The sequence below is a fragment of the Phyllobates terribilis genome, unplaced genomic scaffold (assembly GCF_046119375.1).
Source record: "Phyllobates terribilis strain yellow unplaced genomic scaffold, ASM4611937v1 Scaffold_11__3_contigs__length_659146591, whole genome shotgun sequence".
Classification (NCBI taxonomy): domain Eukaryota; kingdom Metazoa; phylum Chordata; class Amphibia; order Anura; family Dendrobatidae; genus Phyllobates; species Phyllobates terribilis.
The window spans coordinates 310,096,119-310,240,297 of record NW_027362771.1 but is presented as its reverse complement, the minus strand read 5'-3'; the positions used below and the strand labels follow the sequence as shown (position 1 = coordinate 310,240,297).

The following is a 144,179-nucleotide window of genomic DNA, read 5'->3' as shown; positions in this document are numbered from 1 at the left end:
CTATGTGGGGCCCATTGCACTGCATGAGCACTATGTGGGGCCCATTACACTGTATGCAGTGCTATGTGAGGCCCATTACACTGTATGGAGCATTGTGTGTGGCCCTTTCCACTGTATGGGGCACTATGTGGGGCCCATTACACTGTATGGAGCACTGTTTGGGGCCTATTACACTGCATGGAGCACTGTGTGGGGCCCATTACACTGTATGGAGCATTATGTGTGGCCCATTACACTGTATGAGCACTATGTGGGGCCCATTACACTGTATGAGCACTATGTGGGGCCCATTACACTGTATGGAGGACTATGTGGGGCCCATTACACTGTATGGAGCACTGTGTGGTGCCTATTCCACTACATGGATCACTATGTTGGGCCCATTATACAGTATGCAGCATTATGTGTGGCCCATTACACTGTATGAGCACTATGTGGGGCCCATTACACTGTATGAGCACTATGTGGGGCCCATTACACTGTATGAGCACTATGTGGGGCCCATTACACTGTATGGAGGACTATGTGGGGCCCATTACACTGTATGGAGGACTATGTGGGGTCCACTACACTGCATGGAGCACTATGTGGGGCCCATTTCACTTTATGAAGCATATATCTGGCCCTTTATGCATTATGTGGTGCCATTACACTGTATGTAGCACTATGTCAAGGCCATTATACTGTATGGAGGACTATGTTGGGTCCATTAAACTGCATGGAGGACTATGTGGGGCACATTACACTGTATGAGCCACTGAGTTGTACACTGTATGAAGCACTATGTGGGGCCCATTACACTGGAGAACTATGTGTGGCCCATTAAACTGCATGGCGCACTATGTGGGGCACATTACACTGTATGAATCAATATGTGGGGCCCATTACACTATATAGATCTCTGTGTGGGGCATATTACACTGTTTGAAGCATTATGTGGGGCCATTATACAGTATGGAGCACTATGTGGGGCTATTATAAAGTATGGAGTATTATGTGGGGTCATTATACAGTATGGAGCATTATGTGGGGCCTATTACACTATATGGAGGACTACTTGGGGCCATTATACTGTATGGAGCACTATGTGGGGCCCATTGCACTGTATGGAGCACTATGTGGGGCCCATTACACTGTATGAGCACTATGTGGGGCCCATTACACTGTATGAGCACTATGTGGGGCCCATTACACTGTATAGAGCACCATGTGAGGCCCATTACACTGTATGGAGCATTGTGTGTGGCCCTTTCCACTGTATGGGGCCTTTTACACTGTATGGAGCACTATGTGGGGCCCATTACACTGTATTGAGCACTGTTTGAGGCCTGTAACACTGTATGGCGCACAATTTGGAGTCCATTACACTGTATGGAACACTATGTGGGGCCCATTACACTCTATGGAGGTCTATGGTGGGCCCATTACACTGTATGGAGGACTATGTGGGGTCCACTACACTATATGTAGCACTATTTGGGGCCCATTTCATTGTATGGAGCATTATGTCTTGCCCATTACACTGTATTTACCTTTATGTGGGGCCCATTACACTCTATGGAGGTCTATGTTGGGCCCATTACACTGTATGGAGAACTATGTAGGGCCCATTACTCTGTATGGAGCACTATGTGGGGCTCATTACACTTTATAGAGCCCTGAGTGGGGCCCATTACACTGTATGGAGCACTATGTGGGGCCCATTTCACTTTATGAAGCATTATATCTGGACCTTTATGCATTATGTGGCGCCATTACACTGTATGTAGCACTATGTCAAGGCCATTATACTGTATGGAGGACTATGTTGGGTGAATTAAACTGCATGGAGGACTATGTGGGGCACATTACACTGTATGAGCCACTGAGTGGGGCCCATTACACTGTATGAAGCACTATGTGGGGCCCATTACACTGAATGGAGAACTATATGTGGCCCATTAAACTGTATGGCGCACTATGTGGGGCACATTACACTATATAGATCTCTGTGTGGGGCATGTTACGCTGTTTGAAGCACTATGTGGGGCCATTATACAGTATGGAGCACTATGTGGGGCTATTATAAAGTATGGAGCATTATGTGGGGTCATTATACAGTGTGGAGCATTATGTGGGGCCTATTACACTATTTGGAGGACTACTTGGGGCCATTATACTGTATGGAGCACTATGTGGGACCCATTGCACTGTATGGAGCACTATGTGGGGCCCATTACACTGTATGAGCACTATGCGGGGCCCATTACACTCTATGAGCACTATGTGGGGCCCATTACACTGTATGAGCACTATGTGGGGCCCATTACATTGTATGGAGCACCATGTGAGGCCCATTACACTGCATGGAGCATTGTGTGTGGCCCTTTCCACTGTATGGGGCCTTTTACACTGTATGGAGCACTATGTGGGGCCCATTACACTGTATGGAGCACTGTTTGGGGCCTGTTACACTGTATGGCGCACTACTTGGGGTCCATTACACTGTATGGAGGACTATGTGGGGCCCATTACACTGTATGGAGGACTATGTGGAGTCCACTACAATGTATGTAGCACTATTTCTGGCCCCTTTCACTGTAGGGAGCATGATGTCTTGCCCATTACACTGTATGAAGCATTATGTGGGGCCCATTACCCTCTATGGAGAAGTATGTGGGGCCTATTACACTGTATGGAGCACTGTGTGGTGCCCATTCCACTGTATGGAGCACTATGTTGGGCCCATTATACGGTATGCAGCATTATGTGGAGCCCATTACACTGTATGAGCACTATGTGGGTCCCATTACACTGTATGAGCACTATGTGGGGCCCATTACATTGTATGGAGCACCATGTGAGGCCCATTACACTGTTTGGAGCATTGTGTGTGGCCCTTTCCACTGTATGGGGCCTTTTACACTGTATGGAGCACTATGTGGGGCCCATTACACTGTATGGAGCACTGTTTGGGGCCTGTTACACTGTATGGCGCACTACTTGGGGTCCATTACACTGTATGGAGGACTATGTGGGGCCCATTACACTGTATGGAGGATTATGTGGAGTCCACTACAATGTATGTAGCACTATTTCTGGCCCATTTCACTGTAGGGAGCATGATGTCTTGCCCATTACACTGTATGAAGCATTATGTGGGGCCCATTACCCTCTATGGAGAATTATGTGGGGCCCATTACACTGTATGGAGCACTGTGTGGTGCCCATTCCACTGTATGGAGCACTATGTTGGGCCCATTATACGGTATGCAGCATTATGTGGAGCCCATTACACTGTATGAGCACTATGTGGGCCCATTACACTGTATTGAGCACTATGTGGGGCTCATTACACTTTATAGAGCCCTGAGTGGGGCCCATTACACTGTATTGGAGCACTATGTGGAGCCCATTACAATGTATGAAGGACTATGTGGGACCCATTACACTGTATGGAGGACTATGTGGGGTCCACTACACTGTATGTAGCACTACGTGGGTCCCATTTCACGGTATGAAGCATTATGTCTGGCCCTTTATGCATTATGTGGCGCCATTACACTGTATGTAGCACTATGTCAAGGCCATTATACTGTATGGAGGGCTATGTTGGGCCCATTAAACTGTATCGAGAACTATGTGGGGCCCATCACTGTATGAGCTCCATGTGGGACACATTCCTCTGTTGGGGCCCATTATATGGTATGGAGGATGATGTGGGGCCCATTACACTGTATGAGCACTATGTGGGGCCCATTACACTGTATTGAGCACTATGTGGGGCCCATTACAGTTTATGGAGCACTATGTTGGGCCCATTACAGTTTATGGAGCACTATGTGGGACCCATTACACTGAATGGAGGACTATCTGTGGCCCATTACACTGTATGGAGGACTATGTGGGGTCCACTTCACTGTATGTAGCAATATTTGGGTCCCATTTCACTGTATGGAGCATTATGTGGGGTCCATTACACTCTATGGAGCACTATGTGGGTCCTATTACACTGTATGAGCACTATGTGGGTCCTATTACACTGTATAAGCACTATGTGGGTCCTATTACACTGTTGGAGCACTATGTGGGTCCTATTACACTGTATGGAGAACTATGTGGGGCCCATTACACTGTATCAAGCACTATGTGGGGCCCATTCCACTGTATGAAGCACTATGTTGGGCCCATTATACGGTGTGGAGCATTATGTTGGGCCCATTACACTATATTGTGCACTATGTGGGGCCCATTACTCTTTATGAAGCACTATGTTGGGACCATTACATAGTATGGAGCACTATGTGCTGCCCATTACACTGTATGGACCACTGAGTAGGGCACATTACACTGTATGGCGCACTATGTGGGGCATATTACACTGTTTGAAGCACTATGTGGGGCCACTATACAGTATGGAGCACTATGTGGGGCCCATCATACTGTATGGAGGACTATGTGGGGCCCATTACACTGTATGAAGCACTATGTGGGGCCTATTACACTGTATGGAGCACTATGTAAGGCCAATTACACTGTATGGAGCACTATGAAGGGCCCATTACACTGTATGAAGCACTATGTGGGGCCCATTACACTGTATGGAGCTCTATGTGAGGCCCATTGCACTGTATGAAGCATTGTGTGTGGCCCTTTCCACTGTATGGTTCCTTTTACACTATATGGAGCACTATGTCGGGCCCATTACACTTTATGGAGCACTATGTGGGGCCTCTTACACTGTATGGAAGACTATGTGGGGCCCATGGCACTGTATGGAGGACTATGTGGGGTCTACTACACAGTATGTAGCACTATTTGGGGCCCATTTCACTGTATGGAGCATTATATCTTGCACATTACACTGTATGGAGCACTATGTGGGGCCCATTACACTCTATGGAGGACTATGTTGGGCCCATTACACTGTATGGAGAACTATTTGGGGCCAATTACACTGTATGGGGCACTGTGTGGTGCCCATTCCACTGTATGGAACACTATGTTTGGCCCTTTATGCATTATGTGGCGCCATTACACTGTATGTAGCACTATGTCAAGGCCATTATACTGTATGGAGGACTATGTTGGACCGATTAAACTGTATGGAGGACTATGTGGGGCCCATTACACTGTATGAGCTCTATGTGGACCCACTCCGCTGTATGAAGCACTATGTGGGCCCATTGCATAGTATGGAGCACTATGTGCTGCCCATTACACTGTATGGAGCATTGAGTGGGGCACATTACACTGTATGGCGCACTATGTGGGGCACATTACACTGTTTGAAGCACTATGTGGGGCCATTATACAGTATGGAGCACTATGTGGTGCTATTATACAGTATGGAGCATTGTGTGGGGCCATTATACAGTACGGAGCATTATGTGGGGCCTATTATACTGTATGGAGCACTATGTGGGGCCCATTATACTGTATGGAGGACTATATGGTGCTATTATACAGTATGGAGCATTATGTGTGGCCTATTATACAGTATGGAGCACTATGTGGGGCCCATTATACTGTATGGAGGACTATGTTGGGTCCATTACACTATATGGAGGACTATGTGGGGCCCATTACACTGTATTGAGCACTATGTGGGCCCATTACACTGTATGGAGCACTATGTGGGGCCCATTACACTGTATGGAGCACTATGTAAGGCCAATTACACTGTATGGAGCACTATGTGGGGCCCATTACACTGTATGGAGGACTATGTGGGGCCCATGGCACTGTATGGAGGACTATGTGGGGCCCATGGCACTGTATGGAGGACTATGTGGGGTCCACTACACTGTATGTAGCACTGTTTGGGGCCTATTACACTGTATGTAGCATTATGTGGGGCCCATTACACTCTATGGAGGACTATGTTGGGCCCATTACACTGTATGTAGAACTATGTGGGGCCCATTACACTGTATGGAGCACTGTGTGGTGCCCATTCCACTGTATGGAACACTATGTTGGGCCCATCGTACGGTATGGAGCATTATGTGGGGCCCATTACACTGTATCAGCACTATGTGGGGCTAATTACACTTTTTACAGCCCTGAGTGGGGCCCATTACACTGTATGGAGGACTATGTGGGGCCCATTACACTGTATGAAGGACTATGTTGGGCCCATTACACTGTATGGAGAACTATGTAGGGCCCATTACTCTGTATGGAGCACTATGTGGGGCTCATTACACTTTATAGAGCTCTGAGTGGGGCCCATTACACTGTATGGAGCACTATGTGGGGCCCATTTCACTTTATGAAGCATTATATCTGGCCCTTTATGCATTATGTGGCGCCATTACACTGTATGTAGCACTATGTCAAGGCCATTATACTGTATGGAGGACTATGTTGGGTGAATTAAACTGCATGGAGGACTATGTGGGGCACATTACACTGTATAAGCCACTGAGTGGGGCCCATTACACTGTATGAAGCACTATGTGGAGCCCATTACACTGAATGGAGAACTATGTGTGGCCCATTAAACTGTATGGCGCACTATGTGGGGCACATTACACTATATAGATCTCTGTGTGGGGCATGTTACGCTGTTTGAAGCACTATGTGGGGCCATTATACAGTATGGAGCACTATGTGGGGCTATTATAAAGTATGGAGCATTTTGTGGGGTCATTATACAGTGTGGAGCATTATGTGGGGCCTATTACACTATTTGGAGGACTACTTGGGGCCATTACACTGTATGGAGCACTATGTGGGGTCCATTACACTGTATGAGCACTATGCGGGGCCCATTACACTCTATGAGCACTATGTGGGGCCCATTACACTGTATGAGCTCTATGTGGACCTATTCCGCTGTATGAAGTGCTATGTGGGGCTCATTATATGGTATGTAGGATTATGTGGGACCCATTACACTGTATTGAGCACTATGTGGGACCTATTACACTTTATGGAGCACTATGTTGGGCTCATTACATAGTATGTAGCACTATGTGCTGCCCATTACACTGTATGGAGCACTATGTGGGGCCCATTACACTGAATGGAGGACTATGTGAGGTCCACTACACTATATGTAGCACTATTTGGGGCCCATTTCACTGTATGGAGCACTCTGTGGGTCCTATTACACTGTTACGAGCACTATGTGGTCCCATTACACTGTATGGAGAACTATATGGGGCCAATTCCACTGTATCGAGCACTATTTGAGGCCCATTCCACTGTATGGAGCACTATGTTGGACCCATTATACGGAATGGAGGACTATGTGTGGCCCACTACACTGTATGGAGGACTATGTGGGGTCCACTACACTATATGTAGTACTATATGGGGCCCATTTCACTGTATGGAGCACTATGTTGGTCCTATTACACTGTATGAGCACTATGTGTTCCCATTACACTGTATGGAGAACTATATAGGGCCCATTACACTGTATTGAGCATTATGTGGGGCCCATTCCACTGTATGGAGCACAATGTTGGGCCCATTATACGGAATGGAGCATTATGTGGGGCCCATTACACATTATGCAGCACTATATGGGGTCTACTACACTGTATAAAGCACTGTCCTCTGCACGCACACCATCCCATCAGTCCATGCGCCCTCTCATCAGTCTGCGCGCGTGCCGGGGAGTACTGTGATATATGAAGAGAATAGATCAGCGTTGGAACTGGCAGAGGTGGGTAGTTATTTTTATTTTTTAATGTGGGGCCATTATACAGTATGGAGCATCATGTGAGGCTATTATACTGTATGGAGCTTCATGTGGGGCCATTATACTGTATGGAACATCATTTGAGACCATTATACTGCATGGAACATTATGTGGGGCCATTATACAGTATGGAATATCATGTTGGGCCATTATACTGTATGGAGCACTATGTGGGGCCATTATACTGTATGGAGCACTATGTGGGGCCCTTTATACTGTATGGAGCACTATGGGGTCCCATTATACTGTATGGAACACTATGGGGGGCCCATTGTACTGTATGGAACACTGTGTGGGGCCTTTTTACTGTATGGATTACTTTTTCTGCCCATTGTACTGTATGGAAGGGCTGTGTGGGGATTACAGTTGGAGAATCATACTGTGCATGTGGAGGAATTCACTGTAGGGGTAGCATACTGTGTTTGGGGCACTTTTGTTTGCATCTTACTTTATCTGTTTTATTCAAGTTTTTTTTATCCTTTGTTAATACATATTTAAATTGGGCCATATACTTTTTACTGCTCTTATATAACATATTATATTATTCCACTAGAATTCCAAAAGTTAATCGTTTTATTTGAGAAGGAAAAAGTTCCTCAACCGTAGACTTTTTTTTTAACAAATATCAAGGTTGCCCGCGACTTTGTCAAAGCTTTTAACTTTGACCCTATGTGTATTTGAGTTTGACATCCCTGGCTTAAAAGGTTATTCTCATCATGATAAAGGGTTACAATTGCAAAGAGGTTGTAAAAACAAACAACTTTTCCATTTTCCTCTTGATTAAAAATCCTCTCCATTTTCAAGACAGACCTCCACTGCAATCGGTGGCTAGTATCTTAGGCTTGTAGTGGAGTGCTTACAAGCTCTTTGCAATAGACTCTATAGAGCGCTAATGTATGAGTTGTTTTTCTAAACTAAAACCTCAGTATTAAGGATAAATTACCGTGTTGTCACGTTGCGATAAATGAGTTTTGGATTGCAGTTTGGGCACTTGGTCTCTAAAAGGTTCGCCGTCACTGATATAGACAATTGTTCCACAGTCTAGTATAAATACTGTGCTCGGGCAGTCCACACCTAGTGTAAATGCAGGGGTCAAGCAGTCTATAGTGTCCTGTGAATGTTGTGGTCAGTCATTCCACAGACAAGTGCAAATGATGTAGACATTCAGTTTACAGTCTGATGCTCGCTCGGTCCATAGTCTAGTGTAAATACTGTAGTCACTTGGTCTACGGTGTATTGTTAATGCTGCGGCCAGTCTCATGTAATTGCGGCATTAATTGTTATATCACTAATAGCAAGTGTATTCTATTACTTTGGAAGACAGAGAATAAGGAGAAGAAATGTTCTCTATCTCTGTACCTGAGATATGGTGGTGTTATACTAGGAGTTGTGTATAGAAGATATACAGGTGAAAAACACAAACAGTATATTGTCATGGATCAGAAAGGTGTTATTACACCTCTGCTGGTCTGGAAATCATGCCTAGACCAACAGCTATTATCAGTAATTTATATTAATTACCTGTCTTTTGATTCTTGTGATTCTTTTTGCAGTCGACAAGAAATATTGTCACGCTTCACGTTCCACCATCACACTGGGCTTGAGAGGTATAATAATACGTTTCTGCAATTCAATAAAAATGATTGACTAAAAAATAATAGATGATTAATTTTATTGTGCTTGTTAAACTACAGTATTTCTTATTCATGTGAAGTCACATTTAATCAATCGAAAATATTTTTGTTTAATTTTTGTACTATTATGTGACATTAACACATTTATTGCAGTTAAATCCCTACCTTCCTCTCACCTTCCAATCCCCTTCCAAAAATCAGGAGGAAGAGAGAAGAAAAAAAGAAAAGCCAAAAAAGAAAACAATATGTGCCATAGCGGCAGACCAGGATATGGGGCCCGTGAGTCGGGCTCCCCCTTGCCTGGTATCGCACTTTCTATTTTATTGTACAGTTGAAAGCAATGATGGAAGAGAGCGCTGTCAGGTCCCTCCACTATCCTTCTCCCTCTGCGTCTGAGCTATGACATCTCAGCGCAGCGGGGTCGATGATATCATTACATTATGCCAGCTCTGCCAAGCAGTGCAGAGCTGCAGACCCCAAACTGAGGAAACCGGAGCAGCGGGGGAATGAGGAGAGGTCAGTATTCTTTTTTTAATTAGTGGAGGCTATATTACTGTTTGGAGAGCTTTGAGGGGCCCTAAAAGAGTTTGCAAGCCTATGTAGGGACCATTATACAGTTTTCAAGGCTATGTAGGCGTCGTGATACAGTTTGAAGAGCTATATGGGGGACATTATACAGTTTACAGGGCCATATAGGGGGGCTATTACACAGCTTGCTGGGTTATACTGGTACCATTGTACAGTTTGCAGGGCTGTGTACCGGCCCAAAAACAGTTTGCAAGGCTATGTGGGGGCCATTATACAGTTTGAAGGGCTATATGGGGGACATTTATACAGTTTGCTATGTGGGAACCCTAAAACAATTTTTGCAGGGCTATTTAGGGGCCACTATACAGTTTGCAGGGCTATATGGGGGTCATTATACAGTTTGCAGGGCTGTGTGGGGGTCATTATATAGTTTGAAGGGCTATGTGGGGGTCACTATACAGTTTGCAGCGCTGTGTGGGGGCCATGAAACTATTTGCAGTGCTATATGGGGGTCATTATACGGTTTGCAGGGGTGTGTGGGGGCCCTAAACCTAAACCTTTGAAGGGCTATGTAGGACCTTTATATAATTTACAGGGCTATATAGGGGACATTATACAGTTTGCAGGGCTGTGTAGGGGCCCTAAAACAGTTTGCAGTCTGTGTAGACCATTATACTATTTGGAGGGCTATGGGGGGGGATTATTCTGTTTGCAGGGCTATATGGGGGCCATTATAATGTTTGGAAGGCTAGTAAGGTCCATTATACTGTGTACCAGCCATTATAGAATTTGGAGGGTTGTGTTGCGGCCATCATATTGTGTATAGCGTTGTGTAGGGGCCATAATACTGTGTGGAGTGGTGTGAGAGCCATTATACTATATAGTGGGCCGTTATACTGTATGGTGTGCTGTGTTGGGGCCAGCATACTGTGTTGGGGTCACTGTGGGGCTATCATACTTTGCAGGAATGGAGGGTAATATAGAGTCATCAAACTATGATTTTCGGGTGATATGCAGGAATTCACTGTGGGAGTATCATACTGTGTTTAGGGGGCACTATGGTTGGCATCATACTTTATGGGGACCGTGAAAGGGGTATTTTAATGCATGGGAACACTAAGGGTCTTCAATAGTGAGAAAATTACTTTTTAAGTTCTGAGTTATGCTCTTCTATGACCTTGTCAAAAAAATATTTCATACTTTGGTGGAGTAATTTGGGACTTATGCTATGGGGCCCCATGATTTCTATGTACGCCCCTGTGTGCCATATTAACTTTCCTTTTCCTATTTCTTCCTTCTGTTATCCTAATGACCCACTGCATAGTTAAGTTTCTTTCAGCTCTGATTATTTTTATATGCAATTGAGATTGAGACCTGGATCTGAAATCTATTCTGATCGATAATTAGGAATTACTTACCTCTTCTATGTCATCTTAACCTGTTTCACCCCTCCTGTTTGTGTGTGCTCCCTGTGATGACAATGGCCTGAGCTGTAACTCTCCAGCCGCAAGTTCTAACATAATATGATGTCACGCCTCTATGACATCGTAAAAAAGATGGGGGACAATTTGGTATGGGGGTTGCGTACAGTCTGCTGCTACCTTACCTGCAATTTACTAATGTTCTGTAACGCTTTAAATCAAATACTCTAATGCAAATTAAAGTTTTAACGTAAATTTGTATCAAATTAAAAATATTTATTAATTTTTAAAATGTTTAAAAAAAAAGCTAAATTTGCTCCCTCCGCCCCAAGGTTTGGCAGTATTATTACAGAAATGTTGGTCATCAAAGCAAACAGATTTTAGCTTAAGGCCACGTTCAAACATTTAGTATTTTGTCACTAATTTACATCAGTATTTGTAAGCCAAAACCAGGAGTTGGTGAAAAATACAGAAGTGGTGACGTGTTTCTATTATACTTTTCCTTTGATTGTCTCACTCCTGGTTTTGGCTTACAAATACTGATGTTAAATACTGACCAAATAATGAACGTGTGAATGTGGCTTTAGAAGAGATATGAGAACACAGGCACAGTCATCAATTTATGAGCATCTTTAACATTGATATGATATCATTGTGTGGATTTCTAAAACACAGAGAAAAAAACCTGCTGGCCGCCATGTATCAAATGTGTCTGCGACAAAAAGTAGTGTTCTTTCCCAAAATCAGCAAATAAGTCCACTCAGCTCCATTCATTCTCTATGGGACTGCTGGATATAAATGAATACAATGGTGTCTCAGGCAGTCCCTTTGACAATGAATGAAGCAGTGATCTCAGCTCGGCATTGTCGAGATCGATGGTGATTCTTGTTGTTGGATCCCCAGTGATCAAAACGTTATCATCTATCATATGGTAAAAAATGAATGATGATATTTGGATGCAATTTGACCCAAGGACATTTTTCTTTAGATATACGAGTCCTTAATTACATTAGTTTTAACTTGCTGGCTTAGAATTAGCATGTATTCTGATCATTACAATTATTTTTAGTGATTACCTGTGCTGTGTCACCTCTTCCACATCTTCATGCTTCACCACAATGACATCAACTGCACAAGTGATTGGAATGTAGAGAGCTGAAAGTTCTAAGTGATTGTGACATCACTTCTCTATGACATCATCAGTGAGGACCAGCAGAGGATGCAGGAAAGGACGTTATCATCTATCCTATGGTAAAAAATGAATGATAATATTTGGATGCAATCTGACCCAAGGAAATTTTTCTTCAGATATACGAGTCCTTAAAGGGAATCGGTCTCTCCCTGGCACTTATCTGACCTACTAATATGGGCATACAGGTGATAGAAATGTAAATCTATACCTACCTGTATGCCTCATATTAGAGGTCTGGTTGCTGGGAAATTTCTTGTTATTCTTTCAGATTTCTGATGCTTGCAGGCTCGGGGCCCGTTATAAATCCCTGCCCCCTATATTAATTATAATGTTTCCCCCCTCCCCTGCACGCTCCAGTGACCTCCGGCGTGCGCAACACTAAGGTGCTCTCCCACTTCCTCCCTGCATCATCATCGTTAGGAACCATATGTATATGCACTATAACCTATTACACTGTATAAAGCACTGTCCTCTGCACGCACACCATCCTATCAGTCCATGCTCCCTCTCATCAGTCTGCGCGCGTGCAGGGGAGGACTGTGATATATGAAGAGACTAGATCAGCGTTGGAACTGGCAGAGGTGGGTAGTTATTTTTATTTTTTAATGTGGGGCCATTATACAATATGGAGCATCATGTGAGGCTATTATACTGTATGGAGCATCATGTGGGGCCATTATACTGTATGGAACATCATTTGAGACCATTATACTGTATGGGACGTTATGTGGGGCCATTATGCACTATAGGACATCATGTTGGGCCATTATAGTGTATGGGGCACTGTGGGGCCATTATACTGTATGGAGCACTATGTGGGGCCCTTTATACTGTATGGAGCACTATGGGGTCCCATTATACTGTATGGAGCACTATGGGGGGCCCATTATACTGTATGGAGCACTGTGTGGGGCCTTTTTACTGTATGGATTACTTTTTCTGCCCATTGTACTGTATGGAAGGGCTGTGTGGGAATTACAGTTGGAGAATCATACTGTGCATGTTGGAGGAATTGAGGAAGGGGGATACAGTAGGGTCTTCGTACTGTGCATGTGGAGGAATTCACTGTAGGGGTAGCATACTGTGTTTGGGGCACTTTTGTTTGCATCTTACTTTATCTGTTTTATTCAAGTTTTTTTTATCCTTTGTTAATACATATTTAAATTGGGCCAAATACGTTTTACTGCTCTTATATAACATATTATATTATTCAGGGGCGGAACTACCGACCGTGCAGCCGGTTCATTGAACGGGGGCCCCGAGGGAGAGGGGGCCCCTCCAGCCTCCAGCAGGGCCGCCATCAGGGCATGACTGCCCTGACTCCAGTATGGGGCCCGGCCGGTAGGGGCCCCCTCGGAGCCCCCCCTCTTGTGCGTCTCTCTCCTCATGGGGCCCCCGGCCCCATGCTAAGCGCCGGGTCCGGGACATCAGCGCTGCGCTGCTCTGCTGCGGCAGCGCCTTTATGATTCCCCTGACTTCCGGTCATGTGACCGCGCCGTCACATGACCGGAAGTCAGGAGAACCTGGTGTCAGCGATTTGGACGAGCGCCAGGATTCTGCAGGGATCGCATGGGGGTAAGTATAACAAGTTTTATTTTTTTTTTTTAAATACAATTAACTAGGAGTGGGGGGAAATGGGAGATGCACATGGGGGGGAAGGGGAATGGGAGATGCACATATGGGGGGGGGGGGAAATGGGAGATGCACATATGGGGGGGGAATGGGAGATGCACATATGGGGGGGGGGAATGGGAGATGCACATGGGGGGAAGGGGAATGGGAGATGCACATGGGGGGGAAGGAGAATGGGAGATGCACATGGGGGGGAAGGGGAATGGGAGATGCACATATGGGGGGGGAAATGGGAGATGCACATATGGGGGGGGGGAAATGGGAGATGCACATATGGAGGGGGGGGAAATGGGAGATGCACATATGGGGGGGGAATGGGAGATGCACATATGGGGGGGAAATGGGGGATGCACATGGGGGAATGGGAGATGAACATGGGGGGGAATGGGAGATGCACATGGGGGTAGGGGGATGAGAGAGGTGCACATGGGGGGGAATGGGAGATGCACATGGGGGGGAGGGGGATGAGAGGTGCACATGTGGGGGAGGGGGATGAGAGAGGTGCACATGTGGGGGAGGGGGATGAGAGAGGTGCACATGTGGGGGATGAGAGAGGTGCACATGGGGGGGTGGTGAGAGCTGCACATGTGGGGGGATGAGAGATGCACATGGGGAGGGGGATGAGAGATGTGCACATGGGGGGGATGAGAGCTGCACATGGGGGAATTGGGAGAAAATGAGCTGCACATGGGGGAATTGGGAGTAGGGGGATAATGAGCTGCACATAATGAATGTGGAGTGGGGGAGAGTAAATGATGATGGGGTGGGGAGAGCACGGACATGATATAATGAATTGGGGCAGGGGGTGCATGTAAATAATGAATGCGGGGAGCAGGAAGTATAGAGTAGGGGGCGTTGCGGATGCAGGAGTGTAACTGGTAACAAATTGGTGGAAAGAGTAGAGGTTCTAATTAAATTATATATTAAGTGCCTATTTACAGTTAATGGGGGCACCGTGGTGGATTACAATTTATATTTGGAATGGTGGGTGGCATAATAACTATATATTAATGGTGGGTGCACGTCTGTATTCAGCTGCGTAATGTAGAAGTTGGGGAATGTGCTCTAGATAACTGTGTTATTTTATGCAGAGACGAGTCCTGGCTGGAAGACGTGATGGCGGTCTGTGCTGGATGAAGGAGAAAAGCGTAGCTGAAGGACTTCACCTAGAGACGTCACCAGTGAGTCAGTGTATTACATGTACACTTACACTATATACTATGTACCGGGCTCCTGTGTATAATGTCACTGGTGATCACTGTATTACCTGTACACTGACACTATATACAGAGCTCCTGTGTATAATGTCACTGGTGATCACTGTATTACCTGTACACTGACACTATATACAGAGCTCCTGTGTATAATGTCACTGGTGATCACTAGATTACCTGGACACTTAAATTATACATACCATGTATAGAGCTCCCGTGTATAATGACACTTATGGTAATATTAGTAATGTGGTGGTAATATGTGGTCTGGTCATGGTGTGGCAGTTTTTCTTCCTTCTGTGTGGTATTATTCGGTCACTATGTTGTGGTAATATGTGGTCTGGTCATGGTGTGGCGGTATTCCCTGTATGTGGTATTATTGGTCATTTAAAAAAAAATGTATATGACACATTCCCTTAAAGAAAACGAAATAAAAATATATCTAAAAAGAGTATTGGATGTTTTAAGAAAATTTTAATAGGTTAGAGTAGGGCCCGGCCAGAAGAGTCTACCTTATCGTGGTGGCGGCTTTAAAAATCTTTTGGCCAAAACAAAAGCTGCTGGCTATGTATGTGGCGCCGTCACATGGCCGAACGTCAGGAGAACCTGGTGGCAGCGACGTGGACGAGCGCCAGGATTCTGCAGGGATCGCATGGGGGTAAGTATAACAAGTTTTATTTTTTTTAAATACAATTAATTAACTAGGAACGGGGGGGATGAGATGCACGGGGGGGATGAGAGATGCACATGGGGGGGGGGGTGAGAGATGCACATGGGGGGGGATGAGAGATGCACATGGGGGGGGGATGAGAGATGCACATGGGGGGGATGAGAGATGCACATGGGGGGGGATGAGAGATGCACATGGGGGGCGATGAAAGATGCACATGGGGGGCGATGAAAGATGCACATGGGGGGGGATGAGAGATGCACATGGGGGGGTTATGTTTACATAACTTTGTTGCCTTATGAAGGGCAGGGGGGGGCCCCAAAAATTTCTTGCACAGGGGCCCACTACAGTCTGTGTCCGCCCCTGATATTATTCCACTAGAATTCCAAAAGTTAATCGTTTTATTTGAGAAGGAAAAAGTTCCTCAACCATAGACTTTTTTTTAACAAATATCAAGGTTGCCCGCGACTTTGTCCAAGCTTTTAACTTTGACCCTATGTGTATTTGAGTTTGACATCCCTGGCTTAAAGGGTTATTCTCATCATGATAAAGGGTTACAATTGCAAAGAGGTTGTAAAAACAAACAACTTTTCCATTTTCCTCTTGATTAACCCCTTAACCACTGGTGCCGTATTAGTACGCATATTTGCGTACTGCCCGTTCAGTGAGGGCTGCTGCGCTGAGCCCTCACTGAACGGAGCACATGTCAGCTGATTCTTACAGCTAATATGTGCCCGCAACAGCCGCGGGTGGAATCGCGATCCACCCGCGGCTGTTAACATGTTAAATGCCGCTGTCAATCTCTGACAGCAGCATTTAACGCGCGCTTCCTGGTAGCGCGTCATAAGCCCCGCCCACCGGCGACCCCGTCACGTGATCGCGGGTCACCGATGGGTGGGCATGACAACCCAGGGTCTGCAGCAGACGCCTGTGGTTGTCATGATCTTGTCGCTATGAGCGCCACCTAGTGGTCGGCGCTCATAGCACAGGACCATTTCTGCTGCATGCAGGGGACCTGCTCGTCCCCTGTATGTAGCAGAGGCGATCGGATAGTTGCTGCTTCTAGTCTCCTATGGAGACTATAGAAGCATGCAAAAAGTAAAAAAAAAAAGTTTTTAAAAATATAAAAAAAAAATAAAAAAATATAAAAGTTTAAATCACCCCCCTTTTGCCCCATTCAAAATAAAATAATAAAAAATAAACCCCATATAGACATATTTGGTATCGCCGAGTTCAGAATCGCCCGATCTATCAATATAAAAAAAGAATTAATCCAATCGGTAAACGGCGTAACGAAAAAAAAATTCTAAACGCCAGAATTACGTTTTTTGGTCGCCGCAAAATTGCAATAAAATGCAATAACGGGCGATCAAAACATCGGATCTACCCCAAATGTTATCAATAAAAATGTCAGCCCGGTGCGCAAAATATAAGCCATCAACCAGCCCCAGATCACGAAAAATGGAGACGCTACGGGTCTTAGAAAATGGCGCTATTTTTTTATTTATTTTTTTACCAAATTTTGGAATTTTTTTTCACCACTTAAATATAAAAGAACCTATACATGTTTGGTGTCTATGAACTCGTAATGACCTGTAGAATAAGAAAGGCAGGTCAGTTTTAGCATTCAGTGAACGTGGTAAAAAAATAAAATAAAAAACAACTGTGGTATTGCACTTTTTTTGCAATTTTACCGCACTTGGAATTTTTTTCCCGTTTTCCCGTACAGGATATGGTAAAACTAGTAATGGCGTTGAAAAGTACAACTCGTCCCGCAAAAAATAAGCCCTCACATGGCCATATTGACCAAAAAATAAAAACGCTATGGCTCTGGGAACAAGGGGAGCAAAAACGAAAATGCAAAAACGGAAAATGCTCCGGGGCTTAAGGGGTTTTAAACATCTTCTCCATTTTGAAGACAGCGTTTTTTCACCACCCATTACTTCCTAAGGTTGAAAAAATACTAAAAAAACGCTGAAAGAAGCAACATGCTCTATTTTCCAAAAACCCAACCAAGGCACAAAATATGCAACAACAAAAGAAACTATGATGTGTGAACAGAGAATTCTGGTTTCTCATAGACTTTGCTGGTACTGCAAAACGCAGCTGAAAATGTACATAAAATTCTGCAGCAAAAACCGCTGAAAATCCCAACATGTGTGAACATAGCCTTAGCATGTATTCTGATAATTATAATTATTTATAGTGATTACCTGTGCTGTGTCACCTCTTCCACATCTTCATGCTTCACCACAATGACAACAACTGCACAAGTGATTGGAATGTAGAGAGCTGAAAGTTCTAAGTGATTGTGACATCACTTCTCTATGACATCATCAGTGAGGACCAGCAGAGGATGCAGGAAAGGAAATTAGATAATCACATAAAGTGTCACAATGGTGGAGACTGTGCAAGACATTATAAAGGCAGATATTTAAGGGGTAATAAAACCCACCTGACCACAAACCTTCCCTTATAATAACAACCATACACACAGTTTCTTTATTGGAGAGGCGTCTGATCATAGCATTATTGAATGTTGTTTTCAACATGTTATAGGAATTAATAAAAAGATAGGTGTAAGTTCCCCTGTAGGCAAAGTCCTTGGCAATGATGGCTCCTTCATGAAATGCCAAAATCAGAAAAATCAGGTTTAGATTTCTATATATTCGGACCACATGCGCAGATACATGCAATGTTAGCCTCCACTACTACCCGACAGAACCACAACCAGCTTCAGAGATGTACAATGGCTCCTGCTCCCATAGTACCAAAACTTCACCCATTACCTTGTTAACTCTAATGGAATTAACTGGTCAACTTAGTAAGTGAAATATTATGTAATGGAGTACCTTCCTGTACCCTGGTTACAATCCTCGAAATCTACAGCAAATATAACATGTATCCACACACCACTTGTCATTTATTTATTCATTTTTATATATTTTTAATTTGATTACTTTTTTCCAAAATATAACGAAATAACTAACCAAGGACTTCCCAATAGCTCACCACCCATGTAACCCCACAGATAACTTAACCTCCGAATTTAAAAAGGGAGGGAGGACAGGTGGGACACAATATTCTTTTCCACTGGAAACTCGAACATCTTCCCCCAAATACATATATAGTCTACTCTACTAACTGACCCACAGACTCTACCCTCCATCCATCCAGGCCTTGCTTTACTGGAGCAAAATATCATTAACCCCTTCCTGCCCAATACTGCCATACCAACTCTATGCCTTTTCCTGCATCTTCTCCGTACTACCATGCGCATCAATCTACCTGTGCATAAAACCTTAAGGCTATGTTCACACACGTTGCGTTTTTGCTGCATTCTTTTTATGCAAATTAAAAGCTGCTTTTTACATTACCAGCAAAAGCTATGAGAGTTCAGAAATCTCATGCTTGTTTTTTTTTCCTCACTGACTTGGAAAACTGCTTCTTTTTTGACAACTGCAGCATGTCAATTCTTTCAGCATTTTTTCACCCATAGAGAGCTATGGGTAAGAGCAAAAAAGCAGCAATAATGCAGCAAAAAACTCTGCCATCAGGTTTTGCAGCGTTTTTAGTGAAACAAAAGCAGGTATAGCAGTATGTGAAAGTTAAAATCCATTTATTTTTGTGATTTTCCCATGTCTGTCATGTCTGTCATGTGGGGTGCACGTATATAGCGGCTTTATCATGGAGGTCTGCCGCATCCTGCTTGTGCTTTGGTAATCTGATATTAGATTCCAGCCTGTGTTTAAGAATTATTTTTTTTCCCAATAAAAACAGGGTATGCAACAACATAGGAGAACCTTTCAATTTATCAGCTTGGTCATTAGCGTTGCTCCAATAATGTAGAATAGCTAAATGAGGAGATAAGTTACATTTAGACCCCAATAGAGTATTGATAATATATCCAGAAAGAGGCTGTTGTGGGGCATAACTAGAGGTCGTGTGTGAAATCAGAATCGGGTTGATGGCGCTTGGGACAGGCGGTTAACCTATGTCACGGGTGTGTCAGAGGGGACAGACAGTCTTCCTGCAGTGGTTTGCAGGAGATCTCCACCTTTGGCAATGCAGACAGCTGCCTAGATAGAAGGCTGTCTTTAGGACCCAGTGACTACCTCCCTCTGGCCTGGGTGTATATATATACCTGATCTCTCCAGGTGGGCATCGCCGATTATACTTATTTCTACTTGGTACTTGGCTGAAGCAGCATCACGTCCTCTCTGGAGTCTTGAGGCCGTGTGCCCTGTTGGAGTTTCTTCTAAAGCTAAGTTGTTATTCCCCTGTGTTGTCTTCCCCTTTTGTCTTTTGAGTGCTAGCAGAGGTTGACTAGTGCTCATCTCCTTCCACCCCCAGCTATAGCCTTATGCCAGGGATAGTAGGGCGAGGCACGTGATCGGCGACAGCTGCGGAGGCTGTATAGGGATGTTAGGGGGAGACAGGGTGATGCTAGTCCAGATTAGGAGGTCACCTCTTCCCCCTTTCCCTAGTGTCTGGGCTCCCTTTCCCCTCTGTGTTGCAGTCACACCTGGCGTGACTCTCTGTGTTGCACTCACACCTGGCGTGACAACCTATTATAGTGGGGGTCTTTCTTAGGTATGTTAAAAGCATAGATGACCCCATGCATGATTTTAAATTAGGTTTCTCTCCAAGATTCATTAATAATGTTCTTCCTGAATGCACCCCAACCCACTCCAATTTTGGTGGAACTTTCCACGTTGTCTAATTGCCTATTCCAGTATTTAAAAAAAAAGGTGCATGGGTGTATTCCCAATAAATTGGGTTTTATAACTAAATATAGAGCTGATATTAAGGGGTTACCCATTGAGGATAGGAGAATGATGTCTAACTCATTTTGGATTAGTTCCAAATTGACGTTACGTCCAATTTTCTCTTATTGAAGATAATGATGGGAGTGTAAGTTATATTTTTCAAGGTATTCTGTTTAAGTAATCATCTCCGCACAAGATAGTGAACAACCCATAGGGAGACAGCGATCAATGAAAAAAAAAACATCCCAAAAACAACCCAACAAGTTCATACTGTCCGGATTCACTGGCAGCAACCTGAAAATTGCCTTAGTATTGGTCTTTGCCAACGTGCTGCTTTTCCAAAAATTCGCACCCATTCAATAGCCGCATCAAGCGATGTGGAAATCACTGAACGTAACTCTGGATCAATACCTTCATTCACTGAAGTGCCCTTTGGAAAGGACAAATGGTGAATTAACCTAAATTTGTTTGGCTCCTTCTTAGGGACCACCCCTAGTGGTGAAACCCTCAGATTACTACCCCCATCCTGCCCAATTCCACCTTTTTAGACCATTTTTCTAAAACAACCTTGGGAAATTGAATTGCTGATTTAAATTTTTTTGTGGATAACCTAATCTTAGTATCAACAAACAGGATCTTAAAACCATTCTTAAACCCCTAATTTAGCAAGATGGCAGCCGCTTTATCCGGATAACTATTTAAAAAGTGCTATATCTCTACCAGCCGCAGCGGCATCAACCCTTTTTTCAACACTCTCGTCCCCTCTCTTACCACCCGTAAAACATTTTGCTGAGCTATGACTGCCCCCAAAGGCTGAGCAGTCATGCTTAAATTTGCCCTTACTCACAAATTTACAAGCTCCCTCCTTGAAGAGGAAACACAATCCTTTTTGCATGGCCACCGAGTGTCCTGACTGTCCGGGACCCCTGGTGCTCCCTGGAAACGACTGACTGCCCTGACCCAACCTGTTGGAAGCTGTCACCCTCAACCATAAGGCGATATATTTATGGTCCCAGCGGATACTAGACAGCATCACCTTCCGCTGAAGAAATTGTTCATCGTAGCAGAGCCATCTCTGACCTTCACATACGATATAGGCTTCCCCGATTGTATCCATATAACAAAAAAGGCCTAAGCAATTCTCAGGGGCATTTTCACCTATTACAGTGGCTAAAATAGCGAATGCCTGCAACCAATTGGTGAAGGTCTGCGGTACTAAGCAATACCTTCTCTTTTCCTCACCCTCCTTTTTAGAATCATCTTTTGTAGCCCTATCCAGATTATAATGTTCCAAAAGTAACAGCAAAAAAATTTCAACATACTCCACTTTTCAATTTTTTTCCCTCACTTCTTGTTTTAAATAAGCCCCCAGAGGCCCCTCGAAACACACATAAACTTTCCTTTTAGCTGCATCATCTAGCCTTACGGTATCCTTCTTATCTCTTTCCTCCCCCGCTAACTGACCTGATACAGGCACCACATCGCTTTCCCCAGTGGATACTATAGTCCCTGCCCCTACGCTCATCCCTGTGACCCACCAACAAACCTACTACTAACCCCACCAGTCCCCAAAGCAGAACAAGGATTTCCCAACCATGCCATGGATGGAGACGTTCCTCCCTGCAAACCTCCACCCCCCCAATCATAATTCTATATCCCTCAAGCCTCAAAAATATTAAATACATAACAAAAAACAAAGTGTAAAATGATTATTCATGGATGTAGAGAATTTTCCTCCACTGCAACAGGAGAGGTTTTCCGCATCCAACAATTGGTCAACTGCAATACTGATTTTGCAGTCTATTTATTAAAATGCGATTGCAATTAAAATTTTGTAGGTCGCACAACCCATTCGATCCATAATAGGATGAACAGCCGTAGATATAATATTAGGAAAGGTGTAATCTGTCCCAGTTTGTCAGGCACTTGAGATCCCACAGGTTTAAGATTTATTATATTAGAACAAATACCAGAAAATGTGTCCAGTAGGTTCCAAAGACTTGTGAATAGGGAATCCTATTCGATTTTTAAATTATCCACGCTCAAACCAGAGGGTCTAAATGAGTGCATTGAAAACACAACATAATAGGGTTATATTTAGAATAATCCTTATAGTTATTTTTGTTTTTTTGTTATGTATTTAATTATATTTTTTTTATATGAATTTTATTGTACACGGTGGCCATTTATATGGATACACCTAAATTAAATGGGAATGGTTGGTGATATCAACTTCCTGTTTGTGGCACATTAGTATATGGGAGGGGGAAAACTTTTCCAGATGGGTGGTGACCATGGCGGCCATTTTGGATCCAGCTTTATGTTTTTCAATGAGAATATCATAAGAAAAACAATGGTGTGCTTGGTTTTAACCTAGCTTTATTCTTTCATGAGTTTTAAAATTTGTTCAAAGTGCTGCCCATTTTGTTGGATTGTCAATGCAACCCTCTTCTCCCACTCTTGACACACTGATAGCAACACCGCAGAAGAAATGCTAGCACAGGCTTCCAGTATCCGTTGTTTCAGATGCTGCACATCTTGTATCTTCACAGCATAGACAATTGCCTTCAGATGACCCCAAAGATAAAAGTCTAAAGGGGTTAGATCGGGAGACCTTGGTGGCCATTCAACTGGCCCACGACGACCAAACCACTTTCCAGGAATCTGTTCATCCAGTGGCCTTGAGGTTTCCATTGATGAAGAATGGCCCCACTATCTTTGTACCCCATATACCAAACCATACCATCAAGATACAAGATGTGCAGCATCTCCGGACGCCAAGCCTATACAAAATAGAATTGATTAAAACACTTTTCTCTGAAATCAAACCTCTGCTATGGGCCATACAGGTATGTATAGATTTACTTTTCTATCACCTGTATGCCCATAGTAGAGGTCTGATATCGCCCAGGGGGGTGACAGATTCCCTTTAACTTTTTTAGGATACTAGAAGGGTTAAAAGTTTATCAGCCTTTTTACATTTTTTTCCAAGGAAATGTATAAATTCAATTTTGTTTTGGACCTAGTCAATATTGAAGTAACTTTAAGGGGTTTATATATATGAAAACTTGCGTGACAGGGCAGGAAACACAGGCTCTGATCGCGATAATTGCATTACCGCGATCAGAGCACTGTGACATCATGATATAGAGCAGGAGGCCCTGACCTCACTGATATAGAGCAGGAGGCCCTAACCTCACTGATATAGCGCAGGAGGCCCTGACCTCACTGATATAGTGCAGGAGGCCCTGACCTCACTGATATCGTGCAGGAGGCCCTGACCTCACTGATATCGTGCAGGAGGCCCTGACCTCACTGATATCGTGCAGGAGGCCCTGACCTCACTGATATCGTGCAGGAGGCCCTGACCTCACTGATATCGTGCAGGAGGCCCTGACCTCACTGATATCGTGCAGGAGGCCCTGACCTCACTGATATCGTGCAGGAGACCCTGACCTCACTGATATAGTGCAGGAGGACCTGACCTCACTGATATAGTGCAGGAGGCACTGACCTCACTGATATAGTGCAGGAGGCCCTGACCTCACTGATATCGTGCAGGAGGCCCTGACCTCACTGATATCGTGCAGGAGGCCCTGACCTCACTGATATCGTGCAGGAGGCCCTGACCTCACTGATATCGTGCAGGAGGCCCTGACCTCACTGATATCGTGCAGGAGGCCCTGACCTCACTGATATCGTGCAGGAGGCCCTGACCTCACTGATATCGTGCAGGAGGCCCTGACCTCACTGATATGGTGCAGGAGGCCCTGACCTCACTGATATGGTGCAGGAGGCCCTGACCTCACTGATATGGTGCAGGAGGCCCTGACCTCACTGATATCATGCAGGAGGTCCTGACCTCAATGATATAGTGCAGGAGGCCCTGACCTCACTGATATAGTGCAGGAGGCCCTGACCTCACTGATATAGTGCAGGAGGCCCTGACCTCACTGATATAGTTCAGGAGGCCCTGACCTCACTGATATAGTTCAGGAGGCCCTGACCTCACTGATATCGTGCAGGAGTCTCTGACCTCACTGATATAGTGAAGGCCCGGACCTCACTGATATAGCGCAGGAGGCCCTGACCTCACTGATATCGTGCAGGAAACCCTGACCTCACTGATATAGTGCAGGAGGCCCTGACCTCACTGATATAGTGCAGGAGGCCCTGACCTCATTGATATAGTGCAGGAGGCCCTGACCTCACTGATATAGCGCAGGAGGCCCTGACCTCTCTGATATAGTGTAGGAGGCCCTGACCTCTCTGATATAGTGTAGGAGGCCCTGAACTCACTGATATAGTGCAGGAGGCACTTACCTCACTGATATCGTGCAGGAGGCCTTGACCTCACTGATATCGTGCAGGAGGCCCTGACCTCACTGATATAGTGCAGGAAACCCTGACCTCACTGATATAGTGCAGGAGGCCCTGACCTCACTGATATAGTGCAGGAGGCCCTGACCTCATTGATATAGTGCAGGAGGCCCTGACCTCACTGATATAGCGCAGGAGGCCCTGACCTCTCTGATATAGTGTAGGAGGCCCTGAACTCACTGATATAGTGTAGGAGGCCCTGACCTCTCTGATATAGTGTAGGAGGCCCTGAACTCACTGATATAGTGCAGGAGGCACTTACCTCACTGATATCGTGCAGGAGGCCTTGACCTCACTGATATCGTGCAGGAGGCCCTGACCTCACTGATATAGTGCAGGAAACCCTGACCTCACTGATATAGTGCAGGAGGCCCTGACCTCACTGATATAGTGCAGGAGGCCCTGACCTCATTGATATAGTGCAGGAGGCCCTGACCTCACTGATATAGCGCAGGAGGCCCTGACCTCTCTGATATAGTGTAGGAGGCCCTGAACTCACTGATATAGTGCAGGAGGCACTTACCTCACTGATATCGTGCAGGAGGCCCTGACCTCACTGATATCGTGCAGGAGGCCTTGACCTCACTGATATCGTGCAGGAGGCCCTGACCTCACTGATATAGTGCAGGAGGCCCTGACCTCACTGATATAGTGCAGGAGGCCCTGACCTCACTGATATAGTGCAGGAGGCTCTGACCTCACTGATATAGTACCAAGCAATGTGAACTGAGGTCTAAGATGGCAGACATGCAAGAAATAGGAGCATGTTCACACTAGCAGAAAGAAGCAAAACCTACAAAAGACAAAAATATATCTCATACCCTACCATCATTATATATAAATGTAAAGCAAAGTTGCATAATAAATATAGGGTACTTAGTGAACTATTTTTGATCAAAAAAAGTATACAAGCCGTCCCACCAGCGGCAAGGTGACCCTAAATTGGGACGGTACCTATACTGCCTATATTAAAAACCTTACTGTATATCAAAGTTGAAGTAATGCATATAAAAGGGTAGACAAATAGGACCGGGTCCCAACTCCAGACCACCTAGGCCCGTGGTAAGCTACATATATACTAATCAGCTCAACAAAGGGTATGCCACACCCTTAAATTGCACAGAATGCAAACAAGACAAAAAACCAAGCAATGTGAACTGAGGTCTAAGATGGCAGACATGCAAGAAATAGGAGCATGTTCACACTAGCAAAAAGAAGCAAAACCTACAAAAGACAAAAATATATCTCATACCCTACCATCATTATATATAAATGTAAAGCAAAGTTGCATAATAAATATAGGGTACTTAGTGAACTATTTTTGATCAAAAAAAGTATACAAGCCGTCCCACCAGCGGCAAGGTGACCCTAAATTGGGACGGTACCTATACTGCCTATATTAAAAACCTTACTGTATATCAAAGTTGAAGTAATGCATATAAAAGGGTAGACAAATAGGACCGGGTCCCAACTCCAGACCACCTAGGCCCGTGGTAAGCTACATATATACTAATCAGCTCAACAAAGGGTATGCCACACCCTTAAATTGCACAGAATGCAAACAAGACAAAAAACCAAGCAATGTGAACTGAGGTCTAAGATGGCAGACATGCAAGAAATAGGAGCATGTTCACACTAGCAAAAAGAAGCAAAACCTACAAAAGACAAAAATATATCTCACTGATATAGCGCAGGAGGCCCTGACCTCTCTGATATAGTGTAGGAGGCCCTGAACTCACTGATATAGTGCAGGAGGCACTTACCTCACTGATATCGTGCAGGAGGCCCTGACCTCACTGATATAGTGCAGGAGGCCCTGACCTCACTGATATAGTGCAGGAGGCCCTGACCTCACTGATATAGTGCAGGAGGCCCGGACCTCACTGATATAGTGCAGGAGGCTCTGACCTCACTGATATAGTGCAGGAGGCCCTGACCTCACTGATATAGTGCAGGAGGCTCTGACCTCACTGATATAGTGCAAGGGGCCCTGACCTCACTGATATAGTGCAGGAGGCCCTGACCTCACTGATATAGTGCAGGAGTCCTACAGGTAGATATAAATATGTGATAATCAGTACTTAGCATGTGTACCTTACTGTTCATGTAATTTATTAATAAATGAGTACATTTCTTGAAAAAAAAAATGGCATGGGGCCCCCCGTAATTTTATTAACCATGTTTTTAGCCTGGGAAGGGGGTAATACCCATGGAGCTTCCCAGTCTACTAATATCAACCCCCAGCTGTATACATAGCCTTTACTGGCTATTAAAATGAGGGAACGCCCCCCCCAAAAAAATGACGTGGGGTCCCCCTATTTTAACAGCTAGCAAAGCCTATGCAGACAGCTGGGAGCTGATATTAATAGCCTAGGAAAGGCTCATGAATATTGTCCCCCTCCAAGGCTACAAACAGGAGAGCTCAGCTACCCCGGAAATGGCACATCCATAGGATGCGCCAATTCTGGCACTTAGCCTCGCTCTACCCACTGACCTGTAGCGGTGGCAGTGTGGTTATAGGGCTGGAGCTGATGTCAGCTTATAATGCCAGGTGACATCAAGCCCAGGTTAGTAATGGAGAGGCGTCTATAAGATGATGCGCTGTCACGAAACCAGGTAAATTCGGGTCCCCCATTCACATGAATGGGGTCCATGTTCGGGTTCGGGTACTGTTCTGGTACCTGAACCCGAACTTTAAAAAAACTGTTCGGTGTTCGGCTATATTAGCCGAACCCGAACAGTGACAGGTTTGCCCATCACTACTCAAACACAGTGATACCCATAAGTAATCAGTAACTACTGTTTTGCCACAAGGTAGGGCTTAGAGCTTGCCAGAGGGGGCATGCAGAACCCTCCCTAAGGGCACGTGCAACACTCGCGCTCCCAGACCTGGCCTGGCGGGTGAGGACTCTGAGCCCGCCGACGCCAGCTCCTACTTCAGCTAGATGTGTGTTCTCTGACACACATCTAGCTGAAGTGTATTGCAGCGCACGGACTTGCAGGCCCATGCGCTGCAATACACGCTGCTAGCAGCCGACGTCAGAGTACACGCGACTGTGCGCATGGATTGGGGGGGCGGAAGGCAGCATATATATATGGATTGGGAGTGGGGAAGGCAGCATATATATATGGATTGGGAGGGGGGAAGGCAGCATATATATATGGATTGGGAGGGGGGAAGGCAGCATATACACATGGATTGGGGGAGAAAGGCAGCATATATACATGGATTGAGGGGGAAAGGCATCATATATATATGGATTGCGGGGGCGGAAGGCAGCATATATACATGGATTGGGAGGGGGGAAGGCAGCATATACACATGGATTGGGAGAGAAAGGCATTATATATACATGGATTGAGGGGGAAAGGCATCATATATACATGGATTGGGGGGGGCATAAGGCAGCATATATATATGGATTGGGAGGGGGGAAGGCAGCATATATACATGGATTGGGGGGGAAAGGCAGCATATATACATGGATTGAGGGGGAAAGGCATCATATATACATGGATTGAGGGGGAAAGGCATCATATATACATTGATTGGGGGGGCGTAAGGCAGCATATATATATGGATTGGGAGGGGGGAAGGAAGCATATATACATGGATTGGGGGGAAAGGCAGCATATATACATGGATTGGGGGGAGGAAAGGCAGCATATATGCATGGATTGGGAGGGGGGAAGGCAGCATATATACATGGATTGGGGGGAGGAAAGGCAGCATATATACATGGATTGGGAGGGGGGAAGGCAGCATATATACATGGATTGGGAGGGGGGAAGGCAGCATATATACATGGATTGGGGGCAGGAAAGGCAGCATATATACATGGATTGGGAGGAAAGGCAGCATATATACATGGATTGGGGGGGAAAGGCAGCATATATACATGGATTGGGGGGAAAGGCAGCATATGTACATGGATTGGGGGGAGGCAGCATATATACATGGATTTTGGGGGGGAGGCAGCATATATATATGGATTGGGGGGGGAGGCAGCATATATACATGGATTGGTGGAAAGGCAGCATATATACATGGATTGGGAGGGGGAAGGCAGCATATACACATGGATTGGGGGGAAAGGCAGCATATATACATAGATTGGGGAGAAGGCAGCATACATACATGGATTGGGGGGAAAGGCAGCATATATACATGGATTGGGGGGAAAGGCAGCATATATACATGGATTGGTGGGGAAAGGCAGCATATATACATGGATTGGTGGGGGGAGGCTGCATATATACATGGATTGGTAGGGGGGAGGCAGCATATATACACAGATTGGTTGGAGGGGAGGCAGCATATATACATGGATTGTTGGGGGTGGAGGCAACATGGATTGGGGCATATACCAAGATAGGGGTGAGCACATTCTTTATTTCTGCAGTCTCATACCCCTGCTCCTTTCTGTGGCTGCTCTATGCTGCCCTCGCCTGCTCTCTGTATGAGTTGTTTTTTCTAAACTAAAACCTCAGTATTCGGGTTAATTTGCCATGTTGGCACTTGGCGATAAATAAGTGGGTTTTGGGTTGCAGTTTGGGCACTTGGTCTGTAAAAGGTTTGCCATCACTGGCTTAGAAGCAAGGGGCTCCATCTGACTTTTGGAATTCAGATTTTGCTGGAATAGATACGAAGTGCAATTTTCAAAGCCCCTAATGAGCGAGAAAAGCAAGATAAAACAAGTGATCCTATTTTACAAATTACAACATATGGTGGATACATCTAAAGGTACAGCGATTATTTTGGCACCACAGGTGTTTTTCAGAAAACATGCGCAGTGGATGTTGAGGAGTGAAATCTACAAATATGCCTCTACTTATTGCCCAATACACTGTGCCCAGCTTATGGGTGCTACACCATTGTCATACATGTGGCTGCTAACTGCAGTTTATTCGCACTGTGGGGTTCAGCAGTGAAAGGTCTTTTAAATTTGGGATTGCTCATTTCAAATCATTTTATTTTTGCGAGGGAACCAGGTTGCTTTTCTAGAGCCCTTGAGCATTGCATGGCCTAAAAGACTCCTCATACTGTCATGTCAGGCATGTCACTTTCCACAAGTAGAGACATTACCACTTAGATTTGAGCTACATGTGATGTATTTGAGCTAACTGTGAAATATACAGTGCCTTGAAGAAGTATTCATACCACGTGAACTTTTCCAAATTTTTTCTTGTTAGATCCACAAACTTAAATATATTTTATTGGGATTTTATGTGATATACCAACATAAAATAGCTACTATTTGTGAAGTGTAAAGGAAATGATACATTGTTTTCTGATTATTTTAAAATTCTAAATCTGAAAATTGTGACTTTCATTTGTATTCAGCCCCCAGTAGTCTGATACCCCTAAATAAAATCCTGAGTGACCAATTGCCTCTAGAAGTCACTTAATTAGTAAATTAAGTCCATCTGTGTGTAATTTATTCACAGTATAACTACAGCTGTTCTGTGAAGGCCTCAGAGGTTTGTTTGAGAACATTAGTGATCAAACAGCATCATGAAAACCAAGGAACACACCAGGCAAGTCAGGGATAAAGTTGTGGATAAACAGGGTTAGATTTAAAAAAATGTATAACGCCCAAAAAATCCTCAATCCATAATCAAAATAGCCAGAAAAGAAGCATACACATACAACAACTCAAAAAAAGGATTTCTTAATAAGGGCTAAAAATATCTTTATTTATAAAACATTAAAATTACTCAATCAGTATAACAAAGAATATCACAAGATGGGGGGTACAGATGAAGAAAAGGTGGGTATACCTGGTAAAATACATATTTGGAACACTGTAAATACTACAAAGAGAATACCCCTATATTCAAAATACGGACATCGTGTCAATATATCATAATTTAGCCTATACAGATCACATAAAATAGATAACAGTCACTTATATAATGAAAAGTGACACCAGACCTGCATATAAGATCCCAAAACCATAACGGGATTAAACATAGAATGATGATAAGGGGAATACAGGTAACGTTACCTCTAGTGCACCACATCAGGGACCCACCATACCCAACGCTAATTTCGCAAGGAAATGCTATGTCCATTAAAAAATAGCCGAAGCTCTCAATATCTTATAGAACACTGTTCAATTCATCATCCAAAAATGGAAGGAGATTGGCACAACTGCCAATTTAACAAGACATGGCTGTCCTCCTAAAATCACATCCTAAGCGAGGAGAGCACTATTTATAGAAGCAACCAAAAGGCCCATGGTCACTCTGGAGGAGCTGCAGAGATCCACAGCTCATGTGGGAGAATCTGTCCACAAGACAACTATTAGTCGTATACGCCACAAATATTGCCTTTATGCAAAAGTGGCGAAAAGTGTCAGGAATGGTGGCTCCGTACCTGAGCAAACCCCTCACGCTTCTGGGCGGGCTCCGGCTCTCCGGTGGGTCAACCATCTCTCTTTACTGGCCATAGAGGGGGAGTGTCATCGGGGCGCGGAGCTAGTGGGGGTGCTTGCTCAGTCCGGATATCACATTCTAGGAGATACACTCCTAGCATCGCTGGGAGGCGGGACGCCGCTGCTCCCAGCGATAGCCTGCACGGTGGCTCAGTGGTTAGCACTGCTGCCTTGCAGCGCTGGGGTCCTGGGTTCACATCCCACCAAGGACAACATCTGCAAGGAGTTTGTATGTTCTCCCCGTGTTTGCGTGGGTTTCCTCCGGGTTCTCCGGTTTCCTCCCACACTCCAAAGGCAATACTGATAGGGAATATAGATTGTGAGCCCCAATGGGGACAGTGCCAATTAATGTCTATAAATTGTCTGAATTGTAAAGCACTGTAAAGATTATTACTATTATTACTATGCTGGGTCCCCTGATGTTAGCTACTGCCAGCAGGATGCAACACCTGCTGGGGCAGTCAGATGGTGGAAGGTTCCCTCCAGTCTTCTCTCTCCTTCTCCAGTGTCTCTGTGGTCTGGGAGTGGAGATTGGGCGTTGCCCCAGCATGGTCAGGTGACTGCTAGGAGGCATATTTAAACCTGCTACTTCCTCCTTTTATTGCTGATTATTTTCTGTTCTGGTGGGTGGTAAAGGTCAGTGTTGCTGTCCTTCTGAGGTGGTTCATGCTCTGGTACCTGTGCTTAGTTTATCATTGTTCACCTTAGTTTATTCTATTGCACTGTGGCTTTTTGGTTCTGGTGTGTTTGCCCTAACTGCTGTTTTTGTGTCCCGTCACCAGCTGCCATACTGCTCTCTGCCTGGAAAGGGCTCTGCTAAACTTCCCCCTTGCCAGGACCGGGAGGCGGGTGAAGAGTATACCCGGCCCTCAAGGGCATTCGGCAGTGCGACGGCTAGCGCTAAGTGTGACCGACAGACTGCTCTTGCTGGCTAGAAGTGGGTCACTTCACCATCACCCAGCATTACAAGAAAAAAGCCTTTGTTGAAACCAAGCTATAATCAGTCCCTTTTGCAGTTTACAAGAAACCATTTAGGGGACACAGCTAGTAGTATGTCTCAGATGAGACCGAAATAGACCCTTTTGGGCAAAATGCAAAAAAACTGCAAAAAATGACAGAAAACTAACACAGCATGTCAAATTGTATCTAAAACTAAACAACCCACTTATGTTAAAATAACCAGATTTTATTCAATTTATTTAAAAATATACCCAATGCAGAAAATATCACAAATCTATATAATTATAGAAATAGGACTTTTGATATCTACCCAAGTAGGAAGTAACACTAATATGTGACCATAAATGTGCTGATAACATATGATAATATAAAATGAGCTTAAATAGGTGAAAAGAAAAAAACATACAGTCAAGGCAGTATAGGGACAAGGAATAAGGTCACAGTAGTGGCGCCACCACTCAGCGATGGCTGTCCCTAAAAATGCCCTATAAATTGCCCTAATAACTAATATACAATATCATAACACAACTAACAAAAAGAGAAAATATAAACTTATCTTTGCTGAGCATGAATTCCCAAAATCTCAGAATGTAAAAAATTTCTCCATAAAAAGTCTCAGTGTCGGCGCGTTTCCCCCCCAGAGATTATCAGGGTTCATCAGGACACCAGGTTCCAGCGCTAGGTCCAATCACCTATGGTGGAAAAAGTGACAGTGCACATGTATCTTGGAGTTCAAAATAGCACGCCGAGAGATTTAAAAGCTTCACAAACGAGGAACGTCACTTCCGGCGCATCATATCCGGTAATTGCAATAACGGAGTGACGCATGCGTTTCAAAACATCGCTTCTGGCACATCACACTGAGACGCTGTGTAGAAAATATGTGTGTGGAGGCTGGGTACAGCATGATTGTCATTGTGCTCGTCACATGCGTTCAAACCGCGTAACAGCTAATGAGAATAGAACCTATTATAGTAATTCTAATTACTATATCTAGTAGCTGCAGCAAACAGGCAAATTTAGATTGAAATAACAAAGATCCACATTTATGCCAATTAAGAAGGTCTTTTAAGTAGCAATTTGCAAACACTAATTGACAATTAGCATGATAAAGAACATTACTAAATAGTATAGTCAAAAAATGTTGAATTATCGGGTCCAATAATAATTATACAATATACTACAATAATATGAAGATACAGAGTAAATAGTAACTGCATTAAATGAGTTTGTTCAACTTCAAAATGTCTTCATGGTCACCACCTATCTGGAAAAGTTTTTCCTCTCCCATATACTAATGTGCCACAAACAGGAAGTTGATATCACCAACCATTCCCATTTAATTTAGGTGTATCCATATAAATGGCCCACCCTGTACATAATGCTCCCATTTGGCTCCCACTATCTAGATTCCATAAGATAAACACGCTTTTCAGAGATTTGATCAGGCGTAAAGGGCAATCCAGAATAAGACTAGAAACTTTGCAGAGACCAAAAGACGACAGTGGCCTGGCACTGCCCAATGCATGGTTATATTTCCTGGCGGCTCAATGCCAACATATGAAGGGATGGAAAGAAAATGACTCGGGCAGTTCGGTCTGCAAAATTATTCAAAACACTGTGGGATAGAGGCCCCTTGTGGAAAGCTTGGAGGCATGGAGGTTTGGGGTTCTCTCAGTATACCCTACATTGGACTTAATTTTGAAGGTTTGGTGTAAAGTCAAACAAATAAGAGAGGTCATTCACTTATCAATGTACACACCTATTTGGATTAATGACTTACTTTCAGAATTTGCCAAACTAACTTAGTTCGGGAACTGGAAGAATATGGGTATACAGTACGTTTACCAGGTGATCGGCAATGAGGGGCTTAAATCCTTTGACTATCTGCAAAAAGAGTTCCATCTACCTGATAGTTGCTTCTACCAATACTGTCAACGCAAACATGCATATAGAGCCCAATGTAAAGTGAAAGATGCTAAAACTCAGAGAGATGTGGTATTGGACACTATTTGCTCAGATGGAGCCACGAAGGGGGTAATATCCAGTGTCTACAATGACCTTCTCTTTGTCTTCCTTAAGAACTTCCCTCTGTTGGTTAAACGGAAATGGGAGATGGATTTTGGTGTTATCACAGATGATGAGTGGGCTTCGGTGCTGGAATACATACCCAATCTTTCACTTAGTGAGCCCAAACGACTCTCGCAGCTCTATGTCATTCACAGAGTGTACAGATCACCTAAAATGATGTTTAAAATAGGTCTTAGAACTGATTCTAAATGCCCGAGGTGCGCCCAACAGGAAGCAGGGATATTGCACATGTTATGGTCATGCCAGCGTTTACACACATATTGGGGAGCAGTTTTGGGCTTTATCGAGTCAGCCTATGGGTGTGTGGTGACTAGTAACCCTCTGACCTACATACTGGGATATGTAGACAAGCTGAGTACTGTTGAGACTGGAAAACTTGCCATAGTGCGATTACTATACATGGCTAGAAAACTGATTGCTAAAAAATGGATTTCTGCAACTCCCCCGACAGGCAGAGAGTTTATTAAACAACTTGAGTCCCTTATATCATTGGAAAAAGGGGTATACCTCAAAAGGGATAGAAGTAAATATTTTGATAAACTATGGGGTCCCTGGCTTGGAGACAACCAGTCACCATCATCGATAGGGTCTTGTTAGATGTGTACCAGTTGTTATGGAATCACTACACATTGTGTTAATAAATGCCAAATGGCTCTGTGCCTTTCGACTTGGCTGGTCTTGATCTGCCTGATTTATTCTGTTTTGTGTGGACATATACCTACGATATGGTATTCTGAATAACATTTGTTTGGGGGGGGGGAGATCAGGGTATGGGGGAGGGGGTTAAACAATTTGGTTGAGAATGTTATTTGTATATGTGCGAGTGTTATAAAATGAATAAAAATTTACTTGATTAAAAAAAAAAGAAAACACAGTGGTCCTGAGAAATTATCTATTTGGCCTATAAAAGGCAATGAGATGGCTGATGCCAATTATTTATTTGCAGCACTACTATAAAGCACACAGCGATCCCGGGGGCATCCGCTTTTCCCACACTATCAGGTTGTATTATTCTATTCAATATGTGGCTTATTCCCTATATGGCGATTTTGTTAGATACTTTTTGATGTATACTATGTGCTGGCATGTGCTATTGAGTGTTACGGGTCTGGGTGGTGGAACCTCTGTGCTTTGGTGCAAGGAGGGACCAGAGGGGCGTAACTAACTACCTACTCGGCCTGACCAAGGTCGCACGGCGGCTCAATCGACTTCGTGAACCAGGGAGGGACCGAACAGGGGCACCAGGTGCCACTCTGGGACCGACCTTGTTTGAGAGCAGGTGACTCCCACGGGTCAGATGGCAGGAACTGACCGGTGCAGCCGATGAGCACGGCAGGAAGGCAGACAGGTGGTCCGGTAGACAACCTAGCGGGCACGACAGGTAACAGGCAGGTGCTCCAGGTAGGCAGGCAGGCGGGCACAGCAAGTAACAAACGGGTGCTTTCAGGTAAGCAGGCTGGTGGGCACAACAGGTAACAGGCAGGTGCTCCAGGTAGGCAGGCGGGCACAACAGGTAATAGACAGGTGCTTCCAGGTAAGCAGGCTGGCGGGCACAACAGGTAACAGGCAGGTGCTTCCAGGTAAGCAGACTGGTGAGCACGGCAGGTAACTGGCAGGCAGACTGGCGAGCAGGACTGACAGGCAGACAAGCAGGCAAGACTGACAGGCAGACTGGCAGGCAGTGGGTCCTGAGGGCTGAAGCAAGTGTTAGCACACGGAACAACAACCATTGCACAGGCACCTCCATATTGGAGGAGATGCTTTAAATAGGGGAAGTTCTCCGGCCTTTGACCGGGGACTTCTTAGGGCGGCGCGCGTGGCCCCTTTAAGAGGGATGGCGCGCATGCCCTAAGCACAGAGCCAGGGAAGCTGCATGCAGCGCACGCCACAGTAGCTGCAAGACGGGAGCCGGAAGACATCGGACCAGGGCCGTGGCGGTGAGGGGAACGGCGTCTCTGCCCGGCAAGGAGGCAGTACCTTAAGCTTTTCCTATGACACTGTTCTGGAGGTTAGTGCACAGTAATTAATATACTTTACATTATTCGCCTGATCAACATAAGGTGTACTCTGACTTTATTATTTATTGTTCTTATGCATGACCTATATGAAGAATGCTTTTAGCCCATATTTTTTCTTATACATGTTTCACCAGCACTCCTTAAGGCACGTCTATTAGATTATTATCTGCATGCTTATGTTTAGTGCATTTTTGTACATATAAAGTTTTGGCCCATGTTTATTATAATAACTTAACCTGTGGTACCTGCTTTCGTGGGATCCTTCTACTACTTCTCCTGTTTACATTTTTTAACTGCAATTTTTTTAATCTAATTTGAAATAAAGTTGTTATATTTTAAAATAAGGCAGATATACTTCATTCTTGCTATCGGATGTGTAGAAAACCACAGCGGTCCTGAAAAATATTTTTTTTGCCTGCAAATGGCAACGAGATGGCTGATGCCAATTATTTATTTGCAACACTACTAGAAAGCACACAGCAATCCTGAAAAATTATTTCTTTGGCCTATAAATGGCAACGAGATGGCTAATGGCAATTATTTATTTTCAACACTACTAGAAAACACACAGCAGTCCTGAAAAATTATTTCTTTGGCCTGCTAATGGCAACATGATGGCTGATGCCAATTATGTATTTGCAAAACTACTAGAAAACACACAGCGGTCCTGAAAAATTATTTTGTTGGCCCAGAAATGGCAACAAGATGGCTGATGCAAATTATTAATTTGTAACACTACTAGAAAACACACACTTGTCCAAAACATATATTTTTTTGGCCTAGGATTGGCAACGAGACAGCTAATGCCAATTATTTATTTCCCAGACTACTATAAAACACACATCGATTTATGAAAATTATTTCTTTGGCCTAGAAATGGCAATGAGATGGCTGATGCCAAATCACTGGTCAACAAATTTTAACTTCTTTTCTGTTTCATATTTTAAAATATGTTATCTTTATGTATTTTGAGGTGCTGATTTTAGAATGTAATCAGAATTTCTGTAGCACGTACCATTTCCGAGATATTTTCATTTTACAATTCTAATGATAAGGACTGTACATAGAGCATAATAAATTGGCACTTATATTAAACTTTTTATTTCAGAAGTGTATTTTTGTTAGAAATAACCAATGAAATTCATAATATGGACTATCCATACTATATCCAATCATGCATTGCATTAGTTGTGCACTCTCAGGCATGCCCAGACACAACTGTCAGACTTTGGCCTATTTCCAAGTAGCATTATATAATAGCAGCAGTAACCACACTGTAGTTTTCATGTGTTTCTTCTGTTTTGCAGAAAATTTCATAAGGAGCAAAACTGTTTAATAAGTAACGAGTTGCAGAATGTCGCGTCAGTGTCGTAATAGCAGTGACCTCTTTTATTATATATGTGGAGATTATACCCTTAAAGCCCAGAAAAGGAGTATAACTGCAGTTGTTAAGAAGGCGTATGAGTTATATTTTGGATGCAAAATTGGTGACCAAGACAGAGCATGGGCTCCTCATATATGCTGCTCATCTTGTGCTACGAGTTTGGGGTCTTGGCTGAAGGATGCCATTTGCCATTCCAATGATCTGGAGGGAGCAGAAGGACCATATAATCGATTGTTACTTCTGCATGACGAATGTATCCGATTTTTCTTCTACAAACAGGAGGTCTATTGAATATCCCAACCTTTCTTCTGTAATTAGACCAGTGGCGCACAATGAAAGTCTGCCAGTTCCAAAACCACCGCCGGTGTGGAGATTAGAAGATGACGATGAAATGACGGTTGATTCATTAGAGATGGAAGCTGCTGCTGATTCAGATTTCGAACCATCAATATCAACTGCTCCACGTTTAATATCTCAAGCAAGACTCAACGATCTGGTCAGAGGTTTGGGTTTATAAAAGAGTCAGGAAGAACTTCTTGGATCAAGGTTGCAAGGGTGGAATCTGTTGCAGCCAGGTACAAAAATTTCAGTATTTCACAATCGTCATGAAGATTTTACCAAATATTTCAGTTAAGATGACAGTCTTACTTTTTGCAGTTATATTACTGGATTGTTTTCTGTCCTTGGAGTTGACCATGACACAAGGTTATGGCGACTGTTCATTGATTTATCGGTCTTAAGTTTGAAGGCTGTCTTGCTACACAATGGCAATGTCTACCCTTTGATACCTATCGAAGAACAGGTTGAAAGTCTTCTTCAGGCTTACAAGTCAATGAAGTGCAACATGTCACTTAAAATACATTTCCTTAATTCACACATTACCTTTTTCCCACCAAACCTCGGCGCTGTAAGTGATGAACATGGTGAAAGGTTTCATCAAGACATTTCCCAGATGGAGAAACGGTACCAGCGGAGGTGGAGACCCTCGATGCTGGGTGACTATTATTGGAATCTTGTCCGTGAATCATCGGACAGTGATTATAAGCCAAAATCAATGGCAAAACATTTCTAAACTTGATTGCTGTTGCTGACTTTTGCATTCGGAATATCACATGCCACTATGAATTTGACAGTATTCAATGCATACATATAATTGCATTTTTCTCAAAAATCTTACGTGATAGAGCAATTCTGAAGTTATTTCTGAACTCATCATGACAATTCCGATAAGATTCACCCAATTTCATGAAAGAAACAAAAACCTTGTTAAACAGTGTTATTTATTTGCAAAACTAGTAGAAAACACACAGCAGTCCTGAAAATGTATTTATATTTATTTGGCCAATAAATGGCAACGAAATGGCTCATGCAAATTATTTATTTGCAACTTTACTAGAAAACACACACCGGTTTAGGAAAATTATTTATTTGGCTTAGAAATTACAAGGAGACCTCTGATGCTAATTATTTATTCACCAGACTACTAAAAAATGAAATGGCTAATTCCAATTATTAATTTCCCTGACTACTAAAAAACAGCATGGCTGTGATGGCTCTGGATGTGCGCACATTCTAAAAGCTTGTTGATTTGCTGCATTGCTGCAGTTCATGTTCAAGGGTTTGGTACCGCCCGCCGAACTTTACCGTTCGGGTTCGCTCATTCCTAATCAGCACTTGTTTTTTGCAATACGAGCTGTAGTTTTTATACGGTAGTTACCAATATATGTCCATACAACTTTATGATCTCTTCTTATCCTTCTTTTTTGGGGGGAAAGTTGAAGTAAACATAAAACTGCAATTCTGCCATTTTGATTTTTCCTGTTTCAGCTCTCACAGTAAGAACTAAACATTATGACATTTTATTTGGACAATCACTCAAGCAGCAACGAGACCAAATATGTAGATTTTTTATTTTTAAAATTTTACTTATGTTCTAAGAAAAGGCAGTGATACAAATTTTTATATTTATTTTATTAAATATATATACATAAATATATATATTACATTTTTTATTGGTTCACCTTGGGGACAAAAAAAGGTATCATTTGATCACATCCTGTACTGTAATAATTGCAGCATATAGTAAATTTAACCTTCTATAAAGCCCCGTCACAAGCTAGGCTTCATGGGTGTGCAAGCATGTCAAATACAGAGGCCTTCAGTAGACCCTCCACATTGTCATGACCATGCCATCACGTAATTCACAACTGTGTTGCAGGGGGCCAATGGGAGTTGGAAGGGCCATCTTCTCCCATTTCCAACCTCTTAAATGCTGCTGAAATCTGATCTCAGCATTTAGATTCTTGTGCCAGCTGTATAAGAAAGCTTGCACCTGTGCTATATGGAGCAGGCTCAGCTGCTGAACATGCTTCATACATCCACCGTACATGAAACCTGGGCAGAATGGGCCCCCTCCCATGTGCAGTGGACCCCATCACTTGCCTGGGCTCACTGGATGCTGGTGCCTACCTGCAATTATCAATGGCGCACACTCATGCACCATAAATGACTTGTTAATTCCAAAATATCATTGATGGTGCAATAAAAAAAATCACAGCAGACAACAGGCACATTAGCAATGCATTTTTATTTTCTTTAGTATGCACCAGTAATATCTGTAACAAACGACAAGTTTTTCATGGTTTTTGATGCATAGAAAACATCTTTCTATAAAATGCAGTCACATAGTCAGCACCATGTGATATTGGCTCTGCCCTTATAACAGTGCTACGACAACCAATTATAATATTTAGAGACTGTGCTGATAGAGGTCATAGAGTAAAAAATGCAAATAAACTGCAAGTCAACGGAAACTTGCATCGGTTTACATAAAGAAGATTCAAGGGAACGCAACTAAACTTCATATTGAAGCTGCAACATTTTTCTCCAGACCATGTTGTAATAGTAAAGGTGTGAACAAAATCTCTGGGCTCACTTCTTACGGGTGACTTATGGCAGTTTAAATGCTAGTTATGTATTGTGCTTCGTTATCAGATTCTACGAGTACTGTACAGACAGTAATACTATTGTGACTACGCTTAAATTGTGTAAAAAGAACAAACTACATATTAGAACATAAAAAAAATATTAATCGTATTTAATATGGAAACATAAATGTAGTTTCCAGAAAAACAACAGTGACCATATTATGACTCCATGACCTCTATTCGCCTCCCGTAGCCCTCTTACCCCAAAAATACCCACCCCACAAATAAAAATAGAAAACAAAGCGCATGTAAAACAAATCAGAGAGCAACATTAGAAAATAAAACACCAACCGTAATATAAAGGAAGAATTTGAACAAAGCAGAAAGGACATGGACATTGTGGGTAATGTGCACACTTGTTTTCCTTTACCATGCCATTATTCTAGAGAAAAGTCCTTAGGTTGGATGAACAAAGGCACTTTGTGAATTCTTGCTATAACAGTTTTGTTTTTAATCAGTGCATTTGCATAAAAAAGGATAAAAGCCCGTCCCTCACTGGCAAGTTAGTAGGCCTCTTGCAAAGCCTATTTGGGTTATGAATCATTTTTCAAGGCACTGACACTTGGAAGGGACTTCCAGGAACATTCTGGTCACCCCACTTAACAATGAGGATATAGTCCCCTTTGTCTTTTACAGTGTAGGTCACATTGTACAATCGATTTCCCATGTGCTTCACATATACTTCTTCACATGGCGTCTTTGGCCCATGGACTCCTACCATCAGCATGTTGGTGCCTATGAAGTAAAAAAAAATGTCAGTTGTCAGAAGACTTGTTTTGGCCATTGACTATGGTTACATACAGACATTTTATTACTTTATTCTTTTTTCAAAGAGCGATAATATCCTGGCGAGCAACTCTTAAGACCACTTTCACACTTTTAGTATTTTGTTAATATTTTACATCAGTATTTGTAAGTCAAAACCAGGAGAGGGTGATAAATACAGAAGTGGTGTCGTGTTTCTTTTATACTTTTCCTCTGATTGTTCCACTACTGATTTTGGCTTAAAAATATTGATGTAAAATACTAATCAAATACTGAAAGTGTGAACGTGGCCAAAAGCTTTATTCACACATCAGTATTTTTGATCAGTTTTTCATCAATGTTTGTATGCCAAAACCAGGAGTGTCTCAAAAACACAAAACAGATGTCAGTCTTTCAATTACAGTTTTTATCTGTAAGTTCCACTCTGTAGCGTCGGCATCCCTGCCTCCTGCTAGGCAGGGACGCTGTTCCCCTCACCTCTCCGCTCCGTGCCCGGCGTCTTCCTCCCGCTCTGCTGGCAGCTCGCGCTGCCTCCCGGCCACGGTGCTTAGGGCGCGCGCGCTCCCCCTCTCTTAAAGGGGCCGCGCGCGCCGTCCTAAGGAGTCCCCGGCCAATGGCCGGAGGACCTCACCATATATAAGGCACCTCCTCCAAAATGGAGGTGCCTGAGCAATGTTGTTGCAAAGCCTTCACTCTGCTTCAGCCCTCAGGTCCCGTTACCAGTTATCTGCCAGTCACCTGTCAGATTCCTGCTTGATACCTGCCTGATATCCGTTTACCTGCTTGCAAGCCTGCGGTCCGACGGTCTGCCTTCCGACACCTGTCAGTCTGTCTATGAACCAGCCTGCCCGCTCACCTGGGAGCGCTCATCTGCTACCTGCCTGCTAGCCTACCTGGAGGCTCCGCCGTCACTTGCCGTGACTACCTGCCTGTCCAGAGACTCTTGCCTGCTCACCTGGGAGCGCTCATCTGCTACCTGCCTGCTAGCCTACCTGGAGGCTCCGCCGTCACTTGCCGTGACCACCTGCCTGTCCAGAGACTCTTGCCTGCTCTCCTGGGAGCGCTCATCTGCTACCTGCCTGCTGTCCTGCAGAGAAACTGTCTGCCATCCAGAAGTGGCCCCGACCAGAGGGGTTGAAGGCTATTCAGCGGTTCCTGGGCTTCGCCAACTATTACCGCCTCTTCATACCGCACTTCTCTTCCCGGACTGCCCCTATCTCTGCGCTCACCCGTAAGGGTACTAATCCCAGAAGATGGCCGCCCGAAGCTGAGGAGGCCTTTCTTTCCTTAAAACAGGCCTTCTCCTCCGCCCCGGTGCTGCATCGTCCGGACCGCAACAAACAATTCTTCCTAGAAGTTGACTCTTCCTCCTCCGGAGCCGGGGCGGTACTTACCCAAAAGTCATCTTCCGGAAGAATGGTAACCTGCGGTTTTTTCTCCAAACTCTTCTCCTCTTCTGAGCGCAACTATTCTATTGGAGACCGAGAATTGTTAGCCATTAAGCTGGCACTGGAGGAGTGGCGTTACCTGCTCGAGGGGGCTCTTCACCCGGTAATAATTTACACGGACCACAAGAACTTGGCTTACCTTCAGAGCGCCCAGAGACTTAACCCGCGGCAAGCCCGGTGGTCCTTGTTTTTTGCCCGCTTTGATTTTGTTCTTCATTTTCGCCCGGCAGACAAAAACATCAAAGCTGACGCCTTGTCCCGATCCTTCCTGGTATCTGATCTAGAGGAGGAACCTAAGCACATCATTGATCCCGCCAGAGTAATGCAAGTGGCTCCCGTGAATCTAAATCGTCTCCCTCCCGGTAAGACGTTCGTAACAGTACCTGATCGGAAGAAGGTCCTACACTGGGGTCACTCGTCTAAGCTAGCTGGCCACGCCGGTCAGAAAAAGACCCTCCAGCTCATTACCCGGCATTATTGGTGGCCTTTGTTTCTGCCTGTGTGTCCTGCACCCGCAACAAAGTTCCGAGACACCTGCCAGCCGGTCGCCTTCTTCCTCTTCCAGTACCTGCTGCCCCGTGGCAGCATATTGCTATGGACTTTATAACGGATCTTCCTGTCTCTGCCGGTTGTACGGTCATTTGGGTGGTCGCTGATCGCTTCTCCAAGATGGTGCACTTCATTCCCCTGCCGGGTCTCCCGTCTGCACCCGAACTGGCTAAAGACTTTATCCGTCACATCTTCCGTCTCCATGGCCTGCCCCTCCACATCGTGTCAGATCGTGGGGTTCAGTTCACCTCACGCTTCTGGAGAGCCACATGTAAGTTGCTTGACGTCACTCTGGACTTCTCCTCCGCTTACCATCCACAGTCCAATGGTCAAGTGGAGCGGATCAATCAGAACCTGACCAGTTACCTCCGGCACTTCGTTAATGCCCACCATTCGGACTGGGTGGATCTCCTACCATGGGCCGAGTTCTCTTACAATAATCACGAGAGCGAATCTTCCTCCAAATCCCCGTTTTTTGTAGTCTTCGGTCAGCATCCTCGGATCCCATTTCCCGTCTCCACCTCGGTGGACAATCCGGCTGCGGAATCTCTCGTTAGCGAATTCTCCTCCATTTGGGAGAGTACCCGATCCGCACTCCTTCAGTCGTCCGAGCGGATGAAAAAACACGCTGACAAGAGACGCCTGGATCCTCCACAATTCCCTCCTGGAGATAAAGTCTGGCTCTCGTCCAAATATGTCCGGCTCAAGATTCCTTCCTACAAGTTAGGGCCTCGGTTCATCGGCCCACTGGAAGTTATCAAACAGATCAACCCGGTGGCCTATAAATTGAAACTCCCGGCCAACTTACGGATCCCTAACTCCTTCCATGTATCTCTCCTCAAACCCGTGGTACTTAACTCTTTTTCCAAGTCTACAGGTACGCCTCCTGCTCCGGTTTCCGCTGAGAACGAGTTTGAGGTAGAGAACATTCTGGCCACCAAAAGGGTAAGAGCAAAAACCTTTTTTCTGGTAGATTGGAAGGGGTTTGGTCCTGAGGAGAGAACGTGGGAGCCCCGGGAGAACATCCATGCCCCTCTCATCCTTGATAAATTTCTCTCTGGCCTAAAAAAGGGGGGCCTAAAGGGGGGGGTACTGTAGCGTCGGCGTCCCTGCCTCCTGCTAGGCAGGGACGCTGTTCCCCTCACCTCTCCGCTCCGTGCCCGGCGTCTTCCTCCCGCTCTGCTGGCAGCGCGTGCTGCTTCCCGGCCACGGTGCTTAGGGCGCGCGCGCTCCCCCTCTCTTAAAGGGGCCCCGCGCGCCGTCCTAAGGAGTCCCCGGCCAATGGCCAGAGGACTTCACCATATATAAGGCACCTCCTCCAAAATGGAGGTGACCGAGCAATGTTGTTGCAAAGCCTTCACTCTGCTTCAGCCCTCAGGTCCCGTTACCAGTTACCTGCCAGTCACCTGTCAGATTCCTGCTTGATACCTGCCTGATATCCGTTTACCTGCCTGCAAGCCTGCGGTCCGACGGTCTGCCTTCCGACACCTGTCAGTCTGTCTATGGACCAGCCTGCCCGCTCACCTGGGAGCGCTCATCTGCTACCTGCCTGCTAGCCTACCTGGAGGCTCCGCCGTCACTTGCCGTGACCACCTGCCTGTCCAGAGACTCTTGCCTGCTCTCCTGGGAGCGCTCATCTGCTACCTGTCTGCTAGCCTACCTGGAGGCTCCGCCGTCACTTGCCGTGACCACCTGCCTGTCCAGAGACTCTTGCCTGCTCACCTGGGAGCACTCATCTGCTACCTGCCTGCTAGCCTACCTGGAGGCTCTGCCGTCACTTGCCGTGACCACCTGCCTGTCCAAAGACTCTCGCCCGCTCACCTGGGAGCGCTCACCAGCCACCTGCCTGCTGTCCTTCTACCCAGAGACTGTCCCTGTCACTTGCCGTGAGTACCCGTCCTTCTACCCAGAGACTGTCCCTGTCACTTGCCGTGACTACCTGCCCTTCTACCCAGAGACTGTCCCTGTCACTTGCCGTGACTACCTGCCCGTCTTCCCTGGGAGCCACCCGCTTCCTTACAAGGACCGCCCCCTTGTATAGTTGCTCAGAGGTTCCGCCTCCCAGACCCGTTACACACTCCAGGTTTTGGCATACATACACTGCTGAACAATAATGATCAAATACTGATGCGTGAATAAGCCCTTAGAGGTTTACAAATGGCAGAAATAATTGTTTTTGGCATCAATTTTCTGGCATTCAATGCCGAATGACATCGAGTTTGTGCATAACCTTAAACTTACCTAATAAAATGCAATTATACTAAGTTGTCGGAGTCCCAGTTCATATCTGTGATATTCATTTATGGTGCTGTGCTTCATAATAGGAGCAGAACAATGAAAATGACAGCAGTGACAGATGTGGCAAATGATAGGCACCAGTGACTCCTGATGGACCCCAATAATCAAAATTTGATCCCTAGGTTTCCTCTCTTCTTGCCCATCATTTTTCAATATTGTTTGGTATTTCTGATGGAATCTGTGATGAACCTATTCCTACATCCCGTGTTGTATCGTTCAGAACCTTGAAGCTGCTTTTGTGGTACGTAAACCCTTACAATGCACCTGCGATACCTGAACCTGAAGCTGCACCAGCGGTACATGAACCTTCACACCACATCTGTGGTACCTGAACCTATAAGCCGCACCAGCGGTACATGAACTCTGACGCCGCACCTGAAGCCGCATTGGCAGTATGTGAACCCTCCACGCCTGCAGTACATGAACCCTAACAGCAGACCTGCGGTGCCTGAACCCTGAGGCCACACCTGCAGTACGTGAACCCTGAAGCCACTCTGGTGGTACCTGAGTCTCAAACTGTTCTGTTGGTACTTGAACCAACAGCAGTGTCTGTCCTGGTTAGCGTTCCAGAGTCCATACTGTCGGAGCCGGTTCCAGTATCCGAATCCAGTCCTGCCTGTGACTCCGAGTCAGTGTCCGTTCTACCCAGTGACCATGAACCCATGCTGTCTGAACAGTGTCTGAATCCTATCCTGCCTGTGACTCTGAGTCCGTGTTCGTGTTTGCGATCCTGACCCCAGGGGTCAGCTGCCACGGTACCGGGGACTGCCCTTGGAGTGGTACCTGACGGTCACCTGCAGCTCAAGCCTAACTCCACCATCTGGAGCTCTAGCGAAAACCAGGTGGCCACTTAGCCGCACCCCTTCAAGGGTAAGCCCGGACAGTGGCGCAGTGGGTCCACGCTCCACGTGCGTAACAACAACAATACATGGTGAAGCCAAGGGGTCTCCTTTGTGTGGAGTGTGTTGCACTTTTTACATTTATTACTGAACGTGAATATTTGTACATATGTAACTTCATTCACATACATAGAGAACACTCATTCTCACCTGCTTTGCTGCAGTCTACAGTGAAGGTGTTTTTCTGTCCGGCAAAGGCTTTTGAAAGACCAGCGCCTCTAGAGACTACTTTGGAAGCATCAGATGTAAATTTAGGCACTGCCATGCCATAGCCACCTACAGAAGCCGATGATTTTGTAACTGTTTCTACCAGCACTGTCGAGGTTTCATGCAGGCTGTGACCACCAGAGAGCCTTGCTCCTGTTTAAAGACAAACAAAATGTTATGAATGAAAGTGACATAGAGAAATGAAAATCCATAAAATCTCCAGAAGTACAAGAGCTTACACTTCATTGAAGTAGAACCACATGTTTAACATATGGGAAGAAAGGAAATTATGTGTAGCTAGGACGTGAGAAAACATCATTAAAACACTCATTGAAGCTAGGACCTCCTGCTGTGGACAGGTAATTAAGACTGGTATATTTGCTGGGAATAGACATGAAGTCTGGGGTTTGTTTAATAAAAGGCGAAGAAATACCCTTTCACAAGAGGCAGCTTGTTTAGGACAAAAGACTGCTTCAGACACTTGGGTGGAAAGTTATGAATAGTGGAGTTACCTTTGATCAGATATTGATGGGATATACATTTTTAACTTCAGGACTGAGAAGGGAAGAACATGAAGATTTTTTCATAAATGTGAGATATGCCTATCAGCACCAAATTAATAGTGACAGAAGGCTGACTATAGCCATGCCATGTGTTCTATCTATGAACAGATAAAATCGTGATAGGAACGATGACGGTAATCTCTCCCACCTGTGACCCCCAGGGGCAAAGATATCCTGGAAATTAGGAATATCATAATTTTCTGAAACTGAAGCCACATCCCATGACCAGCCCTGTTACGAGTCATCAGGGAAGGTATGAGGGTGTAACTTAGGAGCTCATTAAAATGAACTGCGTCTGGATCACTGTCAGCACGTGGAGGCACAGTTCACTGTAGGTTCTGTCCGTTTTCCTGGAGTGCCTCCCTCCACTAAGCTCAGAGCCATTGTTGTGACATCAGGGTTAGTAAGTTTCTTTTATTTATCCTTTTATTTCATGTAATTGTATATGCTGTATTGTTTTGTCCCCCTTTGTAAAATGTATACGTTTTACGTATATGTTTGTATAAACACTGCCTATCTTTCTGGATTAAATATAAAATTTAATTTAAATATAAAATAGTAATAGTTCTGTTCTTTTTACTCTGCAAACTGCACCCCTGAAAGCCATACGCTACCTGTAATGGGGTGTCCAATTGGCCTACACAAAACGATTGGTGGTGGCAGCTAATAATCTTTTTTGGGTTATTGTGAAGTTGCCAGTGACAGTCCGAGATATACATATATTCCATGAGTTGGAATCGGTTGTATATATACAATGCGCTCCCTGTGAGTTCCCCAATAATTGGCCTTGTAGTGGAAACAGCTGCGGTCTCCTCCGTTAATCGTCGGTCAATTGCGTAACTGTCCTGACTATAGGGGGCAGAAGAGGGCTATTTGTGTCAAAAAGGTAACAGCGGGATGGTTCAGTGGGACCCTCCCCCTCAGCCGTGATCGTTGAGAGAAAGAGTTAAACAAGAAAAACATGTTTGGGCCTTGGTCTTAATTAGATATAGCTTACCTGTTACGCGGGCTTTGAAGGGACTTCCAACTATGTGTTGTGGTCCTCCATATTTGATTGAGATTAGATAATTTCCAGGGGCCATTGGGGTATATGTTACTTTATAACCCTCGGGAGAATCTTGGCAGTCCAACTTCACCTTGGAAGGTCCATCAATTGTCACAGATAAAGATCCAGACCCAGCATTTAAAGTATTTACTACAAATTCAGAAGGTCTCCCTGTGTAAACAATAGAGAAAACAAAGGTAAGATTTGGAAATGGCAAGGCCAATGGAATACATTCTCAAATTAAATGGGTCGTCCACTACTTAGATATAAATACCTTTGAGTAGAACATCAGTATCAGATTAGCGTGAGACCAACACCCTGCGCCCCCACTGATTAGATGTTTGTGGATATAAACAGTGTGTGGAGTCGGAAAAGAGCACAGCTCCGTACCATCAACAATGGGTATTTAGAGGTACTGCAGTTCAGCTACTGTTGAAGTAAATAGCAGCTGAGCTGCAGTACCTATGAATGGCCTCTATATTATTTCAGCTCCGTACACTATTTACATTGGTAAAGCTGAAAACAGCTGATCCGTGCTGTTGTAGAATTTCCACTGATTTGATGTTCATAGCCTATCCTAGGGATTGGTCATCAAAATCGAAGTAAATGGACAACTTTTAATACAACGAAAAAAATACTATTGCATGATTCAAGTCAGAAAGCTATAACTGCATCTAACTGACAAAATAGCTCCACAAAAAGTATATTAATCAAAAACTACTACCATTATTTATAATGAATGAAAAAAAACATGAAGATTCTATAAATTATACAATAATCTTGAAAATTTTGTGAACCACAAGTGATATACTATAGTGATCATAAAATCTGGATATCTACTGTGGAACAACTCTTACCGGTAACTCCACCCTCAAGCCCAGGTCCATAGGCTGTAACCAGTCCAGGATCACCAGCCTGGCTCTGTTCGCCCACACGGATTTTGAAAGGACTTCCTGGTATATGCCGTCCATTAAATTTGACGTCAATTGAATGAACTCCATTTTCATGAGGAATGAAACGTATGGAGTATTTATCTGAAGGAACAATACAATAGAAAAATATCAGTCATAAACCATGTAATCATTATTCCCATTAATATCTTTAGGAGACTTTCAGTGATATCTTCTCTTACCACTGTCCACTTCTGACACGTAGCATTCTTCTACAATTCCAGATGGTGTATGTACTTTAGCATCTATGACTCCACGAGCTCCATTTAACTGTACTGCAAAAGTGGCTGGTTGGTTGACCTTCAATCCAGTCTCCTAGAATGATTCATCGAAAAATTTTGAGTATTGATGATATTGAATTGTATGTAAAAATATTTAGCTCAATAAAGAAATTTGTGCTTAAATGTATTAATTCCAAAGGACCTTATTAGTAATATTTACCTGTAGGCTAGTGACAGTCAGTCTGCGTGCATCATCTGAACGAGAGGCTACTGGTACCACAAAGGGGCTGTCAGGGATGTGCTCGTCATTAAATTTGATGGACACTTCGTAGTCACCTGGATTACACATATCATTACTTAAAATTTGCATTGTTAATCACTACCAGTCGTTCTACAGAAGTTCTACTAATAAATAAATTACAAACATGACGATATAAGATAAAGTTGGCCCAAAATACACTTATTCATCAGCTTTTAAGGAGCATGATCTCACCAGCTTCCTGTACAATATAGGACACTCCACACGACCCATCCTTGCGATCTTCAAATGAGATCTCAGCTTTACTAGGGCCTTCAACGGCAATGGATAGACCGCCAGCTCCAGCCTCTCGAGTCCATATGCTGAACTCAGCTGTAGGATTAAGTTATAGACATGCAGAAAACTTTTATATATAACTTTCACAAGGAATGTCTGTTATATTCATGTTTATTCTTTCAAGATTGCTCACCAGGGACTCCTGCAACTCCCCTCTCCAAGCCAGTGCCTCCTGCTCTGACTTTGTGAGCTCCTCCTTCACCCATAGGGCCTACTGTGAACTGGAAAGGACTCCCAGGAACATGTTGGCCTCTGTACTTAACACTGACAGTGTGAGCTCCCATCTCTTGTGGAACAAAGCGCACACTGTATGTGCTGTCTTCTCCATCAATGATCTCTGCATCTGCTGTTTTTCCAGAAGGGCTAGTAACTTGAGCTGTCATATCCTGAGAACCTACTTCACCTGGAACAGATGTTGAACACTATTTAGTAATGTATGTTATCATCCATTTGGTTATACTGTATACTTATTGAATGACACTGAATGCATTATTTTACTTGCGCTGCAGTACTAACCTTCCTGTCGTGCAATGCTGCTGAAGGAACCAAGACTCTCACGGCCAAGGAAGTCTCCAAAAACATTGTGGAAAGGGTCACCTCCAACCTGTGTAGATTCCTCCACCCGCACTTCACGCTTGGTTTCGCCTCCACGTGTCTTGCTGATCTCTGTGCGTTCAGTGCGTGTGTATGTATGACTGCTGCGTGTAAATGTGCGTGTCAGGCGCTCTTGGGCTGAGACCATCTGGAACCAGTTCCCTAAAATAAAAGAAGAAAAAAAGACAGAACATAATTTAGAAGTTGGCTTTGCTCAACTAATACAGTTTTTAGTACCATTGTATGAGATTTACTAGAAAGGCTTAGTTGTGACTATAAACTATCCAAATAAATCAGGCTCCATACCTGGAATCTTGAGGTTGAGATCGCATGTGCTTCCAATACTGGCAATAGAGGGAGCTTGTCGTTTTCTGGTTATGCTCTCTTTCATACGTCCTTCACCTGTCACCTTCACCATAAAAGGACTGCCTGCGTGGGGCACATTGAGAGCATTGATCATCATTTGCTTACCACAAAAAGATAATATAAAACTAAATATATGCATCGTTTAGCCTTTTTGAACTACAATCAATATCTATATATTACAAGATCATTATCATCAAGGTTGAATAATAATAGTAATAATAAATTGTAATGATAATATATCTCTAGGGTTTTATACACATATAAACGTATAAAATGGTACATTCTGCTAAAACTCAAGCAAATAATCCTACTTTAAGTTGACAAGAGCTAAGGTACTATATATCTATGTGTATAATATATATATATATATATGTGTATATATATATATATATATATATATATATATAAATATATGTGTATATATGTATAAATATCCACATACCTGGTACATGTTTCTCTGCAAACTTGATGTTTATAATGTATGTTCCTGGCTCAGTAGGACAGTAGGATACTTTACATGTTCCGTCCTCCACATCTTCACAGTTTATATCTACTTTGCTTGGGCCCTCAATCGACAAACCTAAACCTCCATATCCTAAAAAAAATAAAATATATTAATTATTGTTTACAATAGAAAGAAGTATTAGTATATTAAAATAAATCCAGAAAAAGTATGAGACCTACCTGCATTTCTGGTGTCAACTATGAATTCAGACACCTCAAACGTTATGCCTTCCAGCAGTCCCTTCCCAGACACTTTTACTTTGCTTGCATCACCAATCTCAGACTGTCCAACCATGATCTTGAATGGGCTGTTAGTAACATGTTTTCCGTTTTTCTTCACACTCACCACATGCTCTCCCACCTCCTTGGGAGTGAAGGAGATTCCTGTAGGTTTTGATACATGATAAATGAGAAGGTGCCAGTATCTTTAATATCTTAAATATTAATGTAGCTTATTCATTTGATAATTGTATGTTTTCCTGACTTTATTTGACTGTTCCCTATCTGTCAGGCTTGTGCAGTATTCCTTTGAGTGGAATGAATATTCCCACTTTTCTTTAATTTCTTTTTTTTAAAAAAGTAACTAAACCTTTATAACTTTTTTATATTTGAATGCACTTTAAATTGCATCCAGGTTGGTAGAAACCAGTTCCTGAGACCCCTCAAGATCCCTAAAAAAAAAAACAATAGGTGTGCGGCTCAAACGACAGGAGTGTACAGCTTCTAGCTGAGCATGCACACAGAGCGGCATACGGATTCAGTAGAGCGCATAGGCTTTAGAACCTTCATCCATATCCCGCTCTGTGTGCTCGCTTAGGTAGAAGCTCTGTGCCCCTGTTTCCTGACCTGCTCACCTCTTGGGACGGGAGGTGGGGGTTGAGCGATCAGTGGGATTCTCAGAACACAGACCTCCACTGATCTGCTTGCAATTAAAGGGCACTCAAAGATAAAAATGTGATAAAAGTTTAGTTACTCTTTAAAGGGGTTGTCGACTACTTGGAGAACCATTTCTCATTATTCAAAGTTTGGCCCTGTTAAAATAAAAACACCTATACTCACTTCCAGTGCATTCGCCGTTGTCATCATTCACGTTCTCAGGGCTTAAGTGAAGTTGTTAAGTCACACAAGATCTGCGCCCAATCAGAGCTGGCGTCACTGTCTCCACCTTTGAACAAATCGAACATCAAGGGGAAGTCAGAGATCAGCCACAACTCTGACTTTCTGTTGATGTTCAATACGTCCGAAGGCGAGGATAGTGAAGCCGGCACTGATTAGGCGCAGGGCTCGTGTGACATAACAACCTAACGTGAGCCCTGGCAGCACGAATGCTGACACCACTGGAATGGTGCCGGCACCAGAGGTGAGTATAGGTGTTTTTATTTTAATAGGGCCAAACATGGGGGTAAGAAGGGGTTGTCCAAGTAGTTGACAACCCCTTTAAGTATTCAGAAGTAATGTCACAGGATTTATTCATGTAAAGGTACTTTATTTTCTTTACCAATATGCCTGTTTGGCAGTCTCTTCAGAAGACAAGGTTCCTCATTACCAGATGGGGCTCTGATACTAGCGGTTAACAGGCTCAAATCTGACTCTGTAATCTTGAGGGACACATCAGTTGAGGTTCCGACATTGAGCTGAGAAGTTCTCATAGAGTCATCACCTATTTAGATATAAATAATATAACTTGTTACAAAATCAGTTATTGCTAACTAAATAGGTTGTATAATATAACAACTAAAAGAAGGACAGTCTCCCTTTAAGGAATTGTCCAGTACTTTTATATTGATGACCTATCCTTAGGATATGTCACAATATCAGATCGGTGGGGGTGTGACAACCGGCACCCCCGCCTTTCTGCTGTTCTCAGCAGTGGATGGATTTGAACAATTGCAGAGTGGAACAGCACAGCTCCGTCTACTATATACTGGCTGCAGCTGAGTACTGGGCATCTGCCTCTGTTCAAATGATATGATATTGATGACCTTTCCTAAAAATAGGCCAGCAATATAAAAGTACTGGACAAACCCAGTAACACTAGCGTCTGTCAATAATCATATGGCATACAATAATAAGAGCTCTGCCTCCCAAAAATGTGTGTTCAAGGGAGAACATCCAAAACTTTCCATTAAAATCACCTGTAATTTTGGCGGTGAAAGGACTGCCTGGGATGTGCTTGTCATCAAATCGTACAATGATGTTGTAGTCTCCAGTGGCAGTAGGCAGGTAGGATACAGTGCATGTGCCATCTTTATTGTCCTTGCATGTGATTTCTGCCTTTGATGGACCTTCCACAGCCAGTGATAATCCTCCTGTGGTAGAACAGAAATAGAAATATTTTGTATAATACTGAAACTTGTAAGATCACATATAAACTGACATCCTATAGAGGCATAAGAGTATACTGTGATTTCAAAGGTGTCACATACCTTCTCCAGCATCCTTTGTGACAATAGTAAATGTGGCAGGCTTGTTCACCATTCCATGGCTAAGCCCTGGTCCATATGCGCTTACATGTCTGCTGTTAATGGCATCCACATAAAACTGCAGTGGACTCCCTAAAAGGAGATATGTTGGCAACATTAATGTAAACCTCTAACTGTGACAAAATTATTAATGATAACAAAGAGGACATTATTGTGAGGACCATGTCAAGCTCATACAGTATCTACTTAAAATGTTTTTAGAAGCTATATGCACGTAGGATATATCATCAGAATTGTCTAAAAGGCTATTTTCTGAGCCATACTTTAAGGAATAGATTCTAGTTGTAAGCAGCCAGAATTTGCTTTGATGGGATTGTCATGTGCAGGATTTTTGAGGTCTATTATTATGTGGGTCCATCATGGGTCCACATGGGTGCATGAAAAGACCCTCTGATTCCCCAGGAGAATAAGTTTTGCCCCAGCCCTAATCATACAGTTTCATAGATTGTTTGATGGTCATTGCTAATGATATATTTACCTGGAATGTGATTTCCATCATATTTTATATCCATTTCATGCAATCCCTTTTCCATTGGAGCGTACTTCACAGTCACAGTGCCGTCTTTGTTGTCAGTGATATTGGGTCTAGCCGTCTTACCAGATGGCATGCGAACCTCGCCTAGAAGCAAATATAGTAACATGTCTATAATCTTTCTGTAACTGATCTTTTACACATTGAGTAAAAAGGGAGCTGAAAATTTTTCTAAAACATATAATCACCTTTGGACACCATTTCATAGTTTATATTGAATCTGAGGTATATCTGGTACCACAGTTCAGAGCTGCATTCTTTACTCTAGACGTACATTTGTACACTGTAATAAGATCACCCCTAAGCTTCAGTTTTTTGAAAACTAAATAACCCCAGGTTTGATAATCTGTCTTGGTACTGCAGTCAGGGTCAGCCTTAGGCTGAATGGTGCCCTGTGCAATATTGCCCTTTGGTGCCCATGCATTTTTGCCTAATTTTCCCATGGAAACTTGCTTGGCCAGTGACTAGCTTTTACATCCCAAGGAAACTGATGTAGGGTGCTTACACATTGCATTCAGGCGCCTGTTCAGAGGACCCCATTGAGGCTTATGTCCGAACGCCTACAAGATGGGATTCGGACATAAGTGCCGACTGGCCATAGACTATAATGGTGCTGACATAGCAAACATGTGCTCTGTTGTGCATCATTTTCGGGTGTGTACACCTGCTGGAGGTGGCCACTCTACGTAGGAGACTCAAATCATATCATGCAGTTAGGGAGTTAGGTCATCAGATTGCTGTGAAGTTTCTTGGTGGTAAACACTACAATTTGCAGAAGACAAATCACCATTGAGAACTCCTTGCACAGAAACTGTCATACACATGTATATATATATATGTATATACAGACCAAAAGTTTGGACACACCTTCTCATTTAAAGATTTTTCTGTATTTTCATGACTATGAAAATTGTACATTCACACTGAAGGCATCAAAACTATGAATTAACACATGTGGAATTATATACTTAACAAAAAAGTGTGAAACAACTGAAAATATGTCTTATATTCTAGGTTCTTCAAAGTAGCCACCTTTTGCTTTGATGACTGCTTTGCACACTCTTGGCATTCTCTTGATGAGCTTCAAGAGGTAGTCACCGGAAATGGTCTTCCAACAATCTTGAAGGAGTTCCCAGAGATGCTTAGCACTTGTTGCCCTTTTGCCTTCACTCTGCGGTCCAGCTCACCCCAAACCATCTCGATTGGGTTCAGGTCTGGTGACTGTGGAGGCCAGGTCATCTGGCGTAGCACCCCATCACTCTCCTTCTTGGTCAAATAGCCTTTACACAGCCTGGAGGTGTGTTTGGGGTCATTGTCCTGTTGAAAAAGAAATGATGGTCCAACTAAACGCAAACCGGATGGAATAGCATGTCGCTGAAAGATGCTGTGGTAGCAATGCTGGTTCAGTATGCCTTCAATTTTGAATAAATCCCCAACAGTGTCACCAGCAAAGCACCCCCACACCATCACACCTCCTCCTCCATGCTTCACGGTGGGAACCAGGCATGTAGAGTCCATCCGTTCACCTTTTCTACGTCGCACAAAGACACGGTGGTTGGAACCAAAGATCTCAAATTTGGACTCATCAGACCAAAGCACAGATTTCCACTGGTCTAATGTCCATTCCTTGTGTTCTTTAGCCCAAACAAGTCTCTTCTGCTTGTTGCCTGTCCTTAGCAGTGGTTTCCTAGCAGCTATTTTACCATGAAGGCCTGCTGCACAAAGTCTCCTCTTAACAGTTGTTGAAGAGATGTGTCTGCTGCTAGAACTTTGTGTGGCATTGACCTGGTCTCTAATCTGACCTGCTGTTAACCTGCGATTTCTGATGCTGGTGACTCGGATAAACGTATCCTCAGAAGCAGAGGTGACTCTTGGTCTTCCTTTCCTGGGGCGGTCCTCATGTGAGCCAGTTTCTTTGTAGCGCTTGATGGTTTTTGCAACTGCACTTGGTGACACTTTCAAAGTTTTTCCAATTTTTCGCACTGACTGACCTTCAATTCTTAAAGTAATGATGGCCACTCGTTTTTCTTTACTTAGCTGCTTTTTTCTTGCCATAGTACAAATTCTAACAGTCTATTCAGTAGGACTATCAGCTGTGTATCCACCAGACTTCTGCACAACACAACTGATGGTCCCAACCCCATTTATAAGGCAAGAAATCCCACTTATTAAACCTGACAGGGCACACCTGTGAAGTGAAAACCATTTCCGGTGACTACCTCTTGAAACTCATCAAGAGAATGCCAAGAGTGTGCAAAGCAATCATCAAAGCAAAAGGTGGCTACTTTGAAGAACCTAGAATATAAGACATATTTTCAGTTGTTTCACACTTTTTTGTTAAGTATATAATTCCACATGTGTTAATTCATAGTTTTGATGCCTTCAGTGTGAATGTACAATTTTCATAGTCATGAAAATACAGAAAAATCTTTAAATGAGAAGGTGTGTCCAAACTTTTGGTCTGTACTGTATATACACTGCTCAAAAAAATAAACAACAGAATATAACTCCAAGTAGATCAAACTTCTGTGAAATCAAACTGTCCACTTAGGAAGCAACACTGATTGACAATCAATTTCCCATGCTGTTGTGCAAATGGAATAGACAATAGATGGAAATTATTGGCAATTATCAAGACACCCTCAATAAAGGAGTGGTTCTGCAGGTGGGGACCACAGACCACATCTCAGTACCAATGCTTTCTGGCTGATGTTTTGGTCACTTTTGAATGTTGGTAGTGCTTTCACACTCGAGGTAGCATGAGACGGACTCTACAACCCACAGAAGTTGGTCAGGTAGTGCAGGATGGCACATCAATGCAAGCTGTGGCAAGAAGGTTTGCTGTTTCTGTCAGCGTAGTGTCCAGAGGCTGGAGGCGCTGCCAGGAGACAGGCCAGTACACCGGGAGACATGGAGGGGGCTGTAGGTGGGCAACAAGCCAGCAGCAGGACTGCTACCTCCACCTTTGTGCTAGGAGGAACAGGACGAGCACTGCCGGAGCCCTGCAAAATGACCTCCAGCAGACCACAAATGTGCATGTGTCTGCACAAACGGTTAGCAACCGACTCCATGAGAGTGGTATGAGGGCCCAACGTCCACAGATGGGGGTTGTGCTCACAGCCCAACACCGTGCAGGATGCTTGGCATTTGCCACAGAACACCAGGATTGGCAAAGTCACCACTGGCGCCCTGTGCTCTTCACAGATAAAAGCAGGTTCACACTGAGCACATGTGACAGACGTGACAGAGTCTGGAGACGCCGTGGAGAGCGTTGTGCTGCCTGCAACATCCTTCAGCATGACCGGTTTGGCAGTGGGTCAGTAATGGTGTGGGGTGGCAATTCTTTGGAGGGCCGCACAGCCCCCCATGTGTTCGCCAGAGGTAGCCTGACTGCCATTAGGTACCGAGATGAGATCCTCAGATCCCTTGTGAGACCATATGCTGGTGCGGTTGGCCCTGGGTTCCTCCTAATGCAGGACAATGACAGACCTCATGTGGCTGGAGTGTGTCAGCAGTTCCTGCAAGATGAAGGCATTGAAGCTATGAACTGGCCCACCCATTCCCCAGACCTGAATCCAATTGAGCACATCTAGGACATCATGTCTCGCTCCATCAACAAACGTCACATTGCACCACAGACTGTCCAGGAGTTGGCGGATGCTTTAGTCCAGGTCTGGGAGGAGATCCCACAGGAGACCATCCGCAACCTCATCAGGACCATGCCCAGGCATTGTAGGGAGGTCATACAGGCACGTGGAGGCCACACACAATACTGAGCCTCATTTTGAGTTGTTTTAAGGACATTACATCAAAGTTGGATCAGCCTGTAGTGTGTTTTTCCGCTTTAATTTTGGGGGTGACTCCAAATCCAGGCCTCCATTGGTTAATAAATTTGATTTCCATTAATGATTTTTGTGTGATTTTGTTGTCAGCACATTCAACTTTGTACAGAACAAAGTATTCAATGAGAATATTTCATTCATTCAGATCTAGGATGTGTTATTTGAGTGTTACCTTTATTTTTTTGAGCAGTGTATATATATAAAATAGAAAAACTAGACCAGCACCTCCTAAGTGTGAACTGGTGCCAGCTGCCGTAACTGTAAAATATAGAAAGAGAGCACAGCAGCACTCAGTTTTCGGCTAAAATACATCATAACAATGAAAATATTGAGTTTAAACTGTATTTTTACTCAGCAACATGTACTTACAAAAAACGAAGGTTCAATATTTTCATTGTTATGATGTATCTTGGCCAATACTGAGTGCTGCTGCGCTCTTTTCTATATATATATACAGTATATATATGTATATATATATGTATATACTGTATATACTTTCATATGTGTGTATATATACATATATGTATGTATAATCTTTAAATATGTACTATAAATATTTACATATATGGTAGAAGTGTAATCTAGTTTTGTATCTGTTATTCATGAAATTAACAAGAGGTAGTCATAGACTCACTCATTTTAACGGCATCACTGGCATCGTGTTTCTAACTCAAAGTCACGGTACGTTACATCATTATTGTCCACACAATTCTTACTCTTGGTTGCCACTCTTTTACTTTGTATAGAAGAGTTAAAAATTGTGCTTGTAGACCTGTGTCATTTTTAATATATGTCTGTTTCCTCATTTCATTGGTTTCTAGATATACCCTTTGGGTAAGTGTTCACATTACTGCAAAAAACATATTTCTGCAGTCTTGACTTGATTGCCATACCTGTAATTTCTCCTTTCTGCACAGTAAAAGGAATCACTAGGTTGAATGGTCTAAGCATGGAGTCCAAATTATCAACAGGAACAACAGGTTCTTCAGTAGCCTGAAATGAGTCAAGTAGTGTCGTCAGTCCTCTAGGTCCTCACAACAAGTGATAATATCAGCTAAAAGTGTGAACATTGAGAAATATGATAAAGAAGAAACACATGAATAATTCAGAGGTAAAGGTATAGAGGAAATAAAGCCAAACACATAAGAGGCAAAAGAAAAGATAAAGGGTGATACAAGGATGCATCATATTCTACTTCACAGACCAAATGGAAAAATTGAAAGGGTGGTCCAAAACTATTTTTTTTTTATTTTCATCCTAAATGTCTCTCTTTTTATTTTAAAAATATTATAGTTTTTCTAATATGGGTTAATAAAAAAGCACCTACCCCTCCATCTCTAATCTAACTTCTTTATTTAATTACTTTTTTTTTTTTACCCATTTCTGTTTTGTTGACACTTTGCATGCTGGGATACTCAAAGAAGATGCCAATAGGAGTCAGAGGCTACAGTCACTGCCACAGTCTCTGTCCCCACCGTGAAATCAGCAAGCAGAGACCAGTCTCACCTCAAAACAAATGTCACGTTTTTGGGGCGGGCTGGTCTGTTCTCGCATTCTCTCCTTACATTGCGCACTGGCATTGCACTTTGTTGCCGGCTCATCACTTTTAATTAGAGCTGCGAGGGTGCGAACTGTCATTGTGCACTACAAGAGTATTGCACAATAAAAAGGGAGCTTGCACTGAGCAGACTTTGGAATTGACAACCGACACATGCTCAGTAGAGCATAATTGAGTATCCCAGCATGCACTGGGGGTTCTCAAACGAAGCGTATTCAAAATGGAAATAGGTAAAAAAATATAATAAAGCAGTTAGATTAAAGAGGGAAGGGACTTTTAATTAAACCTTATTAGAAAAACTATTATAATATTATAATAAATAGTCATTTAGGATTAAAATCAATATTAGTTTTGGACCACCTCTTTAAGGGGCAAATCCACCAAAAGTTATGTCTGATAGAGAAACATGTAACAGATCAGATTGGTGGAGTCTGTGAGTTCGGACCTCCATCAAATAATAAAAGCATAGAGTAACCCAACCATTTTGTTTCCGTTTAAATATTTTTGTTACTGTTATTCTCGTACGCAAGATTTTAAAAGGAGGATTTTATATACTCTTCCATGGGTCGATGCTCTGCTTTTTTTCACAGGGCTTTGATCAATAACTTTACTGTTGCTTGTAAGGTTTGGCAGCTGCCATCACAGTTTAGAAGGTCTAGTTAATATATACCCATTAGTTGTCCTATACTTCAATGCTACCATAATATAAGGTGATTAAGTGTTGCTTACAGAAGCTTCTTCTCGTGCTTGGAATGATGTTAATATAGCTGAGTCGAAATGCTAATTATATGGGTCATCAATTAGACACAGACTGCTGTTCTTTCAAATACACAACCACTTTAATAGTACGTGCACACAGATTCTTTTTCAGGCGGTCAGTTTTCAAGTGAGAACTGCTTCAGAAAACGCTCCTACTTTTGAGAGTTTTTGGAGGAGTTTCTCATTTCCTGAAGCGGTGGTCAAGAGATATTCCATTAGGAGCCACATCAAAGGAGTGACATGCACTTTCTTTTTTTTCACACCAAGCATTTTTCAAAGTCTGAAAAAAATGCTCAAAACACTGAACACATGAACAGCAAAGAGGTTTTACAATAGATATTTATAGGAAGAGTCTTTCAACTGATTTTCAGGCTTTTTTTTTATAGTGGACCTACTAAAAAAATTTGTAAAAAATTCTGTGTGCACATAGCCTAAAACTTATATCCGAATACCACCTGGATGTATGGAAGAGTGGAAACACAAGGTGGAGTGCTAAAAGTATATAGGAAAGCAATAGATGGAGCTTAGAGGTCTAGATCGATAGGAATACAGTAATAGAGAAGAGAGTTCTCTCTCTGATATACCCAGTGAGGTGGATAGCCGGGGAGGTGTGCAGCATAGGGCTGATGTAGCTGCACAGTGTCACATGGCTCCTCTATGATTGGGATGGTATCACAAGCCTGGCAGTAGGGAGGGAAGTGAATAGTTAAATGACGATAAGGGGACAAGTACATGGGGAAAATCGCAAATGGATCAACTTCCAACAGTCATTGAAAACTTACCACAACATGAAAGGGACTGTTGGGAATGTGTTCTCCACCAAACCGAATGGTGATGATGTATTTCCCTGGTTCGGGTGCTGTGTAGTAAATATCAAAAGTGCCATCCTGGTTTTCCACCACATCTACATCAAGTTCTCCTCCATCTGGTGTAGACACCTTGCAAGTAACTTTTCCCTTTCCTGCAGCTTTAGCATCCACCGTGATAACTGTCTCCTCTCCAATTTGGATGGTGGGTCCTAGACATGCTCCTAAACAATAAAAGAAAAATATTACTTTCTAGACAGCAGCTATTCAAAAATTATCACACATGTGGGATTTTGCTCTTGACTGCAGTGAATTTATCATAAACCCAAATACATAAAAACTTACCCAATCCATGTCCTCCAAGAGACACTAAAAAGAATAGAAAAAACTTTGTGTAAATAAGAGACAACCTGTTTGATAGATTCTTCATTGTATATGTACAATACATAATATCAATTTAACTTGTATAAAACATAATAGACATGGACTGAATTATTTCCTGTCGCATATATAGCACTAACATATTCTGAAGAGATTTTTGCATTGGAGCTAACCTGTCACTAAGCACTTGCTGGCATCACCAGTGGGAACTGCGTGAATTCGGAAAGGAGAGTAGGGAATTTCGTCACCGCCATACTTAATTGTAATAGTGTATCTTCCTGCCATGTCTGGCACATAAGACACTGTGTAGGTACCATCTCCATTTCCCCGAATATTAGCTTTCTTTGGCTTTCCTTCCGGATCCTGTGGACAGAGAAAAAATGTAATAAAGACTTTATTTTATATGTACAATCAAAATGTATGAAACTAATTATACTGAAACAATAATCATATAGATATACGTATCTCTTATTGACTAACTAGATGCTAGTGTCTCGAGATATAAGTATTCCAACTCTTAAACCCCACTCTTGTTACACAACTTCATATTTCCCATTTTCAAGCAAACACGACTTTAGATACTACTATTCCTAACTAATAGTAACCCCTCAACTTCTTTAATCATGTCCTAAAGATGTCAAGGTACCCTTTCTGTCTGCAGAATATCACGTATCCAGAGATGTGTGACTCTCTAATGCCTGTGTGAATATTTCACTCTTGCCAGATGGTGACTGTTAGCCGAGGATTAATTCTTGTATTGACTGAGCGCCAACTTCTCTATTACATATCCACCTATTTAATGTGAACCATCAGTGCACTATATTTGTCTATGAGTAATGGGAGTGGATGCTTTTCTATTCAATGTTTTGTTAAAAGTATAAATGTTTTCAAATACTACATTTGCTGGAATTCTAAAACTCATATTAATGCCCATAAAATTATGAATGAAGCAGCTTAGACAGCTAATAGATGAGATCACATCAGACCTTCAAATATGTCATACAGCAGATTGTGTTAAAATATGCTACACAAATAGGATGAATAAATATTGAAGGGATACAGAAGTAGTAAAACTAAACAAAAGCAATTATTACCGAACAAACCAGCTATTGTAGCTTTCTTAATAAGGCTGCATACTCTGTATTAAAATGTTAGCACACTTGAGGGGTGACTTTTCTTAAAATATCTTTTTTTTTCATTTATTACTCTTTTTTACCCTGAAGTCTGAAGAATCTCCCCTTGTTTTCATCCACTAGGTGGAGATTTACTGTCACTCTCAGCAGTGCTAAAATATGAATGAGCTCATTCTAACGGGATGTACAAATCTCCCAGCTGCTCGAGAAGCCCTCAATGGGGTCACTTGTTTTTATAAATATACCATATGGACAGGGATTGTGTTCCTAGATAAGCAGTATTTCTGTTAACTATTTTAAGACATTGAAAAAGGTAAAAAAAATAAAGTGGCTAGAAACTATTTAGAGTTACAGTTCCATTGAATTCTAAACTTCATATAGTAATGTTGTGATTACATGAAACATAAGTCCTGCAGGAAATTTAGTTACTGTGAACTTTATATAAAGTTGCACGCATTGTACTCACCAGAATCTGAACAGTCAGTAGCCCCTCGCCAGCATCACGAGCATCAATGGTAAACTCAACAGGCAAGCTGGCTGGGATGCCTGCTGTGTTGAGACCTGGGCCACTGGCACGCACTTTGCTTGCATCATGAGTAGGCAGTACCTTGATCTTGAAGGGGCTGTATAAAAATATATATCATGTCAAAGGCTTTTGATAAAGCTTAGTGTGCTACTGTCACCAGGTCAAAAGTATCTAGTGGTTGTTCTTGCTTTATTCTACCTGCTCAATGGAGTAGTCTATTTTTTTTAATTTTTTTAAATCCACCATATGGTTCCAGAAATATGGGCCTTCTTATTCAATGCTCATTTTTATGGTCTTATTCTATGGAACATTGCTCACAGGGTAATTATGCATGGTAACCTAAAGCCATGCTCCGGAGAAACCTATGAGCCATCCCTCTTGTAAAGACCATAAAAATTAGAAGTAAATAAAAAGGCACATTCACAGGAATACACGGGGAACAGTAGGAATATAATAAGAGTAAAACCTGGCAACTTTTGACCTAGTGACAGATCCTCTTTATACCCTCTTAAGTTACCTTCGTGGCACCTCCTGGTCTGCATATTTCACAGATACAGTGTATGGGCCATCTGTGGCAGGTGTATAATTTACAGTGTGAGTTCCATCACCATTATCGCGTACATCTACTGGCTCTGCCAAACCTATGAAATTCCATACAAGATAGGAAAGTTTTTCTTTTCCTGCAAACATTCTCTTACTTTTTCAGTTTAGTACTTTTATTGCTCATAAGTACCTGACGGTCCATGCACCAACACTTCGAGAGGTGCCAGTCCAGCCTTACTGCAGTCTACAGTGAAGGTTTGGGGAACATGGGCTCTAACACCAGCCCCCAAGCCAGGACCAGAACATTTTACTTTGCTAGGGTCTACCACCTCCTTGACTGGAACACGGAAGGGACTTCCTGCAAGAGGCAATAACGTTGTCATCCCACATCAGTCCAAACTTCATTTTCCTTCATGACAAAACAAAAATGTCACATTAACTATACCTGGTATTGGTCTCCCACCAAAGGTGATGTTGACATCATACTCTCCTGGTGTGAAAGGGATATATTCCACACTACAGCTGCCATCTTTATTGTCTTTACATGACATTTTTGCTTCTGAAGGACCTTCAATTGCCAGTCCAAGTCCACCAGTGCCAGCACCCCTGAAGTAGGAGAAACAAGGGTTTCAGTATTCTAGAAAGTATGCAGATTTTTATCTTAATAAGTTTAGCACAACAAGTGTAATAAAAGTTGCTCTATTTTTGAAGCACAACATAGAACCATTGGACACTTAACAAAACTTGAAACTGATTTTTGGACTCTAAATGTAAGCAGTGACTACAAATCTGGAAAACTGTGAAGTTTAAAAGTGGAACTTAAAGCTACGTGATTGCTAAGCAATGTCTGTACCTTGTTTCTACAGTGAAGCGGTTAGACTTGTTAAGAAGACCACCTTCTAGCCCGGGGCCATATGCTCGTACACGGGATGGATCACATCCTTCAGTTACAGGGACACGGAATGGGCTCTTAGGCACTGGAACTTCATCATATAGTACCTCTACCAAATGAATACCTGTTGGTTTAGAATATGAAGGTCAAAAGCTGTCTACAGAAAAGAATGTTGTAACAATAAGAGAAGCTGTAGTAAACTAATCAATAATCAATTCTTGCTTCTCACTCTAAATATAACATAGTGGTTGAAGACAGCAAAGTTAAATTATAGACCAATTAGAAATAAAATTCCTTGACTGTATTCCTGGCCATAGATAATTTAGACCTGGATCTTACCATCCTCGTAAGCAGTATACTGCACATGATATGTGCCATCCCCATTATCAGCTATAAAGCTTTCAGTGACAGCACCAGAAGGGCTGATGACACGGGTGGTCACATGACTACCACCAGTCTTCGTCAATGAGCGAGCATCCACGGTAAATTCTGTAGTGACCTCACGTAATACACCTGATGGAAGGAAAGTAAAATAATTAACAATGTGTTCCCCATGTTTTCCTGTACTAATGCTTAAAGAAAAATGTGTCCTCATCCATGTTTATATAATTAAATCTTTATTAAAGAAGCACTCCTCCCATCAAAGTTGCTATCCTCTTAATATATGGCAGTCATCATATTCTATAGCACTGTGTACTTACAATTTCTAATTTTCCCTTCTACACAGTAAATTCTTCTGTTTTCCATTAGGTCTATGACATCATATGATTATAAACTGACTAGCTGAATCCCTCTAAGCTCTATGTAGAAACAGGAGGTCAATTTTCTTTGCACAAGTCATGAGTTACTGCAAAAGTCTATGGTGGGGGGAGGAATGGAGCAGATGGGTCAGACGTTAAAGAGGGGATGAGTCAAACAGGGACAAGAGACTTCCTGTTTCTACATAGAGCAGAGAAAAGAGAAGAATTAACTGGGTAGAAAGGCAAAATGAGAAATTGAAAGGACGCAGGCTATTTGCAGTATGTTAAGAGGATAAAAGCTTTGTTGGGATTGCTTCTTTAAATTGGACCTGTTGCTAGGACAAAAGTGACCAGATTTTGCTCTTATTTTTCTCCCGCCACTTCCGAGTCTTCCTAAGTTTTTTTTTTTAAATCAGCCATACAATTCTAGAGATAGAGGCTTTTTAATTTCCTGCTAATTTTTATGGGCTTTACTAAAGGGGTGTGGTAAACCAGATTCCCAAGGAGCGTGTTTTTAGGCTGCTTTGCATTATTACCCTGTAAGCCACATACCATTGTAAAGACCATAAAAATGAGAACTGAATAAAAAGGTCTGCATCTCTTGAACCGCATGTCGGATTTTAAACAAATAACGAAAAAAAAACCCTGAAAACTCAAGGGAGCAGCAGGAATGAAATAAAATGAAAAACTGTCCCCTTTTGTCCTGGTGACAGGTCCTCTTTAAGCCTGAAATATAATTTGAGCCACAATTACTTTTGCAACCTTTGAGATAAAATCTCTCAGTAACCCTTGCTACTTGAGTGCGTACACGGACTTTACCTTAGAGATTTATATCCTGTATTGTGCCCTCTTTAGACCGACCAGGCGCTGCATAGTTATCTAATGTAGGAACCGCTAACTGTCACCCTGTATTATAGAAGCTCTGTTAAGCCAATAGGGATCTGTGTGACGACAAGCTCACGGACTGTTTCCAATGACTACTAGCAGAGCTCTGAATTTAAGTCTGGGCTATACATAGCAGGTAACTCAGAGTCAAATGTGAAGCACACTATCGCATAAATTGCATCCACTGTATATATATATATATATATATATATATATATATATATATATATTTTATTCGCTGTAAATTGCTACTAAAGCTATACGTACCCTACAATACTCCGCTCCAGGGTGACTGATTGCTTGAATATAGTAACTTTCTCCCAGCAGCACTACCTGATCTTATACTGTAATTATGTATATCAGAGATGCAAGCTGAATCTGCAATACACTGTATAATAAATTGTGGCCATACTAAAGCTATTTTACAGTATTAAACTTACAAAATGTATGATATTGGGTAATCCAGCATCCTTACCTCTGGGCTCTACCCCTGGGCCATAAACCTTTACTCCACTGGTATCCACAGCTGGTTCCACATTGACCTGGACTGGAAACTTTGGCACTGCATGTCCTCCATATTTGATTGTGATGGTGTAAGCCCCAGGGCATGATGGTATGTATGTAATACTGTAGGTACCATCACTGTTATTTTGAATGAGAACCTCAGCTTTAGCCCCTGAATCTGACAGGATCTCAATGGTGAGCTCAGCTTCACCAGCTTTGGAGCAGTCCACTGTAAAGGTGGCCACCTCGCCAGCCTTTCCCCTTTCTAAGCCAGGTCCACTTGCAGTCACTTTGCTGGGATCAAACACAGGCCTAATGTCAGCCTTGAATGGTGAACCAGGGATGTGGGCATCTGCAAACAGAATATTGATGGAATACTCTCCTGGCTCTGTTGGGAGGTATGAAACTGAACAAGAGCCGTCTCCATTATCCTGGCATTCAATCTTGGCTTCACATGGTCCTTCTACTGTCAGGCCAAGACCTCCTGTACCAGCTCCTTTGGTGTCAATGGCAAATGGTGCTGGCTTACCCACAAACCCTCCTTTCAGCCCTGGTCCATAGGCACGAACCTAGGTGAAAAGGTAAAGTCAAGTATAAGGTAATCCATGTAAATGCTTAAAGGGGTATTCCTCTTTTTTAGGATAGGTCATGATTATCAGATAGGAAGATTGTACCCCACCAATTAGATGATTGAAGGGACAGCAGTACACTGACACTGGCACTACTATGTACATTGTGAAGTGGCCAGAAATGATATTGCATCTCTTTCCTATCCAAGTGTATGGGAGAGAGCTGGAGTACCATTCAGGGCCAGAAACCCCCTTGAATAAAACATCCAGATTGCGCTGCCTTGGTTTCATTACAGGTTTTCAGTGTACCGTCTCACTGATTGTACTATTATGTTCTCTATTTCCTTAAGTTGCAGTAAATTTAGTAATTTCCTTTAACCCCTTAAAACCTGATGTTTTACACATGCTTGAAAGGAATTATAGCATTCGGGCACAAACTAAATAAATTGAGAAATAACTACAGCATGTCTGTCCAAATCCAACGCCACATTTTTCTACAAGCGGCGGTAATGAAACAGGTACATCTGGATAGAAATGGTGACTGTGAGAAGATGTGTGACTGCTACAGCAACCTTTATGTTTAGTACTCAAGATTTCCTACCAAACAGGAATATTCATAGTAAGGTCCATACAGTACGGAATCCCAGATGTCAGCATTCAGCCATTTTTACAACAGAGAGTCTGTTTTAGGAATATTGTGATTACTTTGTATTACATAATTATCTTTTAATCCAGTGACCCGTACAGCACAAACACCCTCCAGTCTCATTGTATCACCATCAAGGGACAGGTCCTTTACTCTGACTTTTTCTTAAGATGATCAGCCATGAAAAGCTGCCAGAAGTAATAATGCATGGGAAATGCAGTAAATGTGATACGTTTTGGGGTATTCATTCTCCATCCCTGAATCTGATGTTTCCCCTGGGGCTTTTTCCATATCTTAACCAGGGGTTTATTTAAACATAGATATGGTCCCCCTCCTCTCTGAGTGCTCCGGCCTGACACTCACCCTGCATGTTGCACACTCAACAATGAGAAACATATGGCTAAAATCATGCACGTGCCAGAAATGAAAAAGCAAGAGAGAAGAATTACAAAAAGAAAACCAAGAAATTAATACAATGTAGATAGAGCAGCGATATGAGAAATATTGTTGAGTATATTGTTGAGTCAGATAATAAGTAATGCATAGAAAACGCAAAACTTAGATATAGAAAATAGCAAGACATTTAAAAGGGTCTTTCCATCTCCAAGATCCTATCCCAATATGTAATAGGTGTACTAATAATTATAATAATAATATTAGTAAATACCTCCAATCAGAAATGTAGTATAGTGTAGTTCTTCTGATTAGCTCTGTCGCTTACCCATGTGCAGGGCATTGCAGTAGCTTAGGTATCCATGGTTACAACCACTCAAATATTGACAGTTCGTTGTTAGTGGTTGTAACCATGGATACCTAAGTTACTGCAATGTCCTGCACATGAGGTTACCGACATAACGAATCAGAAGAACTATACTACATTTCTAATTGGAGGTACTTGCTAATATTATTACACCTTCTACATATTCGAATGGAATCTTGGAGATGGGAATACCCCTTTAATGTAAAAATATAACAATGAAAAAGCACAACTGAATTACCTTAGAAGGATCAGGGGGCATTACTGCCTCCACTGAGAATGGGCTTCCTGGCACAGGATGGCCATCATAGCTAATGTCCACTTTGTACGGTCCCTCCTCAGGAGGCATATACTTTACAGTGTGGATTTCACTGGTGACTCCAGTCTCCACTTTGCAGGGAATTGGTCGACGTGATGGAGATGTTATCTTCACATCTACCAAGCCCTGACCACCGGCTCCACTTGTATTAATAGAGAATTCCTGATCCTTTCCAACATCCACCTCTGTATGATTGAAAGCAAAGCATTGCATTAAATTCAAAGAAAAAGCTAGACAAGATCATAAATGAGGTGCACACGGGTTATAGACATCCATATAAGATGTGAACAATAGCCTAAGGGAAGTCATTTTAGTTATCACTTACTGTTGTTAAGTCCTTGCACTTTAACCTTGCCAAGATCGAGAGGGGGAGCCACGCTGACAATAAAAGGACTCTTTGGGATAGGATCCCCTCCATAGGTTACTGAGATGCTTATGTTTCCCTGTTTAAAAGCAAAAGAACATGTGAGTGCTGTCATATTTGTAGATATCTTTCCATGTGCTACCAGCTATATCAAGAAAGAAAACAATAGCCATCAACTAACCCATGTACAGTGAAAATGTAGAAAAACTTTAGAACTTTAGTCACCTCACTTAGTCGGTGAACAGTGTTTTGACTCTCACAGCGAACACTCACAGTAAATCCAAAGTATTAGCCTGCACTTGATGCTCTGATTAAAATCAATTTTATTAACATCCGATGTAAAAATAACAGTTTTCAGTAGCTCCTCACAAGCAGCCTGTAGATAATAACAATATAGGCAACAAGTAGTTAGCTATCCACCAACACATGGAAACCTGAGAACCACATAGGTCAGAAACGCGTTGCCTGGAAAGTTATGTATATTGTTAGATTCTACATGCTGCTTATATGGAGCAACTTAAAACTGATTTTTTTTACATCTGATGTTAATAAAACTTGCAAAACTCTAATCAGATCATTGAGTGCTGGCTAATACTTTGAAGCCTCATACAATCACGAGATTAATCAAAAACTAGCTCATACCTGTTGCACAGCTGTATACTTCACAGTGTATGAGTAGTCATGGTTGTCAATGATTTCAAAGTCTTGAACAACTTCGCCCTTTATGGTTCCAGTAAACTGAACATCCAGCTTTGCCTTTCCAGCACCTTTGGTGTACACTGTGAAATGAGTGGGCTTACCAACTTCCACTCCTGTATGGAAAAAAGACGTGTTATGTGGAAACTTATTTTTTCAATTTACTACCATATGCTGAAAAAAAAGACACTATGGATTAAGATTACTAATAAGAATATCTAGTCAATGTATTTATCCCAACACTTCACTAGACCAGTTCTATTATCACCTAATAATAAGTAATAGTATACATTACCTGTGCGGTTGAGCCCTGGTCCTTCCGCTTTCACTTTGGTGGCATCATGTGACGGGTCTACCTTGACTCGGAAGGGGCTAATTGGTATTTCCTGTAGGACATAATACATTTAATAATGGGTAATTGGATGAGAAAGTCTATGAAATTGTCATCTCTTGTTACCAGGTCTTGAAGTAGATAAAGAGTTTTATATACTAATTTCTAGAAATCATATGATCTTATTATTACACAGTAGTGTAGCAATGGTTTGCGCTTACCTGGTCAGCAAATAAGACCATGATGGTGTATCTCCCAGCTCCTGGTGGAGTGTATTTCACAGTGAATGTATCATTATCATTTTTAATTATGTCAAAATCAATATCCGCTTCAGCTGGTCCCACCACACCAGGGGCACATTTAATACCAATGCTGACATCCCCTGTAGATAAATTAAATGATTTTATTTATATAAGATTGAGTAAAAGATACTAAATATAGAAATGTTTTAGATTAAGTTTTCCAAACATTAGGTGTTACTATAGCTTTTGATTGCAGTTAGAATTCACTTACCTTGTCCAGCCTCACTGCAGTCTACCGTGAAATACGTTGGCTCATTGGCTTTTAGGCCTGTCTTCTCAACACCAGGTCCATATACTTTAACCTTGCTGGGGTGACTGCCTTCACCCACTGACACCTGATAAAATATAGGAGGAAAAGATTATAGTAAATATTAATTATTCAAAATATTTTATAAACTGTTCAACAATATTAAGGTATGAACAAATGCAGAACACAATCCAACCAGTGGCCACAGACTGAAGAGGGTCTGTGCAGGAACAGTATAATGGCCCCTTTATGCGTCTGTGACAGATGCTGCTTTGAAGGTGGAAGCGTGCCCCTTTGCAGCTGCACAGGTTGCACTAATGGTATGTCCACCCCTTCATTCAACAAAGCCTTACCCGGTATGGGCTGTTGGGGATATTAACTCCTCCCCATGAGATGATGATGGTGTGTTTGATCGGTTTGATTGGTACATAAACACACACATATGTGTTGTCTCCATTGTCTTTGATCTTGATGTCAATGGGTGTTCCCTCGGCATCCTGAATGAGAAGATGAAATGTTGAATATTTTATTTAATCCTTAGTATAACCATATATTTATGAGATGTATGACCTAGTGTCTACATCAGGACTTTTTCTGTTCAAAAAAAGTTTAGTTACCTGTGCATAGATCTTCAGCTCCGCTGTTCCAGCAGCACGGGCATCAATGGTGAATTCAGCAGGGTGTTCTACTATGCAACCTGTGGGCTCAAGACCAGGACCATATGCTTTCACCTGGAAGTTAAAAATATAAGGAAAACAATATAAATTTGCAAAAATCTTGATTTCACTAAGAAAAAAAATGTTGGGTGCAACTTTTATTTGCTCACGTGAACCAGCCTATTTATATTTTACAAGACTCATCTCAGAAAAAAACAATGTATATTTTAGAAATCTATTGCTGGATTATCTCTGTCTCCCTGACAGGATGCCCCAAGAGTCCTTGGTCAGCTCCTACATCATGAGCTCTGTTTCTTTGATGCTAGTAATAGTTTTCGAGTCATATAATATATTATGTTTGGAAAGGAACGAAGGATTAACAGAAGAGCCTACAAAGGTCAGAACCCAGTTAGACAAATGTGTCCCCTTCATCCCCCCCTGACAACTTATAAAAAGAACAGCTGGTGTGAGTGACAGAGATGTCTTTGAAATAGGAGAGGAAAAGAGAAGTGAAAAGAGAATTGTGAAGGTGAATGAGTATCTTAAGAGAAAACTAACTCAACTCTTCCTATAGAAAATGGTAAACATCGTATTCCAAAAATCTCTTTGCCACTTTTAGATTTCTTAACGGAGAGATTAATTTTGATGATACCACCACTGTGGCTATTTAAAGAGAAATTCAGCCTACACAATATATGTAATTAATACATGTACCCATGATGTACATGCTAAATTTTACACAGACTACATTATCATATGGTTATTACCCGCTCTGGAAAGGCTTTGTTGTTGGCTGGTAGAATGTGAGCAATGAAGGGGCTATCCTTAATATCTTCATCATCACAAATCACATGCACGGCATACTCTCCAGGCTCAGTTGGCCAATAGCGAACATCACATGATCCATCTCCCTTGTCATCACATTCAATTTTTGCCTGCGAGGGCCCCTCAATGGAAAAGCCTAGAGGCACAAAGTAAGTTTTACCGTCAGGAACATTGTGTAATTAGACATTTCATTATTATTTTTAGCATATTAACCCCATAAAATACTTACCAAGTGTTCCAACTTCTGTGCCTATAGCTTCTACTACAAAATCTGCTGATTTGCCCACCACGCCAGTTTCCAGGCCAGGACCCCATGCTCGCACTTTCTGTACTCCTACTTCAGGGCTTATATGGACTTCAAATGGACTGTGTAAGACATAGGAGGTAACATGAGAATGGAGACTGGAACAATATAGCACTAGCAGACAGCATGTATGTTCCACAGGAAAATAAACTCAATGACACTTGGTAAGAAAGGGTCAGAATCATACATTAATCCAGGGGTCCCTTGACGTGTGGCACGCGGCTGTCTGCCAGCTTGGTATATTAGCACCAGGTGTAGCAAACAGCTATTAAGATTCGATCTCTAGATGGTGACTTTTGTGTGTAACCCTAAACAGAAGAGCAGATCTGAATGGGGGTAAGATAGGAAACCCTGGAGCTTGGCATACTGCCTTGGTGTGATTTCAGTGGAAAAGCGTTGGCAGTCATTATACCGGTAATATGGGACTCTGGGTGTCACTACTGTGAGTGGGGCAGGAGCTGGATATGGCTCACGACCCTCTATCAGAGCAGAATGAGGCTCTCAAGGTCATATAGGTTGTGGATCTCTGCATTAGTCCAAAGCGCAAAAAAAGACAAACTGCTGCAGTACCATGATGGAGAAAAACATAAATATCAATACTTGTACTATCTTGTAATATTATTGTAAAATACCAAATAGCAGTTTGCAATATAAATAACTTAACTGCATGTAAATCCTATTCATATGGAAGATAGAACACGGCATTTTATAGTATTTTTTATTGATTGATGAATTAAGGAAAGCCTTTAACCTCACCTTCTAGGAATTGCATATCCCCCCCATGTGATGGTTACAGTATACTTTCCAGGCACGACTGGGTAATAGTCACACTCGTACACACCATCCCCGACGTCACGGACTTTTACTGGCTCCTCTGTGCCCTCTGTAAAACAGGAAAATATATTTAGTGACTTAAAGGGAACCTGACAGAAGGATTTACCCATAGGAGGTATTAGAAAAACCCTTTATCGCCCTACAAATACCATTTTTAATGATCCCTGTGTTATACTTAAAAGTTATCTGTCTATGCTTAACAATGATGTTAAAGCCTCCCTACTCTCCCTGCCTGTGGGTAGCGGATTAGTCCTGAACCAATGTCAATTATTGCTACAGAGCGCTGGTATCACGCCAACAGTGGTGTGACTGACATCCCCGTGTGCAGGGAGTGTAGGGAGGAGAAGAGGTACTTCTCTTCCTCCCTGTTCTCCCTGCACCCGCTGGGATGTCAGTCACACCGTTGTGGGCGTGATACCAGCGCGCAGTAGCAATAATGAACAGAGGACTCAGCTACCTGAAGGCAGAGAGGATATAACATCACTTTTAAACGCACACACACATGTAACGATTAATGATCATTAAAATCACTATTAGGAGGCCGATTAAAAGATCATAATGCTTCGTATGGGTAAATTCTTCTGTTTTTACTAAGCATCAAGGACAGTCTTATTTATAGTGAAAGTAGGAATAATTGGCTATTGTTGTAGGAGCTCAGTTTCTCTACTTACTGGGTCCTTTTACTGATACTTTCAGTTCTCCGCTTCCTGCTCCTTTGGTGAATACTTTGAAATCAGCAATTTCTTTGACCCGAACACCTTTTGGTTGAAGTCCACGACCTGAAGCTCTGCAGGCAGTAGGGTTACATGCTGCAATAAAAAATAAAATGTGTTCTATCCATGACCATAGATTAGAGACCAAGGCACGACCACCAGGTGCCATGTTACTGCAATTTACACTGCAAAAATGTAACCAAAAAATGTTTTGTATTTTTTTTAGGGGGATTTAGTTTAAATGAACTCTGAACCCCAGCAAATACCGACATGTTACATAACATGTGCTCATTGCTGAGTATTGTGTATTTTCATAACATGAAAAAGCAAAGCCACATGCAAATTCAAACAATACACAGACAGAGTATTGCATTGATCATCTGAAGACTGTGGCCCCTGATGTTGCACTTGATTACCATGAAAATCTTTTTTTTACTATGACAGGAGGGAAAAATAGCCTAGAAAATCCACTAAAATATTTGTTTCTATATATTCATATCTGCTACATGCAAATGTGACTTTATCCTCATTCACAAATTTCTATAGCAATAAACTGAGTTGATTGTTAAATGAATAAGATGCTGCCTTTGTCTGTATCTGGTGAATCAAGTGTATTGTGCCATGTACTGCTCATATTAAAGGATGTTTTCCCACTCCTACACAGGGGCCCACCGGAGGATTCTCCTGTTCTCCTGTGGGCCAGTCCAAGCCTGCATACATAGTTAAACTATACCTACTGTAACTTTGGATTTCTGAAGAAAAGCAACCATTACTAGCAAACTTACTGGTGATCTAGCTTAAAGGGTTATTCCGATCAGCATGAATGGTTGAATTTTCATAGTGCTTATAAAAAAAAGCAACTTTGCAATTTGCCTCTTATTAAAAATCTCTGTTCATAAGAATGGAGGGATTTTTTAATTTTATTGTTTACTGCTTGTTGCCTAGGTTACCAGCCATTTCTGCGGTCTATCAGCAGAGGTCGGTCTCCCAGGTAAGGAGCACAGTGCTTACAAGCTCTTTTCTATAAAGCTTGTAAGTGCTGCTCTGAAGCTGGCAAAATCATTGAATCCAGTGTCACTGTGCTAGTCTAATGCTGCAGAGGCAAAACTCCCTCTGCTATCAGCATGGTAGAATGGTCAGTTCAGATCAAAGGTGCCATGATACCTTTTGTCTGAGCTGTCAATTAAGCAGGAGTACATTGCCCCCCCTGAAAGTCAGGAGGCTGGGGAGTGTTGGGCTCCTGAAGAATATTATAGACTGGAGACAAACCGAATCCCACGGTTAAGAAAACGCACACAATTGAGGATCTCCTTGCAGTAGAGAGATCACAATTCCAACCCGTTGCGAGAATAACCCAATAATTATATTTCTGACGCTGCAGTAACATAATACCATTCATTAAATGTGGTAAGGAGTTGTGATGTGCCTAGGACATGCAGCAGTTTATCCAAAATGCCCTATCAATGGCAGTTTGTGGCATTTTTCCTACAGAATCAAGTTTATCTATCAAGCAATAGGTGGGCACTGCTGTGGGCAGGTCATGCGTACAGCATGCAAAGAAATGGTTGTCACTACATCTAATATAAAGCTCACAAAAAGACCTCCATGCACAGACTAGACTACTCTGTCAGGGCAAGCCATGCTAAGGATCTTGCCCTTTCACTCTTGCCAGGCCATACTAACTTGACTTGCGTGGTTTAGGTTTGGGTGGAGGTGGGGGAGCCACTTTCTTAGGTTTTTCAGTAGGAGGGTTGGCAATAGCCTGAGGGGTGACCTGAAGGGGAGGGGTGCTGGGAGCCGGGGGCAAGACCGCAGCTATTGGAAAAGCAAAGAAACACAAGGTAGAGAAAGTCATATAAAGCAAAGGCGGCATTATGCAGCATACTTACTGATACAAAATAGTGACCACTTATACAGGCAAACAATGACAAAAACATACATAGTCAAAGGCAGACAAGGACCGCATTACATCCATATATACTGTGCATGCAATGATCCATGCAAGATATTGGGTAGAGTATGTGTGCGTTTTCTCGCAACAATTTTTAAATTTGAATGTTGATTTTAATTTTCCTTAATATATTATTAAAGGGAACTTGCCAGTTTCGAAATGTAGTCTGATCAATATGGAGGAGAAGGAGAAGCTGATTAGATTGATATATACATTTGTAGGAAACGATTCATTTAATTTATAAGCAAGGATTTTATTAATTGAAAAATCTTCACCTATTCCTGGTTTACTAATAAAGAAGGTGGTCCTAACCTGTGATTGATAGCTATCTCTGTATAAGTGTGTATATTGATGTCAATTATTGATTAGGACCACCCCCTTGACTGCTAAGCCCAGAGGGAGAAAGGAATTCAATGGATAATTCACCAGCAGTATTTGAGAGTTTCTTGCAACCAGAGTAGCACCCAGGAAAATAAATTGTTTCCACAAGTTCTTTAGGATGGCAAGAAAGTGGCAAATACAATAATTAGCATGTCTAAAAAAATGGAAAATATATAGTGTTATGGCTGCAATCATGTAATATGCAACTCATATGCATGGTATTTATGTATAGTCAACAGCTGCGTGATGAATTGTTTAGAAAAAAAAATAAAATGGTTAATCTGCTACTGAGGGATTGAGAACGGCTACTGTTAGCAACAAAGGATCCATAGATATGACACTTAATATGGGGTTTGACATAATAACAATAATTAGGAACATGAAGAATGATGACACTGCACAGGACCTGGAAGCTTGTTCCCAACAATGATTGTGTTCAGATTTCACAGATGACATCAACTCACCTTCTGCAATGTTAACGACATATGGACATTTGGGGATCTGAGCTCCAGCAAAAGTAATGTAGACCTTGTGAGGTCCCTCCATATTAGGTCTGTACGTGCAGCGATAGATATTATCTCCTTTATCCTCCAGTATAACTTCTACTGTGTCCTGACGGTTCTGGGGATCAACGATGACTACTCCAACATCACCAGATCCAGCACCTACAGAAACAATACATTCCTCTATAATATACTGTACATCTACTGATATTATTGTATTATGGTCCACTAAAATTATCACATAAAACAAAGCTGGCATTTACCTGCTGTGTAGATATCAAAGTATGTAGGTTTGTTGGCAACATTTCCTACAGGTTCCAGACCAGGTCCTCTTGCTGTCACCTTGTTAGCGTCTCCAAGAGCCATGGCAACATTGACATTAAATGGGCTCTTGTTGATATTCTGGCCAGCAAATAACACTGTGACCTATTGTTCAGAGGAGGAAATCAAGGTAAATGGTTATATACGTACACATAGTTATGAAGGTATGATTGCGTAAAGTATTTACTACATTACATTAAAGTAGAACTCATGGTGAAAGACATGTGTGCCTTACCTTGTGGAGGCCTGCCACCTTTGGCACATAGCTTACTGAGTATGTTCTGTTTTTGTCATTGTTGGGGATAACTTTGGCCTGTGAAATAACACACAAATTAAAAGATTTAGATACAGCAAAGGAAAATGATCTGTTAAAAATCATCACTTGTCGGAAAATTTGCAAATGACTCTTTAAAGGCTTTATCTATGACTATTTTTTTTAATTCTATGGGCTTAAAAACTAACAGGCAGGTATTTACTAACTATCTGCCTATCCTACCCGGTACCGGCACAGAGAGTTCATTGACTGCTACTGCCAGCGATTTTGCTGCTCAACGTAACAGAGCAGCTCTTCCTCTTCTGGCTGCTCAATCGAAGGGCTGTGACTGCCAACTTCATGCTGATTGGCAATTAGGAAGCGGGAAGCTAACTGTCAATCAGCATGACGTCGGCAGTTACGCCCCGTCAACAGAGCAGAACAGAAGAGAAGCTGCTACTCTGTCGACGTGACATCAGCGGAAGCTGCTAACTCGCCGGCAGGAATGGTTTGTGAAAGAAAGGTAGCTACTACCTGCCTCTAGGTTTTATGTAGGTTTTATGCCCATAGTAAAAAAAAAACAAAAAAAAATCCAGGATAAACCCTTTATTATACATTGTCCACGTCATTATTATTTCTAGAGTTATTCTGCAGGATACAGATGTGATTGGCATTATCTTTAGCTCATATCTTAGTTACTATTAGTAGTAGTCCTCCACTGATGTTTAACAAGATGTAAACCAACTAGAATATCTAGTCTTCACCTCCTCAGTGTGTCCCTCAGGATCTTCTACAAAGACCAGTACTTCCCCAAGGCCAGCTTCGATAGTCTCCACTGTGAAAAAGGCAGGCTTCAAAACCATGTTTCCTTGGGGTTCAATACCTGAAAAACATGTAACATCAAATGTAATATGTAGTAGCGAATCAGAAACATAATGTCAGGTTTTCAATAATTATATTATACGCAATTAGGTCTCGTCAACAGTACACATGGTAGTACCAGGACTGCATTAATGGGACCTTATGACGCCATATTCTCCTCTGGAAGGAGAGGAGAATATCTTTGTAATATGTCAGAAGTTGAAACATTCCATGTTTTTTATTCTCACAGATTGTCCCAAGCTAACAGGCACCCAGGGCACATAGATTTCAATCATGTCTATATTTTAGATCCATATAATCCTCTATGATGTTTTAATGAAACAGCTTCTTTGACTGACAATAAAATCAAGCAAAATGAACATGTTGGTAGTTCACTATTTGTGAATACAAAAATACTGGTGTATAGCAACGAGCAATACTTTACTATAGTACATCTAAATTAGGATAGCAAAACAAGGGATAAGACTCAAAATAGGCTTGTAAAGGGGTTGTTCGCTTTTCTTTAAAAGTTAAACCTTACTAATAAATTTAAAAAAAATCATACTACGGTAACCACTGAAATTTCATCCCCTGATGGTCCGCACTAGACCAGGAGGGATGACGTTCGACCCCAAGTATCCTGACCCTGTAGCCACCCAGTGGCCTCAGTGGTCAGGTCATTGGGGTCATGGCATCATCTCTTCCTGCCTGGTGTAAGCCATTGGGGAGGCAGCACTAGAGCAGGGTGAATTCTTGGCTTCTATTTGTCATTTATAATCATCACCTCACTAAGAGAATGTCTCATCAGAAAATGACCTACTGTTTATAAATCAGTTTTTATGTAAAATGCATTTTTTTAAATTTTTTGCCAATGTCTTTTTCAGATCGTAATTTGTATTAAAAAAAAATAGAAATCTTGCAATTTTCACACTGACTAGTGCAGCAATTTTAGACTTGTTCTTTCAGGAAATCCACATATACAGTACAGACCAAAAGTTTGGACACACCTTCTCATTTAAAGATTTTTCGGTATTTTCATGACTATGAAAATTGTACATTCACACTGAAGGCATCAAAACTATGAATTAAAACATGTGGAATTATATACTTAACAAAAAAGTGTGAAACAACTGAAAATATGTCTTATATTCTAGCTTCTTCAAAGTAGCCACCTTTTGCTTTGATGACTGCTTTGCACACTCTTGCCATTCTCTTGATGAGCTTCAAGAGGTAGTCACCGGAAATGGTTTTCACTTCACAGGTGTGCCCTGTCAGGTTTAATAAGTGGGATTTCTTGCCTTATAAATGGGGTTGGGACCATCAGTTGTGTTGTGCAGAAGTCTGGTGGATACACAGCTGATAGTCTTACTGAATAGACTGTTAGAATTTGTATTATGGCAAGAAAAAAGCAGCTAAGTAAAGAAAAACGAGTGACCATCATTACTTTAAGAAATGAAGGTCAGTCAGTGCGAAAAATTGGGAAAACTTTGAAAGTGTCCCCAAGTGCAGTTCCAAAAACCATCAATCGCTACAATGAAACTGGCTCACATGAGGACCGCCCCAGGAAAGGAAGACCAAGAGTCACCTCTGCTTCTGAGGATAAGTTTATCCGAGTCACCAGCCTCAGAAATCGCAGGTTAACAGCAGTTCAGATTAGAGACCGGGTCAATGCCACACAGAGTTCTAGCAGCAGACACATCTCTACAACAACTGTTAAGAGGAGACTTTGTGCAGCAGGCCTTCATGGTAAAATAGCTGCTAGGAAACCACTGCTAAGGACAGGAAACAAGCAGAAGAGACTTGTTTGGGCTAAAGAACACAAGGAATGGACATTAGACCAGTGGAAATCTGTGCTTTGGTCTGATGAGTCTGTAGCGCCCCGGGGGTTCGGTTGCTACAGAGGTATTGCATCTCACCCAGAGGTGTGATAGCTCACTCTCAGGTAAGGATGGAGTATGGCTCAGGACCCTAACACCCACATGCATTACACCACATTTCCGGGGGACAGGGCGACAATGCTCCCAAGAGTGAGCACAACTGTCCCTGATCCCTGGCTGGAGTGGGGGGAGGGAACACCTAGAAAGGGGGAACCCGGTAGTGTGTGGGTGGGGAGAATAGATCCTGGGTGCACTGAGTAGGAGCATATAAAAGGGAGGAGCCATCTTAGGTTCGGTGGTCAGTCTGAGGAGAAGTGACAGGGAGCAGGGGATCTGCATGAGCTCTGCTCCAGAGGCGGGCCTAGTAAGGAGGCCTGAGCCTGGAGGAGAAGAAGGAGAGCAGGAAAGGCTCCAGGAGTGGAGTGAAGGGACCCCAGGGGTGCGGACCGGCCAGTCGCCACCGTACGCCCGCCGCTACCAGAGTAGGGGGGTCAGGCCAAGAAAGGGAACCGGATCCCTCATCTAGTGGAGGAGAGCAACTACCCTCAGCTAGTAACCGGAGGCCGTGGCATTGTATGTGCACGGCCCCTCACTACACCCGTTAGGAAGGCACCACATAGGACCCAGGGAAACGGAACATACGTTTGTCCGCCAAGGCAAGAGGCAGCTGGACAGAAACGTGGTCACTTGTGGGGTACGACACGCCAGAGAAAGGACACACGAAGGGGGCCCTGAAAAGCATTCCAAAGATACCTGGGAGTTGGCCGAGCCCCTCACCTTTTGAGCACAGTACGACATGGGCAGCCATTACCTGCGCAGAAGTGGCTTGGAGTGTAAAACTGTGAGTAAAGACCCTGGACTGCATCACTGGACTCTGAGTCATTACTGCTGCTCCCGCGCACCATCACCCCCACCATCCGCACTCACTGCCCTGAGGCTATACTCCTCCCGTGGGGAGTTATACTACCCTCTGCTGCGCACACAACACCAGCCTCAGCGGTCTGCCCCGCAGCGGCGGTTCCCAGTGACCGCAATCCACGGGTGACGTAGTCGGACATTCAACATATAGACTATCCCTTTGGTTTGACCACCCTGAGCCACGGGACCGGGTCGCCGCCACGGAGACTACAAACCCCCAGCATTGCACAGAGGCCTGGCTCCGGGTATTTCTACACACACACGGCCCAGGGGGCGCGTCAAGTCCAAATTTGAGATCTTTGATTCCAACCACCGAGTCTTTGTGCGACGCAGAAAAGTTGAATGGATGGACTCTACATGCCTGGTTCCCACCGTGAAGCATGGAGGAGGTGTGATGGTGTGGGGGTGCTTTGCTGGTGACACTGTTGGGGATTTATTCAAAATTGAAGGCATACTGAACCAGCATGACTACCATAGCATCTTGCAGCGGCATGCTATTCCATCCGGTTTGCGTTTATTTGGACCATCATTTATTTTTCAACAGGACAATGACCCCAAACACACCTCCAGGCTGTGTAAGGTCTATTTGACAAAGAAGGAGAGTGATGGGGTGCTACGCCAGATGACCTGGCCTCCACAGACACCAGACCTGAATCCAATCGAGATGGTTTGGAGTGAGCTGGACCGCAGAGTGAAGGCAAAAGGGCCAACAAGTGCTAAGCATCTCTGGGAACTCCTTCAAGATTGTTGGAAGACCATTTCCGGTGACTACCTCTTAAAGCTCATCAAGAGAATGCCAAGAGTGTGCAAAGCAGTCATCAAAGCAAAAGGTGGCTACTTTGAAGAACCTAGAATATAAGACATATTTTCAGTTGTTTCACACTTTTTTGTTAAGTATATAATTCCACATGTGTTAATTCATAGTTTTGATGCCTTCAGTGTGAATGTACAATTTTCATAGTCATGAAAATACAGAAAAATATTTAAATGAGAAGGTGTGTCCAAACTTTTGGTCTGTATTGTATATTAGCAGCAACTCACTCTGACCCTATCTTTTGCACTGAAGGTCATTGTAAAGGGAGGGAGAGCTGTGACATGGCCTACTGTGAACGGAGGATTCTGTGTCATCAGCTCTGTATTACCTGTCATTGTAATCCTGTCTGTGATGATAATGACAAGGCTACTGAAAAGTCTTGAGTAAAAATGGGAAGCATGAGTTTAAAATATTCCCAGCAATCAGTGTGAAACATTGCAAGATTTCAGTTTTTTTCTTTTTAATACAGATTGCGATTTCAGAAAAAAAGTAAAACATTAATACAAAAGTATGATTAAAATAATAGTCTATTTTATTATACATTACCTTTAAAGACAAATGGTAAACCCCTTAAAAAATATTTTTTAGTGAAATAACTAAAAAAAAAAACACATTCTTGTTGACTTCTGACTATGCTTCCAATAATGTTGTTTGTTTTATTGATCAATACTTATACAACTGATAATCAGGATTACCCAATCCTTACATGCAGAAGTACACAGCATTATGACCATCTTTAGCTTCTGTTTGTATTTCACTATATTTCATGGACATTTCAGAAGCATGAAGATGCTGGAACTCAATAAGGCCCCAATGGAGCTTGTGTGTTGGTCTTGCCTTTCTCCTAATTGTCCACATTTGGGAGTTTTGGCAGCAGGCAGTTTAGCTGCTACAGATCAACATATTGTAACAATCGTGATGCTGCCAAGTAGAGATGGAGCAGAGCAGATTGAGAGCATGAGCTCACCCAGACCTCAAGAGAGCCAGCAGAAAGGGAACTGCGGGGGGCTACCTGATCTCCCACTTTAACCCTTTCCTTTAACACAAGGGATCCATTTCCAAAAGTGATCTAAAAATAAACTTCTAATATGAATAATTAAGGAAACCCTTTTAATATTTTCCATATTCTTTGAAAATAATATGTTTATTTTTTATAGAATTCAGAGAAGTAACACAATTCCCATACCTGGCCCATAAGCAATGGCTTTCTTGGGATGCAGCTGTTTAGATCGAAGAGGTGCACCAGGCTTTAGCTTTGCCTTGGGGAATTGGGACAGGTAGGTCATGACTGAGTGTTCATCTACGTTGGGATCCACAATCTCTTCAGGGGCGATAACCTACAATACAGAGCAAACATTAAAATATTTACATTTAGTAAAATAATGTATATTGTCTATGGAATTGAAATTAGTTGTTGTAGACATAAGGTTATGTATACTTTATGGGGACGATTTATCAAGCAGTTTTCGCTAGTTTTCTGATGTAAAACTTCTTGAAATAATGCAAAATTTTGTGGCTTTTGTCATTTTGCAAGTTGTGAGTGGATCTCAGCCAGGAGGATGAGCGCGCCCAAGCAATTAATTATAATTTAAGCCATAAAAATAGTGTAAACTAAGTCAGAACTGTACACTAGCCCCTGACAGTCGTACAATTCTGGCGGTGATGCACAGCAGCTGAAATATTTGCCAAATTCATTTCAAACTTAATGAAATCGGTGCATCTTCCTCTACCATACCCTTCATTAAGTCTAGTGAACAAAAGAGCCCTAGGCTCATACCAAAGCTAAACCCAATGCTGCCGCTAGGTTCTTGTAAGCCACTATGGCCAGACACACCAAAATTGGATAAAGTCCTGACAGTAGACATACAGGCCGTTTGTTTAGACTACTTTTGTCATGACTGGGACTGGAAGTAGAAGAGACTCATAGCTTCTTAATATTTGTAGGAATCTACTTACTTTGATTGGATCATGTTCCAACATGCATCAGTCCACATTCTTCTCTATTTTACCATTGTTCTTCTACATCTGATTTTATAAATTTAATTTTTGCTGACTTTTTGTCTGTATCTCTTTTAGACATCTATTGTGAATTTCCCTACAGTCCTGAATTATTTTTGTTCCTTCTTTTTTCCTATAAGTGCCCACGCAAGGAGATGATTTCATATCCAATGACATCTTCCAATTGTAGATAGCTGTACTGAACTAATGCAAACAATTCCAAAGTATTGTAATTCAGAAATAAATGTGGCCAGTGCTTCTAATTGGGGCAGCTCCTTAAAATATGTATAATAGCCAGTAGCTGGCATCCATTGTTTACACAAGTGGTTAGTCACCATGTATAATAGGGACTTAGAACTAATGTAGGAACTGGTAGACTACTGGACAAAAAATGGTTCTGTAAATGGATCACCCTCTTTCTGTAATTGTTCCATTATATGACAATAATCTACAGTATATAAGCATGCAAGCTGTAGAGTTGTATTCAAATCATATAAAGAAAATATATTTTATGTCTATATATTTAATGGGAATTCATTCTGAAAACATTACCGCCCTGATTCATCATTAGTGGTTTGTTTGTTTTAAGTTATTCATTTATTTAGGTTCAAGATGTTTATTTTTTGTCTCTTTTGCTTTTTTTGTGCTGTTATGGAATAAAAAGTTGCATATACTTTCAATAAGAATTAAAATGTGGTGCATTGGTTTTCAACTGCTCAAGAGAAAAATGACATTTTGTACTCGACTAGGGTACTGAAGTACAATTGCACAAAAATTTGGTGACATTTCAACAGGTCAAAAATGATGAATTAGATTAAAAAATTTGGATAACTAAAGCCATATTCGTAATGTAAAACAAAGAAAGGCAAAAACAAGTAAAATTAACTTAAAAAGGCGCAAATTAAATAATGTTTAAGGTGCCAAATAAAAAACAACAACTATTTTTACTCCAGGAAAAAGGTGAAAAAGCAATGACGAATTGACCCGTAAGGTTCTTAAATGAAGACCTGTGTCTCTCACCTGTGGTACTCCGAGCCAGTCATCTGCTTGCTGCATTGCCTCCCTTGCATTTTCCACAGGCTGGTTGGGGTCCCACGCCTCCCAGTCTGGACAGAGACCTATATAAAAAAGGGTGCAGTTTTACTTCTCATGATACAGTTACCATTACTATCACTATTATAAATTTGTAGACTGATCTATACTCTATACACATTCCAGGATTTCTCTACTACAAATTGACCGTCAATGCTTACATTTATAGGCAAAAATGGATTCCGATTAAATTTGGTCATATCCATATGTGTAAATGGTGATCTAAGACCACTGACGTGATAATTAAAAATGGAGATGCCCGTCTGATTGGGACCAAACAGAGAAACCCAAATGAAAATCAAGCGGGAATGATATAATAGAAAAAACTTCCTAGACAAATTATGAAATTAATGTGTAAACTTTGCAAACTAGATTTAGACTTGGCGTAAAATAGTGTGTTCATTAGTAGTAAAGCAAAATGCAGTATGGTGGCTCAGTGGTTAGCACTGCAGCCTTGCAGTGCTAGGTTCAAATCCCACCAAGGACAACATCTGCAAGGAGTCTGTATGTTCTCCCCGTGTTTGCGTGAGTTTCCTCCGGGTTCTCCGGTTTCCTCCCACACTCCAAAGACATAATGATAGGGAATCTAGATTGTGAGCCCTCAATGGGGACAGAAATGACAATATCGGTAAAGCGCTGTGGAATTAATGGCGCTATATAAGTGAGTAAAATAAATAAATGCAGAGCAGTGTGCACTCTGTAAATTTGCATTACATGTAATAAGCAAATTGCCTCTTCAGAGAAAAAGAGGACTTGTACTCTATAGTGCCACCTATTGGAAGCAGCAATCCTACAAGTCACAATCAACCCTTTAACGAGTTGTGCAATATGACTTAGGATAAGGAGAAAAGCTACCCCTTACATCACATGTAATAAATTAAACACAATGTTGCTGTAAAATATAAGATAATAAATAATAAGACATTTAAGGGGATCTGCAAATCATATAATATGCTGGAAGGGAATGTGGAACTGAATTGTATCCATGTGACTTGGTTGATCCACTTTGTAAGCGATTGTGTAAACTTCAGTATATTCTCTGCCTCTTGCCTTATATGAGATTGCACACTTCTGTCCTCCACCCTCCTTCTCTTTGGCAGGCGGACAGGCAGCTAAACTGGATAATGTTACAGCTGCATTTCTCCCTTGTCATGGAAAGCAGCAGGCAGTAGCATACGGTTACACCGAAAACTGCTCTATGCCTACACAGAAATGACCATTTAACCTTACCTGTCCGCTTCCTACACTGAAACCTTATTAATAATCTTATAGGTTTGACAAAATGCAAAAACTTGACCTAAGCTTAGGTAAAAAATCTCTACACTGGTATAGGATTTATCTAAAATATAAAACTAAAATTCATTGTAGAGAAAGATAGTTATGTATATCAGGATTGAATCAAGATGGATTGGGATGTAATTGCTTAGCAATTAGATTATTTTGGTGTTCAAAATAGCTTTCCATTTGATTTCAGCAAACAATAACTGATCATAAAAGAGTAAAGTAATACTAAAGTCAGAGGCATAACTATAATAGTGGCAGGGGTTGCAGACACACCCAGGTCCTGAAGCTTAGGGCGGCTCAAAAGGTCCCTTTGGTCCATAAGAGAAGACCAATACTATTAAAACCCATAATAATTAGGGGCCCTGTTGGAGATTTGCTTTGGGGCCCACATGCTTCAAATTACCCACTGACCACACTCACTGTGGTAATACACTGGCAGAAGTGATGGTGATAAGGCCATTCATCTTCTATGATGCCTATGATAGAGTAGTATTAGTATATGTGTATAAATAAGAGAAATACTGAAAGAAAGCAGGAGCACACATAGCTGCTTCTTATTCCCCGTTACAAACTATTCTGAGGGAGGAGATGTCCTAGGGATATCTAGGAATATTTCTTTCTATGACTTAATACTTGGATGCAGATCACAAGGATCACGATCGGCCGTGGGTTGGAGAGCGCTCTTTATATTATACTTGTTAACCTGTTTATGACTGAGAGAATCTAAAATATAGATGTCGCTTAGACTCCTATCAGAACTAATTTGTTAGTAGTATTTATCCAAATTAAAGGAATTGTTCACTACTGGACAACCCGAGCTTAATCATTTCTTAAAATAAAAACAGTATATACTCACCTCCTGCAGCAGCGCCATTCCAGAGACGTCTGTTCCCTATGGTGATATGACATGTGTGGCGTGCCAGCTTTAGACAATGAACTGTAGCTCATCAATAGTCTATCCGGACGATATCTGCTCTGATAAAATAGCAAAGGCTGCAGCGGACAAGCAGGTACTCATTGACTGCAACCTGCACCCAAAACAGCAAGTCACGTCATCTCCGGGAATATCAGCTTTGTCATCGCTGGAACGGTGCCGCTGCAGGAGGTGAGTATCCACTGTTTTTATTTTAATTGGGGTCCTGAATAGAGATGAGCGTTGTTCTACTCGAACTGTTCGCCAATCTCAAATTCGAGCTGTTTTGGGCGGTGTTCGAGCCGGTCGGCGAACACGAACAATTTGAGAAAAATTCGGCTGTTCGAGGTTATGTTCGATAACTGTTCGTGCACCAAAATCATAACTGGATTTTTTCTCAGTAATGATGAAAATTAATGTTAATACGCAGTTTGAGTGTACAGCGGGGCGGGGGGAGGGGCAGGGGATGGATCTCTGCAGGAACAATGAAGATCTCCATTTTTTTTTCTCTTTCCCGCATTTGCAGTGGGGAGGTGCAATCTGTCAGCCTATCAGCAGCGCACACACGGAGCGAACTGCTTTTTTTCACACAAGCAAGGGCATGTGTGATTGGCAGTGTATGTCACATGTCCTTGCCCTATAAGACCAAGCCATTTTCCCCGTCGCCACCATTTTCTCACTGCTGCAGCTGCGTGTTAGACGGCACCGCTGTTGCTGTGTGCGCTATACCTTGTTAATTTCAAGCCAATTTTCGCACAAATATACAGATAGCTTGGGAGTAGGGAATAGTTGTGATTGCAGTCCTTTTAAGGACTAGGTTACAGCATTTCCTACGACTTTTATCAGGCAGGTCTGTGCTCTTAAATAGATAGATTGTGGGAGTAAAGACTAATTGTAATTGGAGTCCTTTTCAGGACTAGGTTACATCAGTTCCTATCAGTTTTTGCCAGGCAGGTCTGTACCAGTGCTGTGCAAGTTTTTTTCACAGCATTTGGCTGAATCTAGCAAAGCTAATCCTTTTTGGCCTATTGCAGAGTGCGTTAGTCAGTGGAGTAGCCTATCTGTGTTGCAAGATATACCACCTGTGTATAGAATACCAATTTTTTTACTGCACCTAGTGAAGTAAAATCTTTTGGGCATAGCATCATTCTATTAGTCCATCTATACTGACCTCCATCAGGTTGCAAACTGAATATAATTTTTTTCTGCATCTAGCTCTGAAAAAATATTTGGGCTTCTAGCAGTGTGTGGGACTTGGTCTATTAGTCCATCTATACTGACCTCCATCAGGTTGCAAATTAAAAATAATTTTTTTCTTCATTTAGCTCTGAAAAAATATTTGGGCTTCTAGCAGTGTGTGGGACTTGTTCTATTAGTCCTTCTATACTGACCTCCAGCAGGTTGCAAATTGAATATAATTTTTTTCTGCATCTAGCTCTGAAAAAATATTTGGGCTTCTAGCGGTGTGTGGGACTTGGTCTATTAGTCCATCTATACTGACCTCCATCAGGTTGCAAATTAAAAATAATTTTTTTCTGCATCTAGCTCTGAAAAAATATTTGGGCTTCTAGCAGTGTGTGGGACTTGGTCTATTAGTCCATCTATACTGACCTCCATCAGGTTGCAAATTAAAAATAATTTTTTTCTTCATTTATCTCTGAAAAAATATTTGGGCTTCTAGCAGCGTGTGGGACTTGTTCTATTAGTCCATCTATACTGACCTCCATCAGGTTGCAAATTAAAAATAATTTTTTTCTGCATCTAGCTCTGAAAAAATATTTGGGCTTCTAGCAGTGTGTGGGACTTGGTCTATTAGTCCATCTATACTGACCTCCATCAGGTTGCAAATTGAATAAAAAAAATTTCTGCATCTAGCTCTGAAAAAATATTTTGGCTTCTAGCAGTGTGTGGGACTTGGTCTATTAGTCCATCTATACTGACCTCCATCAGGTTGCAAATTAAAAATAATTTTTTTCTTCATTTAGCTCTGAAAAAATATTTGGGCTTCTAGCAGTGTGTGGGACTTGTTCTATTAGTCCTTCTATACTGACGTCCAGCAGGTTGCAAATTGAATATAATTTTTTTCTGCATCTAGCTCTGAAAAAATATTTGGGCTTCTAGCGGTGTGTGGGACTTGGTCTATTAGTCCATCTATACTGACCTCCATCAGGTTGCAAATTAAAAATAATTTTTTTCTGCATCTAACCCAGCCAATAGTTTTGGCCTAATACCACAGTTTGGCCACTCAGCTCTGCTCGGTTACCATCCATTGTTTTTTTGTGCAAACAACTCCAGAGTTGTGAATTAGTTAACCACCAAAATGAGTGGAAAAAGGCCTGCTGCTGGTGGAAAGGGGAATAGGCGTGTTGGGAAGGGGAAAAAAGGTTGTGTCCGTGGGGTAGGTGCAGAAGAAAGACCATCTTCCAGCCAAACTAAAATGTCTACTTCTTTTAGCGGACAATGTGATAAGATCCCTTTCTTACGGCCACGCCAATCGCTACAAATTCCAGATGAGGCACAAAAACAGCAGGTGCTTCAACGGATATCAAGTGCTCCTTTAAGTGGGCTCTCCTCCACATCAACTTCAACATCACAAATACTCCAGTCCTCAAAGGTGTCACCCAAATCGCACTTGCTTCCTCACAGCTCCCAAATCTCCAGCTGCCTGTCTGAGTATGAGGTAGAACAGATGGTTGAGTCTGCAGAGCTGTTTACTCATACTATAGCCTGGGAATCAGAGGTCGACTCCAGCGCTTCTGTGAATCCAGACGAGGAAATGATCTGCACTGATGCCCAGAATCTTTATGAGTCGGATCCAGGACCAGACGCAGAAGGTTCTGACCATAATGTAGACCCTCATTCCCAAACTGTAACTCCTGTTGGTGGAGACAATGAGGAAGACGATGATAAGACTCAAATACCTGATTGGAGCGACAACTTTAGTTTTTTGTCAGGGCAGGAACAGGTTGGCTCTGAGGACGACGGGTGTGATAACGCACAGGGTGATGATGATGAGGTCGGAGATCCCACTTACTGTCAACCCACAGTCAGCCAAGAGATGAGGTCAGCAGAGGAGGTGGAGGAAGATGCTAGTGACGACGAGGTCAGGTTGCGCCTTCCTGGACAGAGACGTAGTACTGGAAGCACGTCAACAACTGCATCCTCAAACACAACTCTGCCTCTCACCACAAGTCGTGGTGGCTCTTCAGGTCGCATGGGTGCTAAGCCTTGCATAGCCTGGGCATTTTTTCAGATCGATAAAGATGACCCAACTCGTGTTATCTGTAACATTTGTCAGCAAAAGCTAAGTAGAGGCCAAAAAATACATAGTTTGAGTACTTCATGCATGAACCGGCACATGGACATGAAGCATAAGTTGCAGTGGGAAGCTCAGTGTGCTACAATGCGGTCTAGCCGGCCGGGCCAACCACCGTCTGCCATATCTTGTGCATCCGCGGCCTCTTCATCCTCTGTGACTGGGGGGACAGCAGTCACACCTGTTTTGGGACGCAGACCTGCCACCTCTTTACCCGCAACAGCCAGCGTGATTGGCAGGTCATCATTTTCTTTGGAGGTGGTAACACCAGCTGGTCTTGAGCGCTGTCCGACATCGATAGCACCACCTTTGGATCAAGGCAACCTAACATGTCCGCCTGCATCTTCCTCACAGACCGGCAGTTTGCCGGGGACACCCTTATCAACCCCGTCTAAGCACAATAGCCAGCCCTCGGTCCCTCAGATGTGGACAAGTAAAAGACCATTTCCTCCTAGCCATGAGAAAGCTAAGAGGTTGAATTTCACCATCTGCAAGCTCTTGGCTACAGAAATGCTGCCTTTCCGCCTGGTGGACACAGAGGATTTTCGAGACCTTATGTCCGTCGCAGTGCCCCAGTACCAGATGCCCAGTCGGCACTACTTCTCAAAGAAAGGTGTGCCTGCGCTCCACCAGCATGTCGCACACAACATCACCGCTTCTTTGAGAAACTCTGTGTGTGACAGGGTGCATTTCACCACAGACACTTGGACGAGTAGGCATGGACAGGGGCGTTACATGTCGCTGACTGGGCACTGGGTAACTATGGTGACAGCAGGACAAGGGGCTGCTGTCCAAGTCTTGCCGTCCCCACGAGTTGTGCGTCAATCCTCTTTATGTCATTTTTCCTCCACTGCTTCTGCCTCCTCAACCTCCTCTCGGTCTTCCACCTGCACCCAAAGCCTGTCTGGTCATGCCACAAGCTTTCTAACTGCGCAGAAGGGATCCTGCACACCTCCTTACTATGCTGGCAGTAGGGCTCAACGTCATCAGGCGGTTTTTACATTGAAATGTCTGGGAAATGTGAGTCACACAGCTGAGGAGTTGTGGTCAGCTCTGGAGAACCAATTTCATGAATGGTTGTCTCCACTGGACCTGAAACCAGGGAAGGCCGTGTGCGACAATGCTGCAAACCTGGGTGCGGCCCTTCGCCGGGGCAATGTCACACACGTGCCTTGTATGGCTCACGTGTTGAACCTGGTTGTCCAGCAATTTTTAGCCCACTATCCCAGACTAGATGGCCTTCTGCAGAGGGCACGGTCGCTGTGTGCTCACTTCCGCCGTTCGCATCCCGCAGCTCAGCGACTTACATCTCTACAGAAGTCGTTGGGCCTGCCACTTCACCGGCTAAAATGCGATGTGCCTACCCGGTGGAATTCAACTCTGCACATGTTGCAGCGACTGTGGCAGCACCGACAAGCCCTGGTGCAATACGTTCTGACGTATAGCCTGGGCCAACGAGATTCAGAGGTGGGGCAAATCACGCTGGAGGAGTGGTCTCAGATCAGGGACCTATGCACCCTTCTGCACAGTTTTGAAATGGCGACGAAGATGTTTAGTGCTGACGATGCCATTATCAGCATGACTATTCCGGTGATTTACATGCTGGAGCACATGTTAAACAGAATTCGGAGTCAGGTGGTGGCACAAGAGGAGGTGGAGGAAGTAGAGGAGGAGGAGTTGTATGCGGAAGGGCTAACATCTGCAAGGTCCAGACGGTCGGCAGCACCAGGGCGGCAGGCATGTGAGGGTGGGGGAGATGATTTTACCAGGGCGCATGGTAGCAGCCAAACTAGTGAGGAAGGTGCAGGAGCCCAGGAAGAAGTGGAGGACGAACTGATGGAAGACTCATCAGATGAGGGAGACCTTGATCACATTTCTGTTGTGCGAGGTTGGGGGGAGAGGACAGAGGAAGGAAGCATGATTGTTACCTCGCCACCAACACAACAGGGACTTGGTGCTCCTGGATGCGCAACACACATGAGTGCCTTCTTGCTGCACTACCTGCAACATGACCCTCGAATTGTGAGAATTAGAAATAATCCTGACTACTGGGTTGCCACACTGTTAGATCCCCGGTACAAAAGTAAATTTGCAGAAATTATTCCTGCCATAGAAAGGGATGCGCGCATGCAGGAGTATCAGCAGAGACTGTTGCAGAATCTTACATGTGCTTTTCCACAAAATACCAGTGGTGCACGTAGTGAATCTCACAGTTCCAACTTGCCAACCGTGGGACCGTCAAGTGTTCAGCACTCAAACCGTAACAGAACCACAGTATCTGCTGGTAACATCAATTTTGCGGAATCATTTCACCACTTTTTTAGCCCATCCTTTGCAAGGCCACAGGAGACAAGAAGTCTGACACATAGTCAACGCCTAGAGACGATGGTACAGGAGTATCTCCAAGTAAACATTGAAGCCACGACTGTGTCACTGGACCCTTGCTCTTTTTGGGCTTCCAATCTGGATAAATGGCCGGAGCTAGCCACTTACGCCTTGGAGATCTTGTCATGCCCCGCAGCCAGCGTTCTGTCTGAACGTGTGTTCAGCGCTGCTGGTGGTGTGCTGACAGATAAGCGCACGCGGCTCTCCACTGATAATGTAGACAGACTCACGTTCATAAAGATGAACAAATCATGGATCCGAAACGACTTTTCTACCCCTGTGTCATCCTGGGGAGAGTAAAAGCTTGATGATTGGTTAAAATCACCCTACCAACCGTTTTAAGCTTTCAAATTACTAATCATGTTTATCTGTATCTTGACTGGAAAATAATTTGGGCTTTGTAGCAGTGTGCAGCACTGATCCTATTAGGCCATCTATAATAAGCTTCACCAGATTTAAAATTAAAAATAATTTTTAGCTGCATCTAGCCCGGAAAATAATTTTGGGGCTCCGAGATGCGCAAGACACATAAGTGCCTTCTTGCTGCACTACCTGCAGCATGACCCTCATATTGTCAGAATTCGAAGTAATCATGACTACTGGGTTGCCACACTCTTAGATCCCCCAAACTTTTCGATCAACCTTTTCATTTTAATAAAGACCAAAAAAATGGTCATTTTTGAAATTATAAGCATTAGCAGGTTGTTAGAAACTGAAATCAAACAGTTTTCAACTCAAAACTTTATTCTAGGTGATGTTACATTTTCACATAGGACCCCTTGTTCGAAAGGAGCTTCTGAACTCTCTCGTCCATTGAATTTGTCAGGTTTTGGATGGTTTCTGCTTCAATTGTTTTGCATGAGGACAGAATACCCTCCCAGAGCTGTTGCTTAGATGTGAACTGCCTCCCGCCATCATAGACACTCCTTTTAATGATGCTCCAAAGGTTCTGAATGGGGTAGAGGTCAGGGGAGCATGGGGGTCACACCATAAGTTTGTCCCCTTTTCTGCCCATATCAGCCAGAGATGCAGATGTTTTATGTGCAGCATGAGATGGTGCATTATCATGCAGAAAAATGATCTTGCTGTGAAATACACGGTTCTTCTTCTTGAACCATGGCAGGAAGTGCTGTTTGAGAAAATCCACATACATTATGGAGTTCAACTTTAGCGCCTTCAGGGATCCTAAAGGGGCCGACAATCTCTCTCCCCATGATTCCAGCCCAAAACATTACTCCACCTCCTCCTTGTTGGCGCTGTAGCCGTGTTTGCGTGGGGTGTCCATCAACCAGCCATCCTCCACTCCATTCATCTGGACCATCGAGCGCTGCACGGCACTCATCCGTGAACAAAACAGTTTTGAAATCAGTCTTCATGTAATGTTTGGCCCACTGGAGCCGTTTCTGCTTGTGTGAAGTGGATAGAGGAGGTCGACAGGATGGCGTATGCACAGCTGCAAACCTCTGAAGGACCCTGCATCTTGTTGTTCGGGGGACGTTGGAGGCACAAGCAGCTTCAAAAACTTGTCTGCTGCTATGACAAGGCTTTTTTGCCGCTGCTCTTTCAACCTGACGTAATTGCCTGTAGGAAAGAGTCCTCAATTTGCCCTTATCAGCACGCACACGTGTGTACTGTGAATCAGCTACATACTTCTTGATTGCCAAGACACTTCATCCTGATCATCGCACAATGTTGATTGTAGTCATGCCTTGACCTAAACACTCCACAATTTGTTGCTTCTCAGCAGCCGACACATCCTTTTTCTTTCCCATTTTGGCAGAAAATGTAGGCTGCTTAATAATGTGAGAGAGCCTTCTTAAGTAGTCTTGCCTTTCATTGGACACACCTGCCAAACTAATTAGCACAGGTGTCTGCAATTGCTTACAGTGATATAAAGAGCCCTGACACACATCACCATCAATGAGTTTAACTGACAAACAAACAAATTCTTCCCTTATCACTCCTAAACACTTTTTGCATAATAATTTGGAACGCGGTGTACATGTGCTTTTCCACAAAACACCAGTGGTTCACGTAGTGAATCTTACAGTTCTAACTTGCCAACCGTGGTCTGTATGGAATTGTTCAATAAAGGGCCCAAAATTAAGATAACATAGATGGGAGAGGTCTCTATGAATAGGAATTCCTAAGTATTTGATACCCTGTGAGGGCCAGGCAAAGGGAAAGTTGGACTGGATGGAATCCTATATGGATTTAGGGAGGGAGACATCGAGGGCCTCAGACTTCGCTGCATTGATTTTAAAATTTTACCATGTAACAAAGTGATCTATTTCAGCCATAACAGCAGGGATGGATATATATGATTGAGTGATATATACTAGGACATCATCAGCAAATAGAGAGCACTTGTACTCGGTGCCTCCCACCTCAATCCACCTAATATTGGGGTTATGGCGAATTGATGAGAGCAGGTGCTCCGTCACTAGGATGTATAAGAGAGGGGACAGAGGACATCCCTGCCTTGTCCCATTGGTGATTGTGAAAGGTGATGAAAATGTTCTGACGCACCCCCTGGGCCTTGGGACACCCGGAGCCGGACCCTTTTTGGTGGATGCTGGTGGTTGTAGTCTTCGTGGCGGCGATCCGGTTCCGTGGCTCAGGGCGGTCAAACCAGTGGCGGAACTATTTATGTGGTTTTGATGTTTAAATGTCCGACTACGCCACCCGTGGATTGCGGTCAGAGTGAACCGCCGCTACAGGGCAGACCGCTAAGGCTGGTGTTGTGGGTGCAGCAGAGCGTAGCATAACTCCCCACGGGAGGAGTATAGCCTCAGGGCAGTGTATGCGGAGGATGGGGGTGATGGTGCAGGGCAGCAGCAGTAACGACACGGAGTCAGTGATGCAGTTCAGGGCCTTTACTCACAGTTCTTATTATCCAGACCACGTCTGCAGGTAACGGCTGCCCACGTCGTACTGTGCTCACCAGGTGAGGGGCTCAGACAACTCCCAGATAACTTTGGAGCGCTTCACAGGACCCCCTTTGTGTGTCCTTTGTCTGGCCTTTCTTACCAACACTTCTGTCCGGCTGCCTCGGGCCTCCTCTTGGTAAACTTGGCGCCAGTTTCCCTGACCCTATGTGGTGCCTTCCTAGCGGGTGGAGCAAGGGGCTGCGCCACATAAAATGTCAGAGCCTCCGGTTTCTAGCTGAGGGTCGTTTCCTGCCTCCACTAGTTCGGGGACCGGTCTCCCCCTTTGGCCTGACCCCTCCACGCAGGTGGATTCGGGCGTGCGGTGGCGACTCGCCCGTCCGCACCCCTGGGATCCCTTCATTCCTCGTTCCTGGAGCCTTCTCCGCTCCTCTTCCTTCCTTCTCCCTCTTGCAGGCCTGGGCCTCTGTTACTAGGCCCGCCTCCGGAGCAGAGCTCATGCAGAGCCCCTGCTCCCTGCCACTTCTGCTCAGACTTCTCTGCACTGAACTAAGATGGTGCCCACCTTTTATACTCCCTTCTCAATGCACCCAGGAACTGCTTCCTCCCTGCTCCTGCACTGCAGGGTTCCCCTTCCTCAGTGTTCCCTCCCCCCACTCCAGCCAGGGACAGGGACTGTCGTGCCCATCTCAGGGGCATATTGGTCGCCCTGCCCCACGGCAATGTGGTGTAATGCATGCAGGTGTCGGGTCCTGATCCACACTCCATCCTTATCTGAGAGTGAGATATCACACCTCTGGGTGAGGTGCAATACGTCTGTAGCAACCGAGCCCTCGGTGCTACAGTTCCATTTATCTTCAGCCTAGGTGACGTATTGTGATACAGGGCCGTGATTTTGGCTATAAAAGGGTCCCCTAGACCCCTACCCCAAGCTTTTTAAGAGAATCATATATGGCGTGCCAGGAGACTCTATGGAATGCTTTCTCAGCATCCAACGAGAGTATCTACTTACAAATTTTTAACTGCATCTAGCCCAGGAAATACTTTGTGCCTAGTAGCAGTGTCTGCTAGTCAGCGGATTATCCCGGCTGTTAAGCAAGCTACACCACCTGTAGTTTGGACACTTAATTTTTTCAAAGGAAATGCTTCGGGACCACGGGATACTTAGTGAAGAGCATCAGGAGGCACCCCAAGGCATAGGGGCTGGGACTGGCACTAGGATGCCTTGCGGTGGACAGCCGAGCTCGATCCTTATAAAAGCTTTTTAACTGCAGCAGCTTTAGTGGACGCTACTGGAGCTGGAATTACGCGGCTGCTGGCATGAGACTTGCCCTCCAATAGATCCTTGTAAATGGATTTAAAGTGTATTCATTCAAATTAGAGGGACAATTTAAATTAAAAAGCTTAGAGCTGCCTCCACCACAGGGGGGCTCTCTCGACCCACCAGCGGACAGGCACCAGTATTGGGAGAGGGGGGCTGGCCGTCAGGGTTCACCGCGGCTCTGGCACAAACCCGGCGACACGGAGGTGGCACGGGCAGGAGCGGACTGGCCGTCTCGGCTTCTCACTTTTTGGATTTTAGAAGGGCATGACATGCCTATATCTGTGTCTCCCCCTCCTTCTACTCCTCCACCTCTTTTCTTTTCGCATGACTATATGTACTTGTCACTTTTCCATGTGTTAGTTGTGTCTTCTGAGCAGTTTGTCAGCTTTTGGACACCTTTGAAGGTGGTTTCTATGTGTTTCTATGTGTTTTTGTTTGCCTGCCATTGGTTTTAACGGTGTTCGAAGGTGTTCGACGAACAGTTCGACGAACAGTTCGGCGAACACACGGGTGTTCGACGAACCAAACCGAACTCGAACACTACGGGGGTGGCTCAACACTAGTCCTGAAATGTTTAATCTCAGGTTGTCCAGTAGTTGACACTCCCTTTAAGTACACTTTACTTACCTGGTGCGCAGTTATCTACCAGTGCACCCAATGCCTTTCCATCTTGCCAGTCCCTATGGAAGTTAGTGATGGGTAGCTGTGGTATCTTGTTCTGAATCCATCCCAAAAGTCTTTGCTTTGGTGTTTGCTTCTTGACATCTTCTTCATCCTCATCTTCCCACATAGGCATAGAGATAGAGTAGTGCAGAATAAGTGTCCAGATAAGACCCAGGATCAGTTTGAGATTTCCATCCACAATTGCTTTTGAATCTGCAAATAAAAGGAGAATGAAGAAACATGAACTTTATTGCTCACATGGAAATCAATACATGCACATTTTAATATTAGGAATATACAGTATAGTAATCCTTAGAAATGCTATTATTTCACTATATAATGGTTCTAGTATAATCACTATGCTAGATAAAGTGCTGGGAATAAGAGGACCTATGTACACAGAACATTTTACATATGGTCTAAAATGGACCATTTTTTGCTGTACAGCATATTTTATAATTTTAAAAGGAAATTGACATTGGTTATAGTAAATATTGTATTAAAATTTCTATCTATTCTTTACTTTGTATGTATTATGTAGTTTTTATTCTTTTAAGGTTTGAATATTTATATACCGGTATACTTAGGCCAATTTATAATATTTTCACTTAAAGGGGTTGTCTCGTGTTCATTCTTTAGGATCACACAACTTCCTTTCCTCCTGACTTCCTACTTGCCGTTACAGTTTTGCTTATGATTTATTGACAGTTTGGACCAGCGGCACTGTTACAACGCTGGCCCGAAGAGTGCTCTCTCCGATGCTGCCCTTTCAGCCAGCTTTGTTTATGCAGCCTAGAAGGAGCGCAGTGGCACTGAAAAGTGTCCAGATTCACCTAACTTCCCAGCTTAAGAGCAGCACTTACAAGCTCTATAGATGAAAGCTTGTAAGTGCTCCTTGCCACTTCTGATACACTGCATCAGAGGTCCATAACCTAGAAAATGAGCAGTAAATGAGCAGAGAGGATTTTTAATAAATTGCAAAACTGCTTCATTTTACTAATTTAATATGAGAATAAGCATTTTAACAATGGTTACACCAGCACAAATTAATATAGTAATAATGGGGATCACTGTATCAAAGTGCACAGAGAGACTGCATTGTGTATAAGCAAGGAACCATTTATTATAGAACACCATCAATTCATAAAAACATTGCAAAAGCATCTTATAATACTTGCAAAAGCACCAACTTGACTCTTTAACCAGATTGGTTCCTTGATTTATTAAAAGGTTAATAAAATAAACTTTGGATGAATCGCGTGCACAAACTTTCTCATTGATTATATTCTTCACATCTATATCTTGAGTGTTCCTTGGTACATACCCTGCTCCTCCGTGCACCCAAATCACTAGATGAATGTATTGTTCATGTCTATCACTTTAGTAAAGAGATTCTATCTGGATACTTTGGATTTTAATTATTTTTGGTCTTTATATATTTATGATATAATTCCTTAATAGGGAAGGAAGGCTGGTAATTTATTTTGGACGTCATTGAGCTGCGTAACAACTAGGGACAAGAGGTTCTTTGGAGCAATTAATCAAGTGATTTCTTCTGACTTCTGTCATGCATAGTTAAAAAGAAAGCAAGAATATAACTTACTGCAATGGAGAATTGTGCAAAGTTTGGTCTCCACTAGTTTTGGTACATGAGGCCATAATGTACACCACGATATACCGTAATAAACTAGCAAAAGTTCTTCACTCACACATACAAGTATGTCACTGACTAGGTAGTTAAGAGTTTAACATGTAACAGTAACAACCTAACATATAATTTTTATACTTAAAGAAGTTGTGAACTACTTTATATTATTCCCCCAATGTACAGTACAGACCAAAAGTTTGGACACACCTTCTCATTTAAAGATTTTTCTGCATTTTCATGACTATGAAAATTGTACATTCACACTGAATGCATCAAAACTAAGAATTAACACATGTTGAATTATATACTTAAGAAAAAAGTGTGGAACAACTGAAAATATGTCTTATATTCTAGGTTCTTCAAAGTAGCCACCTTTTGCTTTGATGACTGCTTTGCACATTCTTGGCATTCTCTTGATGAGCTTCAAGAGGTAGTCACCGGAAATGGTCTTCCAACAATCTTGAAGGAGTTCCCAGAGATGCTTAGCACTTGTTGGCCCTTTTGCCTTCACTCTGCTGTCCAGCTCACCCCAAACCATCTCGATTATGTTCAGGTCTGGTGACTGTGGAGGCCAAGTCATTTGGCGTAGCACCCCATCACTCTCCCTCTTGGTCAAATAGCCCTTACACAGCCTGGAGGTGTGTTTGGGGTCATTGTCCTGTTGAAAAATAAATGATGGTCCAACTAAACGCAAACCGGATGGAATAGCATGCCGCTGCAAGATGCTGTGGTAGCCATGCTGATTCAGTATGCCTTCAATTTTGAATAAATCCCCAACAGTGTCACCATCAAAGCACCCCCACACCATCACACCTCCTCCTCCATGCTTCACGGTGGGAACCAGGCATGTAGAGTCCATCCGTTCACCTTTTCTGCGTCGCACAAAGACACGGAGGTTGGAACCAAAGATCTCAAATTTGGACTCATCAGACCAAAGCACAGATTTCCACTGGTCTAATGTCCATTCCTTGTGTTCTTTAGCCCAAACAAGTCTCTACTGCTTGTTGCCTGTCCTTAGCAGTGGTTTCCTAGCAGCTATTTTACCATGAAGGCCTGCTGCACAAAGTCTCCTCTTAACAGTTGTTGTAGAGATGTGTCTGCTGCTAGAACTCTGTGTGGCATTGACCTGGTCTCTAATCTGAGCTGCTGTTAACCTGCGATTTCTGAGGCTGGTGACTCGGATAAACTTATCCTCAGAAGCAGAGGTGACTCTTGGTCTTCCTTTCCTGGGGCGGTCCTCATGTGAGCCAGTTTCTTTGTAGCGCTTGATGGTTTTTGCAACTACACTTGGGGACACTTTCAAAATTTGCCCAATGTTTCGCACTGACTGACCTTCATTTCTTAAAGTAATGATGGCCACTCGTTTTTCTTTACTTAGCTGCTTTTTTCTTGCCATAATACAAATTCTAACAGTCTATTCAGTAGGACTATCAGCTGTGTATCCACCAGACTTCTGCACAACACAACTGATGGTCCCAACCCCATTTATAAGGCAAGAAATCCCACTTATTAAACCTGACCGGGCACACCTGTGAAGTGAAAACCATTTCCGGTCACTACCTCTTGAAGCTCATCAAGAGAATGCCAAGAGTGTGCAAAGCAGTCATCAAAGCAAAAGGTGGCTACTTTGAAGAACCTAGAATATAAGACATATTTTCAGTTGTTTCACACTTTTTTGTTAAGTATATAATTCCACATGTGTTAATTCATAGTTTTGATGCCTTCAGTGTGAATGTACAATTTTCATAGTTATGAAAATACAGAAAAATCTTTAAACGAGAAGGTGTGTCCAAACTTTTGGTCTGTACTGTATACCTCTGGGGCCCCTAAGACTTTTTGGAAATACCTTATGTTGCAGGTTCCGCCTGTGAGCGGCGCTATCGGTGGCCGCTCACAGGCATCACACCCAGCATCCATCGCGCGCTTTCCCAATGAATGGGGAGAGGCAGAGCACGCGGTGGATGCTGGTATCCATCGTGGAACCAGGAAGAAAAGACCCCCGGCTGCTGCCAGCACTTATCATGACATCAGCAGATAGCAGATGTCAGTGCCGGCTTCAGCCGGGGGTTACGTGATGCCTGTGAGTGGCCAGTGATAGCGCCGCTCACAGGCAGCATCTGCAACGGAAGGTATTTACAAAAAGTCTTAGGGGCCCCGGGGGGATACATTGTGGGGGTAATCTAAAGTAGTGGACAATCCCTTTAATTTACTGCTATGATTTATATTTTGCTTTCTTCACGTCATGGATTATTTTCATCGGGTTCCCATTGCCTCTATTATGCAGAATAGCGTTGTGTACTGTGTCGTTCTGCACGGTTAAAAAGGAAATCCGACTGAACCTTAAATGTCAATTAGAATAATAAATGAGTTAAAGCTGAACCCAAGAACAGCACATGAGAAGATGATGGTGCCAACATACAAACTGTAGAATTATAATTGATACATTACTATTGTGAATGAATGAATGCACTAATACTTTTGCATAAATATAATTCATACATAATGAAAGACATGTCAGTTTTAGCAAAGGGAACAAACAGTCCACTTACAACCTACAAACTATATGTCAATGTAGCATAAGCCAATCGACATATATTACAAGTAAACGAGCGCACACTTATGTGCATTGCTTTGGATGAGTTATGTATCCTCTCCGTTCCAATCTCCTCTCAATATTTCCATAAACTAAAAAGAAAAAGAGAATGGGCAGAAATATAAAGAGAGGAAAGTGAGGTGTGCGGTGATATAACAGTATCTGTCAGCGGTATTAAGGCTGGAAGAGTGAGGGAAATTACAGGATGTGTTGTAGATGTACTTTCCCTTCTGTTGAGCTACATCAATAGCATGCCTGAACTGATTGATTTTAAGAAAATACTCCTAGCAATACAGTACATCTGCTGGTACCAGGCTTATAGGAAACTCCGCAATAATACTTGCCCATCACATGCTCAGAACTATTTTATGATGACACTGATTTGTCGTCGGAGGTTTGAAAAATTGTTTAAAGTAATATAGTAATATCTATTGCTATCAGATATCCAAATATGTTACACAAAGGACCATTTTTTATTTCTCCCTCTGGTGGGAATATGTGATAAGTGTAGCATTATACTCACCAGTCACAGTTTTCTGACGTTTTTAATGACACACATGACCGTATTTGTAACCTGCTGCACTACACACTTTCTCAAAGAAGTCTATGAGACTCACAACCTACCTCTGTAGCCTTGTTTTGAGACTCATAGACTTGCATTGAGAAAATGTAAAAAGTGACCTTGCTCCACACCGGAGACACTGCGTAATATGGCAGGTTACAATGTGGTCATACTCTGCCGGAGCACCACTGAAAACTGCAGAAGACTGTGACCGGTGAGTATATTACTGCACTCATTATACAGACACAGCTGATTGCTACCTTAGTGAGAATTTAAAAAATTCAGTAGCGGTCCTTTAAAAAAAAAAAAACTCTTTGAGTTCAATTTTTTTTTAAATTGTGTGTGAATATGCAATAAACGTAAATTTACACCTGTCTGACATAAGCCAAACAACACTCCATTGGCACTTTGGCAGAGTGCATTTGTACCCTATGGGAAGGTGACAATTCTTATTAGTACATATTAGGCATACATAAGGAGTGATGACATACAACTAGATCTCTAGGGACTTCTACTGTTATTTTAGCATGTTGCCATCTATGTGTATGCATGTATAATTAATTCTGAATAATATCCTTCACCTGTAGCTAACGCATTGAATGCATTCTAATATATTAAAACACCACTAGTACCATAGAGTAACTCTGGCAGAAAGTAGTGTATAGATACTTGCAGTGCACAAATTTAACACATTCACTCCAAAAGGTAAAAGATTGTCTGGAGACAGCTGCCAAAATAAAAGAATGCTGTTGTGACTCCAAATCTGCGGGCTTCATGTTCTCAGCTGTTTCTTGCTGGAAAATCAGGACCAACTGTTGTAGTGGCTGGACCAAGTGGATGGCACCTGTCACTGAGCCAGCAACACCACACCACCTGCCCTGGAGCAAAAATCGCACTCCCGTTACCCCCATAGCCTTGCCTGCTCCTCACTTAGCAAAAAGGACAAAAAAATAAATGCCTATACAACTTATAGGGCAACATACACAAGATCATGCAGAAGATAAATCCAATGGTGAATACGAACAGTAGAAACCAAACTTGTGTCTGGAAAGCCAAATGGAAGTCCACAAAGAAGTCATGAGTTTTTAGACCATCCTCATGTTGGGCAGGAGCGTCGTTGTTCTTTTTGAGAAGGGCTACTCAGCTGTGAGATACATCACTTGTCACTGATGCCCTAATGACAGCTGTCAGATGACTTTCTGGAGGAAGCTTCACCATCTAGATAGCTTCTACTCTCGCAAGAAAATGACTACAGACTGGGAATACACTTCAAGGTAGAAATCTGTCATTCATTTGTTTGGCATAATTATTGAAATATGCATATGCTATATTTATAAAAACATTCTCTACATCTCACCATTCTTAATGTGCACATGGAGTTTATTTGGTCAGACCCAGCCAGATGTTCATGGCAAACAAGACATTTTGCTTAATTTGCAATGTTTGTGAAACAGTTTCATTTAGTGATCATGCCCCAACATATAGACCCACCACATTCTCATACATTCATGTTCTGAGTTGGTTTGTTTAATACATATCCAACTTTTCTTTTAGAATTGTATAAATTTACCTCTTTACCAATACTTGTCTCTCAGTTATCAAATCATTTCATATATCGGCAAACCTTGAATAGGGAGAACAGATCCCCTCATCTCTACATCTGATATACTATTTGTTGTGTACAATGTTTTCTTAGAACAGATAATGCCGGTAATTCTTATTGTAACTGCTGCATGGATATTTATAACAGTATGACGGTGCAGTCATGTCCAAGTGCTGAGTGATCTATTTACTCCAGCAACAGGTGACACAAAAGCAGTTATATGCTTGGGCTGCATCGCCTGCTGGGAGACAGACAGACAACTGAAGACAGAGAAATCAGGAAGAGGCTAAATGACAGCTCCTGAAAGCTAAAGGAAGATTTCCCAAATATCAGGCACCTAATAAAACTTTCATGTGAAGCAGTAATCAGCATACTTTTGGCTTGAAGTTTTTGTTATGACCAATCCAAGTTCATGACCTTCATAATTATGTGAATTTTTTTGAAGGAAACTTCCATCAGGGAGATACTGTCTTTCTTGTCGTCAACCATGTCCCATGCTGCCACGTTGCACAGCCATCAACTTTTAAGGTTCACATATACATTATTGTTGGCCAAGATTGCCGATACTGATGGGTTCAGCCGATAGTCGAATGTATATGGGGGCCTTCAACAGTTGCTTGTCGAGCAAGTCAACCATGTCCAATTTTGAACTGCCGATCCCTTTGTTCTCGAAGACATAAGCCATCTCAAGTGATGTCAGGCAACAGCTCTCTTAGGCCTCCTTCACAAGTCTAAAGCCGGTACCAGAAAAACCAGTACCAGTGTCATCAGTGTTTTGGATCAGTGTGTCATCAGTGTGTCATCCGTGTGCCATCAATGTGCTATCAGTGTGTCATCCGTGTGCCACCAGTGTTTTTTCAAAAAGAAAAAGAAATTGCAAAGCTTTTCCTATACTTTTCAATATTAAACATATACAGCACACAGACGGCACACAGATGCCATCCGTGTGCAGTATGTATTTTTCAGGAACCCAAAGACCTGTATTGGCCCGTGTCATCCGTGCTGCCGGAAAAAAAACAGACATGTCTCCATGTGATTCAAACAGACATACGGTTCATGTAAGAACACGGACATCTCCATAGCAACATAGGTTATGAGTACGCGTGGCATCCGTGAAAAAAAAAATTCACATGTGAAGGAGGCCTTATAGAGTTATACAAGAGCGCTTGACGGAGCAAAAGCTTCTGTGTATGGGAGAGATGGCCAAGATAGTGTAGCAATTAAACCATGGTTCAGTTGGCAGCTAGCTAACGTGTATTGGGGGATTTGGGGTGCAGAGATGGAGGTGCTGGTGTGGCATTTGCTTAATGACACTGATCATCACAAGATCATGCAAATCTTGCGTTGTTTGCTGATTGATAAGCACCTGACTAAATGAGTTTAGTTGCTGCTTAGCAATCGCTGTGCAAGTTGAACATTTTAGAAATTAAGAAGCTTCAGAAAAACAAACATCAGGGCTATGGGTTAGGGGGGAATAAGTAACAAGGGGGCAGACTGTGTATCTTTTATGGAGGTCCAGCCCTGGTTAGTCCCATTTGCTATGTTACACCTGTTGCACAAGTTATTTCTTCAAACGTTATTGCTATCAAACATGGGGGCGAGTAACTGGTCCAAGGGCAACTGTCAAGGGTAGAATATTCTAAGCCCTTCTGTCCTGCTTATTTTCATTACCCCTTCTCTTCTGTGCATGCCACAGAGTGGGTTGCCATATTGTATTCAACTAATTGCCGCTTTGGCAAGGACTCAATGTTATATTTTCCGCCTACTAATGCAGCAATTAGTAAGTATGCTGCACACAAGTTGATAACAGTAAAACTTTTAGTAATATACCTATAACCTAATTAAGTTAGTTAAAAACTTAATCTGGAAGCTTTTACGATGATCAACAAGCGTGTGACATAGATACTACATAATAGCTGCATTAGTGGTCGGAAGATGCAGGTTTTGTTTAATTTGGTTTAATACCTTTATATTAATAACTGTCGCTTATTAGGGTCCTTGTTGTATAATAAAGTGAGTCCATGTTAACACAAGTTATTTTGCCATACTATTATCCACTGAAAAATGGTGCTGGATTTTTCTTTAGACTGTGTTTATGATTTTTACAGATTATGTATTTTTTATGAATTTTATCTTTTCTTAAACATGATATGTGCAGTTTTTAAATAAAATAGAGGAGTTTCTATTGGCTAGCTTTGCAGGTCTTATATTCTACAATGAATCAATAATGAGTAAATAGAACAGGATCCTGAGGTTCTCATGACAGTTATCTTTTCATTAGAATTCCATACACATGTTCTTTATTCTATGTATATGATGGAGTAAATCTTTTATTGTTTAGAATAGGTTGTAATGTAATATATAACTCTTACTATCTAAATTGTTTTTGGGTTACTTGAACTCAGGGTCTTTCCAAGTCTGCCTTTCTCGAACACTCTCTGCTATTTGCTGTGTCACCGACAGAGACTTTTTCATCCCCATTGGCAGCCTCAAAGGTATTAGGACAGGAGACCCATGACAGCTGTGTCCCAGAATGCCAAGAGCAGCCCATTCCACTTTTCCCTGCATTACTGGGGAGCACTCAGTGTTACTTTATTTATTATAATTAGTTATGCCATAAACACTAGTACTGTTATATGTTGAGATTTTTTGTTTTCAAATGTCAGAGTATGTTAGAAAATATAAGCAACCACACACGTTGGTGATAAAATCAAGCATTCAACATTTGGTTTAGATTTCAAAAGCCTTGAAATGCATCTATAATGATTTGCAATGTAAAGGAAAATAGTCGATGCTGACAGGCGTCAAAATGAGACCTTTTTTTGTTTTAGGACTTTGCTCTAGACTTCTCATGAACACTATGTAACAGCATTTTGCAAGGGAGTCATTTTAATGGAAATTTGTCAGCTTCAATATGTCTCTTAGGGCATGGCCAAAGCTCCTTCTTGCAATAACCTAACAAGCAGCCAACTTCTAGAGTAAGGGTCTATTTCTACGTGTAAGGGTGGTGGACCGCTGCAGTTGCGTTCCTACCCCTGAAGACACCAATCGCGTTATTGTGATATAAAGTGTAATGTGAATAATGTCTTGCGTCTTATGTAAATATTGTGTAATGTGAATTTTACTGTATTTTGTTCCTGTATAGCGTGTAGTAATTTAAGATAAGCAATGTACTGTCATATAATATGTTAGTATGTGTAGAGTTTAGGAACAGTAGAAGTTAATGTTTGGTACTAGCTCACAGTGGGAGGGGATAGTGTTAGGGAGAGTGACTGCAGTCAGATAGGGCCTGGTGTGTGTAGTGAGTAGACCACAAGGTCCAAGGTGTACAGTGCCACATTCAAAGGTGACCCTAAATGAGAGGAGACCGAAGAGAAGGGATAGCGAGATCCTGAGGATAAGTGACGAAGAGAAACAGAGTGGCCTTCCGGAAACGGGTCCTAGGAGAGGACACCTAGCAAGGAGACCTCTAGCTTGTAAAGCTGAAAGATAAACAGAGCTTAGTGACTGGGACTAGTGAAGGGTCCCGAGCGGGAGTTCCAGGGCGCCAGCAGTGGAAGAAATAGGATGCGGAACCGCTGAACAAGTAAAGGAGACTTGTTAATCAGGACTGCAGTGTTAAATCCTGGTTGTGGCAAAGTAAGGAGAAACAGTGGATATAGAAAGCCCTGGAGTATACTACAGAGGAATGATACTGTGTGGAAAATGCTTGGTACTATAATGGTAATGTCCATAAGACTTTGTCCCCGCTATCCCTTATGTATAACCCTTACCAAGTTACCATTCAGTAAAGAGTTTATTTATGAATGGCAGGTCTCTCTAATTGAACTGTGAACCATCTGGTCCTGGCAAACCAGTAACATCGATGACATGTGGCGGGCGTAAGACCCTCACATCACAATTCCACACACCCAGCCAGGACCTCCACTTTCATGTAACATGCCGGGATGCCTCAGACGAGTGCCTTGCCCACAGCTACCGCCCCGCACCGAATTACACATGTACCGACCGGCAGCACGATACAACCGTCGATCGGTAAACTTTTACCAATCAGTGGTTGTTTAAATACCTGTTTACACAGGTAGACCAAGGAACACAATGTGCACTGAGCGACCTGTAGTAGATGGTTCAGTGGACATAGGCTTCCATTGTTCTCGGCAGTGGTTATACAGGACGATGCACAGCTGAGATTGCTCATCTTTTGTGCTGCACAAACGATCATTTCACCTGATAAACAAGCATTTTGCTTATTCATTGGGTGATCAGCAGCCTGTTTACAAAGCAAGATCATCGTGGAATGAGCGTTTTATCAATGCCACGTTTACGGTTATCTTGCAGTTTAAATGCCCCTTTAGTGTTAAAAAAACATAAAAGCACTAAATAAGTCTTATAGATATGGGTGATAAATGTGAATTAATGCTTGACTTAGAGATCGAAATATAAGATTCATACAAATGTATATGCAGCCTAATATTAAGTGGGGATCTTCTAATTCCTTGCTGTAATATTATCCTTACCAATGCATATTGAATGCTGAGCACAATGGATGGATTTATCCTTTAATTACACATAGTATGACATGTTACCACTCAGTGATGGGCAGGGGAGTTGTTGTGACAAGATATGTGTATTTTGGTTGTCACAAGGAAGACTGATGTTCAGAGCTGTAACTATGGGGTAAATCTATGGTGGGGCAGAGGTCATAGCTGTACTTTGGCCCTCATACGCAAGGAACTGCCCCTCTACCACATAAGAAAACTGCAGAACTGTAAATATTACACATATTTTGGTGCGTTCTCACGTTCAGGATTGGCTGCGGTTTTGACGCTGCATATTTATGCAGTGTAAAAACCGCAGTGGCAAGATGTTACAGCATAGTGGATGGGATTTCTAGATTTCTTTCAGATCTGCAGCATGTCAATTTCTCTTGCGGGTACGCATGTGGATTTTCCCCATAGAGTTGCTTAGATGGGGAAAATTTGCATGTGTAAAAAAAATTCCACTAATTTGCATAAAATAAAGCGGGAGTGGTGCGGAAGTTCTGCAGTCGGGGCCGCAGCGCTTCCTGAACTTGGGAACCTACCCTTAAAGTTTCAAGTTACACCATCGCTGATTCTACATTTGCAACTATCTAACTGCTATGCATAAGAAAACATTGGTTTCCATTACAGTGCAATACATGTACAAATTCCATGCAAAAGTGATATTACAATATCAACCTATGGGGTAAAAAAAAATGTAAACAAAAATGAAAAAAAAGAAAGTTGCTGAAAATTTTGCAAATAGAAAAAATTTATATATTTTTTTTTAATTATTAGCATGCACATGCAATTGCTCTACATTGTGCCATAGCACACATATGTTCATATTTCTAATTAAAAATCCACTTCATCACGCCAACCACAAACAGCAAGCTCTGATATAAACATATCAGCTACTTAGTAAGATGCTCTAGGGAACAGATCTCTGTTCTCGTGTCCATGTCAGAGATGGTAATATACACAATACTATGATGGCATATGTTATCATTGCTAATAAATTTACATTATCTGTCCCATCCTTCGGTTCACACTACAAACCTTGCAAATTGCACTGATATATAGCATGTACATGTGGATGAAACTGAAATAGAATACGGTTGACCCGGCTTGGAAAAGTTTTAGTGTTGGCCACATATAAATGATGCAGCCATCTATTTTCTGTCCACTGCTTTATATAGCATCCATATGACCTTATATTGTGACCTGGTATAGTAGTAAGGCTGTTGCTGAATACATGCAATGTCATTCAGCGACTAAATAAATAACCATAGAGTAATGAAGCAAAGCACAAAGTGATATATATATATATATATATATATATGGGTAATACATGGCAATCTTTTTTAACACCCACATTATAAAGCTTATTTATTTGTATTAAAATGACCACTGATAGCCAGTTCTAAATTCGTATACTTTGATTAAGTACATATTGTATTTGTTTTTTTCTATGGAAAGTCCCTTTAGTGAACTGATAGAATAGTAGACATGCAGTTTGCATCCATCCATGAAGACACACTGTATCTGTTACAGACACCTCGAGATATCAGATCAACACTTCATGCTAAATCCACTAATTATGGCAGATTATGCCAGTAAATAAAAGGCACAGTAGTCTAGGACTGATTTATGTGGCAATGTATCTTTACTGGTATTTACTTACACACAGGGGCGTAACAATCACGGTGGCAGAGGATGCGACCGTGACCGGGCCTGTGCAGGAGTGGGGTCCGCCGACACAAGCAGCTATTTAAGCTGTATGTGCATCCGAGGACACACATTCAGTTGAAATGTATTGCGACACAGAGACCCGCTGGGTCCCTGCACTGCAATACACGCTGAAGGCCAATCAGAGGCCAGCAGCTGATGTTGGGTGCGGCGCATGGCAGTAACGTCATACATCGCCGATAGCAGGCACTCCTATGTCAGCTGCTGGCCTCTGTAGAATGTTTCGTTTTTTTTAGAGAACAGCGGCAGAACAGGGGCACATATAACAGGAAGAAACCCAGGATGGGGACATATATACCAGGAAGGGGCCCAGGATTGAAGGCACATATACCAGGAAGGAACCAGGATGGGAGAGATATATACAAGGAAGGGTCCAGGATGGGGGACATATATACCAGGAAGGGGCCCAGGATGGGGGACATATATACCAGGAAGGGGCCCAGGATGGGGGGCATATATATCAGGATGGGCGACATACAGCTCTTCAAAGATTAAGAGACCACTGCAAAATTTTCAGTTTCTCTGATTTTTCTCTTTATAGGTATATTTTTGAGTAAAATGTACATTGTTGTTTTAGTCTATAAACTACTGACAACATGTCTCCGAAATTCAAAGCTAAAAACTTTGTATTTATTTGCAGCAAATGATAAAGCGTCAAAATACTAAAAATGAAACAGTGCTTTCAGACCTCAAATTTCTCATGTTTTAACTCAGAAAGAGTTCAGAAACCAATATTTGGTGGACTAACCATGATTTTTAATCACAGCTTTCATGCGTCTTGGCATGCTTTCCACCAGTCTTTCCATGCTTTCCAATAGAAAACTGTTCAGTGGTCTCTTAATTTTTGCCAGAACTGTATATACGAGGAAGGGGCCCAGGATGAGGGGCATATATATCAAGATGGGGGACATATATACCAGGATAATGCTCAGGATGAGGGAATATATACCTGGAAGGGAGCCAGAATGGGGGACATATATACCTGGAAAGGGGCCAGGTTGTGGGACATTATCAAAGCACGGGTGACATTACTACATAATGGGGTGGGGGGGGGGCAACATGTATGTCCTTATAGAATTTAGAAAGCTACAAGGGCCCCTACATTTGACCAACATGCAGGTGGGGGCAGGTCCAAATTTTGCATTGGGGCTCATTGGACTCTTTAGTCACTGCTTAGACACCTTCTCTCTGCTCACTGCTCAGACTCATTTACCAGGCTTTAGAGTTGTCAGAACATCTAGCATGCAGTAAGTAACTTTGTTATCTGTAGCGAATCATTGCTTGGAGTTACAGGTCTGACGTCCCCTCCCCTTTTGATAACCTATGACAACACTTCCTGTCTTTGTTGGCAATTCAGTATTACCATAGGAGTTTTATGCTATTAGATAAAGCTATGTCTAGGGTCATGCACAGCTTTAACTCACAGCTCATGTGTTTTTATCTTGAATACATATTTTTAATGTTGATAAGCATACCAACAAATATCAACTTTTTTCTATATATGTATCACCCAGAGGACTCTGTATAACAGATTGCCATCTGTCTGCAAATCTGGTTTAGCATACATTCTTTGTATACATTTTCCGAATATAAATAAGCCTTCAGCTGGGCGTATATATATAAATATACAATCATGAGTATGTGTATACTGAGGGCTGACATATTTCTCTGTTAGTCAATATAATATATCATTCATATACATAAGTCTTTTTTCTGGAACAAAACATTATTTTGTTGCTTTCCAAATATGGTTTAATTGATCGGCTGATGCAGAGAATGGGCTGGCCTAGATATTGAAATAAGCTCTGCAGCCAGCCCCCTTCATTTCCAGCAAGTAGGGAGGAGGAAAGTTTCTTCTGTGTCAAAAACAAAGTGAGTAAGAAGGTTTGGGTCAGGGCTAACATTGTGAGAATAGTTATAATAGCATAATGCCTAAGTACATAATTAAATAATTACACTAAATGAGTAGATGATTTAAGCAAAAAACATTTAATGGGGTGGTCCACTATTAGACAATCCTTTCTGAAATGCTAAAGTCACCTAAATAAAAACAACATATACTCACCTCCTGGACTGACGCCGTTCCTGCACATTGTGGTCAGATGACATTGTCACATTAGTGCTGCGGCCTATCAGCAGCTTCTGATCAGCTGCAGCCTTCACATTTCCATCAGATGGATTCCCTCTGCGGGAAGTGTGATGGCTGCAGCCAAACAATGGCCACCGATTGGCTGCAGCACTCACAATGTCATGTATTTGCTGGGAGACACAGCACTGACACCACAGGTTCGGTGCCGATCCGGAAGGTGAGTATGTGATTTTGTTTTTTTTTATTTAATCTGGGGCACTTTAGCATTTAAGAAGCGGTTGTCCATTACTGAACAATCCTTTAATAATAAAAAAAATCTAAGTAAAAATAAAAAACTAATGTAGTCATACATATATACAATTACTAAGTAGCTCACAGTGCAGCGTTTGGCCATAGCCACCATGAAAGTACTATTGGCCTGTTTCTCTTTAACTGCATCTTTCAACTAGTTGCCCTTAAAAGGAGTTTTCCAATAAAAGATATTTATCCCCTATCTATGGTTAAGTGTAAAATCTCTGGGGGGCTTGACGACTGGGACCCCCACTCATCCAAAAATAGGCGAACTGTATGGGGATTGAACGTTCATATTAATGATGATTTGATGCCATACATCTTGGCCAATGTAGAAGGGTCTGTAAACTAATGCCGATACATTGCTATGGCCGGGGACACACGACAGTATAAAAAGTTGGTCCGATTTTCATCCATAAAAGTGGGATGATTTTTTTCTCACTTCTCACGTCATCCGTGTGTTGTCCGTATACAAACTGTTTTTTTTACTCAGCAGCTACTAATCATTTCGAGGACAATTTACAGTTTCCTATCTTACAGAATTGCAAAGTATTCAAAAAAATCGGAATGCATCCGATTTTTTTCTCACACCCATAGACTTGAATGGATGAGTTTCATCCGATTTCTGGAGGAAAATCTTGCATGCTGCCATTTTTTTCACATGAAGATTCAGTCAGTAAAAAAAAAAATCATTCCTCTGCACTGCCCCATTGTATAACATTGGTCCAAGTGCTGTCCGTTTTTTTTACGTATAACACTCAGACCGAAAATACGGTAGTGTGCACGAGCCCAATGTCATGAATCTGCACTTATTCGGGCAGGAAACTTGCTTGTGTTCATCTGTTGTTATTCTCCCATCGTCCTGCTATAAGGCACTGATCTTTTCACCCATCTCCTGCCTCCATTCACTCATCTGTAATTTATTAAAATGGTAGAAAGCGTCCATTATCGTTACTATGTAAATAAATCATGTATGCAGATCAGTGTTAGCAATGTGTTCCCATAGGAGAAGCGTGTTACACACAGCTTCAGCGCAGGAATGTTGGTATTTCTGTATCCTGACTGAAGGAAAGACCTGCTGGGTCCATATCAATCCCACTTCCCCTCAGCATTGTGTTTATATGCAGAGTAAGATAAGACCCTCTTAGCCGGTGGGGTCAGCATCGCATCCATTATGCCCCCTCAGCTTCAGGCCATATTTCATCAGTAGATGAGGCTGTATAAATATTTTACATGACAATACACACTCATAAAACATACAGTACATAACGATCTATAGCCATGATGTGTGTCATTACAGTCCTGGTATATTCCGGATGGCTGGCGATAATTCTCCTGAGAATATATGGCTAGTAATAGCTCTGTGTACTGCGTCTATTATTGGTGGATGAGACTGCTATTTATAAGGGGCTCATAGCAAAGCCATATGGCATGCATGTTATGTCTGTCAGCCACGTTCACACGTTCAGTATTTGGTGAGTTTTTTACCTCAGTATTTGAAGCCAAAACCAGGAGTGGGTGATAAATGCAGAACTGGTGACTTGTTTCTATTATACCTTTTCTCTGATTGTTCCTCACCTGGTTTTGGCTTAAAAATACTGAGGTAAAAAACTCACCAAATACTGAACATGTGAACATGGTTCTAGAGTTGGGCATGTTAAGGGTTATAAGCATACAAGACATTGTATAGAGGAGGATAGTGGGTGCTACAAATACTGATTGTGCCCTATGCCATTCTGAGGGGTACAGAAGCAAATATGGACGTTCTGTGCTTATACGTATATTCTAGGCGCTCTCTATATGACTGTATGGCCACTTTGCGTTTGCTCTTGATTTCGTATAACATTTGGGGATATCACATGGAAGGTGTATGGTCTGAGAACTAGTAAGATGTACAGTTCACATAGCTCCTGCTTCTTTCTTTTTTGGTGGCGGGTTAGTATAGGTTTAAGACATAAAATATAATTTACAAGAAAGTGATCCAGGTTTCTATAAGCCTTTGTCCTGCTCATTCTGTTCTCACACAAAATGTCAGCTATATCAGTAGTGACAGCCCTGCTCTGTGTCACTCACACCTGTCACATCTCCTCACAGTTGGGGGTAGGGGCACAAGCAGAGCTTATCTCTGGCTGTGCTGAGCCTACAGAGAAACCATGACTTCTTATTGTTAGATACCATCCAGCATTTCTATTATTCAGGGGCATTACACATTTCTAAAGGCCATTTTACAACCAAATGAGCATTGGTAAGAATATTTGTGATGAGCACGCTTGGGTGCTAACAGAGTATCTTCGGCGTGCTTGAAAAATAGGTTTGAGTCGCCGCAGTTGCATGTCGCACGTCTATTTGATAGACGCAACACTTGCATGGAATGCCTAACAAACACGCAATCCATGCAGGTGTTGCGGCTGTCGAACAGACGTGAGACATGCAGCTGCGGCGACTCAAACCTATTTTTCAAGCACGCCGAAGATACTCGGTTAGCACCCAAGCGTGCTCGGATAACCCCTTATCTAAGCACACTCACTCATCGCTATTCCCGATCATCCGACATCATCATCCGATGAACAAGCAAAATGGCTGTTCATTTTCATGCAGCCTAAAAAATAAATGTTGTTAGCTGCACATCTCTATGTGTAAATAGGGGTCTACTGACGACAATATGCAAACTGTGTAGGAACCATGTGATCACATTAATGATAGATCATTCCAAAGCACTTGCTTCACCCCATGTAAAATTATATATTAACAATTAATCCCAATTATTACATTATTAGTACAATGTGTTCCAAATTATTATGCAAATAATATTTTCTCAGATTTTCCCAAATTACCTATATGAATTGCAGGTTGAAAACTCTGCTGTGCATAATAATTTGGAACATGCATTTTGAGTGCAGTTTGAGTTTTTTATTTTTTAAAAAATATACTGTTATCATAGGCAGTTTGTACAAAAACCTTTCAATTGTACTCTAATAGTTATTTGACTGGAAAATTACAATGACTGCAATTCATATAGGTAATTTGGGAAAATCTGAGAAAATATTATTTGCATAATAATTTGGAACGCAGTGTAGTTCAGTAAATCCATATCAGCTACATTTCAAATACATGATAATACTTTTTATTTTAAAGGGGTTGTTCTACAAACAATCAATAGATCTTGGAATAATAATAAATTCCACAATTGGATGTGTTTAACTAAAATGTTCCTGTGCTGAGATAATCTTATAAATGTGCCCCTGCTGTGTACTGTGTAAAGGCTGTGTGTGACCATGCAGGAACAGGGTCTGATCATACCACATCTCCTGGGCAGGGGAGGAAGCAATTACACAGCCATTACACGATACACAGCAGGGGCACATTTATAAGATTATCTCCGCACAGGAACATTTTTATTTAAACACATCTAATTGTGAAAGTTATTATTATTCCAAGATCTATTGATTAAAATGTACTTTGTTCACAGGAAAACCCATTTAAGGTGGTAAATGGAAATATGTATTCTATTAAATGTATTAAAAAGTTGAACAGGCCATCCCATTACCATGCACATCCATAGAGGATATAAATTGGAATTTTGTTTTAAATTCACGAGGTTGTGAATTGCCAAAATATTTCAGTGGAGAGGTAATAGTACATCTTAGGAAGGTGGCCACACACACACACACCTTCATCACGGTGTTTACACTGTTAAACTCCGTCAGATATCGCAGAACGTTTACACAACACAAAGTAGCACAAAAATTGTGCTACTTTTAGCATTTCAGCTTGCTCTGCCAAAATGGGTGCAGCCGGTAGGAGTCTGGATAGAGTGTGGCAATGTCCACCAGACAAATTAATTAAAAATGTCTGTATTCCTTACACCAGAAATGCTACTCCTATCAATGATTGGAGTAATATTTCTGGCAAGATGCACGGAGGCACACACCACTGGTAAGGTGCGCTTAATTCATTAAGTGGTATGAGCCTTGTAATGAATTCGACATGTCTTATTCCTGCATGTACATCATTAAGACTGGCGTACGAAATGCCAGTCTTCATAAATTGGGGCCTGAGTGCCTATTAACCAAGTCTGTTCAGATATGACTTGATCCTCTGGTCAAGAGCATCCTGCTATGTATGGCCAGCCTTATTGGCATTATAACTATGCAATCTCTATTTCTGTGAATAAAAATTATGTTGGCAGCAGTGGGTGAGGTATTGGGTGTGTGGGATTCTTCTAGTAGAATAGAACTAAGTGGATGGCATTTAAGGAATCCTCCAACAACTGGTGTTTCTGACAAAACAAGCAACATACATTACATATGCTTTTATATGGTGAACTGACAAGTGTGCATGTCTGTGATAAGGAAATCGGATTGTGATTATTATTGAGGAGTTGGACTGGTGAATTAAATGAGTGAGAAGTTGGAAATAAATAATGAGTCTTCATTTGTTACTGCCCCATTGAAGACATTTTACCTTAGTAAGAGTTTTATAAGAAATTACTAATAGGTCTTTGGTAAACCTACTGGTCTACCAATATTTTCATTAAATAGTAACTAACTTTCCTTTCACAGTGCTGCTTTCCCCACTTACAGTGGTGTGAAAAAGTGTTTGCCCCCTTCCTGATTTCTTATTCTTTTGCATGTTTGTCATGCTTAAATGTTTCAGATCACAATACTAATTTAAATATTTGACAAAGATAACACAAGTAAACACAAAATGCAGTTTTTAAATGAAGGTCTTTATTATTAGGGGAAACAAAATTCAAACCTACCGGGCCCTGTGTGCAAAAGTGATTGCCCCGTAAACCTAATAACTGGCTGGACCACCCTTAGCAGCAACAACTGCAATCGAGCGTTTCCAATAATTAGCAATGAGTCTTTTCCAACGCTCTGGAGGAATTCTGGCCCACTTATCTTTGCAAAATTGTTGTAATTCAGCCACATTGGAGGGTTTCCGAGCATGAACTGCCTTTTAAAGGTCACGCCATAGCATCTCAATCGGATTAAAGTCAGAACTTTGACTAGGTCATTCCAAAGTCTTAATTATGTTTTTCTTAAGCCATTCATAGGTGGACTTGATGGTGTGTTTTTGATCATTCTCCTGCTGCATAACCCAAGTGCGATTTAGCTTGAGGTCACGAACAGATGGCTGGACATTCTCCTTCAGGATTTTTGGTAGACAGCAGAATTCATGATATCATTTATGACAGCAAGTCTTCTAGATCCTGAAGCAGCAAAACAGCCCCAGACCATCACGCGACCACCGCCATATTTTACTGTTGGTATGATGTTCCTTTTCTGAAATGCTATGTTACTTCTATGTCAGATGTAATGAGATATACACCTTCCAAAACGTTCAACTTTTGTCTCTTCGGTCCACAGAGTATTCTCCCAAAAGTCTTGGTGATCATCAAGATGTTTTCTGGCAAAACTGAGACGTGCCTTAATGTTCTTTTTGCTCAGCAGTGGTTTTCGTCTTGGAACTCTGCCATGCATGCAATTTTTGCCTAGTCACTTTCTTATGGTGAAGCCTTGAACACTGACCTTAACTGAGGAAAATGAGGCCTACAGGTTCACCATTGTTCCAAGTTTTTGCCATTTGTGAATAATGGCTCTCACTGTGGTCTACTGGAGTCCCAAATCGTTAGAAATGGCTTTATAACCTTTTCCAGACTGATAGATCTCAATTACTTTGTTTCTCATTTGTTCCTGAATTTCTATGGATCGCAACAAGATGTCTACCTTTGGAGGATCTTTTGGTCTACTTCACTTTGTCAGGCAGGTCTTACTTAAGTGATTTCTTGATTGAGAACCGGTGTGGCAGTAATCAGGCCTGTGTGTGGCTAAGGAAATTGAACTCAGCTTCCCAAAGATGTGATAAACCACAGTTAACTTTTGCTGGGATGGGGGGAGGGCAACCACTTTTTCACACAGGGCCATGTAGGTTTGGATTTCTTTTTCACTTAATAATAAAGACCTTCATTTAAAAGCTGAATTTTGTGTTTACATGTGTTATCTTTGTCTAGTATTTCAATTTGTTTTGTGATCTGAAACATTTAGGTGTGACAAATATGCAAAAAAGGAATAAGCAATTAGGAAGGGGGCAAACATTTTTTCACACCACTGTATCTGCTACATTTTGTCTCCTGCACTGGTCAATCACTTTTAAAAGCTGATCAAATCTTTCTACAAATTTGTCTGCAGCGAGGGATCAAATTTAGTGTTGATGGAGTATGTATCATTAACCCTTTCCAGCGAGCACGCTCGGGTATTTTGGCATGCTCGGCGTTTCATTCACTGTTGCCGTGCCTGCAAGTGTCACTGCTGTTAGATAGCTGTGACACATGCAGAGATAGCCTGTTCAGGCAATCTCTGCATGTGTTAGAGGTGGCATCTATGGCAGTGTTGATAATATATGCTCATACCACGGCAGGTGGCCTGCCTGAATGTAGAGCGCAAAGTGTATTATCCCAAGCACTGCTCATGTAGGATAAGTGGCTGTTGGACCAATCCTGCACAGGGAATTCATATATTCCCCTATGGGCCTGTCTGAGCTCTGAATAACGCATGTTTAACATCAGACATCATCTTGTAGTGTCAGTAAAAGGAATGAAGTATCAACTAAAGACAGATGGCGCAGTTACATTTATAGGGAGTTATAAATGGAGGTGTGTGCAAAAAATTATAGTAGATGAATAGTGAAATATTCATTGTGAAGTTCATCTTTCCTTCTTCCTAATCCTCCCACTAATAAAAAGAAGAAATAACTAGAAACATTTCTGCCTTCACTGCCAGAAAAGATCTTTATAAAAAAAATGTTTAAACTGATTAATTACATGTCAGGAAAAAAATAACTGGTTAATGAACTGTTCAGAAACAAATAAAATGGAAAAAACATATTATATTCTACTAGAAGCAAAGAGCCACTAAAAATGAGCAAATGATTGTTCCATCTATCTATCTATCTATCTATCTATCTATCTATCTATCTTTTCTATCTGTCTATCTATTCTATCTGTCTGTCTACCTGTCTATCAATCCATATCTATCTATCTATCTATCTATCATCTATCCATTATCTGTCAATCAATTCCTTATCGATCTATCTAATGTATTATACATACATAATACAAGCAGTCACACTGACTACTCTGCAACCATTACTTTAACATTTCCATCCCTCCACCCATTAGCCATTGAATAAATGCCTCCAGGTACATTACTTACACTGTATATTAGAATACCATGGTTATAATCCCAAACAATGTGAGATATATGTAATATGTAGGTAATCAGCCAGATGTTCAATATTGTGTGAAGCCCATCAGCAATACAATGATAATGACACACTCCATGTACTGCATTTTCAGTAGTGCTTCCATCATTAATAAGCTACCATACACCTGAGGGCTGTGTTTTTACTAGATAAGGTCATACAATGGATTTGTACTTTAGCAGTAACAGTTTTATAATGCGGGCTTAAGATGATGATGTCATGTGAAGACACTAAATCCATTCTTTAGTTACTTAATGTTTTAGGACAGATCTCATCAAGGCTTATGTATGTAATTAGGAATCTAATGTTTATGCCTTTCCCATATATACCAACCGAGCAGAAATATACGGTAACCTAATTTACTATGTTAATGATGATCTTTATAAAGATCTAACTGACATTTCTATTCGGAGTGATAAACTTTAAAGGTCCATTAAGCTTGCTACGTGACACATCCATCAACAATCTCTGAAGATATTACCTGATAGTTATTGTAAAATACAGAATATCAGCTCAGGCCACATTATTAGCTCTGCCGTTTTGCAGGACAACATAATATACCGCCAGTAGGCATAAGTCCTTGAGTTGTCCTCTTCTGTCAAGTAGTTACAGAGTCTATAAAGCCATATTTGACTTATATCCGGTCCAGAAAAGCCCTGTAACAAGTATCTAGGGCAGCATTGCAGCACCTTAATCATTTTCTATAGTTACTTTTTTTTAGTTTGATCCTGTTCACACTGATTTGGATGTGCTGGTCATTTTCGCTATTTGTTTCTAATTCTTTTGGCATGTGCACTCCCACTCCCATCAGCCTCAGGTGATTGTAAGCAGTTAGCTGGTTCACCCCTGCCCCATAAATTGTAGGCTTCTTGCCCAGGAGAGGTGATAAAGCAGGACAGGGACCCAACAATGAAGGACGCCTTGACGCTGGCTATTGGGCACACATATATTGGCCAATCTATGTGCTAAGTACCTTCCTTTTACTGTAATTTTTCATATTAATATTCCAAATTAATTTTCAAATATTTTATATATACATTATGTAATGCTTTCTTATTTTTTCATGGCAGCAATGCAGTGTCAATGCTTTAGAGCAATCATTCTTAGCAATTCGGGGTGCAACTTTATTGTTTTCTATAGTATCATATTTTTAGTTGGCTCCTGTTCACACTAGTTTGGATATGCTGGTCATTTTCTGCTATTTGTTAGCTTACAACACCCACATTATTTGACACCCAACTTTACTACAGTTCTCAAATGTTATAATACAAGGACTGTATAAAACGTATCACTGGATGGCAACTCCCATACAGGTTGGAAAGGCAGCCATATTGGATCTCACCTAGGTTTGCTGGAAGCAAAGCAACTAATGAATGTGTAGCTAGAAATCAGTAAAATTTTTCCTTTTTTATATATATTTAATTCATATATTTTACAATCACACTAAAACTCAACATCATAAAAGGGATTTTAATTAAAATACACGTAAAGGGATTTTATCATGATGTACTTATGCTCTTTTAGGGTATGGATATTATTATAGAGGGGGTCACCCACTCAGAACCCCCTCTGTGGATAAGAACATAAAGCAGGTCTGTATCAATGGCAGCCATTCTAGTGGACTTGAGCCATGCCTGTATTACAGCGACTTGAAATTTCTTTGAATGGCTGCCATGTAATACTACATTTCCTCTGTAGCAACTCCTGGCTGGCACTACCGCTGTTTGCTGAGGAATGCCCAGACCAGGGCTCTAGGCGGTCAGCTAATTTGCCCCTGAGATTTCATTTTGAATGGAGTTGTCTATGATAAGATTACCCTTTTAAGTAATAATTGTCTGGTTATTGTCCTCTGCTACCAGCCATATGGCATAATGAAAGGCTGATTGCAGAAAATTGGGTTGTGATGTCACAACCCAACATCATACAGGCTTTCCTGTAATCCACGACCCTGTAGTGTGAGAATTATAACAATTTCATGGTAAGTTACAGTTGAATCTTTCCGAACACTACACGACTGTTTGTGCTGATGGTCCCAGTAGTGGAACCATTATGTAACTATATTAAATAAAAAATAATGGAAAGTAAAACATTTTGCAAAGTAGTCATATCTCTATAAATACATCAGTACATGTAAATAAGCATACAACAGGTGGGACATTATCAATCAGTTATGCCATTTAGTGATTTATGGAAGGCCCTAAGCACTACAACTAATTCAGACCACAATCATCATTTGTGTCAGTTAAAGGGGATGTGTTTCCCAAAGTGCAACCAATTGATGGACATTATCCACCACTACTTAGGAATGTGATGGAGAAAAGCAGCAGGTACAAGTTGGCATTGTGCTACCTAGAAACACTGACATGAAATATATGTCATGCATTTTTCTAAGCCTCTTTTTTTCCCAATAATCTTTTTGTCTATAAACACAATCTTTAACAACGTGTTAGTAAAGAATCAGTAAATGGGCAGACATCTTTACCTATAGACACCAGCTTGATATGTTCTCTGTCCAGAAATTCCAGCGCCACAGAGACATTCTCCAGCTTCATCTGCCTGAAGTTTGGTCTAGAGTGATACTTTCTGTACATCTTCTTCTGACTCAATACCTCTAGCAGGGCTATAAGTTTGAGGCCATCACTTAGGTCTTTCTGAAGGTCCCCTATGCGCTTGTTCATACATTTGAGATGTTCGTTGCACCACCTTGTGAAGGTGTTCTGCTGGATCTTCTTCCAGGGGGCATCTTCTGCCAGGTCTTTCTCTGTAGCTGGCATCTCGTCTGCTTCCTCGCCCTGGTACAGCTGATGTTGGTCGTAGTAATCGTTAGTGCTCATGATGACTTTTTATTTGGAGCTTTCTGCTTTTTATATGAGGATCAACAAGGGTGGAGGAAAAAAAAATAGAAGAGGGTGTAAAAAAACTGCTGGATCCAAACCCACACTGTGAAATCTAGTTCAAACTGCTGAAACAGAGCTCAACAATCAAATTAGTTCCCTTATTATTCGTCCTCTTGTTGGAAACAGTGAGATGTTTCTTGGCAAGTTCGGGTTAACCCTTTCACGCCCCTCCCCACGAGTGGTGGGACAGAGTTAGGAGGGATGTGAGAGTTATCACAGCGCAGTAGGCTTCCACCTTTCTGCTCCTTCCTGTCTTCTGTTTCCTTTCAGGGAATCCTTTCTTTGTGGAGAGCAGAGGTGCACAGATAAAATAAAGCAGAACTGTGATACGGATGACAAATGTAAAATAATATAGCAGAAAAGCTGGCCCAAGAGAAGATGTCCCAGCAAACAGGAAGAAAGTGGGAGAGACAGCTGAGAGCAGAGGGATTTAGCAACTTGTTTGAAAGTGTGGAGTCCTGGATGGAGATGGTTTTAAAGAAAACTGATCCCCCCTCCCTCTTTAGTCTCCTCTCAGCTTCCCTCCCCCCCAAACGTCAGAGGCATGGACTCCCAGGAATGCCTTAGCCATGACCATATACAACTAAGATGAGTATTTTCTAATCCCTACTGAGATAATAAGGCAGAGCTGGATTGGGTGCTATGGATAGCGGGACTTGTGATTGGTTTCCATGGACCATGCTCCAACTGCTTGTAACATTTCTGTATTTTTAGCTGCCCCATGTCAGTGAGGTCTGTCTGTGAAGGGAGAGGGGGCGAAGGGAAAGGATCTTACAACACAAGTTAACAAAAGCAGCAGATGTAATGCAAGGGAGACCCCCACCTCCCCAAATGAATCACCTCCCCCAAGCATATTGCCATTAATATGCCAGTATATGGGAAACCTATGTTTAATATGTTCATTGCCAGGAAAAGTTGCAGTCACTTAAATCATTCTAAAACATTACCCAGATTTTATGTGGTGACACAGACGGGGCCATATACTGTATAAGAAGCGTCTAGGTGACCTTTTGTTATGTTAGTTCATTCACCATCAATAAAAAGTATATTTGGTGAAGTCATAATATATAAAATGTTGGACATGTACGGCATATTAAATGGTCTCGTGAGGCATTTACATCATAACATAGGATGCTACATCTCAGAGAAATGTGTGCCACATTTTTGGAATGATTTTCAGAAGTCACATTTCGATGCCCCCCAGAATATTTCTATTAATTCAGTGAAAGTTCACAGCTGTCAATGGGCTTGTACCTTGTATTTATTTGTGTAGCTGTAACCAGTGAAGTAGTGATACAGTACATACATGGTTCAAAGCTGCAGGAGGCTGGCATCTGTGCTGTGCAGGCAGAGTTTATTTTTTAATGTCGCTTTTAATAAAAAGTAGAAGAATATAAATTGAAATAGTTCTCAGCTGGAAGAAAAAAGAAAGAATCTGGTCTGTGACTCTGATCTGGGGCACAGCTTGGATTAATCTGTGGATTCTATTAGTCTGGATTATTCTATAATACAAATGTACAAATCTGTTTGGTCATTCTGGCTTTTTAGAGCTGAATGGTGTGTGCTGTATCATCTTTCCAGTCATTGGTCTTTACATAGACGTTACTGTAGTTCAATTGTATTCTCCTTAGTAAGAATTCTCCAGATAGAAAGACAGTCATGCACTTAGTGCTGCTGAGGGTACCCCCTTGGTGACTTCATTATGGAAGGGTTAAAGGTCAGAACACTGACTCACTAAATGTTTCATTGGTTTAACTAAGCTGCAGGCATGGAACATGTTCATGTAGGTCACTATCTGTCTGGGAATGCTCATTAAGTGTGTCCAGCAGAATGGGAATATCCTATGGACTTCCATTTAGGATTTCCTTTAACCCTTTCCACAATCCGTGGATACACGACATACTAATCAACTATCTTAAAGGGGTTGTCCACTACTTTAGATTACCCTCCCAGTGTATCACCCCGGGGCCACTAAGACTTTTTGTAGTACCTTCCATTCACTGGCCGCTCACAGGCATCACATGACCCCCGGCTGCAGCCGGCTCTGACATCCGCTGATGTCACGACAAGTGCTGGCAGCAGCCGGGGGTCTTTTTCTTCCTGGTTCCACAGAGGATGCCAGGGTGGGGGCGGGGATCCCCCCGCGTCACACCCGGCATCCACCCCGTGCTCTGCCTCTCCCCATTCATTGGGAAAGCGCGCGGTGGCTGCTGGGTTGTAGGCGGGATTACCTCCCTGCGTCACACCCGGCATCCACCGCACGCTCTGCCTCTCCCCATTCATTGGGAAAGCGCGCGGTGGATGCTGGGTGTGACGTGGGGGGGGGGAACTCCGCCCACAACCCAGCAGCCACCGCGAGGACCCCGGCGCTGAGTCACGCCTCACTTGTCGTGACGTCAGCGTGGGGTCACGTGATGCCTGCGAGTGGCCACCGATAGCACCGCTCACAGGCATTATCTGCAACGGAAGGTATTTACAAAAAGTCTTAGGGGCCCCGGGGGGATACATTGGGGGGGTAATCTAAAGTAGTGCACAACTTATTTAAGGTTGTCCCATCCGAACAGCTCCTTCCCATATGCCTCCCACTCAGAATGCTCCTCTATTAGCAAGAACAGAAAGGTACAGCAAATATCTACTTTTACATTTACAAAATACGATCACATATTACATTGTCCTCATCCATATGAATAAGTGCTCTGAAAAATATTTCCATTGAATTTTCAATTGGAATTTTGATGGCTTCATCAACTTCTATTACTAATGACAGCCGATTTCAGGTATTCCAGAAGCCTGACCTCTTGCAGCCAGTACAACATTACAATATTGTTACAAATTGAAAAGCAAGTTATTCCTAAAGGGAATCTGTCAGCAAGTTTTTGCTATGTAATCTGAAGACAGCATGCTGTAGGGGCTAAAACACAGATTTCAGCGATGCCCCTGTTATCAAGCTCTGTGGTTTTATTTGCTTGCAATGATTGTTTTAACACCATGAGATTATCATCGCTGGACAAAGCAACACCTGCCTACTGGTCTGGCAATGCCCCGTCCTGTGATGAGCACCTCACTGTCTATGGACTTTGTGTATAGAGATCCTGGTGTGGGCGGGGTTAGCTTCCTCAGCTCTGCTGAATTGCTAAATCTAAAAGCTCTGATTGTGTCAGAACAGCTGCACCCAGTAATCTAAGTGATACATCATTGGATTCAGCTTCTCTTTGCCTATGTCATGCTGCTCTCAGATGAAGTAGCAAAAACCTACTGCCAGATTCCCTTTAATGTAAAAAAAAAAAAAATCATTTATCAAATGAAGCATATGTGGCTTAACTACACTATGACTAATTGTATTGCTACTGATTAATTTTAACTATTTAATAGTGATGAGCGAGCATGCTTGTTTAACCTTTCGCCGAGCATGCTCTTGTGCTTTCCGGGTATCTTTGGTGTGCTCGTATGTTAAGTTCGAGTCCCTGTGTGTGCATGATTTATGGCTGTTAGTCAGCCTCAATACATGCAGAGATTGCAAGTTTGTTAGGGAATCCTCACATGTGTTGGGGCTGACTAACAGTAATAAATCATGCAGATTCAGGGACTCGAACTTAATATACGAGCACGCAGAAGATACTCGGAAAGCACCCGAGCGTGCTTGGTGAAAGGGTTAAACGAGCATGCTCGCTCATCACTACTGTTTAACTACAGCTGCAGTCCACAGCAATATATTGAGTTGTATGCAATTGGGTTGGACTGCAGCTGCCACGTAATAATTAAAATCAATCAGTAGTGCTATAAAAAGTCCCAGTTTAGTCCAGACCTAAAGCTATCTTATGACTATAGCTAGAGAAATATGCTGTATAATTGAAATTACAGTTTCCCTATAACTTTTCCAAGTTTAAAAACCTTAAGACTGTCCCTTAAAGTCAGGGGCAGTTGGCAGACAAAATGGTACTGTTCCTTCCAGCTGGTGATACCGCCTAATAAGGATATGTGAATTAATGGTGCATGTTTAAGGCATCTCTGAAGAAAGGCAGCTGCCTCACAGCTCAATAGATATTGGAGTGAAGCAAAAATATGTGAGATGTATGACTGAGATAATGTAGTTTTTTCTTACTAACACCTTTCCATGCTTTTAATAAAAGAGGAACAGATATTGCACTAGCGCTGCATTTCTTGAAATGCTTTACTGACATAATATTGTATTCTGCCGTCAACAGTGTGCAGAATCACATGGGAAATAGAAAAATACTTTTTTTTAATTTCATAGCTTTGAAAAATGATGCTTGAACTGCCTTTGAAACGCTTGCACCACCTGCCCCTCTTTCTCCTTTGCCTATTTGGGGACACGTCAATTTTAATGGATTTATAAATAAAGTCAAATTTTTTAATGGAGCTGGTATACCCCCTATTCTTCACACATATGGCCGTCAGACTAGTTCCCTAGATCAACTTCCCACACGTTGATCTAGGGAACTAGTCTGATTACCCACAATCTTCAATATTTTAGTTATCAAGAATGTGATCTAGGTTACACACTTGTCCCAAGTCCGGGCTTTGCTCCATTCACCTCGGTCCGCAGCCATTTGTTACGCTCCATGTCTGGCTTTGCAGGTTGCCTGGCGTGTTATATCATCTCCTTAGGCCTTTTAAGGCTGATTAGGACACACACCTTTGTCTTCGGATTGTTATTTAAGATTCTTAGTTCTGTTTGCTTTTCTGTGCACCACTACTTGCTCCATCCCTGCTCCATATCTACTTTCCTACACCCTGTCTGCTTGCGGCCATCACTGCTTCAAATCCTTGCTCCATACCTGCTTTCCTGTGTTTTGTATGTCTGTAGCCTTCAGTGCTTCTAGTCTTTGCTCCATACCTGCTTTACTGTGATCTGTCTGCCTGCGACCTTCAGTGTTTCTAGCCCTCGCTCCATACATGCCTTAGTGCTGCTGCATCAATGCACGGGATCCGTGTGCTCACCCAGACCTGGTCTTAGAGGATCCACTTCACAAGATGAGCCTTATAACACACCCATTACAATATAATAGGGCAGAGAGTTCAATAATGTGATTGCTCTTACATTAAATAATAGCTGTAATGACTAAAACTTCTTTCTTCTAGATGTGGAAGATGCCCCCTTGTCATCATTGCAGGCCAAAGTGTAAAAGGATCATTAGAAAGAGCTCTGCAAAGATCTTGTGTTATATTCTCTGCTGATATTGAAATTTTACTCTGTATACCTTCAACAAGGTCATTTGTTAAAATATTACAGAGAAGAAGGCCTAATACTGAGCCTTAGAGTTCCTAACTGTTACCTGAGACCCAATCAGAGCGTGTTACATTAATAAACACCTTCTTTTTCATATCACTGAGTCAGTTGTTAACCCAGTTACGCATCATTTTTCCAAGTCCCATTCCCCTCATTTAATGTACCAACCTTTTATGTGGCACTGTAGCAAATGTCTTTGAAAAGTCCAAATAGAGAACGTCTATGGCCTTACCCTAGTTCAGTTTTATCTAAATTGCTTGTTATTTAGGGGGGGTTGTGTTTTTAGTGGTACCATTTTAGGGCGAATATAATTTATTGTTAGTCCCAAAAGATAGCAGCACAGACAAAAAATAGCACAGACAATAAAAATATGGCTGCTATTCTTTCCTTGGTCAGCACCTTAGCGTACCACAGCTACAAGAAATACTCGTACTCCAAAATCCAAGTTAAAAAAAATAAATAAAAGTCCTATACTCACTCAAACAAATTTTCAGCTCTATACAAATTGAGCTTTTGTCCTTCACAGTGACACATACATACAGTACAGACCAAAAGTTTGGACACACCTCATTTAAAGATTTTTCTGTATTTTCATGGCTTTGAAAATTGTACATTCACACTGAAGGCATCAAAACTATGAATTAACACATGTGGAATTATATACTTAACAAAAAAGTGTGAAACAACTGAAAATATGTCTTACATTCTAGGTTCCTCAAAGTAGCCACCTTTTGCTTTGATGACTGCTTTGCACATTCTTGGCATTCTCTTGATGAGCTTCAAGAGGTAGTCACCGGAAATGGTCTTCCAACAATCTTGAAGGAGTTCCCAGAGATGCTTAGCACTTGTTGGCCCTTTTACCTTCACTCTGCTGTCCAGCTCACCCCAAACCATTTTGATTGGGTTCAGGTCTGGTGACTGTGGAGGCCAGGTTATCTGGCGTAGCACCCCATCATTCTCCTTCTTGGTCAAATAGCCCTTACACAGACTGGAGGTGTGTTTGGGGTCATTCTCCTGTTGAAAAATAAATGATGGTCCAACTAAACGCAAACCGGATGGAATAGCATGCCGCTGCAAGATGCTGTGGTAGCCATGCTGGTTCAGTATGCCTTTAGTTTTGAATAAATCCCCAACAGTGTCACCAGCAAAGCACGCCCACACCATCACACCTCCTCCTCCATGCTTCATGGTGGGAACGAGGCATGTAGAGTCCATCCGTTCACCTTTTTTGCGTCGCACAAAGACACGGTGGTGGGAACCAAAGATCTCAAATTTAGACTCATCAGACCAAAGCACAGATTTCCACAGGTCTAATGTCCATTCCTTGTGTTCTTTAGCCCAAACAAGTCTCTTCAGCTTGTTGCCTGTCCTTAGCAGTGGTTTCCTAGCAGCTATTTTACTATGAAGGCCTGCTGCACAAAGTCTTCTCTTAACAGTTGTTGTAGAGATGTGTCTGCTGCTACAACTCTGTGTGGCATTGACTTGGTCTCTAATCTGAGCTGCTGTTAACCTGCGATTTCTGAGGCTGGTGATAAACTTATCCTCAGAAGCAGAGGTGACTCTTGGTCTTCCTTTCCTGGGGCGGTCCTCATGTGAGCCAGTTTCTTTGTAGCGCTTGAAGGTTTTTGCAACTGCACTTGGGGACACTTTCAAAGTTTGCCCAAATTTTCGGACTGACTGACCTTCATTTCTTAAAGTAATGATGGCCACTCGTTTTTCTTTACTTAGCTGCTTTTTTCTTGCCATAATACAAATTCTAACAGTCTATTCAGTAGGACTATCAGCTGTGTATCCACCTGACTTCTGCACAACACAACTGATGGTCCCAACCCCATTTATAAGGCAAGAAATCCCACTTATTAAACCTGACAGGGCACACCTGTGAAGTGAAAACTATGCCAAGAGTGTGCAAAGCAGTCATCAAAGCAAAAGGTGGCTACTTTGAAGAACCTAGAATATAAGACATATTTTCAGTTGTTTCACACTGTTCTGTTAAGTATATAATTCCACATGTGTTAATTCATAGTTTTGATGCCTTCAGTGTGAATGTACAATTTTCAAAGCCATGAAAATACAGAAAAATCTTTAAATGAGAAGGTGTGTCCAAACTTTGTCTGTACTGTATTTGAAGTAATAATTTTACATTAACTTTAGCTACATGCATTAAAACTTAGTTTTTCACAATTCTTGACATCAAACCCCTTCCAACATGACAATTATTTGTTTCTGTGCTTTTGTTTTTGCTCCCCTTCTTCCAAGACAAGAGCTATAACTTTTTATTTTAACGTCCTCAAAGCTCTATAAAGGCTTGTATTATAAATTAGGAAAAAAATTCCAATTGCAGTCAACGTGCGCAAAAAAACACAAGTCACCAACTGTTTTTTGAATTTTTTTAATATGAAAATAACCTAAAAAAAATTAACTGGGATATAAATTGGTGTCCAGGTAGCATGTAAGTGCATATTCACACATGGCCACTAAACGGATACATAATACGCAAATAACCTGCAATTAATAAACAGCAATAGTGCATAAAAATAATATTGGGTACTTAGTTAACATAATTTTGGTCAAAATAATGCAAAAGCCATCACACCACATCATGGTGACCCTATTTGGGACTGTCCTAACTCTAATATTTCAAACCTTACCGTTTGTCAAGTGACATGCATGTGGATAAGGGCTGAGAAAGACCGAGGCCCGCTAGTAGACACAAATACATGGGGAACAAGAAGAATAGAATTTCCTGCTCAAGGAAAAGGCAGGCCCCACCTTTATATGTACAGGGTACACATTAACTGAAAAAAAAAACTAAAAAAATGAACTGGCATATAAATTGCTGCGCATGCAGCATGTAAGTGCATGTTCACACATGGCCACTAAACAGAAAAAAACAAAGAAAGAAACATAATACGCAAATACCCTGCAATAAATAAATAAACAGAAATAGTGTATGAAAATATTATAAGGTACTTAGTTAACATAATTTTGATCCAAATAATGCAATACCCATCCCACCACATCATGGTGACCCTATTCGGGACAGTCCTAACTGTAATATTTAAAACCTTACTGTTTGTCAAGTGACATGCATGTGGATAAGGACGGAGAAAGATCGAGCCCGGCTAGTAGAGACACAGACATGGGGAATAAGATAAATGGAATTTTCAGCTCAATGAAAAGACAGGCCACACCTTTTTTGTTTTATTATAATGGTAAATCTGACCTAGCAACATGATTCTTCAGGTCACTACAATTATAGAGACACCAAGCATGTATAGCTTTTTGATTTATTTAAGTGGTGAAAAAAATTCGGAAGCACACAAAGCAAAGTTGGAATACACAGGACCTGTAATTGGACAGGAATTGCCCACACCCCCAGATCTCAGACTTACATAGAAGGAGATGATGTCAGGGGACTGTCTGTTTCCTGAAGCCAGGAGCAGACCAAGCCACCTGAATTAGCAGATACTATAATGATTGGAAACTGCAATATGGAAGTCAGCTTTATAGTTTGTGAAGGTATTTCCATGTGAATACTTCTTTGTTATCTCCCTGGAGTTCCCCGTTAAGAATGGCATATCAGTACCTTCAGGTGTGGAAATTGGTCCCAATGATGTACCAGATTTGTAGAGGTCAACAATTATTTTTCTGATGTTTTGGCTGATTTGTTTTGATATCCCCATGATGTCAAACAAAGAAGCAAGGAGGCTTTGAAGGTAGACATTAAAATACTGCCACATGTTCACCTCAATTAACTGAAATGATGTCAGTTTGCCTGCCAGAAGCTTCTAAAGCCTTCACATTGTTTTCTAGAATTTCTAAGCTATTTAAAGACACAGTCAAAACCTGGTGTGTGTAAACTTCTAAACCACTGGAAATTCGATATAGGGAATTATAAATTAAATTTTATGTTTTTAAATTAATTGCTTGTGTTATGTACAAAGGAGATATAAACAACTTGTCTAGTGCCATAATGACCTTTGAAGAGAAACTGTTTGCAGGATTCACCTCACCCCCCCCAAAATATTTACTATTAAAAGTTCTACTTTGGTCTCTGATCAGAACACCTTTTTCCACATACTAGCTGTTTCCCCTACATGGCTTTTTGCCAACTGCAAATGGAAATCCTTATGGCTTGCTTTTAGAAATGGCTTTCTTCTTGCCACTCTTCCATAAAGGCCATATTTGTGGAGTATACTAATAATAGTTATCCTGTGGACAGATTCTCTCACCTGAGCTGTGGATCTCAGCAGCTCCTCCAGAGTGACCATGGGCCTCTTAGTTGCTTCTCTAATTAGTGCTCACATTCCTTGGGATGTCAGTTTAGATGGACGGCCATGTCTTGGTAGGTTTGTATTTGTGCCATACCCCGTCCAGTTTTGGAAGATGGATTGAACAATGCTCCATGAGATGTTCATAGGTTGGGCAATTTTTTTTAGATGTGTAATTGCAATAATTTTCTGGGAGAAATACTTCATTTTCTGCAACAATTTCAAGGGTGCCAACACTTTCGGTCATGACTGTGTATGTACATACAGTGGTGGCCAAAAGTATTGGCACCCCTGCAATTCTGTCAGATAATACTCAGTTTCTTCCTGAAAATGATTGCAATCACAAATTCTTTAGTATTATTATCTTCATTTAATTTGTCTTCAATGAAAAAACACAAAAGAGAATGAAGCAAAAATCAAATCATTGATCATTTCACACAAAACTCCAAAAATGGGCCAGACAAAAGTATTGGCACCCTCAGCCTAATACTTGGTTGCACAACCTTTAGCCAAAATAACTGCAAACAACCGCTTCCGGTAACCATCAATGAGTTTCTTACAATGCTCTGCTGGAATTGTAGACCATTCTTCTTTGGCAAACTGCTCCAGGTCCCTGATATTTGAAGGGTGCCTTCTCCAAACTGCCATTTTGAGATCTCTTCACAGATGTTCTATGGGATTCATGTCTGGACTCATTGCTGGCCACCTTAGAAGTCTCCAGTGCTTTCTCTCAAACCATTTTATAGTGCTTTTGGAAGTGTGTTTTGTCCTGCTGGAAGACCCATGACCTCTGAGGGAGACCCAGCTTTCTCACACTGGGCCCTACATTATGCTGCAAAATTTGTTGGTAGTCTTCAGACTTCATAATGCCATGCACACGGTCAAGCAGTCCAGTGCCAGAGGCAGCAAAGCAACCCCAAAACATCAGGGAACCTCCGCCATGTTTGACTGTAGGGACAGTGTTCTTTTCTTTTCTTTGAATGCCTCTTTTTTCCCCTGTACACTCTATGTTGATGCTTTTTCCCAAAAAGCTCTACTTTTGTCTCATCTGACCAGAGAACATTCTTCCAAAACGTTTTAGGCTTTCTCAGGTAAGTTTTGGCAAACTCCAGCCTGGCTTTTTTATGTCTCGGGGTAAGAAGTGGGGTCTTCCTGGGTATCCTACCATACAGTCTCTTTTCATTCAGACGCCGACGGATAGTATTGGTTGACACTGTTGTACCCTCAGACTGCAGGGCAGCTTGAACTTGTTTGGATGTTAGTCGAGGTTCTTTATCCACTATCTGCACAATCTTGCTTTGAAATCTCTCGTCAATTTTTCTTTTCCGTCCACATCTAGGGAGGTTAGCCACAGTGCCATGGGCTTTAAACTTCTTGATGACACTGCGCACGGAAGACACAGGAACATTCAGGTCTTTGGAGATGGACTTGTAGCCTTGAGATTGCTCATGCTTCCTCACAATTTGGTTTCTCAAGTCCTCAGACAGTTCTTTGGTCTTCTTTCTTTTCTCCATGCTCAATGTGGTACACAGAAGGACACAGGACAGAGGTTGAGTCAACTTTAATCCATGTTAACTGGCTGCAAGTGTGATTTAGTTATTGCCAACACCTGTTAGGTGCCACAGGTAAGTTACAGGTGCTGTTAATTACACGAATTAGAGAAGCATCACATGATTTTTCAAACAGTGCCAATACTTTTGTCCACCCCCTTTTTTAGGTTTGGTGTGGAATTATATCCAATTTTGCTTTAGGACAATTCTTTTTGTGTTTTTTTATTGAAGACAAATCAAATGAAGATAATAATACCAAAGAATTTGTGATTGCAATCATTTTCAGCAAGAAACTGAGTATTATCTGACAGAATTGCAGGGGTGCCAATACTTTTGGCCACCACTGTATATATATTTATATATATATTCTCTATCAAAGTTATTAAACCCTCATTACAAATTAGGTTTATTAGCAAAATGTACAACCTTTCTGCTGTTTGCAATAAACCAATCAAACAAATAATCTAAATAGCGCAATGCAACTATTATAAGTAGTTTCTCCAAATTTGACTCAGAATGACACTTTTTAAAAAGGCATCTATCAATAAGACCAAAACCTCCCCCCGAAACCACATACTGTAAAGTATCATGGAAGCCTTTGAATTGTAAGTCCAACAACACGATGATATCTTCTATGTTTCTGCATACCCAAGTAAATAGTGTTTTCTTCCTGTTGGAAAGTCTAATGCTTCATCTTTCCCCAGGCAAACGTCTAATCCATAAAAGGTCAAATTTTGTTTTATAGCTAAACAGAACAGAGTCCCAAAACTTGACTTATTTATATGGTTTTGAGCTTATTGGAGCTATCTTTTTTTGTGCTTTTGCGCCAGTAAAACTTGGGGTCAGTAGAGGTGTAGGTCTTGGAGCCCGGGCATGAAGACCTGAACTTTTAGTATTACTGTGTAAACTGAACCATCAGTACTTGCTGCCACCAGATCTTGCTGCAGATCTATTGCTGTCACTTGAGGGGTTTTGACCACTTGCCTCTTCAGGAATTCAGTGGCAGCCAGCAATCGCTTCCTCTTTCTCCCACATTCAGATTTTGTAGCCCCTGTTTCTTTAACTTTGAATTTGAAAACTGTTCTTCCAACTGAATCTCCAGGAACAATAAATGCCTCTGCTGTATGTTTGTATCTTTTTAATTGTTATTGTTTGTACAATGCAATGATCTTTTCTGAACCACTCTCTTGATAACCCAAGAATATTAGTGAACTGGAGGCCACTGCCCATGAGAAATAGGCTAAAATTCATCAGGAACCCTGCTAGATGCTGATATTTGGCTAATTGTTCACCATGTTTGAAGCAGATCATAATACTTAAAGGGTGCTATACTAAGTGTCAAATATGCTTGTCATGAAGGGGATAAATAACTTTGAAAATAATAAAATAATTATTTTGTGTTGAATTTGGAGAAACCATATGTTATATTAGTTATGTTTATATTACTCTTGTATTGGTTCTTTAGTGTGTGTGCATATACAGTCATATGAAAAAGTTTGGGCACCCCTATTAATCTTAAGCTTAATGTTTTATAAAAATTTGTGTTTTTGCAACAGCTATTTCAGTTTGATATATGTAATAACTGTTGGACACAGTAATGTTTCTGCCTTGAAATGAGGTTTATTGTACAAACAGAAAATGTGCAATCTGCATTCAAACAAAATTTGACAGGTGCATAAGTATGGGCACCCTTATCATTTTCTTGTTTTAAATACTCCTACCTACTTTTTACTGACTTACTAAAGCACTTTTTTGGTTTTGTAACCTCATTGAGCTTTGAACTTCATAGCCAGGTGTATGCAATCATGAGAAAAGCTACTTAAAGTGGCCACTTGCAAGTTGTTCTCCTGTTTGAATCTCCTCTGAAGAGTGGCATCATGGGCTCCTCAAAACAACTGTCAAATGATCTGAAAACAAAGATTATTCAACATAGTTGTTCAGGGGAAGGATACAAAAAGCTGTCTCAGAGATTTAACCTGTCAGTTTCCACTGTGAGGAACATAGTAAGGAAATGGAAGAACACAGGGACAGTTCTTGTTAAGGCCAGAAGTGGCAGGCCAAGAAAAACATCAGAAAGGCAGAGAAGAAGAATGGTGAGATCAGTCAAGGACAATCCTCAGACCACCTCCAGAGAGCTGCAGCATCAACTTGCTGCAGATGGTGTCACTGTGCATCGGTCAACTATACAACGCACTTTGCACAAGGAGAAGCTGTATGGGAGAGTGATGCGAAAGAAGCCGTTTCTTCAAGCACGCCACAAACAGAGTCGGCTGAGGTATGCGAAAGCACATTTGGAGAAGCCAATTTCTTTTTGGAAGAAGGTCCTGTGGACTGATGAAACCAAGATTGAGTTGTTTGGTCATACAAAAAGGCGTTATGCATGGCGGCAAAAAAACACAGCATTCCAAGAAAAACACTTGCTACCCACAGTAAAATTTGGTGGAGGTTCCATCATGCTTTGGGGCTGTGTGGCCAATGCCGGCACCGGGAATCTTGTTAAAGTTGAGGGACGCATGGATTCCACTCATTATCAGCAGATTCTTTACAATAATGTTCAAGAATCAGTGATAAAGTTGAAGTTACGCAGGGGATGGATCTTTCAGCAAGACAATGATCCAAAACACCACTCCAAATCTACTCAGGCATCCATGCAGAGGAACAATTACAATGTTCTGGAAAGGCCATCCCAGTCCCCCGACCTGAATATTATTGAACATCTGTGGGATCATTTGAAGAGGGCTGTCCATGCTCGGCGACCATCAAACTTAACTGAACTGGAATTGTTTTGTAAATAGGAATGGTCAAAAATACCTTCATCCAGGATCCAGGAACTCATTAAAAGCTTCAGGAAGCGACTAGAGGCTGTTATTTTTGAAAAAGGAGGATCTACTAAATATTAATGTCACTTTTCTGGTGAGGTGCCCATACTTATGCACCTGTCAAATTTTGTTTGAATGCAGATTGCACATTTTCTGTTAGTACAATAAACCTCATTTCAAGGCAGAAACATTACTGTGTCCAACAGTTATTACATATATCAAACTGAAATAGCTGTTGCAAAAACACCAATTTTTATAAAACAATAAGCTTAAGATTAATAGGGGTGCCCAAACTTTTTCATATAACTGTATATATATATATATATACAGTGCCTACAAGTAGTATTCAACCCCCTACAGATTTAGCTGGTTTGATAAGATGCAAATAAGTTAGAGCCTTCAAACTGCAAACGAGAGTAGGTTTTATGAACAGAAGCATAAATCTTACAAACCAAAAAGTTATGTTGCTCAGTTGAATTTTATTAATTTTTAAACATAAAAGTGTGGGTCAATTATTATTCAACCCCTATGTTTAATATTTTGTGGAATAACCCTTGTTTGCAATTACAGCTAATAATCGTCTTTTATAAGACCTGATCAGGCCGGCACAGGTCTGTGGAGTTATCTTGGCCCACTCCTCCATGCAGATCTTCTCCAAGTTATCTAGGTTCTTTGGGTGTCTCATGTGGACTTTATTCTTGAGCTCCTTCCACAAGTTTTCAATTGGGTTAAGGTCAGGAGACTGACTAGGCCACTCCAACACCTTGACTTTTTCCCTCTTGAACCAGGCCTTGGTTTTCTTGGCTGTGTGCTTTGGGTCGTTGTCTTGTTGGAAGATGAAATTACGACCCATCTTAAGATCCTTGATGGAGGAGCGGAGGTTCTTGGCCAAAATCTCCAGGTAGGCCGTGCTATCCATCTTCCCATGGATGCGGACCAGATGGCCAGGCCCCTTGGCAGAGAAACAGCCCCACAGCATGATGCTGCCACCACCATGCTTGACTGTAGGGATGGTATTCTTGGGGTCGTATGCAGTGCCATCTAGTCTCCAAACGTCACGTGTGTGGTTGGCACCAAAGATCTCGATCTTGGTCTCATCAGACCATAGAACCTTGAACCAGTCTGTCTCAGAGTCCTCCAAGTGATCATGAGCAAACTGTAGACGAGCCTTGACATGACGCTTTGAAAGTAAAGGTACCTTACAGGCTCGTCTGGAATGGAGACCATTGCGGTGGAGTACGTTACTTATGGTATTGACTGAAACCAATGTCCCCACTGCCATGAGATCTTCCCGGAGCTCCTTCCTTGTTGTCCTTGGGTTAGCCTTGACTCTTCGGACAAGCCTAGCCTCGGCACGGGAGGACACTTTCAAAGGCTGTCCAGGCCGTGGAAGGCTAACAGTAGTTCCATAAGCCTTCCACTTACGGATGATGCTCCCAACAGTGGAGACAGGTAGACCCAACTCCTTGGAAAGGGTTTTGTACCCCTTGCCAGCCTTGTGACCCTCCACGATCTTGTCTCTGATGGCCTTGGAATGCTCCTTTGTCTTTCCCATGTTGACCATGTCTGAGTGCTGTTCACAAGTTTGGGGAGGGTCTTAAATAGTCAGAAAAGGCTGGCAAAAGAGATCTTTAATCCACACATGTGAAGCTCATTATTCTTGGTGCCTGAACTACTTCTTAATACTTTAGGGGGACCAAGCAGAATTCTTGTGGTTTGAGGGGTTGAGTAATAAATGACACTCTGAATTAACTTTTAACGTTTTAAAAAAACAAACCAAAAAAAAAAAAAAAAATATTTGCTGCAATGCATTTCCCACTTCCAGGCTGAACTACAGTACAAATGTCACAATGCCAAGTTAATTCCGCATGTGTCAACCAGCTAAATCTGCAGGGGGTTGAATACTACTTGTAGGCACTGTATATATATATATATATATATATATATATATATATATACTGCTCAAGAAAGTAAAGGGAACACTTAAACAACAGAATAAAACTCCAAGTGAATCAAACTTCTGTGAAATCAAACTGTACACTTAGGAAGCAACACTGATTGACATTAAATTTCACATGCTGTTGTGCAAATGGAATAGACAATAGATGGAAATTATTGGCAATTATCAAGACACACTCAATAAAGGAGTGGTTCTGCAAGTGGGGACCACAGACCACATCTCAGTACTTATGCTTTCTGGCTAATGTTTTGGTCACTTTTGAATGTTGGTTGTGCTTTCACACTCGTGGTAGCATGAGACAGACTCTACAACCCACAGAAGTTGCTCAGGTAGTGCAGCTCATCCAGGATGGCACATCAATGCGAGCTGTGGCAAGAAGGTTTGCTGTGTCTGTCAGCGTAGTGTCCAGAGGCTGGAGTCACTACCAGGAGACAGGCCAGTACACCAGGAGACGTGGAGGGGGCCGAAGGAGGGCAGCAACCCAGCAGCAGGACCGCTACCTCCGCCTTTGTGCAATGAGGAACAGGAGGAGCACTGCCAGAGCCCTGCAAAATGACCTCCAGCAGGCCACAAATGTGCATGTGTCTGCACAAACGGTTAGAAACCGACTCCATGAGGGTGGTAGTCCCCGACGTCCACAGATGGGGGTTGTGCTCACAGCCCAACACTGTGCAGGACGCTTGGCATTTGCGACAGAACACCAGGATTGGCAAAGTCGCCACTGGCGCCCTGTGCTCTTCACAGATGAAAGCACACTGAGCACATGTGACAGACGTGACAGAGTCTGGAGACGCCGTGGAGAGCGATCTGCTGCCTGCAACATCCTTCAGCATGACCAGTTTGGCAGTGGGTCAGTAATGGTGTGGGGTGGCATTTCTTTGGAGGGCCGCACAGCCCTCCCATGTGCTCGCCAGAAGTAGCCTGACTGCCATTAGGTACCGAGATGAGATCCTCAGATCGCTTGTGAGACCATATGCTGGTGCGGTTGGCCCTGGGTTCCTCCTAATGCAGGACAATGCCAGACCTCATGTGGCTGGAGTGTGTCAGCAGTTCCTGCAAGATGAAGGCATTGAAGCTATGAACAGGCCCGCCCGTTCCCCAGACCTGAATCCGATTAAGCACATCTGGGACATCATGTCTCGTTCCATCCACCAACGTCACGTTGCACCACAGACTGTTCAGGAGTTGGCGGATGCTTTAGTCCAGGTCTGGTAGGAGATCCCACAGGAGACCATCCGCAACCTCATCAGGAGCATGCCCAGGCGTTGTAGGGAGGCCATATAGGCACGTGGAGGCCACACACAATACTGAGAATCATTTTGACTTGTTTTAAGGACATTACATCAACTTTGGATCAGTCTGTAGTGTGTTTTTCCACTTTAATTTTGGGGGTGACTCCAAATCCAGGTCACCATTGGTTAATAAATTTGATTTCCATTGATGATTTTTGTGTGATTTTGTTCTCAGCACATTCAACTTTGTACGGAACAAAGTTTTCAATGAGAATATTTCATTCATTCAGATCTAGGATGTGTTATTTGAGTATTCCCTTTATTTTTTTGAGCAGTGTATATATATCATATATACATAGTATTGTGGAACAATTATAGGATTATAGAATTATAGGCATGTGTGGAGAAAATGCAGCAAAAAATGTTCCTAAAAATCAAAGTCTAATAGTTTATTTTTATTAATTAATTAATGGAATACAAAGAGAATGAGCAAAATAAGAAATCAAAACCAAGACAATATTTTGTGCGATCATAATCTTTTTCATTCAACACAGCATCAAATCCTCTAGATCAGTGGTTCTCAACTCCAGTCCTCAAGACCCACCAACAGATCATGTTTTCAGGATTTCTTTAGTATTGCACAGGTAATAATTCCATCATCTGTGTAATACTAAGGAAATCCTGAAAACATGATCTGTTGGTGGGTCTTGAGGACTGGAGTTGAGAACCACTGCTCTAGATACACTTGCATGCAGTGTTTGTTGGAACTCAGCAGGGAGATTGTTCCAATCATCTTGGAGAACTAACTACAGATGTTCCGTTATGTAGACTTGGGGCAAATCCTTCTATCTCTTCATGTAATCCCAGACAGACTTAATGATGTTCAGATCACTGCTCAGGAGGGGGCATATCATCAATTCCATGACTCCTGGTTCTTTCTGCAGAAAATAGTTCTTAACAACATTGGATGTGTGTTTGTCCTGCTATACAATAAATTTAGAGCCAATCAGACGCCTCCATGATGGTATTGCATGATGGATAAGCATCTGCCTTTATTTCACAACATTGCACTGGGTATTCGCACATATCTAAGCGTTAAACTAATAAAACTATAGTGACAATAAGAGGTAGGCTGCGTGCCCACTATGCGTTTTTTAAGCATTTCCGCAGTGTAATTTCCACCGCGGAAACGCTTAAAAAACGCTTGGTAATAGGTCTGCAATGGTCCCCAATGATAATCCCCATGTGCCGTGCACATGCTGCGGAAATTTCCACTGCAGATTATCATTGCGTAAAAATCCGCAGCACGTCCATTAATTTTGCGGAATTGCAGCGTTTTAGCCGCCATAGACTATCATTGAGCCGCATAACATCTGCGGATGGTACCCAGGTCTGGAGAAGAGGAGACTCTAATCCAGACCCGGGTACCATAGTACCTGTAGTTAAAAAAATAATAAAATTAAAAAAAAATCATATACTTACCTTCTGATGGCCCCCTGTCTGCTCCCGGCAGCGCTGCTGGCTCTTCGGCTGCTCGCAGTGGTGTCAAAGGACCTTCCATGACATCATTTAGTCATGTGACAGGTCACGCGACCGCTGACGTCTGCAGTCACGTGACCTGTCACATGACTAAATGACGTCATGAAAGGTCCTTTTTAGAGCACCGCGAGCCGCCGAAGACACCGGACGTACCGGAGAAGGAGATCGGGGGCCATCAGAAGGTGAGTATAATGTTTTTTTTTTATTTTTCAACATTTTTATTCTATTTTTTTACTATTGATTCTGCATTTGCAGCATCGTAACTTTGTCACACAACATAAATCCATACCGGTTGCATGGATTCATATAGTGTGACCAAGTTGTCAAGCACTTTTCCAAGTGATGCTAAAATTGCTTGGAAAAGCGCTTGACAACCCGCATGCGAAATCGCATGTTCAAAACGCTTCACAAACGCTTCTACCTGGCAGAAAAAACGCATGTAAAATCCGCATGTGTTTTTTCTGCAAGGGAGACGCAGAAACGCTCCGCTGCATTTCTGCATCGTGGGCACTTAGCCTCAATGCTTACAGCATTGCCATGTGCACTGACAATGTACAGCTACCCTGTGGGTCCATAATATTGACGCGTACACTCTGGGCCCAATTCATCATTTGCGATTCAATTGTGCAAGTTCTCCCACTTAAAAAGATGAGAGAGGCCTGTAATTGACATCATAGGTAGACCTCAACTATGAGAAACAAAATGAGAAAACAAATCCTGAAAATCACATTGTCTGATTTGTAAAGAAATTTTTTTTCAAATTTTGGTGGAAAATAAGTATTTGGTCATTTACAAACAAGCAAGATTTCTGGCTCTCACAGACCTGTAACTTCTTCTTTAAGAGGCTCCTCGGTCCTCCACTCATTACCTGTAGTACTGGCACCTGTTTGAACTTGTTATCAGTATAACTGAGTCGCCTTTGCTGAGTCTAGGCTACGTCGCCTTCAGCAGGGGAATCGGTCAGTGGAGACGTACAGTTCGGAATTCCGTAGATGGGCAACGGATTCCAAATGTAATGACTCAGCCCTTAGAAGTCAGTTTTGTGAGGGGCTTACTGAAAGGTTAATAGATGCCTTGGCAGTATATGAAACCCCTCAGTCCTTGGAGCCTGCCATGTCTTTGGCCATAAGTCTTGATAGACGGTTTTCGGGATAGACGGGTGAGACCACCTTCTCCGGAGCCTTCTTGTCGGGGTTATGCACCTCTGCCAGGGGAGCGGTCTGGGGTGAACCAGTAATGGGGGGAGGAGGAGGAACCCATACAGTTAGGGGGTGTCTCTACATCATACATCTCCCCGGAGATTCGCAAGAAAAAAGGCGTATGTTTTTTTTGTGGGAAAAAGGGACAATTTGTTGGGACCTGTCCTCCAATTTCTAAACAAAAGGAGACTTGATTAACTCTTGGTAGGCTAGAGTTAGATAAACAAGGGGTGC

At 42.3% G+C, this 144,179-nt stretch overlaps 1 protein-coding gene across 4 annotated transcripts; it reads right to left on the bottom strand.

The window, feature by feature from the left end:
* Nucleotides 1-40,591: 40,591 nt before the first annotated feature.
* On the bottom strand, nucleotides 40,592-124,589 carry FLNC (filamin C). 4 transcript variants are annotated; one of them, XM_073652545.1, is made up of 49 exons: nucleotides 123,707-124,589; nucleotides 98,868-99,116; nucleotides 86,059-86,156; nucleotides 84,227-84,377; nucleotides 79,335-79,453; nucleotides 78,553-78,630; nucleotides 78,260-78,422; nucleotides 77,958-78,158; nucleotides 76,845-76,976; nucleotides 75,120-75,257; nucleotides 74,371-74,497; nucleotides 73,540-73,676; nucleotides 73,253-73,446; nucleotides 72,447-72,560; nucleotides 72,183-72,326; nucleotides 71,794-71,917; nucleotides 71,502-71,662; nucleotides 71,245-71,335; nucleotides 70,896-71,065; nucleotides 70,215-70,332; nucleotides 69,812-70,074; nucleotides 67,570-68,167; nucleotides 65,809-65,982; nucleotides 65,431-65,593; nucleotides 65,023-65,183; nucleotides 64,768-64,935; nucleotides 64,552-64,675; nucleotides 63,975-64,131; nucleotides 62,549-62,738; nucleotides 62,340-62,363; nucleotides 61,971-62,218; nucleotides 61,773-61,868; nucleotides 59,765-59,864; nucleotides 54,976-55,116; nucleotides 54,441-54,569; nucleotides 54,150-54,323; nucleotides 53,513-53,674; nucleotides 52,195-52,398; nucleotides 51,953-52,105; nucleotides 51,451-51,573; nucleotides 51,067-51,306; nucleotides 50,684-50,953; nucleotides 50,449-50,586; nucleotides 50,176-50,291; nucleotides 49,917-50,049; nucleotides 49,642-49,818; nucleotides 48,737-48,955; nucleotides 47,120-47,329; nucleotides 40,592-41,745 (listed from the first exon to the last, which is right to left on the bottom strand). In XM_073652545.1, the coding sequence occupies exons 1-49, from the start codon at nucleotides 124,056-124,058 to the stop codon at nucleotides 41,558-41,560; spliced, it is 8,304 nt and encodes a 2,767-aa protein (XP_073508646.1). In that variant the 5' UTR covers nucleotides 124,059-124,589; the 3' UTR covers nucleotides 40,592-41,557. The 4 variants fall into 4 exon arrangements, with proteins under 4 accessions (XP_073508646.1, XP_073508649.1, XP_073508650.1 ...); XM_073652548.1 differs by lacking the exon at nucleotides 61,773-61,868; XM_073652549.1 differs by lacking the exon at nucleotides 76,845-76,976.
* Between the last annotated feature and the right edge of the window lie 19,590 nt (nucleotides 124,590-144,179).

What these genes read in the sequence shown, in the direction of transcription:
- FLNC (XM_073652545.1), bottom strand. Translation starts at nt 124,058, where the DNA reads ATGAGCACTAACGATTACTACGACCAACATCAGCTGTACCAGGGCGAG. An exon ending in AGTATACAGCTGTGCAACAG is followed by an intron (nt 70,333 to 70,895) that starts GTATGAGCTAGT and finishes GCTTTTAAACAG; the next exon opens with GGAAACATAAGCATCTCAGT. An exon ending in ACAGTCCCTTTCATGTTGTG is followed by an intron (nt 61,869 to 61,970) that starts GTAAGTTTTCAA and finishes CCCTACTGCCAG; the next exon opens with GCTTGTGATACCATCCCAAT.